The sequence below is a fragment of the Leopardus geoffroyi genome, chromosome C1, assembly GCF_018350155.1.
Source record: "Leopardus geoffroyi isolate Oge1 chromosome C1, O.geoffroyi_Oge1_pat1.0, whole genome shotgun sequence".
NCBI classification, from domain to species: Eukaryota; Metazoa; Chordata; class Mammalia; order Carnivora; family Felidae; genus Leopardus; species Leopardus geoffroyi.
In genome coordinates, this window is record NC_059328.1 from 53779939 (window position 1) to 53901834 (window position 121896).

The window sequence follows — 121896 nt, forward strand, 5'->3', positions numbered from 1 at the left end:
TCAAAATATCGGTGAAGATCCTGGGACCTGAAAGACCCTAATGGCTGGGTATCAATTCCTTTTCAAGCCAGATGGTTTCTGATTTTTTTGTTTGTTTGTTTTGTTTTTAACAAAACTGAAGGAAAACCTAATCAAACTGATAGTTGACGGATCATTAAAATTAGTTTTGATGACATGTAGCTGTGTTTCTTGACATACAGCTCAGAAGTAGTTCAAAAAACTGAGTAACATCACTATAACAAAACTCCTTCCTTTCCCATCTACTTAATTGTATAAACATGTTGCTCAGTTCTTACATCCATAAAAACAAAACACAAGAATAGAATTGAAGTGCAGCCTTCCCCATTCTAACAATAGCTTATATTAATCCAACTAATTGAAAAGGCAAAAACAAAACAAAACAAAAACTTCCAAAACAAAAATAAAACAAAGCAAAAACAAAGCACAACCAGCTCATTTAAAAATGGATTTCTGGGGCGCCTGGGTGGCTCAGTCGGTTAAGCGTCAGACTTCGGCTCAGGTCATGATCTCACACTTTGTGACTTCGAGCCCCACATCAGGCTCTGTGCTGACAGCTCAGAGCCTGGAGCCTGCTTCAGAATCTGTGTCTCCTACTCTCTCTGCCCCTCCCCAACTTGTGCTCTGTCTCTCTATTTCTCTCAAAAAATAAATAAATGTAAAAAAAATTTTTTTAAATAAAAATGGATTTCCAATAAAATTTGCTTTTAATTATTTATCAAAATTTCAATATATGTATTTTTTAAGTTTGTTTGTTTATTTATTTATTTATTTTTTTAATTTATTTTTTTTTTTCAACGTTTATTTATTTTTGGGACAGAGAGAGACAGAGCATGACCGGGGGAGGGGCAGAGAGAGAGGGAGACACAGAATCGGAAACAGGCTCCAGGCTCTGAGCCATCAGCCCAGAGCCCGACGCGGGGCTCGAACTCACGGACCGCGAGATCGTGACCTGGCTGAAGTCGGACACTTAACCGACTGCGCCACCCAGGCGCCCCTATTTATTTATTTTGAGAGAGGGAGAGAGAGGGTGAGCAGAGGGAAGGGAAGAGAGTGAGGAGAGAGAATCCCAAGCAGAACAGAGCTTGACATGGGGGCTTGATCCCACCAACTGTGAGATCATGACCTGAGCCAAAATCAAGAGTCAGACGCTGAGCTGACTGAGCCACCCAGGAGCTCTGATCAATATATGTATTTTTAAAAGAGGCATGTGCAAGGATGATCAACAAATGACTTTCCTACATAAAATAAATCACAATAGAAAACGATTTTGAAGAAGTGAAGGAGAAATAGGAGTCCAAAAAGAAAAGGGAAAATTGCCATCCATTATAGACCTGCTTATGTGTTTTTAAAATAGATAATGTGGATATGAACTTACTTTTAATTTTAAATTCCACTGGATATATCTTTTTTTTTTTTTTCAACGTTTATTTATTTTTGGGACAGAGAGAGACAGAGCATGAACGGGGGAGGGGCAGAGAGAGAGGGAGACACAGAATCGGAAACAGGCTCCAGGCTCTGAGCCATCAGCCCAGAGCCCGACGCGGGGCTCGAACTCACGGACCGCGAGATCGTGACCTGGCTGAAGTCGGACGCTTAACCGACTGCGCCACCCAGGCGCCCCTCCACTGGATATATCTTAAAAAGTGATGCAGCTCTTTCTCTCAGTCCCAGATTGAACACAAGTTGTAAGATGCCAGTCTAGTCTCAAAATGGAAGTAAAACCAGGGTGCCTAGATGGCTCAGGCAATTGAGTATCTGACTTTGGCTCAGGTCATGGTCTTGCGGTTCATGAGTTTGAGCCCTGCATCGGTTTCACTGCTCTCAGTGCAGAGCCTGCTTTGGATCCTCCAAAAGCAGTCCCTCTCCCTCTGCCCCTTCCCCTCTCACACATTCTCTCTCTCTCTCTCTCTCTCTCTCTCTTTCTCTCTCACAAAAAGAAATAAACTTTAAAAATAAGAACAGATAAAATCTCTACCTGATGGCCCCCTGCCAGACTCCAGCAGCCACCAGAGGACAAGGAACAAGAGTAGTTGAGAAAACTCTCTACTGGTGGTAGGAGGTTTGAAACTACAGCTAATAGTTTAAGAGAACATTTTGAGCAATGAGGCACACATGTTCATTGCGTGATGAGACCTCCAACCAAAATGTTCCTCGGGCTTTGTGACTTACTCTTATATTAAAGAGTTGAATGCTGCAGTTTGCTTAGACCAGGTTGATGGGCATGTAGTGGAACCAAAGTGATTGTTTCTAGAAAGGATTCCCCAAAGACCGGTGCCCATCTAACAGTGAAGAAAAAGTTTTGTTCGTGGTATTAAAGAAGATACAGAAGAGGCGTGCCTGCGTGGCTCGGTTGGTTAAACGTCCAGCTATGGCTCAGGTCATGATCTCATGGTTTGTGAGTTCAAGTTCTGCATCAGGCTGTCTGTTGTCAGCTCAGAGCCTGGTTCAGATCCTTTGTCCTCCACCCCCACCCTCTTTCTGTCCCTCCACTGCTGGTTTTCTCTCTCTCTTCCACCCCGTCAAAATACATAAATAAAAAAAAAGAAGATACAGAAGAATATAATTTTGAGAGACTACTTTGAAAACTGGTAAGATCGAAATCACAGAAGTTATGGATGACAAGTGGAGTAGAAGAAAAAGATGATTTGCTTTTGAAACTTTTGATTACACAGTTGATAAATTCATTGTTCAGAAATATTACACTATTAATAGACCTAACTGTGAAGTGAAAAGGCTCTTTCTAAAAGTACAGTCTGTTTGGGGCACCTGGGGGGCTTAGTCAGTTAAGTGCCTGACTTCAGCTCAGGTCATGATCTTGCACTTTTTGAGTTTGAGCCCTGCGTCGGGCTCTGTGCTGACCGCTCAGAGCCTGGAGCCTGTTTTGGATTCTGTGTCTCCCTCTCTCTCTGCCCCTCCCACACTCATGCTCTGTTTTTTTTTTTTTTTTCTCCCTCTCTCCCAAAAATAAACATAAATAAATAAATAAATAAATAAATAAATAAATAAATAAAAGTACAGTCTGCTAGATCACAAAGAGGTCTCGGGAGATCTGGAAACTTTATGTATTGTGGGGAACTTCTGCCATGGTGGAGGGCACTTTGCCCATGGTGGTAACTTCAGTGGAAGAGAGGGCTATGGTGATGGAGCTGGTGGCAGCACAGATAATTATGGATGACATAATGGGACATATAGTGGATTTGGAGGTGTTGGTGGCAATTACGGCAGATATTGTCCTGGTTATAGTAGTTGAGGGGGTGATGAACCAGGTTGTGCAAACCAGGATAAAGGATATGGTGACAGTGGTGGAGGACATAATGGTTACGATGAAGGAGAAAATGTTGCCAGTGATAACCATGGTGGTGGTGGGACCTCTAATGGTTTTGGAAATTATAGTGGATAACAACAATTAAATTACGGGCCAGTGAAGGCGGGACAGTTGGTGAAGAAGTTCAAGCAGTCCCTACGGTGGTGGTGGTTGTGGATATTGTAGTAGAAGGTTCTAAAATCTTTGCAGAAAAGGGCTTCCGTTCTTAGGGAGAGGGAGCATAAGGAGTTGTCAGGAAAATTACAGGTCACTTTGAGCCCATTGTCCCAAATGCATTAGAGGAACTACAAAAATCTGCCAGGAAAGGAGGGATGACCATCTGTAGCCAGAAAAGTTACTTAGATGGGAAACCTAAACTTAATAGCCCCTTAAGTAAGAAACTTTTTGTCAGGTCTGTCATTGCCACAGTTTGCAAAAAGTGCAATTAGTGATTAACGCAATGCTGGTCAATTAGATGTACATTCCTGAGGTCTTTCATATGTTGTAGATTTTCCTATTTTTTAGTTGCATCATGCATATTGCTCTGATCTGTAAATTGTGCCTGTGGTAGAGGAATAAAAATTAAGGAATTAAAAAAAATTTTTTTAATGTTTATTTATTGTTGAGAGAGAGAGACAGAGCATGAGCAGGGGAGGGGCAGAGAGAGAGGGAGACATAGAATCTGAAGCTGGCTCCAGGCGCTGAGCTGTCAGCTCAGAGCCCAATGCGGGACTCGAACCCATGAACCATGAGATCATGACCTGAGCCGCAGTGGGACACTTAACCGACTGAGCCACCCAGGTGACCAAAAATTAAGGAATTTTTAAGTAACCCCACAAAGGTGATGCCACTTTTAAAAAATGTCAGTATTTATAATACCCAGGAAATTACAGCCTTTGCAATTACTTCAACTAGTAATAAAAAATAAAAAATTCAACATCAAAGTTGCAAGATGAGTAAAAACATTGAAAGACCACAGGTAGAGGGGAAAGGGCAGGGGCTTTCCACGGGAGAAGGCATAAAGTCTGCCTGTCAGTGGTGTGTCCTTGGGCTAGTGACTTTACCTCTCCCATTTCAGTTTCCTCCTCTGTGCATGCTGACGTTAAAATGCATTTCATAATAGCACACACTTCCTATGCAGGATTAAGGCAGATAAGACACATAAAAGAGCCTGAAATGTGGTAGGTAGGTACTCAGTAAATGTTTCTTCTTTCTTTCTTACATCAGTGCTGCAGGAAGTTATTGATTGATTAATTCAAAAGTTATTTTTAGCACCCACGTATCAGCCGCTCTTCTGGGGCCTGGAGATATGGAGTGAATAAGGCAAACAAGGGCCCTAAGACACAGGTAAGAGTGAGCTCTCGGAGCCAGATTGTCTGGATTGGAATCCGCTCTTCGCTAGCTGTATAACCACTGACAACTCACTTAATATGACTCTGTTTCACGCTCTGTAAAACAGGAATAATAGTACCTTGAATGATCTGTGTATTGAATTGCAAAGGAGTTAGCAATGTACCTGGCACATCATAGGCATTCTGTGAACGTCAGCTATTAATGTTATTCTTCATGAAGCTCGTACTCTTAATGTGGAGAGTGGGGAGAGACTAAATGTATGTATTTTACAGGTAAAGAAACCGAGGTTCAGAAAGGTTAAGCAAACCACCTAAGTCAAATAGGTAGTAGGGGTGGAGGTGAGACTTCGTCCTCTGTTCCGTTTGACTTCAAAGCCTACACACTACTTGTCAGGCAGAGTGGACTCTTTCATGACACGTCTTCTTTAGGACATTCCCTGCTATAGAATTCTATTGGTGGGCAAAGGAATTTTAGAGTTTCAAATTGGAGGTCTTAGAAAAATCCAAGAACACAATTTATAAGCCTCCCGAGCCCTTCATTATCTCAGGTCCATCAGGTGCGAAGTCGAGCTTCTGTCCCTTTGGGTAAAACAGAGCATCCCTTGGTCCATCAAACAAGTCATCTGGAAGGAAGTCAGAATGAGACTCAGGAAACACACATTGCATACAGGCTGTGATTGCCTTACGTTCAATATAGTATCCACTGGCCATTTATTTGTTTCACATTTTACAACAGTGCTATGTTCCAGTCACTTTCATGCACGACGAGGACCCCAGGTCAAATACAACAGTCTCTGACTCTTCACAGTTAGTGGAGTCCCACATCTAAAACCAGAACCCCTAGCACAAAGCGCTACAGCCTACGATAACGTTGATAAGAAAAACCAGCCATAGGACTCCTGAGAAGGAAGCAATTAACTGACTAAAAGGGCCAGGTGGGAAGAATACCCTGGGGCCTGAAATGGGTTCTGGAAATCTGACAGGGAAGGACACTCAGATGGAAGGGACCCGAACACCCTTGTGCAGGAAGGAATTCTGTGGTGAGGCAAGAGGGTGGAGCTCTGTGAGGGCAGGGACTTCCCTTAGCCACTCAGATGCCTAAAAAGTTGCCCGGCACAGAGCACTACTCATTAGTTACATGTTGACTAATTGAATGCTAAAATCCTGCGTCTACTCCCAGAGATCCTGACCAGGGAAAGGGCCAGTGTTCGGGTATGTTTTAAAAACTCGCCAGGTGATTCTGATGTACTTCCAGGTTTGGTACCACTGGATTAAATGAATGACCTGAACCAATAGAGATGAGGAAATTTACAGTTTTCTGTAGATCATAAACTGTACTCTTTGAAAACAGCTTGGATGAAGGTGCTATGGTGCTTTCCTGTTTTACAGAAGGGGAAATGTAGGCTGCCAAAGATTAAGAAGAGATAAGCCTTGGCAGGTATGGTGAAATTAATAGTAGAATCTGGGCAATGGGTATATAAGTGTGTATAAAACATTTGTTTCAATTTAGATATATTTCAAATTTTTTTCTTTTCTTTCTTCCCTTTTTTTTTTTTTTTTTTTTTTTTTTTTTTTGAGAAAGAGGGAGAGAGAGAGTGTGTGCACAAGCGGGGGAGGGGTAGAGGGAGAAGGAGAGAGGGATTCCTAAGCAGAGTCTGCCTCCAGTGTGGAACCCAACTCAGGGCTCGATCCCATTACCCTAGCTGAAATCAAGAGTAGGATGCTTAACTGACTGAGCCACCCCGGTGCCCCTCAAATTTTTTCTTTTCTTTCTTTTTTTTAATAGGGGAATTGATAGTTGTTTTGTCACTCTCCACTCTTTCCTTTTTTTTTTTTTTTAAATGTTTATTTGCTTTTGACAGAGAGAGTACAAGCTGGGGAGGAACAGAGAGAGAGGAAGACACAGGAACTGAAGCAGGTTCCAGGCTCTGAGCTATCAGCACAGAGCCCAACGCAAGGCTTGAACCCATCAACCATGAGATCATGACCTAAGCCAAAGGGGGAACGCTTAGCCGACTGAGCCACCCAGGTGGCTCAAATTTTTTTCTTAATAAGATGTTGAAAAAAATTAACTTAAGCCAGAGATAAAACATGCTAATTGAGTCTCATTGAGAAATTGGTAAAAACTTGAGTGTCATTTAGTCCAGAATTCTATGAGGAAGCAGAGCCTTCCAGGTAGAAAGGGGAGTGGTCCTGGGGTGGTATGTTGGTCTCGGCTGGAGCAGAAGCAGAGGGTTTTGCTGAAAGAGCCTGGGATGTCACTTCAACCGGGTTCAGTTACCTTGGGTAATTGGTGTGGTGTCTTTGAACTTTAGACTCCTCATTGTTAAATAAGAGTCACATTAATAGAGGTTTTAAGTACCAAATTCACAGAGCCATTGTGAGGATCAAATGGTATACATGGTAGAAATAAAATGATTTTTAAAGATAGATACAGAGACTTTCAAAGAGATATGGTGGCTCAGATCATTTTAAGGAAACCAGTTTCTGGATCTTGATTTCCTTATGGAATTCTGCCCAAAGGGATTTCTCTGAGTAAATGCTGACTGTTGACATGTTATGTTAGTTTTCCTATCTCAACTCCCTTTCATAATCCTCCTTATCTCCTTTGATAAAATAAAAAGGTATATTTGGCCCCATCTTATCATATACCTTGCACTGGTTGTAAACACCCCCAGGGCTCCACAGAGACCATTCAAAGTACTGGGGTAGGCTAAACTCTTTTAATCGAGACAGTGTGTCCTCAAAGTAGGGCTTGTGTTTGTCTTGATTTATCCACATCCTGTAAAAGAATGAAAGGTGGCATGTTGGGATTTTTTTTTTTAAGTTTGTTTGAGAGAGACAGAGACAGTCTGGGTGGGGGAGGGGCAGAGAGAGAGAGAGCGAGAGAGAGAGAATACTAAGCAGGCTCTGAGTTATAAGCACAGAGCCTGATTTGGGGCTCCAACCCATGAAACTGTGAGATCATGACCTGAGCCAAAACCAAGAGTCCAAGGCTTACCTGACTGAGCCACCCAGGCACCCCAGGATGTTTTAAATCTAGTTCCACTATGGAATAAGTAGGTCATGATGACAATTTTTGCTTAACAACCTTAGCCTTTCCATCCTCTTTTTGTCAAGGAATCTATCACTTCTGACTGAGAGTCTTGTGACAACAAATAAGCAAAAAAGGGGGGCATACTGAGAAAAATATTAAACAAAATAGCACTTTACATACTTTATTCCATTCAGGAACAATTTCTCAGCAAGGTTCTCCCCTTTCTTTGAATTCAGAAGTGAGCTGGTTGTCATGGGGATGTGTCTTAACATGTTTATTTGAATAGAAGACATGTAGTCGGATCTTTTGTGACAGAGAAAAAATCTGATTTGGCCGGTTGGTTTGACAGTGAAGGGTGACTTTGCTAGTTAGGTGGTAGCTGGGTCTTTTCCATAAATCAAATGAGCTAAAAATACTGCACCAAGGTTTTTGAATAAAATATATTTAAATCACATGATTTAAGAGAGAATTCCTTGTCAAATTTTTTTATCACTCAAGATATTTTGGAATTAATACTATCTTCATTTTCTAGTCTTTTCTATACATGTCAGGTTAACCAAAATGCCTCTAGATGGAAAAGTATGATTTTAATCATCATTGATAATTCTTGAGAAAGCCTTTTTGATAAACTTTTCAGAAATTCAGAGTGAACGGGTCTCATGACTAGGTGACAAATGCTTTTGCAATTCAGGTGCTTTCTAATTCTTTGCTTGCCACAGAATTGAGGGGAAAATCAAGTTTCTGATAACAGATGACTAAAAAACGCATTAAAATTTTTTTAATTTATTTTTTAATTTAATATTTTTTAAATTTACATCCAAGTTAGTTAGCATAGAGTCCAGCAATGATTTCAGAACCAGATTCCTTAATGCTCCTTACCCATTTAGCCCATCCCCCCTCCCACAACCCTTCCAGCAACCCTCTGTTTGTTCTCTATATTTAAGAGTCTCTTATGTTTTGTCCCTCTTCCTGTTTTTATATGATTTTTGCTTATCTTCCCTTATGTTCATCTGTTTTGTATCTTAAAGTCCTCATACAAGTGAAGTCATATGATATTTGTCTTTCTCTGATTAATTTTGCTTAGCTTAATACCCTCTAGTTCCATCCACATAGTTGCAAATGGCAAGATTTCATTCTTTTTGATTCCCGAGTAATATTGCATTGTATGTATATACCATTTCTTCTTTATCCATTCATCCATCGATGGCCATTGGGGCTCTTTCCATACTTTGGCTATTGTCAATAGTGCTGCTATAAACATGGGGGTGCATGTGTCCCTTCAAAACAGCACACCTGTGGGGCGCCTGGGTGGCTCAGTCGGTTAAGCGTCCGACTTCGGCTCAGGTCACGATCTCACGGTTCGTGGGTTCGAGCCCCGCATCGGGCTCTGTGCTGACTGCTCTGAGCCTGGAGCCGGCTTCGGATTCTGTGTCTCCCTCTCTCTCTGCCCCTCCCCTGTTCATGCTCTGTCTCTCTTTGTCTCAAAAATAAATAAAAAAACATTAAAAAAAATTAAAAAAATAAAAAATAAACAAAACAGCACACCTGTATCCCTCGGATAAATACCTAGTAGTGTAATTGCTGGGTCATAGGGTAGTTCTATTTTTAGTTTTTTGAGGAACCTCCATACTGTTTTCTAGAGTTGCTGTACCAGTCTGCATTCCCACCAGCAGTGCAAAAGAGATCCTCTTTCGCTGCATCCTCTCCAACATCTGTTGTTGCCTGAGTTGTTAATGTTAGCCATTCTGACAGGTGTGAGTCAGAATCTCATTGTGGTTTTGATTTGTATTTCCCTGATGATAAGTGATATTGAGCATTTTTTCATGTGTCAATTGGCCATCTGGATGTCTTCTTTGGAGAAGTGTCTATTCCTGTCATTTGCCCATTTCTTCACTGGATTATTTGTTTTTTGGGTGTTGAGTTTGATAAGTTCTCTATAGATTTTGGATACTAACCCTTTATCTGGTATGTTGTTTGCAAATATCTTCTCCCATTCTGTCGGTTGCCTTTTAGTTTTGCTGATTGTTTCTTTCGCTGTGTAGAAGCTTTTTATTTTGATGAGGTCCCAATAGTTCATTTTTGCTTTTGTTTCCCTTGCCTCTGGAGACATGTCAAATAAGAAGTTATTGCAGCTGTGGTCAAAGAGGTTGTTGCCTGTTTTCTTCTCTAGGATTTTGATGGCTTCCTGTCTTACATTTAGGTCTTACATCCATTTTGAGTTTATTTTTGTGTATGGTGTAAGAAAGTGGTCCAGGTTCATTTTTCTGCATGTCGCTGTCCAGTTTTCCCAGCACCATTTGCTGAAGAGACTGTCTTTATTCCATTGGATATTCTTTCCTGCTTTGTCAAAGATTAGTTGGCCATATGTTTGTGGGTCCATTTCTGGGTTCTCTATTCTGTTCCACTGATCTGAGTGTCTGTTTTTGTGCCAGTACCATACTGTCTTGTTGATTACAGCTTCACAATACAGCATGAAGTCCAGAATTGTGATGCCTCCCGCTTTGGTTTTCTTTTCCAAAATTGCTTTGGCTATTTCTGGTCTTTTATGGTTCCATACAAATTTTAGGATTGTTGTTCTAGCTCTGTGAAGAATGCTGGTATTATTTTGATACGGATTGCAAAAAAAAATTTTAGTGTTTATTTATTTTTGAGACAGAGACAGAGACAGAACGTAAAAGGGGGAGGGGCAGAGAGAGAGGGAAACAGAATCTGAAGCAGGCTCCAGGCTCTGAGCTGTCAGCACAGAGCCAGACATGGGACTTGAACTCATGGACCAGGATATCATGACTTGAACCTAAGTCAGACGCTTAACTGACTGAGCCACCAGGTACACCACCCCCCTTCTCCCCCCCCCCCCCCCCCACCGCCAAATGCATTTTAGTGACAGATCACTCTGTGGTTTTTGGAATATAACTTGAAAGGAGTTCAAATAAGTGAATGGTATTGCTACAGCAAAACTCCTCCAATTCCCATCCTTTGACTTTTGTAAACAAGTTTTCTCAAATCTTACGTCTATAAAAATGGAAAATAGAACAAAATTAATGCTGACTAGTGTTTCAGTCTAGCAATAATATTTATATGAACTATAGTTTTAAAAATTATAATTTATATTAGTAAAAGAGGCTTCTATAATAAAACATTTTTATTTCATATTTTTGATCAAAATTAGTAATGCATTAGTCATTTTGATTAGTAGCACATGACTAATAATTTTGACAACTTAGTTCCTATAATCAAATTCTTTATTTTTTTTAATGTTTATTTATTTATTTTTGAGAGAGCGAGAGAGAGAGAGGGAGAGAGAGAGAGAGAGAGAGAGCAAGCACAAGCGGGTGAGGGGCAGAGGGAGGTGGGGGACACAAAATCCAAAGCAAGCTCCAGGCTCTGAGCTGTCTGTGCAGAGCTTGAACCCACTAACTGTGAGATCATGACCTGAGCTGAAGTCAGGCACCCCAGTCGGTTCTTAAAAATAGAGGGTAAGGGGGCACCTGGGTGGCTCAGTTGGTTGAGCGTCCAACTTTGGCTCAGGTCATGATCTCACAGTCTGTGAGTTTGAGCCCTGCGTTGGGCTCTGTGCTGACGGCTCAGAGCCTGGAGCCTGCTTCGGATGCTGTGTCTCCTTCTCTCTCTCTGCCCCTCCTCACTTGCGCTCTGTCTCTGAAAAATAAATAAATGTAAAAAATTTTAAAAAATACAATAAAATAGAGTGTAAGATCACAGGAAATTATCAAAATTAATTTCCATCTGTATAGATATTTTTATCACCAAATATGTTAGGGTAGTTGAGAAAAGACTTCCAAAAATGAAAATATATTACCTCACAATAAAATTGGGAAAGTAGGATGGACATGTTGGTTTGAGGTGCAAAAGAATTGGTGTAAAAAATTGAGTAGAAGAGCTTGTTCCCATAATTTTCAAGAGGATGATGGTGGCTATTGATATGCTATGGTATTTACATTCAAATACATTTAAGAGAGTGATATACGTTATATTTTAAAATTTCAGTCTTATAATATGGCTGGAAATTACATCTCTTGCCACTTTTGCATTCGTGATGTACAGTTTTAATAGTTGATGTCAACATGTGTTGGGGTTACATGTTTCAAAATTATTTTAGGAGATACTGGGGCACAAAGGTTCAAAGACCCTTGAAACAATATATGTGAAAAGAAACCCTCACCCCTCACCAGCTCCACCCCCTCCTGTGTTTCCTGGCTTAGTGAGGGGTGCCACTTTCCCTTGGCCATAAAAGTCATAAAACCTGAGCAGCATCCTTACTTCTCTTTCTTCCCTTACATCTGACCAATTTATGCTATTTCTTAGTAATTCTTAGATTCATCGCTTCTATCTCCCCAGCTTCTGTGTCTCCTAGAATATTGTTAACATCTTCTTAATTAGTTTGCCTGGCGTTAGCCTCAATCCATTCTGCTGGGGTGTCTGCAAGCAGGACAAATTTATCTTCCTAAAATTCAAAATCAATTATGTCACTCTTGTATAACTCAGTGGTTTTCCATTCTCTTAAAATAAAATCTAACTCATTAGGACTATATAGAAGTCTTCTGTGATTGACTCCTGCCACAGGAGGAGTCTTGCTTTTTTTATCCTTACTCCTTTGTTCCCTAATCTCTAGTAATTCTGGGTGTTCTTCTCCCTCTATATCCCATATCCTTGATGTCATTCCCTCTGTCTGGGATACATACACTTTTGTGCTTTTGACCCCTTGGCTGACGCATCCTCCAAACCTAACTTCAAGAATTATTGTTCTTGCTGGGTAGGCTCCCTTGCCTCTCTCAGACAGACTTAAGTGATTTCCCCTTTTCTTCTGTTGGCTATCCACCTTTCCTTTTTTTTTTTTTTTAAATATATGAAATTTATTGTCAAATTGGTTTCCATTATCCTTTCCTTTTTCACTTTTCCTCTCCCTCTCCATGATTTGAAGGATGACTTCTCCAAGAAATTACTTGTATCCAATTCCTTTTCTCAGGATCTGGGAGAATCCCAAGCTAAGAAAACTAGATTCCAGGAATACAATAGTGAGCTTTCATCATACACACCTTCATTTATTACTTTGCATGAAAATAGTCATGTAAGCTGCAGAAGGACAAGCGTTTTGTCTCTTTTAAAAAAAATTTTTTTTATGTTTATTTATTTTTGAGAGAGAGAGAGAGAGAGAGAGACAGAGTGCAAGTGGGGGAGGGGCAGAGAGAAAGGGAGACACAAAATCCGAAGCAGGTTCCAGGCTCTGAGCAGTCAGCACAGAGCCCGATGCGGGGCTTGAACTAAAGACTTGTGAGATCATGACCTGAGCAGAATTCCGACGTTAACCGACTGAGCCATGCACATGCCCCAAGCGTTTTGTCTCTTATTCACTGATATATCACAAACATGTAGACCAGTGCTTAAATCATAGTGTTGAATAAATAGTAGTGATAGTATTTACTGAGTGCTTACTATGTGCTTGATAAATGATTTTTTTTTCCAGAAAGCATTTAATCACCAAGAAATCTTATGAAATAGGTATTATTATTATTCCTTTTGCAGATATGAGAGCATTAAGATTAACCAATGGAGGGGTGCCTGGGTGGCTCAGTCAGTTAAGCGTCCAACTTCAGCTCAGGTCATGATCTCACGGTCTGTGAGTTCGAGCCTCACATTGGGCTCTGTGCTGTCAGTTCAGAGCCTGGAGCCTGCTTCGGATTCTGTGCCTCCCTCTCTGCCCCTTCCCCATTCATGTTCTGTCTCTATCAAACAATGAATAAACGCTAAAAAAAATTTTTTTTGGGGGGGGGGGCGCCTGGGTGGCGCAGTCGGTTAAGCGTCTGACTTCAGCCAGGTCACGATCTCGCGGTCCATGGGTTCGAGCCCCGCGTCAGGCTCTGGGCTGACGGCTCAGAGCCTGGAGCCTGTTTCCGATTCTGTGTCTCCCTCTCTCTCTGCCCCTCCCCCGTTCATGCTCTGTCTCTCTCTGTCCCAAAAATAAATAAACGTTGAAAAAAAAATTTAAAAAAAAAAATAAAAAATAAAATAAAATAAATTAAAAAAAAATTTTTTTTTAAAGATTAACCAATGGATCCAAATCAACCAGGTTGTAAATGGTGGACCTGGTTTCTAATTAAGGTCCCTTTGACACTAGAGCCCATTCTTTCAAAATTTTGGTTTTGATTTGTTTTACTTTTATTGTTATATGTCTGACTCCTTCATTAAACTTAAAGTTTATTAAAGGCAGGAACCCCGTTCAAGTCTGTATCCTTGACTTAACAAGTCTGTATCCTGGAATATAGTAGGAACTCAGTAATCTTTGTTGAATGAATAAAGTGAAACCTGGCTTATTTACATATACTTATGTTAAGGAAGAAAGGACAATGATGTTTTCTGGAGCCAGTTAAAGAAGTCTTGAATATAGCATGAGGCAAGTCATTCTTAGGATGCTCCCAATTAAAATTCCTTTGAGATTTTAACTTCACAACCAACTCAACCTGGATGCCATTTGACTAGTTTTAGTTTTTGGGGATGCCTTCCTTGTTGAATTCTCCTTCATCTGAGAATATAACCCATTTATTTGTTTGTTTATGTATTTGTGTATTTATTTATTTATTTTTAAGTACACTCCATGCCCAGTGTGTAGCCCAACACAGGGCTTGAACTGAGATCAAGACCTTAGCTGAGATCAAGGGTCAGATGCTTACTGACTGAGCCACCCAGGTGCCCCTCTTTCTTTCGTTTAAATTGTTCCTGACCAGAGGCATCTAAACAACTGCTAAACCTGGCACACCTGGGTGGCTCAGTCTGTTAAGCATCTGACTTTGGCTTAGGTCATGATCTCCTGGTTCATGTATTCAAGCCCCATATCAGGCTTTGCACTATCAGAATCCCTCTCTCTCTCTCTCTCTCTCTCTCTCTCTGCCCCTCCCCCTTGCATGCTCCAACACCAAAATAAATAAACTTAAAAAGAAAAATTAACAACTTCTGAACCTGAATTCCTTGTATCTGATACTCTGTAAGTCAATGAAAATAGGGACTCTTAAGCACTGTTGTGTTATCAGGGCTGATTTCGTGCCTGGCGTGCAATGGAGACTGCAATAAACACTGTTAAATTAATGAATGAGGCAGAATTAGAGTAGGAACTGTCTAGTTTTCAGTGATTATCCATGAACAATTATGAAAGACATCTTCAGAGTTTTAGGTCAGTATGAAGTCATAATTACTGGGTTTGCCAAAAAAAGCAACAATTTCAAGTTTAGATTATATGAAATTTTAGCAAAAAGAATTGTAGTCTTTCAACCACAATGTGAAAAATTGTAACTTTAAAATTCTTCTGTGACTAAAATTAATATTTATTTTGAGCTTAAGTTAGAATGCCTTAACTACAGGAAGTAGTTACCTTAAATAATATAGAATTTATCGGCTAATGTAAGAGGAAGCTCAAAGGTAGGGAAGAATTCAGGATTGGTTCAGAAGCTAAATTATGCCATCAAGGACCAATTTCTTTTCATCTTTCTGCTCTGCCATCCACGCTGTTGGCTTCAAACTAATGCTAGTCCCCCTCATGACTGTAGGGTTGCTGTCAAAATTAATTGGGCTACAAAGACATCTTGTTTGAAAGAAAGATTGATTGATTCCCATTGGTTGCTGTGAACCTTCCCAGAAACTTCCGTGCAATTGCTTCTGCATAATTGGTCAGATTTGGGTCACTTATCCATTCCTGAATTAATTAACAGCAAAGGGTAGTTGAAATACTCTGGGACCAATCAGATACAACACTGGAGTCAAGGTCAATTCCTCAAGCTTCATTAGTGGTATTCAGTGAGACAGAAGGAACAGATTCTGGGGAGCCAACCACAATGTCCAACTCAAAACATCAGTTTTTGGTAGGTGGTAAAAACCTCATTTCAGTCAATTCAGTGTCTCTATGCTTTGCCCCAGTTTTGGTGGAGAGTGGGAATTTGGAATTGCCATAACTTTGAGGAAGCATTCTGGTCTGGTTGTCACCTATCCGCATCAGCATTCACTGAGACATTGTTGTTTACATTGGTTTTCAATCACACGGGATCTGTCTCTCTTTCTCTCCTTCTCATGCCACTCTCTTGAGTAAATGGAATTACTCTGCTGAGGCACATGTGAGATTATTTTCCATGTCCATCTGCCTAGTCAGGGATTTTAAACTCAATTGCCTTTATAGAGGCAAGTCAGTAAAATAGACCAGGTGTAAGATAACAGGGAATAAGGACAGAAAAACCTAGAGAGGGTATGCTCCACTCAAAGTCATTCAAAATCAAATTATTTTAAAATTCTGTGCTTGCCAAATAAGACCTGCTCATAGACCATATTGTCTGTGATACACTTCCCTCTGGCGTCTTGCCCTTTCTCTAGGTCCTGCCTGGGAAAGGGGATATAAACCTTCCCTGCATTTGGATCTTTCCAGCCTGTCTCCTTTCATCCTCCATGCTGGGGCTCAGTCCTGGGAAGTAAACAGGTGTGCACATCCTTTTTTCCCCCAAGGAATCATTCCCACTTAAATTTCCCTCTGACTCTCCCCTCTCTCCAACCCAGGAGATTTTTCCTAGTCCAGGATATGGGGAGTAGGAAGACTTCAGCCATTTACAGACTCCCAAATCAATTGTATTATATAAGCACAAGCATGTTTTCCACTTCTGGGGGCTTAGCCCTAACCTCAAACCCAAGAAAAGACTCTTGGCTTCTCTTTTCTACTACACTATTTCTTTCTAAGGGGATGGGCATAAAATTCCTTAGCTGTTACATGAAGAGGGAGAAGGATCATGGGTGGAAATATGGGAAAATATTATCCTGCTCTATAGTTAATACTGCTATGTGGTATATTTGAAGATTGCCAAGAGAATAGATCCTAACAGTTCTCATCACAAGGAAAAATACATTTTTTTCTACCTATATGAAATGAGAGAGGTTAGCTAAACTTATTGTGGTAATCATCTTACAATATATGTAAGTCAAGTCAATATGCTATATACTTAAACTTGCATACTGCTTTTTGTCTGTTATATCTCAATAAAGCTAGAAGAAAAAATAAAAATACACTATCCTGCTACAGAAGAAATACAGTGTTTAGAACAAGAGGCTGCTTATCAGACTACATCTGGAATGTCTTATGTATTGCTGTGTACGTCACCTTAGAAGGAACATATTCATCCAAAGAATACCCAGTGTGTGAAGGGATTCTGAATCACATTATGTGAGTATAATCAATAAGACTTCTGTACAACATTCAGCATCCTAGGCTGAGAATGTAAAAGTCAAGATAGGCTAGCTTATGATGTGACTGACCTGAAAAATCTTGGTGGCTTAAGGGGTGCCTGGGTGGCTCTGTCTGGTATCCAGGATTCTTGATTTTGGCTCATGTCATAATCTTGCGGTGGTGAGATCGAGTCCCACATTGTGCTTTGCCCTGACGGCGTGAAGCCTGCTTGGGATTCTCTCTCTCCCTCTCCTCTGGCCCCTCCCCCATACTCATTGCCTTCTCTCTCTCTCTCTCTCTCTCAAGAAGAAATACACATTAAAAAAAACTCTTGGTGGCTTACAACAATAAAGATTTATATTTTCCTCATGTTACATGTCCATCATGGTTCAGTCTTTTGTAGGGAGGAGAGGTCATCTTTACTGTGGGACCTAAGCCATTTGCTGGCCATTGTGGCAAAAAAGAAAGGAACAATAGGAACGCTGGCTTTTAAAGTTTCTGCTTTCATTTCAAAGCAAGTTATATGGTCACTCCTGAGATAACAGGATGGGGAGGGAAATCAGAGATCATGTGGAAAGTCCCGTATCATCCTGTTTGGGGATCCTCTATGGATCATCTTAACTCCCAGGAATTTGTGTAGTTCAAAACAAGATATAGTAGATGACATAGTAATATTCAATAAATACATATAAGCTAGTATTGTTATTATTACATTTCATTAAGAAGGAAAAATTCTTTCCATATGTTGTGTATCTATAAATCTTTTGAGGATGAACAGGAGAACTTCCTAGTATTCCTTACTCAAGCAGCAAAAGACACACTGGTCTGTTACTTGCTAGTAGGATACCATATTACTTAGGGAATGGCTGATTAATTCAGAATATTTAGCATAAAGAAGAGATGCTTCAGACAGGACAAACAGCTGTTTTCTTTTTCTTTTTTTTTTTTTAACTTTTTAATTTATTTTTGAGAGAGAGAGTAGGGGGAGGGGCAGACAGGGAGGGGAGACAGAGGATGCGAGGCAGGCTCTGTACTGACAGCAGAGAGTCCGATGTGGGGCTCGAATTTAAGACCTGAGAGATCCTGACCTGAGCCAAAGTCAGATGCTCAGCCAACTGAGCCACCCAGACACCCCAAGACCTCTGTTTTCTGATATATGAAAGTCTACGTGAAAATGAATTACACACACAGATAATGTGAGGGTCCTGAGAAGATAGCCCTGGTAGTAGAATAAGTTTGTCTGGTATGGCTTAATTATCCCAGGAACCTGTCTTTAGTGCCATGAAGCACATTGTGCTTTGTGGGAGTTGAAGAAAGAATAATAACGCAACTTATATAATGCTTACTCCACGCCAAGTGTTGTTCCAAGCCTTTGCATATACTAACTCATGTATACACAACAACCCTATCAGATCGAAACTACAACTATTCCCATTTTTCAGGTGGAAAAAATGAAGCACAGATTAAGGAACTGCTACGGTCACATATCTGATAAGTGGTTGAGCCAAAGACTGAACCTGTCAATCTGTCTATAGAGCCCACTGTCTTAATCCTTGTGCTGAATTGCCTTTCTATACTTGGAATTCACTTGGAAACCCTTATCTATTTGATCAGTCTATCTTTTTTTTTTTTTAATTTTTTTTAACGTTTTATTTATTTTTGAGACAGAGAGAGACAGAGCATGACGGAGGAGGGGCAGAGAGAGAGGGAGACGCAGAATCGGAAGCAGGCTCCAGGCTCTGAGCCATCAGCCCAGAGCCCGATGCGGGGCTCGAACTCACGGACCGCGAGATTGTGACCTGAGCTGAAGTCGGACGCTCAACCGACTGAGCCACCCAGGCGCCCCTTGATCAGTCTATCTTAGAACTGGTCATCTCATTTCTGATCTTTGTTTCTCCTCTGGGTCTTCTGTGCAACTCTCCAACAAGACACACCTTTTATTTATTTGTTTGTTTATTTATTTATGTTTATTTATTTTTGAGAGAGAGAGAGAGAGAGAGAGAGGGAGAGAGAGAGAGAGAAACAAGTGTGAATCGGGAGGGGCAGAGAGAGAGGGAGACACAGAATCTGAAGCAGGCTCCAGGCTCTGAGCTGGCAGCACAGAGCCCGATGCAGGGCTTGAACCCATGAACCACGAGATCATGACCTGAGCCGAAGTCAGATGCTTGACTGACTGAGCCACCCAGGCACCCCCAAGACACACCTTTTAAATTATACTCCCTTTCTATCTTTTTGGTTTATCTCTCAAAATGACTTGTCCATAGTGACCTCTCAGACAAGTGGGGTCTATGATCTGGGTTGGGGATCTAGGAGCCATGTTTGGGACTGGTATGGTAGAGAGGTGTGGTAGTGGCAGGCGAGGACAGCTGGAACTTGACACTAGAGTTGGCAGGCTGGCCTGCGGTCATGGTGAAGAACAAAGTGGGAATGCCATTTGTGAGCCAGGTCAATAGTGAGCCCAGTGTCAGGTCAAATGGGTCTGGCAGCAAGACCAAAACCTGGGATACAGCAATGATTTGGCAACAGGTTGGCAGCAAGGACGTTGACGGATGAACTGGCAGATTCAGGAAGGGAAGATGTAAGTTAAAACCCGAGGAGATTCCTGACAGGGAAGTCCTGGTGGGAAGAGCCTTTCATAGGTACCTGGTTGTTCAATCTGGCTCTTGAGGAAACCAAGCCAGTCAGGGCATGAGTGACTTTCTCTTTGTTAGTATTTCTCTATAGACCAGCAATCTGGTGCAGAACCCTCCTGACAGCCTCCCCGGACTCTCTTCACTCAAGTACTAGGGAGACTGAGCAGGGTGTAGTGGTTATGTGGTTTGACCCTGATATCTGGGTTCAAATCCCACTTCTGCCACTTACTGGCTCATTACACTGAAGGATGAATTACCTAACCTTAAAGTGTCTCAATTTCTTTATCTGTAAAATAAAAAGATAACAATGTTACTCTAGAGATCTCTGAATCAGCTTGCACAGTGATTAAAGAGTATGGGCTCTGGAGTCAAGATGCTTGATTTATGTCCTTCATCTTCCACTTATAGCTATAAGACCTCAAGCAAGTTACCAGATCTCTTGCTTCAGTTTTAAGGTCTATAAAATGGACACACAATAATGGGCGTGACATAGGACTTTTGTAAGAATTAATATGATATATAACATATATAGTCTTTACTGCCCTTATCAGAAGATCAAAGCTAAAAGGCTCCCACAAGTGGGATCCCCTTTACCCACCCTGCCTTGGCGGAATAAACTCAGTATTCAGTTCTGTTGGAACAGGAAGAACTTGCATTCCCTCAGGCAGTTAACTTAGCACACAGGAAAGACACACCCAAAGGCATTTCATCTCCAGACACGCCTACTAACCCCGAGGCAAATTCTAAAAGGAACCCTGCTGTTGATGGTGGTGAGGAAGGTAGAGTGAAGAGAGGATTGACACAGGCTTGTCCCTGCCCACTGCCAAATGTATAAATCAGAGTAAAGTTCTGAGCAAGACACCATCATTGTATCATTATATTTGGAGGGTAGAGCATAACTGATGGTTACTGTGCTTTCCAGGATTTCACAGTGAAAAGACCAAAGATGGTAGTTTCCCATCCTCATCTCTTGACAGAGGCCCTCCATTACAGACTGTTATTTCAGGAGCGATTTTTTTTAATGTTTATTTATTTTTGAGAGAGAGAGAGAGAGAGGGAGAGAGAGACCGAGTGTGAGCAGAGGAAGGGCAGAGAAAGAGAGGGAGACAGAGAATCCGAAGCAGGCTCTAGGCTCTAAGCTGTCTGCACAGAGCCCGACGCCGGGCTGGAAATCACCGACCACGAGACCATGACCTGAGCCCAAGTGGGATGCTTAACCGACTGAGCCACCCAGGCAACCCAGGAACGATTTGCAAAAGCGTCTGTTGCTCATGGAAAATAATGGGTCATGCCAGGTAAATTGCAAGAATGTTGATTTCATTCATCCCAGTTCCTTTTTTAACTTCTTGGCTTGGGAACGTGTGTGCACACATGAGCATGGGGTGTGTGACCGAGAGAGCAAGCTTGTAGAATAAATGCTGCTGCCTCTTTTCAGTGACTGTTAAGATGTTATAGGTTAATAAGCATGTGAGCTAGTAAAATTTGGGGATGATTCTTTCACTCTTAAGAATTCACTATAGTCACAGATAATGCCATGTTAGTCTTTTATTCACCATTTATTCTCTCAATACAACCTTATGACTTCTTGAGTATTTAATAAGTGCCTGCAGGGAGAAGGCAGCAGGTATACCGGGACTGGTACCTTGTCCCTTCTTCCCATTATTTTCCAGCTTTTTTTTTTTTTCCCTGAATCTTGACATGTCCAAGTAACTAGCCTTTCTTCTGTCTCTTCAGTGAAGCTTCATGGAGGGCAAAGAGAAGCTACTTTATGTACTCATTCATTCAGCAGTGAGTCAGTTGTGCAGTGCTATTTGCTCTTCGTGTCTGTACCTAGCTATGTGGAGGCCATGATGAAGCCACTATGTTCAAGGAGCCTATGGTCTCCAACAAACACAACAGAAGGAAGCCTGAAATGATTTTAGAAAGATAGTGATGAAGAAGTGATAGCTAGAACAGTAGGGGAATGGGGAGTCTAATCTTTGAAGTGGGATTAGTACCTTATCTGTGAATTGTGGTTGGGGTGACTGCATCATTTGAAAAGTCCTAATGAGTTATATTTCAAAGGTATGCTTTTTTAAGTTTATTTTTTTTTAATGTTTATTTCTGAGACGGGGGTGGGGGGGTGGGGAGAGAGGCAGAGAGAGGGGTGGACAGAGCATCTGAAGCAGGCTCTGTGCTGACAGGAGAGCCCGATATAGGGCTCAAACTCATGAATGGTGAGATCGTGACCAGAGCCAAAGTTGGACACTTAACCGATTGAGCCACCCAAGCATCCCTCAAAGGTATACTTCTAAGTACATTAGAGTATGTGACATACATCCTTGATTATGCAAAAGATAATATGACATGAGACTAGAGATGATTCTAGGTGGCACATGGATTTGGCTTCCATTAAACTGGCTTCAGTTTAATACAATTAAACTGAATATTAAGAAATTCTGCTCAGGGGGCGCCTGGGTGGCGCAGTCGGTTAAGCGTCCGACTTCAGCCAGGTCACGATCTCGCGGTCCCTGAGTTCAAGCCCCGCGTCAGGCTCTGGGCTGATGGCTCAGAGCCTGGAGCCTGTTTCCGATTCTGTGTCTCCCTCTCTCTCTGCCCCTCCCCCGTTCATGCTCTGTCTCTCTCTGTCCCAAAAATAAATAAACGTTGAAAAAAAAAAAAAAAAAAGAAATTCTGCTCAGTATTCTCTTTCTAATTCTATTTTGAGCTATGTGATTACAGATAAAGTTTCATTACAAAAAGTTTCATTTAGATGCTGTATGTCTTAAACGCCTGTCTATGACTTGGTGAACAATCCCCTTACTTTTTTTTTTTTTAAATAAGGACTAAGTTCAGAAATTCAACAGGCTAGATTGGTAGATTCCAGCTAGAATTTGCTAGCCTTATTTTTCTCATATTATTTTAGTGTGTCCCTTTATTTATGGTTAGTGAGTTATATTCAGTTTTTTAAAATAAATTATTTAAACAAATTGAGTCGATATAAAGAAACATGATAAGCGGATAAGAACCAAGGCAGTACAAGGTCATAGCAAAACTGCGAAAGTAATATGGAAATGACTCAAGTTTACTAAACAAGGACACTGCAGTCTAGATAAGAGAATCTGAGGAAGAAGTGTGTAAAATGTGATCAAATGTAGACTTTGTATTACTGTCCAGCGAAGTCACAGAGAGCTCTGTGCCAGGGTTTGAGGTTGAGTATGTTCGGAGGAGGGGAGGGGGAGGTTTGCCAACATTGACAGAGTACTTATTGCAGGCAAAGTGCTGTATATTTTTGAGGATAGAAAGATGAATAAAATTTGGACTTACTCTCAGAATGAGTTTACAGTTTGTCTCCAGAGGAGACAGACACGTAGATGTATATTCTTTTGTACACTATGATAAATAATATAAACAGATTTAAAACCCTGAGCAAAGGGAATAGGAAGAAGTTGATGATAGGAGTGTATGTGTGATAAGAATAGCTACCATTTATAGAGTATCTTCCAAGGGCCAGGAAGTTTACTAAATAACTTTGTCACATTAGCTCATTTATTCCTCGCAATTTGGGAACTGAGATCAGAGAAGCTAAATAGTTGTCCCAAAGTTAATAATAGTGACGATGTTCATGACTGAGTCCTTATTATATGCCCAGCACTGTGCTAAATCCTGTATGTACATTAATTCATTTAAGCCTCCCCACAAGCCTAAGAGGTAAGAATTAGCTCCCTTTTACAGATTAGCAAACCAAGGCTCACAGCAATCAAGAGACTTCAGAGTTAGTGAATGGCGCTGTTGCAACTTAAACCCAGGGATGTTTGACTCCAAAACCCATTTCTTCCAGTTCTACTGCTTCCAATAAGCAGCTGAGCTGTGGGACCCTGAGTTGGTCGTGCACGGGGAAGGTTCATGGATGGCTCTTTTGTGAAATGCTAGGTTCAAATCTCAGCTGGGTTTCTCTATTGAGTTAACCTATGTCACAACTCCTTCTGTTTCATAATATAATCTCCTAAACTCCTAAACCACTAAATGCTAGGACTGCATGAGTGGCTAACACTGCTCCATGATATTATAAGGTGATGTTGGTAAAGACATTTCAAAAGTAGGCAAAAGAACTCGGTGATAGGGAAGGTTCATCCAGTTTGTGAGGACTAGAAACTATTTCCTGTGGGAACTCACACAATCCCGATGCTTGATAAATACAAAGGAATCATTGGGAGTACTAAATCCAATGTCCTCATTTTAGAAAGAAAAAGAAACAAACAAACAAACAAACAGGTTAAGAGCCAAAAGTCCCATAGCAGGCAGAGGAATTAAGAGCCACACATCTTCCACGTCTCAATGCTCAATGTGGTAGACCATTGGTTTTCGAAGTGTGGAAATCACGGTTTTCCAGCGCTAATCTCCAGACCCACAGCCTCAGCAGTATCTGGGAACTTGTTAGAAGTGCCCACCTCAGACCCACAGATTCGGAAAATGTGAGGAAGGAGCTCAGCAATCTATTTTAACAAGCCCTCTGAGTGATTCTGAAGCATGCTCATGTCTGAGGAGGACTGCAAAGTATCTGCTATGTATTATACAGCATATGGAGGGAAGAAAAGGCAAGATTGAAGTCACTCCCACATTCCCATAAGCTCTTCTCTCTCTTTGTTCCCAGGTGAAGGGCTGAAGGGGTTCAGGGTAACAACCTCCTGATGTCTACAGCAAACTCTGAGATATTTTTGAGAAGGGGATGAGCCTATGGAACAAACACTGGCCTGAAGTGGGTGGCCTGGGTGTGCTCCCAGGTAGCCAGAGACTAGGCACTGTCTGGCTGTCTGTCTATGGAGAACTTACTAAAGGAGAAGGGCTGAAGATGCCAGGGAGGGGCAGAAAGGAATACTCTGCCACACTCTTCCTCACCCAGCCCCCAACACAAACAGTGCAGCCAGGACTCTAGAGGAGGTTCTTCTCCACGCTCTCCCTCCCCGTCTGTGAGCCATGGGTAGTTGCACTGAAAATCCTGCACTGATTTCCTGAAAGGCAGGAGGCCTGCAGAAAGAGGAGGGGGCAGGGGAATTTGCAAAGGTTTTTGGCAGGCACCTGTGTGTCCCTTTGTAAGATTTTTTATCCTGAAGGGATGATTTTTATGCGAGGTGAGGAAATAATAGAAATTGATTTGCACTTTACCAATGTCTCTGGCGGTTGCATTCAGGATAGACTAGCGGAAGCTAGCAGCTTACATGGGCTGGCAGTTATCACACTAGTCTCAGTGGGAAATGAGGGCCATGTGGGGAGTGGGAGCAGATTTAAGAGAACATGGATGGGGATACGCAGGGGAAGGGAGGGAGGAGATAGTGCCCCTGGGACTGAGTGAATTGTTAATTGTAGTGCCAACATCCTAGGCCCTGAAGTCCTGAAATTAGTTGGCTCTAAAAACCCGAGCCCAGGTGAGTGACCATTTCCTCCTTCCTTCTTCCCCAAAGAGCCTGGGCTTTGGAGCCAGGCAGATGAGGGTTCAAAACTCCCGCTGCACTCTGGGCAAGATTCCACCTCTTTGATTCACAGCTATATGCCAAGCGCCTAAAACAGTGTCTGGAACACGGTAGGAGATCAACAAACATTTGTTGAATTAATGGTGATACTCCAAGCCTCCTTTCCTCATCTGTGAATATCTGGAACGGTTGTTGCGTAAGGAAACCACTAGCCCTGAACTTGACGCATAGTAGGCACTCAACAAGTTGTATTTTTCCTTCCCCTTGACAGTAAAAACGGGGTCCCCGGGCGAGTGCAAGAGGTGGGTCTGAGTCCTGGCGCCCCCCGCAGGGTGGTGGGGAGCACGTGGGCTGGGAGGGCGGGGTGGGAGCCGAGCGGCGGGAAGGGGAGGGGGCGCCGGCCGACAGCTCGCGCGGAGCCGGTCTCCCCGGCTTACGTAAGGCGCGAGTCCCGCGCGGCCGGCTGGGGCTCGGAGTGGGGGCGGGCGGAGGCGGCGCCGCCCAGCGGGATCCGGGCTGGAAGCCTCTCGGAGCGCCGCGTCCCAGCCGAGGTGTGTGTTTGACTGCTTGGGGTGGAGAGGCGTCGGACTCGGGTTCCCCGCGGCGGGGAGCGCATCCGTCCGTCCTCGGCGAAGGTGGGCGCTGGGCGGTCGGCGCGGGCGGCGGGGGCCGTGGCGACTCCCCGGGATTGACAGCCGCTGGGGAGGGGCCGCGGCGTAGACTCAGCGCTGCCCACGTGCGAGGGTAGGAGCAGGGGCTCAGCCCCCAGGCCGACCGGTGCGTGGGGCGACTGGGGGCGCGCTTGGAGTCACCGCCCCTCCCGGCGTCCCCCTCGGTGGAGACTGGCGCGGGGATGCCAGGCCGCCCGGCCCCTTCCTCGAACGCCGCGTGGGAAACGAAAGAGGAAGGGATAGAGGTGGGCCTGGCCGGGCCGCCCTCAGAGCCCCCGAGTTCGACCCCGCCAGGGGCGGGGACTCCGGACTTGTCCTGAATCGCGGCGTGGGGGCGAGGAGGGCGGGGATGGGTAGCGTGGCGCCTTTCTCCGCCTTCGAGCCGGCCCCGGCGCGGGGCTGAAGGGAGGGGTTGTCTCAAAAGTCACTCCTTCCCCCTGCAGGGGCGCCCGGCGAGTCCCCGCGCGAGCGGAGAGTGTCAGAGGCAGAAGCAGAAGCCATAAAGTTCCCCGGGCTTCTCTGAGGCCGCTGTCCGGGTTGTCCGTTTGGCCGCCCCCTCCCTGCCTGGCGAAGGCAATGGCTTCCAAACTCCTGCGCGCGGTCATCCTTGGGCCGCCCGGCTCGGGCAAGGGCACCGTGTGCCAGAGGATCGCTCAGAGCTTTGGTCTCCAGCATCTCTCCAGCGGCCACTTCTTGCGGGAGAACATCAAAGCCAACACGGGTGAGGGGTGCGGGGGCGAGGGGCGGGGGTGAGCCGTAGCGGGATCGGGTTGGGTCGGGTCTCCTCGGTCCCCGGGCGCCCTTCCCCCGCCCGCATGTGGTCGTGCAGGCTCCTACGTGCCTGGGAGCATGCAAACGGTGGCCCGCGGTGGTGCGGCTTAACCGCGCCCCAGGAGGGTGCCGAGGCTCGCCGGGAGGAGGGTGGGAGGTGCATGCTTCTCCTCTCCTCGCCTGGACTCCTCTTGCCTTGGGGAAAAGCCTGTAACCACCCAGCTGAGGGAGAACCAGACAGCTGAAAACCCCGAGCTTCCCTCTCGCCCTGCTTCCTTAAGGATAAGCCCTCCCAGCCCACGCGTCCCCCCGCTCTCGCCGCCCACCTGTGGGAGTCCGGTCCCGCTGCGCTCTGGGGAACCTGTGGCGCCGCGGGGCCCCCAGCCGCGCACTGTTCCTGCCCCTCCGCGTCACCCTGGGCCTCCGGGCAGAACCCTGGTGGCTTTGAAAGGCCTGTCTGTCCGCTGCCGCCTTCTAAGGTAAACTCTCACCACTAACACCCCTCCTTCGCAAGCCGGGGCCTGGCCGTTAGGAGACTACGTAGTAGGAGACTCAATCTGAGAAATTACATTTTGAATCCAGCTTCCCTGGAAATGGCTTCTTGAGAATGCCTCCCTTGGCTGGCGTCGTGAATTTGGGGATGTAAGTCGCCTGATCGCTTAGTCTTTCAATAGGGCCCTTCACCCTTCTCCTTCCACCCCCCCAGTTCCTGATGAATTGGCATTGACAGGCAAGAGGTAGCTATTGCGCCGCTGGTACATAACCTTTCTGGGATGCATATTCTCATAATAAGCAACTCCTTTATGAAAACTTGTTATTTGCAAACGGGAGCTTCTCTACCGCCCTCAGCGGTGGCCGGGGTGGTTAATGCCCATCCGTGGGCTAATTACCCAGGGATCTTCATTACAGAAGCGCAGATTAGTTTCAAGAGGACTGTGCTGGAAAACAGCGTAAAACCTAGGAATCTAGGAAGTATCTCAAAGGCAGAGTTTTATTTATCTCTTAAACAGATTGCAAAAGCAAGCTTTTATTTTGATTTTCAAGAAGACTCGCCCGCCGCCCCTCATCTCTCAGAAGGAAAAGTTGTGTGTACCAGGTTGCACCTTGAATTTTCTCTTGCCTCAGTTGGGTCTGTTTTAATTTTAATACCACTTTTCAATGCATTTTATTCTTTTTGTTTTGGAATGCAGTTTGGGGGAAGAGCAGTGTGAGAGGGAAGGCTGGCTCTCAGCCGGAGGGTTTTGTGATTGGCTCCAGCTTCTCCGTGGTGGGGAGCCAGAGACTTGGTCAGGGGAGGAAACGCTTAAGTGGCATTGGGCCCGTTTCTTAGCGTTTTCTCTACCTGACTTGGGGACTCGTTTCCTTCTGGCCTGAAAGACCTCACCCTGTCCATCCCAGACTGGATTAGTGCCCTTTCCATTTTTAAAGAGAATGTGATAGGAAGTGGCTTACTTCAGAATTTTCTTAGAGGTTTTGAAAACTTTCCACTTGCTGTTTTCCCTTATTCTCACTTTTTTTTTAAACTTTGTTTGGTTTTTGGATTTTAGTTTCTGTTCTCTTTCACACAGCTTCATTTTCTCCAAGTGTTTCTCCCTACAGTATGACATGACTACAAAATGTTTGGATTTTCTTTTTCTGTTGGGTACCAAGTAGTTTTTTTTATAAACCAATTTAAAAACTGTTTATCAGGGAAAGAGAAGAAAAATGAAGGACAGCAATTTGTTTTCAAAGTGGCTTGTTTCTAGTGGACTTAGAGGGTTTTCTTGGATTATTTTTCTCGCAGAAGTTTCTTAGAGTCTCACAGGCTCATTGCCTGGTAAACAAAACATTCCACGGTATTTTTCTTTTGCCTGTTTGCTTTTAGCTAATTTCCTGATAGAGAAACACAACAGCTCCTCTGTATGTATACCTTTATAGTTGGAACATTTGAAGAAGATGAGGAAGCATAACAGAACCCCCAGAAAGAAAACCTTGATAGGAATTCGAGTTGGAAAGTAGCTCAGGCTATCTGCTCCAACCTTGATTCTGGAATACTCCTGTCCACATGGCTTTCCTGCAACCACTGCCTGCTGAAAAAATGCTCTTCCAGGGAAGGGCTACTCATTGCTTCTGGAAGTCTTCCCTTACCTGCCCTGGCAGAATTCATTTCTTTCCTCTGCGCGTGGCTTTGTTGATTCTGTTGCTGCTGTCACATACAGTTACAATGCATTACAGCAAATGTCTGTCTGATTCATCCTGTATTTACCAAGTACCTGCTATGTGTCAGACAGTGTTCTAGGTACTGGGGGGCTGTAGCAGTATTTAAGATAATCATGTGTCACTTGTCACTTCTAACTTCACCATGTTCCAGTACCCTCTGAGGAGACTTCAAGGTCAGGGATATGGCAAAGTACTTAATGCATAGAAAGAGTTCAACAGGTCTTTGGGTCACAAATTCTGTCTACTATCCAAGAGTCAGATAGTCTCCAGCAATTGAGTCCATTCTGTTCTGTTTTGATTTATGGTAAAAGTTTGTGCCTACTATGGATCTGAGATTAGTCAGTCTCATGATAGCTGTCACCCTTTGACTTTGTCTAATTGGCCTGAAGCAGTGTAGGCTGAGACTTAATCAAAGACTTTATTTGAAGACTCACACCCAAGTCTTTGGTTCTCATTTTCTTTCTTTCTTTCTTTCTTTCTTTCTTTCTTTCTTTCTTTCTTTCTTTCTTTCTTTCTTTCTTTCTTTCTTTTTTATTTTTTTAATGTTTATTTCTGAGACACAGAGACAGAGCATGAGTGGGGGAGGGGCAGAGAGAGAGAGGGAGATGCAGAATCTGAACAGGCTCCAGGCTCTGAGCTGTCAGTACAGAGCCCGATGCGGGGGCTTGAACTCATAAACCGTGATATCTTGACCTGAGCCGAAGTCGGTTGCTCAACCGACTGAGCCACCCAGGCGCCCCAAGTTTCTCATTTTCTTTAGTGCATGCATTGCATGAGTAAATAGAAGGAAGAATTATAGATTGCTAGGAGGGGTCCTACATTCTGTCATAAAGAATATTAGCTTTTCTGTGTATGTGTGTATATGTGTATGAATGTGGGTGCACACACACTGCTGGTGCTTAGTAGTGAGTCTTATTAAAACTTTATTAGAAGTTTGCTAGAGACATTAGTCTCCATTTGTTGAGTGATAGTGGCTGAAACCTCCCTCTGAAAGGATGTGAGAATCCCGTTTTAAGGGTTGGACAAACAGTGGCATTTAAAAAAATCACCTTAGGGGCGCCTGGGTGGCGCAGTCGGTTAAGCGTCCGACTTCAGCCAGGTCACGATCTCGCGGTCCGTGAGTTCGAGCCCTGCGTCGGGCTCTGGGCTGATGGCTCAGAGCCTGGAGCCTGTTTCCGATTCTGTGTCTCCCTCTCTCTCTGCCCCTCCCCCGTTCATGCTCTGCCTCACTCTGTCCCAAAAATAAATAAACGTTGAAAAAAAAAAAATTAAAAAAAAAAATAAATAAATAAAAAAAAATAAAAAAATCACCTTATTCTGTACTGGATCTCCTATCTCAAGTACAGGAAAATTGGCAGATTTCCATTTGGAAGCATCCTGGACTTGATTGGGTGAAAGAATGTTCAAGAACAAACGTGTTTCTGCTCTTAATTAATATTAACTGCAGCTTTTGCTGGGGTTTGCATATGGGACCAGCATTTCAAATTAGACTATGGCCTGAGCCTCTTTTCTGTGAAAAGATGACCTAGTTCAGAGGGCTCTGGATTTTTTTTTTTTTTTTTTTTTTGCATTTGTTAAGTATAAATGTGTATCTTATTTAAGAGTGAAAACTTCTGAGTCTTGGAGGATAGAGAGGTTGTATCTAGAGACTTGACAGAGTTGAACAAGATAGCTGAAACAAATTTAAATAGTTGTTCTGTAGGATATTAATAGGATTTCTGGGATATGCTATGTTCCATTTTTTTTTTTTCTAGCTTGGTAAGACTTGGGGTATAGCTCGGGTTAAGGGTCTGACCATTTTGGAGGATCTGTCTATTCCACAGGTCCACTCTACAATGCCTGGTTTCTTTGAGGGTTTTTATGAGTGTTGAAAGAACAATTTGTGACTTGAGTAAGGTGTCCCCTGAGAGTACATTTGCTTTGGCTACATGAACAGCTGAATCTAAGCAGTCTTCAGTGTGGTCTTTTTTTTTTTTTTAAGTTTATTTATTGATTTTGATAAACAGAGTGAGCTAGTATGGGTGGGGGAGGGGCAGAGAGAGGGAGAGAGAATCCCAAGCAGGTTCTGCACTGTCAGCATAGAGCCCAACAGGGGCTCGAACTGGTGAACCATGAGATCATGACCTGAGTCAGACACTCAACCGGCTGAGCTGCCCAGGTGCACCCAGTGTGGTCATTTTTTATTTATTTTTGAGAGAGCACAAGCAGGAGAGGAGCAGAGAGAGGGGGACAAAGAATCTGAAGCCAGCTCTGCCTTGACAGCACAGAGCCTGATGTGGGGCTTGAACTCATGAACTGCAAGATCATGACCTGAGCCAAAGTTGGATGCTCAAACAACAGGACCACCCAGGTGTCCCCAGTGTGGTCATTTTTTAAAAGGAGCTTTAGTTGTACCTTGTGGAAAATTTGGAAAATGTGAATTAGATTTTATGTAAAGGGCACTGAAAAGCTATTGAAGAGTTTTAAATAAGATAATGACATGAAAGGATTTACTCTAAAAGTTGAACTTTGGGATGCTGTGTGAAGTGACTCCAGTTAAGCTAGAGTGATACCAGGAAGACCAATGTAGATGAGGAGAGTGGACCATGGCTTGGATTGGGGGGTAGTTGTGAAGGCAGAGAGAAATGAAGGGCTTTAGGATGCAAATGAAGGCAGAGCTTACGGGAATGAATGAGTTGGTGGTGAGCGGTGATGGAGAGAAAGCAGCCCAGAGATCAGTCCTGGGATTTTGGCCTTAGCACTTGGGTGAATGTGCCTTAGGGTTGGACTGGAGTGTGCCTGACCACTCTGGTGTGGAACATTTGGGTTACTTGCTGTTTAATAATGCTCTTATGAACGTCACTGCATGTAAATCATTCAGCAAATATATTTTCCTTGGCATAGGTTACTAGAAACAAAATGACTAGGGGTACCTGGGTGTCTCAGTTGGTTAAGCGTCTGACTTCTGCTCAGGTCAGACTTCTGTTCACTTCATGATCTCATGGCTGGTGAGGTGGAGCCCCGCCTCTGGCTCTGTGCTGACAGCTCAGAGCCTGGAGCCTGCTTTAGATTCTGTGTGTGTGTGTCTCTCTCTGTCCCTCCCCCATTTGTGCTCTGACTCTCTCTCTCTCTCAAAAATAAATAAAATTTAAAAAAAAATTTAAAAAGAAAAAGAAATAAAATGACTGGATCAGAGTAGTTTTTAAACTGTAGAAGAAAGGAATTTTAAACTTAGCTTACAAGAGTGCCTGGCTGGCTCAGTCAGTAGAGCATGCAACTCTTGATCTCAGGGTTAACGAGTTCAAGCCCCATGTTGTGTGGGGAGCCTACTTAAAAAAAAAAAAAAAAAAAAAAAAATTAGCTTACAAGCCTCTAGTCAAGGGCTTGGTTGAAAAGTAGATAATAGGTTCTAAATTATTCATGTAGTTTTTGGCTTACTAAATATTTAAGTATAGACATGGGTACACATACATTGATACATATGTATTTAAACTCTCCTTGTTTTTCTGGTTATAAAAATAGTATGTGTAAGTTATCAAAGGTTTAAAAAAACAAGAAAAATAAATAAGACAAACACTTGTAATCCCACTAACTGGAAGGAAAAAATACTGTTAATACTTTTAAAAACAGTATATCCTTCCAGACTGAATTTCAAGAATAAACTTTGTATTACTATTTTGAAAATTGCTTGCTTTATTGCACAACATATCATTTATTATTTTTTAGTGCCATTACAATGTGTTCTTTAATATGAGCTTAGTGCCCCTGTACTCTTTTAATATAATTTTTATCCCACTTTTGTTTTTTTGGAAACGTAATATGTGCAGATGGTAAAATTTTCAAACTACACCAGAAATGGTGTGGAAAGTCTCTCTCCCCTTCTTGACCGGTGGTTCCCCAGTTACTCTCTACAGGAATACATGTTCCCTGACCCACGGTTCCTCTCTCTACCAGGATACCTACTAGTTACTTTTCTTGAATGTTCATCCAGAGAATTTATGCATACATATATAGCATATATATAGATGGCAGTAGCCTCTTTTTTAAAAAGTACAAATTTATATTTTGTTTTTCATATCTTTCTTTAGACTTAGCAGTATAGCTTAGACATGGTTTCTATTAGCAGGTATCAATCTCTCTTACTCTTTTTGAAAAATGGCCACATATTCTTTTTTTTTTTTTTTTTAAGTTTATTCACTGGGAGAGAGAGAGAGAGAGAGAGAGAGAGAGAGAATGGCTGGGAGAGGGGCAGAGAGAGAGGGAGAGAGCGAGGATCCCCAGCAGACTCTGCACTGTCAGTACAGAGGCTGATGTGGCACTTGATCTCACAAACCAGGAGATCATGACCTGAGCAGAAAATCAAGAGTCAGACGCTTAACCAACTGAGCCACCCAACCCAGGTGCCCAGACCCATAATTTTCTGTTACAGTTGTACCATTGTTTTTCTAACCAGCCATTCTCAGACATTTTGGTTTCACATTTAAAACTCATTGAGGGGGACCTGGGTAGTTCAGTTGGTTAAGCATCTGACTCTTGATTTTGGCTCAGGTCATGACCTCACAGTTCCTGAGATTGAGCCCCGAGTTTGGCCTGGGGCTGACAGTGTGGACCCTAGCCTGCTTGCTGTGCTTTCTCTCCCTCTTTCTGCCCCTTCCCCCACGCATACTCACTTAAAAAAAAAAAAAAAAAAACTCATTGAGGGGTGCCTGGATGGCTCAGTCCATTGAATGTCTGACTCTTGATTTGGCTCAGGTCATGATCCCAGGGTCATGGGATCAAGCCTTGCCTTAGGCTCTGTGCTCAGTGGAGGAGTAAGATTCTCTCTCTTTCTCTCTCTGCCCCTCCCCACTCTCTCTAAACAAAACAAAACTCACTGAGCACTCCATAGAGCTTTTTTTTTTTTTTTTTAATTTATTTATTTGTTTTCAGAGAGCACCCTCGAGCAGAGGGAGAGGAGAGAGAGAATCCCAAGCAGGCTCCCACGCTGTTGGCACCCAGCCTAACACTGGGCTCAATCTCAGGTTTCATGAACTGTGAGATCAGGACCTGAGCCGAAATCAAGAATTGGATCCTTATCTGACTGAGCCAGCCACCCAGGCGTCTCAATAGAGCCTTTTAGATGGATTATACTTCTAGCTACTAACTGTATTAGAAGTTAAAACTGGGAAATTAAAAAAAATGTTTGTGAATTCATTAAACGTGACGATAAATCCATTACATATTAACATTTCTATGAAAAATAACTATTTTCCAAAACAAAATCTGAGAAGAATAGTGTTGTTTTCATCTATTTGCAAATCTCTTCAATGTCTTGCTTTGTAAAAGAAAGCTGGATTCTTCTATCTGGCTCTTTGTTCAGTTTGTGTGCTGTGTTGTTTTGGTTAAAGTACAGAAAGAATACTTGGCTTCACAAAGATGTGTAGTTAGAGAAAGGGGGAATTCACAGACCCCAGAAAAGGTGTTAATGGACTCTTGGGGTCCTTGGACCTCACTTGGAGAACTGCTGATTTAACTAATCTTCTGTTGATGGAATTTAGGTTACTTACTGTCCTTTGGTATACAAAGCATGCTTGACTAGGACTTGAATGTCCTAGTAACTATGTCTTTCAGCAAATATGTAAGTGCCAAGCAGTGTTGACTTGTGGGATACAAAGAAGGGAGACAAAGTCTATTTCCTGAAGGAGGTTGAGGCAGGTAAACAAGGGTAAGGTAATAGAGGCTGAAAGATGTACATGTGTAGGTCCTGTGGGATATGGGGTAGTATGGCCAACCTAGCATTGAGAAGGTGGTGAGATTACGGAAGGGTTTCTAGAGATGATTCCCGAGCTGAGTTTTGACGGATGAGTCCAGCTGCCAGGTGAGGAGATGGGATGGTTGTTGCCACCATATAGCTGGAACTCCTTCAGAGCTTGTGTATGGTCCACAAGAGATCATTGCTCTTGTGGCTTGATCACACCTGTGTGTTACCATTTTGGCCTTTATTCATCTCTTATTATGCTATTAAAGGAAAAGGTTGCTGTACCTGCTACATATCACTTTTTCCAGTTTTCATTACTTGGTGCTTATCTTTAAGATACACACAAATATATTAGCATCATAATTTATGAAGCTTTTACACTTCTGCTCCAAACTTCCTAGAACTCAAGTGATGGCACCTGATCATGAAACTCATAAGTTGGGTACCAGACTATTAGCTACAAATCTACCATTATAGAGGACATATTGAATTGCCTATTTCCTTTAAAATCTACCAAGTAAATTGTTAAATGGTATTAGGCTACTCTGCTCTTAAGCAATCTGTGTAATGCATGTTGTAAGAAGATTTAAGGACTAGGAAATTGTTTTTCTTGTAAACTTTTAGACAGTATTCTTTTACACAGTGGGTCAGATAGCTCAGCTCTTTTAGCAAACTAGATTGTTTTTTAAAGCATGATCAGGTAGTAGAGGCTTTGAATTACTCTGTGCACCCCCCCCCCCCCACCTTAATGTTTAGTTCTCAAGTTCACCTTTAAGACATGGTCCAAAAGGTCTCATTGGTACAGTTTCATGAAGTACAATTAGATGGCTGATGTTATATTTTAACAGTCCCATGTCCAAGTTCCAAGAGTTCTTGGTACTAGTTAAATGACAGACCTGGCAGCAAGCATCCCTTATTTAGCCAGAGAGGCTGATGATATTGAAATAATGCACAGTCTCTCCTGTTCATCAAATTCCCAACAAGCTAGAAATCAATTGTTTTCTGTTCTTCAGCACTTTGTTATTGACCTACGACCTGTGACTTTGGCACTTTATAATTCCTGCCACTTGGTCATCATAACTAACATTTGCACTGGTCGAGCATGTGCTAGGCCCTGCACTGGCTAATGGATGTGTCTTATTCTCTAGTCTACACACAAATCTACAGAGCAGTTGTTACTACATCCTTTTGCAAATGAAGAAATGGGCTCAGAGAGGTCGGATTACTTGCTTTAGGTCAAATAGCTAGTAAGGTGGAGAAGCTAGTAGTCAAACTTGGGACTCCGTAGGTAGGGTTAAACTTCCCATTATGTCATGCTGCCATCCAGGTACTCCAGTACATAGTGAAATATCCACTTCATGTCTTATAAACAGGACACGGAACAATGGATGGCCAGGGCATCATTGCAGCTCAGCTCTCCACAAGTACACTGAGGTCAGCAGGTTCCAGGGTAGTCTAGAGGTATGTGTTTTGTTGTTCTGTTCCTGAAACATTTAAAACAAAAATCTAAGGAAACGCTGACTTCCTCCTCCCTCCCCCAAAAAAGAACCCCAAAAGGTCTAAAATAGAAACTTTATGCAACTGTGAGGAGGTAGAAATTACCGTTCATTGTGATGGTAAGACTTCTGGAATAATACCTGAGCCTGCTGTTTCATTAGTCATTTGGCAGATGTTTCTATGCCTACATTAGGTATGAGGAGGCATGCAGAAGAACCCTTGAGGCACTCACCATTTCGGGTTCAAGTTCTAGGTTTCGCATTATGTTCCCATGAGTCATGGTGGGATATGTGTGGGTGAAGTGTTGTGAGGTCATGGACAAGGTGGGAAGGGCATTGTTCAGGTGCACCTTTCTCCTGGAATGCCTTTCACACTTAATCTCTCAAAGTCTGTGAAGTTTTCCACAGCTGTTGCAGCTACATACCATTTTTTCTCTGAAATTCCTCTTATACCCATCTGTATCTATAATATGGCATTCATTATCATCTCCCTGTAAGGTGATCTGCTTTGTAACATCAGTTATATAGTCTCTAACCATCTCAATAGTAAATTCACTAGTGTCAGTTTAGTTCAACAAACGTTTTGATTGCTTGTTATGGCAGGAGGGGAGATGGGCTATAAACAAGGGAAAAATAGTCAAGGTAACCTTGTATACCTTATGCTTTAAGCTTTGTATGCTATATAAGTATTCCCCCCAAAATATGATAGTGCAGTGATGGAGAGTGCCTGGGAAGGCCACTTTAGACTGTGGGTTGGAGAAGGCCTCTCTGAGATGATGTTTAAGCTGAGCCCTGAGTGAGGGTAGGAGCCAGGTGTGTGAAGATTTGGGGGCAGAGGAAGGGCATGTGGAGAGACCCTAGAGTAGGAGTGATTAGGATTTACATTTCTCTAAGAACTAATGATAATTGAACATCTTTTCATGTGCTATTGACCATTTGTACATCTTCTTTGGTGAATGTCTATCCTGTCCATTTTTTAGATGGCCTCATATGTTCCTTCTGTGTTGAGTTCTTTATATATTCTGGATACAAGTCCCTTTTTATTTTTTTAATTTATTAAAAAAATTTTTTTTACGTTTATTTATTATTTTGAGTATTATTCTGTCAGCACAGAGCCTGGCACGGGGCTCGAACCCACAAACTGTGAGATCATGACCTGAGCCAAAGTCGGACACAACCAACTGAGCCATCCTGGCACCCCCTGAGTCCCTTTTTAGATATATGACTTGCATATATTTTCTTCCATTCTGTGGGTTGCCTTCTTACCTTTCTTGATGTTGTCCTTAGAAGCACAAAGTTTTAAAATTTGATGAAGTCCAGTTTATCTGTTTTTTTTCTTTTGTAGCTTGAGGTTTTTGGTGTCATTGCCTAATCCAAGGTAAAGCCCTTGTTTTTAAATATGGTACTGACAATCTGATTCATATTCTATTCTGCTTGAAGAAATATACTATTTTTGTTTATTTTATTTTAATTTTTAGTTTTTTTGAGAGAGAGCAAGAGAGAGTGCATGCAAGAGGTGTAGAGGGGTAGGGGGAGAGAGATTGAGTATATTAAGCAGGCTCCACACTCAGCACACAGCCTATTGCGGGGCTCCATCCCACAAACTTGGGATCATGACCTGAGCCTGGGATCATGACCTGAGCCTGGAATCATGAGTCGAAACCAAGAGTCGGAAGCTCAACTGAGCCACCTAGGCACCCCCATTCACATTTTAAATAGATCACTCTGGCTATTTGTAAACTAGATTGGAAGGTTCTAGAATGAAAGTAGGGAGAACAGTTAAGATGTTAAAATGTCAACAGATGGGTAGACTTCAAATATCAGTAACTACTGGTTAAATTCGGCATATTCCAGTAGCATCCTGTTAATAGGAATCAAAAATGGTCTCTACCTTTAAGGAGATGACAAGGTAAAACATACACCCAATTAATTGTTTATTAAGGCAGATTATACTGAGTGCTATTAAAAAAAATGAATGAGGGGCACCTGGGGTGGGCTCAGTTGGTTAAGTGTCTGACTTCAGCTCAGGTCATGATCTCACAGTTTGTGAGTTTGAGCCCCACATCGGGTTCTCTGCTGTCAGCACAGACCTCTGTCCCCCTCTCTTTCTGCCCCTCCTCTGCTTGCACTCTTTCTCTCAAAAAATAAACATAAACATTTTAAAAAAAACCATAAAAGAATGACAAGTTTTTTATAAGAACACTGAAGGGGTGCCTGTGTGGCTCCATTGTTTAAGTGTCCGCCTCTGGATTTCGGCTCTGGCCATGATGTCCTGGTTTGTGAGATCAAGCCACCCCAGGTTGGGCTCTGTGTAAAGAACACTGAAGTCATTTGTATAAACTTATAGAGTTCTTTTTGTATTTCCAGTGTCTGACATACTGTCAGACAGTGCTTAATAGTTGTTTGATCTATTTCTGGATGAAAAAGTCCATGAAAGCTGTGGGAGAGATGGTGTTAGAACTGAGCCTTGTAGGATGGGTAAGGTACTGGCAGGTAGAAAAATGGGAGCAGGGTGTTTTTGATGGAGGGATCATATATGAGAGGAGGTGATTACAATTAAGGATATTTTGATTGAAACCTAGAGGTGGAACAATTACAGGCATGAAAGTTAGAATTGTCCTTTGGGGCTTCCATGTAATTCCACATTGAGTTTATAAATAGGAAGGTGGTTCGGAATCAATTCCTTCCTCAAATTCCTTTAGGGGTATGATGGCTGTTTTTCATAGCAAAGTAGGAGTGGATTGTAGGGGAGAGAAAGTGGAATACAGCTAAGGTGTCACAAACAGTTTAGATCAGGTATAAGGTAAAAGTAATGAAAACGGGAATTTGGGAGAAGCTGCAATACCTAATATGACTCTGTGCATGGGAATGGCAGCGCCAAATGCCACTCTTTAAAGGGATGAGTTGGGGCGCCTGGGTGGCGCAGTCGGTTAAGCGTCCGACTTCAGCCAGATCACGATCTCGCAGTCTGTGAGTTCAAGCCCCGCGTCAGGCTCTGGGCTGATGGCTCAGAGCCTGGAGCCTGTTTCCGATTCTGTGTCTCCCTCTCTCTCTGCCCCTCCCCCGTTCATGCTCTGTCTCTCTCTGTCCCCAAAAAAATAAATAAACGTTGAAAAAAAAAATTAAAGGGATGAGTTTCAGTGATTGTGGGGGAAAGTGGACCTAGTTAAAAGGAAGATAGTCCAGGGTTGATGATAATGACAAGTTTAACATACCTGCAGGAAGTTCCAGGTGCAAGTTTCTAGTGGATTTTGGCATAGCGAATGATAGGCACCAGCAGTTGGCTCTGTGGCCTAGAGGAAATAAGGTTGGGCTTTGGAGTCATACCTCTGTCTAAACTTCTTATGGGCTTAGTTAACTTTGGGGAGAGTTAATTAACTTGATTTCCTCAGTTGTAAGAACCCTACCTCACAGGGCTGTTTGGGAGGGTCAGATGGGGTCATCTGCGTAAAATGCCTGACAAGTAGGAGGGTTCTCTCTGTGGTTTCTTCCCTCTTCCCTGGAGTAGTAATACTTTGATTTCATTTAAAATCTTCTGCAGTAAATGTGGTGCTTTGAATGGAATCACTGGCATAATCTAGTGGGATTTAGGCAATATATAGGGGTGTGTGTGTGTATGTGTGTGTGTGTGCACGCGCACGCACCACTCAGCTGCTCAGCAGAGGCTACAAGCATTCATTGTTTTTAAACTATTAATTGTGCTGACCTAATTTTTAAAACTGTCTTGTTTCCATTCTTGTCCAAACAAAAGTACTTCCACTAAATTTCTTTGTGTGCCTCTTTTGGAAGACTCCTTTGGGAAGACCCAAAATTGCTTTTTAGAAATTTTGTCATCATTAAGATGGACATTTTTCTAACTTTACCTGTGTGTGTGATTGGATAGATTTTCTCAAGGTCTTTTAATGTATTGGGCTGCTGCTGTATCTGATTTGACTTTGGCTTTGCTTTGTTTTCCTAAATTCTGACTTAACTGCTTCTGTATTTTTTCCTTCTGCGTGACCTCTGTAGATCTTGGTAAGAATAGCTAATGTCGTTTGCAGGAGAACTATAAAATATTGATTGCATATATGAGTTCAGCTTCCTAATTTTCTTAAATGGTAACTATAAATACTGTCTCAGGACACAGTTTATTTTTTCTATAAGGGAGATTGATTTTTAACTTGTATTACTTCAGTGGCTTAGTTTTAAAAAAATCAAGAATCTAGTTTGGAATACAAAGAAAGAGCAAGACCTCCTTCCCATTGAGCTCATAGTTTTGTTTTAGTTTTCTAGGGTTTTTGGTAACTAAACACTATGCACAACAATGAATGTGTTAAGTTTAATTATTTGTTCCTTTTCTTAATGCCTTAGAATTGGAAGGAATTTGAGTTCTTCTGTCCAAGTGGCCATTCTGTGCTGGGTCCCTTCTCTAGGAGCTGACAGCCAACTCCCCCACTGGAGAAGGACTTTTTCATTGTTGGATGGGCCTAATTGTTGGAAGACTTTTTTCTTTATACTGAGATGAAAGCCAGTCCTTGAAACCATCATCCATAAGCTGTCATCCACTTGTCCAACTTGAGTCTTTTGGTGTCACACAAATTAAATCCACTAACTCTGCAGATAATTGAAAATAGTTGCTAGGCACCACTTCCTGGACCTAAGTTGTCCTCCCCCCGGCCTTCCATCCAGAAGAATAGCTCTGGTTACTTCAACCATTCTTTCCAAGATAACTTTTCTAAATTCTTTTCAGCCTGATTTCATTATGACCCTTTTAAACTCTGATGGCTACCTTCAACAAACAACTGACTAAAATGGTGGGATCATTGTAGCTGTAGTGGCTTTACTTCTAAATCTACTCTCTAAGTTTTTTTTTGTTTGTTTGTTTTAAGTTTATTTATTTTTGAGAGCGAGAGAGAGACAGGAAGAGCAGGGGAGGGGCAGAAGATCCGAAGGGAGCTCTGTGCAGATAGCAGAGAGCCTGATGAGGGGCTTGAACGCACGAACTATGAGATCATGACCTGAACCAAAGTCTGACATTCAACCAACTGAGCCACCAGGCACCCCTCTACTCTCTTTCAAATGAACACATTATTTGGGAGTATTTCTGAACATTGTCCTGCAGTGCACACTGTGGCTCAGTTAGCTTTGAAAAGCCGACAGTATTTGAGGGTATCTCAGAACCTAAGCACAGACACCTGCTACTCTAGGCTACTCAGATCTGTAGCCCTGTCCTTTGAGTGAGGGGTCAGATACTCTGTCTCTCCCTTGGTTCATTCTGAGCATTGAGATGGCTTAAAGTATTAGGGACAAGTTAGAAAAATTTGGGAGTTTGGTGGAATTACCACTTAGCCTAAATATTGCAGGACACTGATCGGTGATGAATAGATCATGACTAAATTTGCCCAGATTGTCATTAATTATAGTTTATTTGGATAGTTTCTACAAACTGTTATATCCTAAAATCTAGGACTGTATGATTTTATGCTGAATGCCTTTGTGATACAAAACTCTAAGAGGTGGTATGTTTGTCTTTCAGAATTTGGGCTCAGGGCGCCTGGGTGGCTCAGTCGGTTAAGCATCCAACTTCAGCTCAGGTCATGATCACATGGCTCATGAGTTTGAGCCCCGCATTGGGCTGCTTCGGATTCTGTGTCTCCCTCTCTCTCTGCCCCTCCCCCTCTCATGGTCTGTCTCTCTCCCCTTCAAAAATAAACAAACATTTTAAAAAATTTAAAAAAAAAAAAGAAAGAAAAAGAGTGTGGGCTCCGAACTACATAGCTGGGTTTGGAATCTGACTTGGCGACCCTTACTCTACAATCTTGGGCAAAGTAACTAACTTTTTTGTGTTTATTCATTTATAAATGAGAGTAATGGTGAGACTACCTCACTAGATTTCCTCGTGAGTATTAAGTTAATGTGTGTTGGCAGGCCTGAGGCTGTGGTAGGGTGAGGTGAGTAAAGCACTGTCCTGGAGTGAAAAATTTAAGGGGTGCCCATTAAACTCAATAAATCAGTGGTAGTGCGATAATAGAATGAACAAAATACAAGAATTTAAAATAAAAACCAGACCTGACAGATTGAGAAAGAATTGTTATGGATGGGAATGAGTTGTTTAAATGCAGGGTTGGATTGATTTTCATCATAGATTTTTTTGTACTAATTTTGGTATTTTGAAACATTGCATTAAAATATTATTTTAATGACTAGAGTTTGGTTTTTTGTTGCCCTCTTCAACTTTTTTTTGCCCAAGGTGAGTGCCTCACCCAGCTAATCCTAGTTGTAGGCCAGTGTGTTGGTGTTTGTTGTTTTGTTAAGGACATACATTTAAGATCCTTGCGGAAGGATTCCCCCCCCCCCCACCACCCCAGCTTATATGTTTCTGTTAGGTTGTCTCAGAACACCAGTCAAAATCTATCTTGTCAAGGTTAGTTTTAGATTTGAATGTCATGTTACAAACACTGCTGGAGCTCAAACCCTGGAGAATAAAAAATGCATGCACTTAGCTTATGTCTAGAGGAATCTAGCCAAACCAAACAGCACTGAAACATTGCATTTCCTTAATGGCCAGGATTGTGAAAGACAGCCACAGATGGTTGGCTGAGCCATAGCTGGAACTACTGTTAGTCGGCGTGAGATGTTCTAAGTGGCAGAAGCCAGGAGCCCAATGTGGGTGGGAAGTGGTGTTTCTAGAAGTGAAATTAAGATGATAGAATCTTTCCATAATTCTGGTTCTGATCCAGTTTGCCTTTAGTTATATAGACCATTATAAACATGTTTTGGAAAACTGTTTCATCGTTACTGGCCAGTGAAAGGCAAAAAAAGTTGTAGGATTGATTTTTAAAGCGTGTTCTTAACAGTTGAAGTGTTACACAAGGCAAGGCAGCTGTCTGTTAGGACATCATCCCTCTTAAAGTGCCTACTTGCTTGCTTTTTTTCTTTCTTTTTTCCTTCCTTCCATCTTTTTTCTTTTTGATACAGATTCATCCAGTGTTGCTTTCTACACAAAGGAGAAGTAATTGCTCTTAAAAGGTCGTATAAGCTGGATGTTGATATTTTGCGTAAAATATGTGGAGTTAAGTAAACGAATAATCACGATAGCAGTTAATGTTTGCTTTGATTAGGTTTAAATTTACCCAAAGACTTTATCATTTTGTTCTGAGATTTCGAAGAGATAGAATCCAATTATATACTTGAGAAGTGCAGTGACTTGAAAACATCACCTTATTTTGCTGGTTGCTGCCAGACATTGCTGCCTTGCTGTGGCGAGGTGGCTCTGTTGTTTTGAGTTTGGTCATTTTTAGAGACTCCAGATACCTTCTGGCTTTATAGTTAAGAAAAAAAAAATTGGAAAAAAAATTTTTTTAATTTTATTTTTATTTTAGACAGAGAGAAAGGAGTGCGAGTCGGGGAAAGGGGTAGCGGGAGAGAGAGTGAGAATCCCAAGGAAGCTCCAGACTCAGCACCGAGCCCGACACAGGGCTCCATCTCATGACCCTGGGATCATGACATGAGCCAAAATCAAGAGTCGGACGCTCAACCGACTGAGCCAGCCAGGCGCCCCAAGAGGTGGACAATTCTTGTCTCAAAAAAGTGTATGTCACCTCTGTACCAATTTTCGGAGAACAGCTGTGGCAGCTGCTTTGTTTTCCTCCTTTAATTTGGCAGGTGGAGAAAGCATGGAAATTTCAAAGTGAGTTCTAAAATTAGAAAGTCTGGTGGAGCATTCACTTTCATGTATACGGTGTTTGGAATAGCAGTGTGTGGCAGAAGAAGATGTAGAGACTTGAGACTTAGGGGTTGAAATCGAGCAGCCAGTACATTGCTGGCAACATACGAGGCAAACATCTTCAGATATCTAGGAACTCATATTTGGAATAGAGGCAACTATGGGGAGTCAGTCGTCTTACCTGGAAAGTGATCCTTGGTTTAATGGGCAGAGTTTAATATTTCCTATTGGGCAATTTACTGATGCAGGCTGGCTGGGCCTGAGGGTCCTTGGCTTCGTGCAGGATAGAAATCAAATGAGAAGAAGTGAGAGCAGAGTTTATTGAAGATATAGAGAGAGCAGATACAGATAGAGCATGTGGGAGCCTCTGAAAGGAAAGGAGAGAGACTGTCGTCTCGCTTGAGGTTTGGGTCTTTATTGAGGACGGTGGTTTGGTGGATGTGCCCTCTCAGGCACCGAGCTAGGTGTCCTGCATGAGTCTTTTATGCCCTGGAGCCCCAGGTCTTGGGGTCAGGATGTTTGCAGTCAGTGGTCTTGGAAAACCTTCATGACATCCCTGTCTGCCCAGTCACTCCTTAGATGTTACCTATTGTGCTAGAAGACTCCAAAGAAATCATTAAGTCCTTTAGGGAGAACATACATTATCAGTACCCTAAGCCATGTGTAGGGTGGGGTACAGGTCCTAGCAAGAACAGAAGCAGGAAAATGAGCCCCCAAAATCCCAGGTTTTTGTTTTTGTTTGTCTTTTCACAAGATCCCTTCAGTTTCTCTGTCTCATTACCAGCTCATATTTAGATTGGTTAGACTTAAATTAGGTGAAGACTTCTGGAGTCCTAAGATGAAAATACAATGTTTTTTTCTCTTCGTCTTCACTTTCTTTTCTGCTTCTAGGCCAGCTTGCACTGAGTTTTAAAGAGACTTGTGAACCACAAATCCTGGTGGTTGGTGTTGAGTCATGATGTGTGGCATGGGAGTGACCGCAGTGCATGGGACAGGCGTTCTCTCCCTGTGAGGGTGATTAGTAACACTGGGTAATAGTCTGTGGTCATGGACGGGTCCTCCATTATTTTCTATTGAATCAGAAAGACCTGGGCTCTCACCACCTGCTTCGTGGGCACACAGCTCTTTACTCCATCGCTTATGGTACTGGCCACTGTCCCTAATTACCTCCTTCTCAGATTTCATGCTTCTCTAGGATTCTTCACTTCTGCTTTTCAGTCTTGTAAGGGCCTCCCTTTTCAGCATTCTTTTCATCCCATATTGGACACTACCCAGATTTTCCTCTCCCAAAGGAGAGGTGGTCCTATTGAAGTTTTGGCATGATGATTAGAGTCTGCCACAAGCAGCATCTTGATGTGGCATGTTAGACACCACTGTGCCCAAACCTGTCAGCCATTCTTCACATGCTTCATTAGCTCCACCTGCCCATACCCTAGTTTAGAGTTAATTTGTTACCTTCTTGTTCTTTTCCTTTCTGGAGAATTTGCTCTTTTTCTGTCTGCCCAGCTTTCAGTCCTCTAATACCTGTTACTTGCTTATCTAGAATAGTTTACCTCTTTACCATCTACTCCCAAAATAAATCACAGTCCCACCTTTGTTGAGCTAAAAAGTCATTAAATTGCTTTCCCTGAACAAAGGACCTGGAACAAAGCATAGACAGATGCTTTAAAACTTCAGTGTGTGTGTGTGTGTGTGTGTGTGTGTGTGTGTGTGTGTGTGTGTGTAATCTGATTTAATTTTTACATAAAGTTCCTTATTTCCCCTCTAGTAGCTCTAAGAAAGAGAGTAGTGTTATTTGGGGACAGACCCCAAAGAGTCAGGGTTTATTATTTTTTCTTGCTACATTTTATTTTGCTTTTCTTTCCTCCTTTTTCTTTTTTTAAAATTTATTTATTTATTTTTGAAAGAGAGAGAGGAGCAAGGGAGGGGCAGGGAGACAGAGAGACAGCATCTTAAGTAGGCCCAATGGGGGGCTCCATCTCTCCACCCTGAGATCATGACCTCAGCCAACGCTTAAGTGACTGAGCCACCCAGGCACTCCGTTTTTTCCTTTTTTAAAAACCCCATCTTTATTTATTTGCTCATTCAACTTAAAAACTATTGAAGGAATCCTTTGCTCCCTGAGGCTCAGTTTAAGTCACTCAGCTGAACAAGACCTGCCCTTGCGGTGTTCTCATTCAGAAGGGGAGGGCAGATGGTTGAACAAAGGATTCAAGGGTGGGAGGTATTGGAGGGAGAGACAAATTGTTTAAGGAAGTGGTAGCAGGCTCTGGAGCTGGGGGTAGAAAGCCCCGCACTGATCTGACCTGTGATGTGTGCAGATTCTCAGATCCCCCTTCAATGGGAAGCCAGCCTGCAAGCTGCTGAATCGCTTCGTATCTCCAGTTATTCAACTACAAACCAAGAATAATAATGGTACTGCTTCCTAGTGTTGTAGGAATTAAATGAGATAATGAATATATGAGATTAGAATAAAATTTGGTCCATTATTTAATTTTTTTTAATGTGACCCGTAATAGTGTTGACATAAAATTTGAGGCCCAAGATGGAACCTGTCCTGTCTGGTGTGCCACGTCAGCAAAATGAAACTTAGGTAAACTTTGTGCCCCTACAAATGCTCCACTTGACCAGAAAAGCAGTGTTTCCAGTCAGCTAATCCCCAAAGGCGATGCCAGCTCTGGGGCATCTCTTCCCAAAGATGGTTGATTCTGGGCCCCACCCAGTCAGATACTTTCTATTTTTTCTTGTGCTTTATCCTACAAAACCTTCCTACCTTCCACCTCTTTTTGTAGTTCTCTGAAAGGAGACTGTCCATGTGCTGTTAACCTAAATTGTCTTCTTTAATCAGTAGGAATTAGCTTAAGCTTACAATTTACAAATACATAAAACTGACACACATCCTAAATTTTATAATATTCTCCCTTTTTTGTGTACAAAATGCTTTTGTACACAAAATACTTTTTCAGTTTCAAAAAAAATAGTGATCTTGACAGCAGTTGGACAACCACTGGTCTAGCACTTAATAAGTGTTTAACGAGTGATGCTTCTGGTATTTTTTTCCTATTACATTCTTTAGTTTAATTAGTTACCTGTTTTATTCAAATTGGATAGCTAACATACAGTGTAATATTAGTTTCAAGGGTACAATATAGTGATTCAACACTTACATGCAACATCACAACATGCTCATCACAACAAATGCCTTCCTTAATCCCCACCACCCATTTAACCTGTCCCCCCCCCACCCACCTCCCCTCTGGTAACCAGCTTTGTTGTCTATAGTTAAAGTCTGTTTCTTGGTTGGTCTTTTTCCCCCCCTTTGCTTGTTTTGTTTTTAAATGCCACATATGAGTGAAATCATATGGTATTTGTCTTTCTCTGACTGACTTATTTCACTTAGCATAATATTCTTTAGCCCCATCCATGTTGTTACAAATGGCAAGATTTCATTCTTTTTTATGGCTGAATAATATTCTGTTGTATATGTACACCACATATTCTTTATTCATCAGTTGATGGACGTTTGGACTGTTTCCATAATTTGGCTATTGTAGATATGCTGCTATAAGCATTGGGGTGCATGTGTCCCCTTATTAAAAAAAATTTAATTAGAGAGAGCACGAGCAGGAGAGAGTGGCAAAGGGAAAGAGAGAGAGAATCCCAAGAAGGCTCCATGCTCAGTGCAGAGCTCGATGTGGGGTTTGATCCCATGACACTGGGATCATGACCTGAGCCAAAATCAAGAGTCGCTCAACAGACTGAGCCACCCAAGCGCCCATCCCTCTGAATTAGTTTTTTTGTATTCTTTGGGTATATACCTAGTGGTACAATTGCTGGATGGAAGGGTAGTTCTATTTTTATCTTTTTGAGGAAGCTCCATACTGTTTTCCACAGTAGCTGTACCAGTTTGCATTCCCACTAGCACTGCAATATACTATTATTAACTATAATGAGTAATCTGTACATTTTATCACCATTACTTATGTATTTTATAACTGAAAGTTTGTACCTTTTGACCACCTTCACCCATTTTGCTCACTCTCACCCTGCATTCCTCCCTGCCTCTGCTCTGGCAGCTACCAATCTTTTCTTTGTACCTATGATCTTGTTTTGTTGTTGTTGTTGTTGTTGTTGTTGTTGTTTGTTTGTTTTAGATTGGATATGTAAGTGTGATCAAATGGTATTTGTCTTTCTCTGTTTACATCTGACTTATTTCGCTTATCAGGATGCCCTCAGCGTCCATCCATGTTGTCACACATGGGAGGATTTTATTCTTTTTTATGGCTGAATAATATTCCAGTGTGTGTGTGTGTGTGTGTGTGTGTGTGTGTGTGTGTGTATACATATATACATATGTATGTGTATATACACACACATATATATATACACACACACATATACATATATCTCATATTTTCTTTATCCATTCATCTATTGCTGGACATATAGATGGTTTCCATATTTTGGCTATCACAGATAATGCTGCAGTGAACATGGGGGTGCAGATATCTTTTCAAGTTAGTGTTTTCATTTTCTTCAGATAAACACCCAGAAGTGAAATTGCTGGACCATATGGCAATTCTATTTTTAATTTGTTGAGGAACCTCCATACTGTTTTTTACAGTAGCTTCCCTCTGGCATTACTACTGCTCTTGTTCTTCCTGGGTGTTCAAGGATGATTGCATGTCACCCTACCTTATGACCCTCCTGGGAGCCCTGTCATAGAAGTGTTAGCATCAGTTGTTTCCCTCCTCCTTGTCTTTGTAGGACTGTCTGCTGTCAGCCCATGGAGGCTGGTGAGCATGGCACATCTTTGGTGTTGCTGTAGTTCTCCACCAGAGTACTGCCAGGAAGCTGTGAGATGGAAGGGTGCGGAAAAGAGGGGTGGGGGGAGAGAGGAAAGAATCCCCCATGGGCAGCATAGCAGTGCACCCTGTTTGAACAGATGGCACTGGAGGAAACAGCAGCTTCCCTTATGTTGACCTGCAGCCAAGATCCTGCACAGAGAGGCAGCCAGCAAGGTGCCTGGTGCAGCCAGATCCACACCCTGGGCCTTTTGCAATGGGAAGGAATTCCTTTTCATGTTGCTTTAAAAGTGAAATTCCTCCCTTTCCTCTGAATGCACCTAGTAATTGAGTTGTGATAAGGTTACAAGGGAGGCAGAGAAAATCTAGAGAGTCATGAGATTTGAAAAGTATGATCCTGCTCAGGGCTGAAAGTGCCTGGTATGGTGGGTACCAAGGCAGACTTGAAGAACGTGAGCTTGAGATGGTTAAACACTGTGAGTCTAAAACTCATCTATGATTTTGGCAAACCTTTCAGATTACTTGCCTTTTCCCATTTGTTCCCTTGCCCAACTTCTGTTCTTCCATCCCAATCTGCTTTTTTCTCCTCTGCTGCTTATATAAGCCAGCATGTGGTACCGTGCCAGATGTGCATGGTATGTTTATAAATGCATGTGTTCCTATTCTGGGCCCAAAACATTCTCCTGACATAGGACATCCAAAATTTTTTGGCTTATAAAATTCCAATATCTTTTTCTTTCACGATTTATTTAAATTCTTAAAAGGAGGTTACTGCACTATTTTATTCTTTGAATCAGTATGGAGTGTCAAATAATAATTAATAAGCTGGTGTGGGCAGAAAGCTTAAGGATAAAGAATCTGCTGGATTTCCTTTGTGCTTAGATACTGGATCACCTTTTTTCTCAGCACTGTGAGCCCCTCCCCTACCCAAAGTCATGGCTTTTGTCCATACATATTTTTAATCTTGGCTATTATAGAAACACATCCATTGGACCCAGGGTACAGAATTAGGCTAAGTGAATGTACATATGCAGTCTGGCTAGAGAGAAAAGAGCAAATAGGCCAAAGCACTGGCCCTTATTCTCAGGATGTCTTGCAGGCAAGGTGTGATGGAACACTAAGAGATGGCGTAGGCCTGAGGTCTGGTCGGGATTCCACTCCTCATATCTCAAATGGGTGTAATGACCATGAAAGCAGGGAGATGCTCCTTAGTCTGTGAAGTCCATCTCCTCTGCTCACTTAGAATCTTGGTGATTGAAAGCACACTGGTGTGGTTGGACGCATACTGGGGAAGCTGATCCTTCAGCCCCAACACATACACAGAGCCAGGTAAAGGAAATTGAAATTCCACCTCCAAGATGGCAGAGCTAGAAGGGTCCAACAGCCTCATGTAGGTGAGGAAACTTGAGGCCATGATAAGTGAAGTACATTGATATGTTCAGTCCTGTGGGCAGTCCTTGGGAGCTCAACTCTTAATAGCCAAGGCTTCTGATTTTCAGCCTAATACAATTTTCAGCCTGATACAGTTCCTTGTATCATATTGGCTCTTTGTCTCTTGATGGAGCCATTCCAGTGTGTTTAAAAGGGTATTGTCCCATGGTAAAAATGCATATAGAATAAGTAAAATATATGATCTCGCTTATATGTGGAATATAAAAGCAAAACAAAACAACTCTGAGCTCATAGATAGAGAATAAATTGGTGGTTGCCAGAGGTGGGGGGTGCAGAGGAGGTGTGAAATAGGCAAATGTAGGCCAAAGGTACAGACTTCCAGTTACAAAATAAGTCACAGAGACGTAATGTGCAACATGGCGACCATGGTTAGTAATGCTGTGTCACATATTTGAAAGTTACTAACAGAATAGATCTTAAAAGCTCTCATCACAAGAAAAAAACATTTGTGACTATGTATGGTGACGGAAGTTGACTAGATTTATTGTGGTAATCATTCTATAGTATTTACAGATATCCAGTTATTATGTTGGACCCCTGAAACTAACATGTTATATGTCAGTTTTACCTCCATGAAAAAAATTACATTACATATTTTTTCACTTTCAATCTCACAATTAGTGGTAAAGAGGTGCACATTTGTACTTTACATAATTTTGGGTTCAAATCTAGGTTAAAAGAAAAATCTTTTTACTATTAACCTTCTTTTGATCTAGGGAATGATTGATTATATAGATCATAGATTCAAATAATGTTAGCTACAATTTTCTGTGGTTAAAACACCAATACTAATTATCCCCATGATAAGCTAGATTTTGTACCTTAAGACTAAATGGCAAAGGACAAGCTTTGAAGATGGGTACTTCGTGCCAAGTCACTGTTCCTCAGGAGAGACCTGTGGTCAATGACTTGATCTCTTCAGGGTCTTAGTCTCATTATGTCCACAAGAACAAAGAACAAATAGGATGGAGGTCTTACTTCATAGTTTCAAAGTTTTGTATTATGTTATATAAAATGAAATAGAACTTCTTTAGCAATAGTTTACAATCCCTAATGTCTTGTGATTTATCAAAGAAACTCTTTTGGTAAAGCTTATCTGTGTCACACAGACATCCAGTTTCATCTCAAAAGGAGACATCAGATTTTGGGTAGTCTAGCCTAGTATAACTTCTCACTTGGGGTGACTTCCATGCACCTGCCTGTTAGTTTGAAAATCAGTTGTTTTCCTCATGTTAAACTTTCTGCTTCTTCTGTTTAGAGAATATTTTTAGTCTTAATCTTAGAAATCTATAAGAGTTGACTCATATACATTTTGTGGGTGTTTAAGAATGTCAGATAGCGTTAGGAGGAGCAAACATCCACTTGTTGGAACAGATCCTTTTTCGTTAAGAGGTCAGGCTTGGGATCCAAGTGCAGTCTGTGGTAATGATCTTTCTGCACCAGCTTGAGTAGACTGAAGCAATAGGTGTGAGAACCATTGACAAAAGGGATGGAATGTCCATTTATGTAGGTAAATCAGATAACAGTGTTTTGCTTAATTTAGTGATTTATTTTACTCAGTTATTCAGTGCCAAAGAATTAGATGGTAAGATAACATTTAAAGGAAGCATTGCTGCACGTAGTTTTTACTGTGTGATTGAGAAGGTTTTTCTGAGTCTTAATTGCCTAGAAGTCGTGACTGTGGTTAGTAGGACTGTTGTACAATACAGTCCACAGAAGATATGGCAGGGGTAGAGTGAGATGAAAGTTTACCAATAATCCGTAGGACCTTGGAGACGGGAAGATGGAGAGTTTAAAGATCATGATACTTTTTCATCTCAAGTGGTACCTATTGATGGTTAAAATAAGATAGTCTCTAGCCTCAAGGGCATTACAGTCTTGTATGGAGGATTTGTAAACAACCCCACTTAACAAGAAGAGTGAAAGGTAGACACAATGTGTTTGTGCAGACTGTGACCTGCATGGGGTGTGGAGCAGAGACATAAAACGTGACTGGAGTCTTCTAGCCTTTAAGTGGCAGTGCCAGGATTTGAACCTAGGCAGTCTGGCTCGAAAGTGTATACTCTTGGCCATTATATTAGGTTCAGACTTTTCCTCATAGTTACCAAAAGCAAGTGTCAGGGAGTAATTAAAAATCATGTCTTTTTGTTGTGAAGGAAAAGAAAGCCTGGCTGTGAGCAAGGCCAATTGAAGGGTGGATACCGGACATCTGAAATGAGTCATTTGAATTAGTGCCAAAATGCCTTATATTTAGGAATTTCTTCCATGGTTTCTCTAAAGCTCTTTGATATCTTTTTTTTAAAGTTTATTTATTTTGAGAGAGAGAGAGAAAGACAGCACAAGCAGAGGAGGGGCAGTGAGAGAGAGAGAGAGAGAGAGAGAGAGAATCCCATGCTGTCAGTGTAGAGCCTGACTCAGGGTTTGATCTCACAAACCACTAGATCATGACCTGAGCTGAAATCGGGGATCAGAGACTTAACCAACTGAGCCACCCAAGTGCCCCAGGACTTTCATATCTATTCACAAATTTTTTTTGTAAAGTTTATTTTCTTACTGAAAGAGATTTATCAAAGTGATATCAGTGATAAACAGTTTATGGAATGAAGATTTTCTTCATTTTGTAACTACTCTAGTGCCAAAATATTCTACCAAGTAGGGGAGATAAGGAACTTGTGGTTTGCAGAATCACAATACTACAGTTCATATCTGACCATGCCTTATATAGGGAGTGTGTGTGTGTGTGTGTGTGTGTGTGTGTGTGTGTGTATGTGTTGGCATTCTCAGTGACAAAAGTTTTGGAGAAGGGATGATACTGGAGGCAGGCAATGGTTTCTACTGATTTTAGGTAGCATTATGAAGAAATCAAGCTCTTTTACAGGGGCCTTTCACTCAGCATTTTCTAGCTTGAACAATGAAAAGAACATTGAGTAGTTATCTGTTTCTGGTGATTAGCCAGGCATCTTGGGAATTTGCTGCTATGTGGACATTTGTCCTGCTCTGTCTTCTGTATCCAGTTTGCCCTCACTTTATAGGCAACCAGAACAAAATAGGGTATGTAGTGTGTATATGTTTCAAAGGATAACAGTTGTTTATCTACGACTCAACCTAAGGGATAGAACATTACCAGTACCATAGAAGCCTCCCATATGCCCTTTCTCCATTACTCACAATTGCTATCTTGCATCTTACAATTATTATTCTCTTGCTTTACCATGAAAATGTAATATATAGTTTTTATTTATTTATTTTGGAGAGAGGGAGAGACAGATTCCCAAGTAGGCTAGGCACTGTCAGCGCAGAGCCCAGTGTGGGGCTCAAAATCATGAGCGGTGAGATCGTGACTTGAGCTGAGACCAAGAATCAGGCACTCAATCGACTGAGCCACCCAGGCGTCCCATTTATCATATATTTTTGCCATATATGCATGTATCCCTCAGCAGTACTTCGAGGAATACGCAAGTTTAATTTTGTGAGTTTTAGACTTTTATAAAAATGGGCAGATTATTTGGGCAAGAAAACATAAAATTAAACCTTGTTTATTTTTCTTTCTGGTTGTGTCGGTAAAAGATAGGAGATCATTCTTAGAGCTTGATTTTGTTTTGAAATAGGCCAAGTTGTCAACTGTTTGATGCCTGGCCAAGCCATCAGAAGCATATGAGAGATTACTTCTGATGTTCCATTGTTTCCCTGACATGTGGGGAAATATGCTATAGCATGGCACAGAGTATAGTTGCTTAGTAAATACTTTTAAGTGAATGGCCGAATTATAATTGCAAGATCGGTGAACTTAGGACAACTTCCATGTAGTTGTTTTTGATATCTCTTTGCAACTGAACTGAATGTGGAAGTCCTAACTGGGAAAGATCTGTTCCAATGTAAATTCTTAAATTTCGAGTGCAGATAAGTAGCTGAAGTATTTGTACTCAGATCTGATTGTTATGTCATGAGTAGCTACCTTTGTTACAAAAGTTTAGTTAGCTCTGGTCCTCTCGGGAATGAATGGAGTTGGAAGGAGCAATCAATTTTCAAGTGCATATATTGTTTAAAATCTTTATATATTTATTTTGTGAGAGAGCGCAAAGAGCCCAGCATGGGGTGGGGTTCAATGTCATGAACTGTAAAATCATGACCTGAGCTGAAATCCAAGAGTCAGATGCTTAAGTGACTGAGCCACCCAGGTGCCCCTCAAGTGCACATTGAATGTCTGTTTTGAAAAGGTGCTGCAGAGACAGTGGTTGGTGTACCAGACAGATTCCATACTGTATGGTGGTGCAGACTGGCATGAGAGATACAAACGTGATAAATGCTACAGAGCTGGAGGACAGGATGCCGTGGAGTATATAGAGGGGACCTAACCTCAGTTTGGGGAAGCTGAAGAGAGAAGAGAGACCTGGGGCTGGACGGTAGAAATGGGCTGGGGTGGAGCATGTGAAGTGAAGGGAGAAAAGCTACCAGGCTGCTTGAGGGTAGGTGTGGGCCAGATCTTAGAGGGACTTAGAAGCCACTGAATGGGCAGTAGACCGAACCCTGCTGATGCGTTTTAAGTAGAGACTCAACATGATCAGAGGTACAAGTTGGTCCATTCTGGCTGCAGGGTGGAAAACAATGGCATGAGGTTGTGGGATGTGGGGGAAAATAGTGTTAGGAGGAAGCTACTGATTATTAAATCCTATCTTTTGATCAAAGCCTAGCCTTAAAGGGGAAATAAAATCAGTTTGAGATTTATACCAGAGGCAAAGTGACATTTAGAATTTCAGTAGCCTAATTATGAGCCCTCTCTTTGATGCTGTTTATTTTCCAAGGTTAAACTTGAGGTTAAATGCAGAGTCCTTTGGTTAAACTTCTTCCTTTCATCTGCACATGTGTCATGGATTGCTAAGAACAAAGTGCTCTATTTCAGAATAGTTCCTTTCCACCTCCCACTGTGGAAGCTTAAGGAGATTTTTCTCCAGTATTAAAAAAATTTTTTTAACGTTTATTCATTTTTGAGAGAGAGAGAGAGAGAGAGAGAGAGAGCGCGAGCACGAGTGGGGGAGGGGCAGAGAGCGAAGGAAACACAGAATCTGAAGCAGGCTCCAGGCATTGAGTTGTCAGCACAGAGCCCGACACGGGACTCAAACCCACAAACCACGAGATCATGACCTGAGCTGAAGTCAGATGTTTAACCGACTGAGCCACCTAGGGACCCCATCTCCAGTATTTATTACTATGGGAACCTGGTCAATCTCCTGGAGGTACTCTCATAATATTGTGCCCCCCCCCCCGCCCCCCTCCAATGACTATGTCCCCTGGAGTTTTTGTCCACGCTTCTAGCAATTCCTCAATTATAATTTAGGATTTCCTACCTAGCACTGGTTCCTGAGGTGCTTTCCATTCGTGAGTCTCTGCTCAGGTAAGATGTGACTCCTTTATTTGCCTGTCTGTCCCTCTAATCTTGGGGGCAGTAGTTTGCCCTGGGTCCTCCCCTCTCTTATGGATCCAAGAGAGTTGTTTGTGGTTTGTTTTTCAGTCTATTCAACTTTTTCTTCCTCTAAGGACAAAGTGTCTGTTTCCAAGTTCCTTACATGCACACTAGGGCATACATTGTTGTTGTTGTTGTTGTTGTTGTTTTTGAGAGTACAAGCATGCATGCAAGTGGGAAAGGGGCAGAGAGAGAGAATCCCAAGCAGGCTGTGCACTGTCAGTGCAGAGCCTAGTGTGGGGCTCGAACTCACAAACCTCGATTGTGACCTGAGCCAAAGTCAGAGGCTTAACCAACAGAGCCACCCAGGTGCCCTCAGGGCACACACTTATTAACAAGTAATTATTTATTCATGAGTCTGTTCCACTTCTCTCCTAATTAATAAGCTCCTTGAAGTCATTCCTATATCTGTGTCTGTAGTGCCTTGCATGGTACCTGGCCTGTAGTAGATGCACAAAAAATTTTGGTTGGTAAGTGGTATGTTCCTGGAGACGAGAACCTTCATGTGTGGTTGTCCGTGATTGGAGTCACCTGGGTGGACTTGGGGTAAAATGGGAGGCTTCTTACAGGATACTGGTGGGGTAATTGCATAGCTGATTAGAGGCCTGTGGCACCAAACACACTTGACATTGTTGTCCTGATGTTGGCACTTTCCAGGTTGGTCATTGAGATAAGAGGTAAGACAGATATTCAAATGAAATAAAAAGACCTCATTTGCTTTTGCTTAAAGTATTAATAGTAACTGAGGTTTGATCCTATAAGTTGATTATCTTGAAGTTCTAATCCTTGCCTTTGTTAAAACAAATATTTTTGTCTCCATTGTTAAGAACTAAGGGAGTCTGGTTGGTTTTCTGCAACTCTGGACTGGTATTTCAGGGATAACTCCTTACTGGTCAAAGGTGAATGAGCTGGCATTTGGTTTGACCAAATTCATTTAGTGTGTGACCAATAACCTATTACTATTTCACAATATATTTATATGGAACTGTACTAGCAAGTAAGAGCCCGTATAACTTAATTGTGATAACTGTTATTTAGTTTTTCTGCCCGACAGAATGAAATTCTGTAAAATTTGGCTGTTTAAAGTTTTCAATGGGTTAGCACCCAATTCCAGTGTTTAGTTTAGGTTCTAAGCTCTAAGCTCAAATATCAGGTTGGTATAGTCTGCCGCAGGGTAGATGCTTAATCAGTATCAGCTGAAAGAATATTTAGTGGGTTCAGAAAGTATGTATGTATGTATTTATGTATTTATTTTTAATGCTTATTTTTGAGAGAGAGAGAGAGAGAGAGCACAAACGGGAGGGGCAGAGAGAGAGAGGGAGAAGAGAATCTGAAGCAGGCTCCACACTGTCAGCGCAAAGCCCAACGTGGGTCTTGAAACCGTGAACCTGAGCTGAACTCTGACACTCAACCAGCTGAGCCACCCAGGCGCCCTCACAGAGTATTTAAACTACAAAACCCACCATACCATGTTCTCCAGTTATCCCCTCCCTGAATAGGGAACCATTTACTTCCTGTTTCATGACACTATCTGTTTTTCCCATGTTGAGTTGATTTCTGTTTGGAGGTCATTCAGTCTCTGGAATGTTTAAGCTGGCTGTCCTGAGTATTTAGGGTCCTGTTGAATGGATTTTGTACTACCTAAATATGCATGTGTGTGTTCTTATGGATTTTCTAAAGAAATGTCATTTGCTTAATTGGCTCTCTTAGTTATTCAGAAAAAAATATTTTCTTATTAACCAGTCTTAAGACAATTCATTATAAATCTAACATCCTCCCCGTTGAGCAGCTGACAATGTTTTGTTATATTTACCGCCCTGAGTACAATAATCTGTGTCACTCTGTTAATGTGGCAGTGGTAAATTTTAATTTTTTTAAATGTTTATTTATTTTAGAGAGAGAGAGTGCGAGCACATGCCAGGGAGGGGCAGAAAGAGGGAGACAGAGAATTCAAAGCAGGCTCTGTGCTGTGGTTCTGTGCTCACAGCACAGAGCCCCATGTGGGGCCCGAATTCAGGAACCCTATCATCATGACCTTAGCTGAAATCAAGAGCTGTTTAACGGACTGAGCCACCCAAGCACCCCTGAAAGTGGTCAATTTTAATGTGAAAGAAATGAGGCCAATAAAAATATCTTTTCTGTATCTTGGAAGTATAAATTTTAGACAGATGACCAAGTTAATAGGTAGTCTTAAGTTGCATATTATCTTAAAATTTTAAGTTTGGTATTTCTTAAATACACAACTTAATAAGTAGTCTTAAATTCTGACAATTTGTATATTACCTGATCTAGTTGGGAATGGAAAATATATATTTTTCAAGGTTACTAAGATTATATTTTATTTTAATTTACATTTAGCAATTGAATGAAATAGGTTAAGCTGCATTGCCACAATATTTATATTGTACAATAGGTGGAATATTGATTTTTTTATAATGTATTTAGCATCGAAAATGATAATATATATCTATAGATATACTCACATAATTTTGTAATATATTACCATTTTGTAATCTGACACTTTCTCTTTTCCTTTCTGAGGAAAGTTTTTTCAAATGTGGTCTTAATCACTCGTGTTCTGTTCAGTCTTCTAAACACATGATGGATTTTCTTTTTGGTTGTGATGAAGCTTAAAAAATGCAGAACTGTTGGCCTGTTTTTGGCACTCTAAATTTATTGTTTATTTTTGAAAACTTTCTGGTGGTTTATGACTTACTCATGTGTGCGCGCATGTGCACATATTCGCGTCTATATATACACTGAGGATTCAGAAGCTGCGTAAGACTGTGTGTGTCCACAGCCTTTCTTTGGAATACTACTTGACAAATTGGAGCTGGTATGTGTGTTATCTATTTAATGATACTACTTTCAAGCAAGCTGACAAAGGCAGATGAAGGTCCCGGTTTTCTGAATGGGCCTCTGTCTTTATCAACATCTTATCTCCATTTGTTGTTGTAGTGAGATCTTCATTCAGATGCAGATACACTGTCTGTTTTGTTCTGGCTTTTAAACTTTCCAGGTTTTCATTTGGGTGGGGATTGAGGTGTTGGGGGGTAGAAGTTTGATTTTGTATCAGATTAGATGGATGTGTTGTCTGTCCTGCTCCAGAGAAGATCCAAGACTGCCAGTAGTTGGGAAAGTATGTTGAACTTAGATCTTTCTCTTACTTAGTAAATTAGATTAAAATGATTCTGGAAGTCTTCCACAGGGTTATTTTAAACTTGGAATTGCACAGTCTATGTTGGGTTAACTCAAGGTGATGTAGGCAGGCTGGGCCTGAGGATCCAGAGGGGATCCTGCAGGAGTGACCAAGGGGGTCCTTGGTTGGCTTCGCGCAGGATAGAAATCAAATGCAAGCTGGTAGGAAGTGAGAGCAGAGTTTATTGAAGATACAGAGAGAGCAGATACAGACGGAGCTTCTGGGAGATTCGGAAAGGAAAAGCAGAATGAGTCCCATCTTTGCTTGGTGTGAGAAGTGAGATGATTCATTTTCAAAAATACCAAATAAAAGCTGTGCTGTCTAGTTAACAATAGGTTTACAATCTATTGGAAATATGTACGAACCCCTTTCCCACTGCACAATGGAGTCCCCAAACCCGTAGACACTTCACTTCCTGGTTCTTCTTCCCCTCTCCATTTGGTGGGCTTATTTTTTGCGGGCTTTGCAATGAGTATGTGCCAAAGAACTCAAGTCTCTGCATCACCTCAAGAGATGTCCATTTGTTCCAGTCAGACTACTTTTCGGCCTCACGTGGGCATCAGTGACTTCTGGGTAAGACTGTAACCTCTGTAGTACTCAGCCAGTGAGGAATCAGGGAAGGGACTTCGCTCTAGGAGATAAATGCCTGCTGTAACCAGACACCAGCTCTTGCAAAAAACGTTGATCAAAGCCTAGCTTCTCTGTGCTCCAGTCTTCGCGTCCCTCATTTGATTGGGGCAGTGGGCTTATTTCTCACACTTGGGGTCTGGGCTTTTAGTTGAGGATGGTGGTCTTGTGTCCCTGTCTTCAGGCATCCAGGAACCGGTCAGAGCTGGGAGTGCTCAGGTGTCCTTCATAAGTCACTTATGCCCAGGAGTCTTGCTGTCAAGGTGTGTAGAGTCAGTGGTCTTGGAAAACCTTCATGACAACCCGACCTAATCACTCCTTAGATGTTATCTATTGTGCTGGAAGACTTCAAAGAAATCATTAAGTCCTTGACCTTTACAAGCGGGACACAATAAGGCATGTGTAAGGCAGGGGTGCAGGTCCTGAGAAGAATAGAGGTAGCAAAAAGCAGTCCTTTATGGGGTCCCTTCAGTCTCCATGTCTCAAAGGTATTCTCTCAAGGGGCAGAATGTCTTCTAAGGTTGCTTCTGCTTTAGTGCAGTCTATTGTCTCCTGCTTGGATTATTGTCACAGGTTCTTTGGCTTTCACCACACCAACCCAATCTAGAGGTCACAGTGTGGTGGGCACGTGACCTGTGTACTCACACAAGGATTTGCACTTAGTTTAATGCTTTGCTGTTGCCTTTTTTTTTTTTTATTTTATTTTTTTTATTTTTGGGACAGAGAGAGACAGAGCATGAATGGGGGAGGGGCAGAGAGAGAGGGAGACACAGAATAGGAAACAGGCTCCAGGCTCTGAGCCATCAGCCCAGAGCCTGACGCGGGGCTCGAACTCACGGACCGCGAGATCGTGACCTGGCTGAAGTCGGACGCTTAACCGACTGCGCCACCCAGGCGCCCCGCTGTTGCCATTTAGAGATTTCTAATATTTGAACAGGAAGTCTCCATGTTTTCATTTGCACTGGGCCCTGTAAATGCTGGTCTTGGCTGTGGGAATGGCATTTCTAAAACTACATGTTAAAAAAAAAATCTTTCCCACCTGTCTAGCTGCATCTCTCATGATGCTTTTCTCTGTACTTGAAGTTCCTCCAGGTATGCCAAGCAGCTCCCTGCTTGGTGACATTATTGGCTCATGGTGTTTCTTTCTCCTCATTTTCCCTATTCGACCTTGTTCATCGCTATACATGGTTTAAAATACTGATGAAATAAGACTGAGCTGTGAAACCTGACATGGCCATCTCAACTAGTACTGATCATACTTTGTCTCATATCTCCCTTGAAAAAGTTGGCACATGGCAAGGTTGAGCCGTATTTGATCTTAGGATCATGGTTCTGTAATAGATATACAGAAAGATCAGATTGCTTTTGCCGGGGGTGAGGGGAAATTATCTATCATCTTTAGGTATTCATTCGTTCATTCATGCAACAAATTGTTATGGAGTTATCTCATACATGCCAAGCTATATTCTAAGTACTGAGGGTATGGCATTGAACAAAGTACCTCAGTTTTTCTGAATGAATTAATAATATTCTTGTTGGGGGAGGTAAAAAGTGAATTGATAAATAGATCAATATATAATATGTAAGATCTGGGGTTGTAGAAGACAATGCAAAGCAAGATAAGAGACTAGAGGGTGATAGGGATGTGTGTCTGTCCTTGTGCTATTTAGATGGGGTGGAAGGCCTGTTTGAGGTAAGACTTATCAGAGATCTGAGTGAAGTGGGGGCTTGATCCATGTGAAATTCTTGGGGAGAGAGTGTTCTTGGCAGAGGGAGCAACAAATGAAAAGTTCCTAAAGTGAGCACATGAATGTGATTGTCAGAAAACTACAGGGAAGCTGGTGTGGCTGGAGTAGAGTGGACAATGGAGAGGAAGTAGGAGATGGCTTCAGGGAAGGAGGGCCTGATTACACAGGGCCTTGTAAACCAAGGTGAGGGCTTTGGCTTATACTCTGAGTGAGATGGAAAGCTCCTGGAGGATTGCAGTTGGCTTGCATTTTTTTTTTTTTTAATTTTTTTTTTTCAACGTTTATTTATTTTTGGGACAGAGAGAGACAGAGCATGAATGGGGGAGGGGCAGAGAGAGGGAGACACAGAATAGGAAACAGGCTCCAGGCTCTGAGCCATCAGCCCAGAGCCTGACGCGGGGCTCGAACTCACGGACCGCGAGATCGTGACCTGGCTGAAGTCGGACGCTTAACCGACTGCGCCACCCAGGTGCCCCTGGCTTGCATTTTTAAAGGTTCACTTTCCTGTCATTTATGCAAAGGAGCCATCTCAGATGCTACTGAGAAGTGAAGTAAGCTAAGAATTGAGAATTGGCTGTTCAAGTAATGTAATGATTCGTTTGGTTGACTAGTGTGCAGAAGACCCCAGAAGCAATCTGTTGATTTTGTGGCAGGTCACAGATTGCTATGAGTAAAGGACCCACTTTGATCTTATCTCGGAGATTCTTTATCAGTGTGATTCTTTGGCCAGTTGTCTCTTTTTCACTATGTAAAGATTTGTGCAGTGGTCTTGGAGTATAAATCATTGCTTTTTTTTTTTTTTTTTTTTAAGTTTATATATTTTGAGAGAGAGAGAGAGCAGGGGAGAAACAGAGAGAGGGAGAGAGATCGGACCCCAAGCAGACTCTGTACTGGCAGCGCAGAGCCCGACATGGGGCTTGAACTCATGAACTGTGAGATCATGACCTGAGCTGAAATCAAGAGGCAGATGCTTAACTGACTGAGCCACCCAGGTGCCCCAAATATATTTAAAAATTTTTTTAATGTATATTTTATTTTTGAGAGAGAGAGAGAGAGACAGAGCACGAGTGGGGGAGGGGCAGAGAGAGAGGGAGGCAGAGGATTCGAAGCAGGCTCCAGGCTCTGAGCTGTCAGCATAGAGCCTGATGCGGGGCTGGAACTCACGAACCGCAAGATCATGACCTGGGCCTAAGCCAGCACTTAACCGACTGAGCCATGCAGGCACCTCCATTGCTTCATTCTTTCAGCTCTGCTTTTTACTAATCTGTGGCCTCCGCTTAACCACCAGGGCCATCCGGGGCCATGGTTGTGATTTCTTTCCTCACAGTGTCATCGCTTGCTCTGCAGCCATCTTCACAACAGTTACTGTTGCACTTTTATGTTTTGATCATTTGGCTTGGATATGACAGACGCTGTGGAAATGTAATGGCAGGAACTTCATGTTCAATTAGATATAAAGAATGGGGGAAGTGAAGAAAATCAAGACAACTGGTGTTTACTCTTATATGACATCTGAGGAGAGTAATGTTATAAATACCAGGGCAAGAGCATGTGGGAGGGAAAGTATGATTTTGGCCATGATAAGTTTGAGGTATTAGAGGGGGTACATATTGCACCATCTAGCAAGTATTTAAAGGCCTCAGGGGCATCATTCGGCTACTGTTCTGCATTAAACTCCTGAGTCCAAAAGTATCCCAATACCATAAATCCTCACCCAAAAGGACCTTAAACATTAAGTAGCCCAATCCCCGACCAGTTTTCCGAATCTCCCTATAATATCCCGTCTTAGGCAGTCTTTGAATCTCCATTCAGACATTCCTTAGGCCATTTTTTCTCTACCCATTTGTAATTCCCATAACGAGTCCTAATTGTAAGCCCTGGGGATTAAGTAAGATAATGCCCTTTCCATGTGTCAAGTATCAGGATATGGGCAAATTGTTTTCATGCCCTTCTCTGGGTCTTCTCTTTTCCAAATAAAATGTTTCCTATGTTTTCACTGTCTCCTCATGGGATATTTGGAGACAATTCACGTCTTGGTCTGTTATCTTGGAAGATGTCTATATATGTATATTTTTTTGTTTGTTTAAATCTGTCTTAATGTTTGGCAGATGGGACTAAGAACAGGGCTCTGGCACTGGATATTGTATGGAAACCAATTTGACAATAAATTTCATATTAAAAAAAATAAAAAGGAAGCTGGCATTAAAAAAAAAAAAAAAAAAAAAGAACAGGGCTCTGCGGTTGGCCTGACCATTGCAGAGTAGGACAGCACCAATCTCGTCAGTTACTCCAAGCATACCATCCAACAGTGATTTTCCTGATATAAAACATACATAGTATACAGGTATTACCAAGAGAACAGAAAGCATATGTTCGCCCAAAAACCTGTACGTGAACATTCCTTGTAGTGTTACTCATATTAGCCAAAAAGTAGAAACAATGCAAATGCGTATTAACTGATGTATATAAACAAAATATGGTATACCCATACAGTGAATGATCAACCATGAAAATGAATGAAGTACTACTTGAAAACATTATGCTAAATGAAAGAAACCAGACACAAAATACCACATATTGTATGATTCCATTTATATGAAATGTGCACGATAGGCAAATCTGTAAAGACAGAAAGTAGATCAATAGTTGCCAGGGGCTAGACAGAGGGAGGAGGGAACAGGGAGCGATTGCTAATGGGTACAGCGTTTCTTTCTGAAGTGATAAAAATGTTCTGAAATTAGGTAGTGGTGATGGCTGCACAGCATTGAGAATGTATTAAAAATTACTGAGTTGTACACTTTAAAGTAGTGAATGTTAATGGTGTGTGAATTGTATCTTAGTAAAGCTGTCATAAATATGGGTATTACTTCCTATCTGAAGGTGAGGATCTTATGAGGATTAAATGAAATAACACATACAAAGTGGTTAAAGCACAGTGCCTGGTGTAATATGTTTCTTAATATGTTAACATAGTATGTTACTTTATTAGTGATTAATACTGTTGCTCTTCATGAAAATAACACTGCTTAAACATTGGTAGGTAAGCTGCAGTTTTTATTCACTGCTCCCTTTGTGCATTATTACCTGTTACCTAGTATAGAGTTAATAAATACTTTGTAATGAATCTGTTTTTGTTCATATGCATGTTTAGCCACATTTGCCAAAGTGGTTGTCTTTTGCTGTTGTTCTTTGCAGCATGTTACTGAATCAGCATCATTGGATCTAACTTTGAGCTTGTAGTAGTAGCAATCAGAGCCAATAGTTTGAGCCAGTAGTAGTAATCAGAGTGATATGAATCTCTTGACAGTGCATACTTCAGAGTTGGAGTTAGGAGTTTTGACTCAGTTTGGGGAAGGAAGGTTCTACCTTGAATTCAAGGTGAAGGTAGGGACAAAGTGATTCTTGAGCTTTTTTGCAGTAATATAATTCTTTTTTTTTTTTTTTTAATTTTTTTTTTTCAACGTTTATTTATTTTTGGGACAGAGAGAGACAGAGCATGAACGGGGGAGGGGCAGAGAGAGAGGGAGACACAGAATCGGAAACAGGCTCCAGGCTCTGAGCCATCAGCCCAGAGCCCGACGCGGGGCTCGAACTCACGGACCGCGAGATCGTGACCTGGCTGAAGTCGGACGCTTAACCGACTGCGCCACCCAGGCGCCCCATGCAGTAACATAATTCTGCTTTATGTTTTTATAAGAACATAATTGGCCTTTCTTAAAGTCAACATCAAATATAGGCAATATGCTAGATAACAGTGCAGTGAATATCTTCTTGGGGGCACTGGTGGTTGAAATTGTATCAGTCACTTGAAATGTAAATTAATATTTATTATAAAGGCATAAAATATGGTCCTATTTAATAACCATTGTGAATGCAGCCAACTGAATAAAAACAATAAAGTTCGAATAAATAAATTAAAAAAAAGAACATAATTGCCTGTCAAAAACGTGGTTCTTAATGGTTTATTATCAGTTCTCTGAAGAGTAGAGGACTTCATCTTGGTTTAAAAAAAAATCCGTTCCTAGAAACTTAACAGATTTAAACTGATAATTTGTTCCACTGAACCTAACCCACAATTTCCACATATAAGAAATTATTTTAAAATAAGATAGAAACATTTTTTCTCTGAAAAAAATTTTTTTTTGAAAAATTCACATTCTTTTATATATGTTAACTAACTTGGATGTAAATTCAAAAAAATAATAATAAAAATAAATTCACATCTTTTGATAAAGTTGGCATTCTAATAACACTGAGTTGCTTCTACAACTGTATCAGCAAGGTGCCATCTACTTATACCGAGGTTCATGAAGAGAAGTTTTTGTTTGTATTATCCAGCATTCTTTCTAAGCCCAGTGGAAATGTTTTCCTTTGGTCTCTAAGGAATGGTTGTGCTCCTCAGCTTCTTTGAGCCTTGTGCATCCCATGAACCATATAGTTGATCACATTTCCTGGCTGTCGTAAACCGTTGGGGGGCTCAGTGTCCACTTCGCGGCGCTCACCTCTGGAAAGTTCCAGGACTTCTGTCCTGGCCTTTCACGAACCACCCCTTCCTCTGGACTCCCAACTTTTGTTTCTTACTTTTATCTTCTCTTCTAATTTATAGAAATACTCTTTTATTTTTATTTCTGTTTGTGTATATCTTACTTATCTTCAAAAGCTGCTTTTATAATTCTTTGGGAGACAAGGCTACCATTGTTGAAACCAGCATTCTAAAAATTACCCCCAAAACATCTACCTGTAACTTTCCCCTCATACCAATAGGGAGGAATGGAAGAGAAGGCAAAAGGAGTTTGTAAGCTTTTCTTTTTTTGAAGCTTTTTTGAGTGTCTCTTTTTCCTGTTTTTTTAATAGAAGTTGGTGATATGGCAAAGCAGTACATAGAGAAAGGTCTTTTGGTTCCAGATCATGTGATCACACGCCTAATGATGTCGGAGTTGGAGAATAGGCGCGGCCAGCACTGGCTACTAGATGGTGAGTTGAACCTGTGGGTAAGCTGGATTTCTGTGACTAGTTGGTTGTGCACACTCCCTTAATTTCTGACCCATTGCAAAATACCTTTTCTTCCAAGCTTTCAGTCATTTATTTAGGCATATTCCAATTTGGCAAAATGATAGAAACTCACTGTGATAAAGCCTTTTCATTTCTGTCTCCATATCTACCATCCCTAGAGCCATTGACTTGAAGCAAACCTTTACTGAATTCCCTTTACTGTTACAGTTTCGATGGTGCTCATTGTTTCCATGACTAAGTTGTCATAGGTATGACGCATCTTAAATCAGAGGTTCTTTCATTCATAATAGGCCACACAAATTAACACCATGAGTTACCATTTTTCATCTGTCAGGTTAACAAAGATAGAAAATCTGAAGATCTTTTATTGAGTGTAAAGGAAATAAATATTATTGAGAGTATAAAACAGGCAACCATTGGAGGACAGTTTAGCTATCTTTATACTTTTTTTTTTTAAGTTTATTTTTATTTATTTTGAAAGGGAAAGAGAGAGCATGTACATGTGAGAACATGGGAGAGAGCAGGAGGGAGGGGGAGAGAGAGAGAGAGAGAGAGAGAGAGAGAGAGAGAATCCCAAGCAGGCTCTAAGCTGTCAGCACAGAGCCCAACGCAGGGCTCAGTCTCAGGAACTGTGAGATCATGACCTGAGCTGAGACCAAGATTTGGACACGTAACTGACTGAGTTGTTCAGGCACCCCAGCATTCCTTATATTTCCTGACTCAGCAGTTCCCTGCCGGATTTCTTCCTAAAGAAAGGTTGTCAAGGTTGTCTGTTCTCATCATTATTTGTAACTAGCAAGACACTGATAACAACCTAAGTATCTATCATAGGGATGCCTTAAAAATTAGTATGTCTGTTAACCGAATAATGTGTACCTATGTGTTGGCAGGGATAGATGTCTAAGATGCACTGCCGAGTGAAAACAGCTGGCTGCAGTAGAGTCTATAACATATACTATTATTTATGTAAACATGGAAGGATGCTGTGGTATTTATTACTCTCTCCATGTAGAAATACATGCATAAGCTCTCTTTGAAAGGATATTAAAAAGACTGATACAGTCTTTGATACTGTTTGATTTTTTTTTTTTTTTTGAGTATGTATTTAAGTAACACCTGGACCTTATTTAAGACCTCTATTAGAGGTTCCTAAACTTTTTAGGCAAATAGGCCCCTTGATGACAACTATGATATTTCTCCTAGGAAATGCCTGCAGATGCTTACACACAACATATTACACAATTCTCCATGAAGCTGAAATTCAGAATCTTCTACTTTAAATTTTAAGAAAAACAATGGACTGGGTGGATTATTTCTTATTCTTGAATAGCAAGATTCCTGGGTACAATAAAAATAGAAACTTGATGAGCATGCTACTTTCTAGGACCACAGAATGGCAGAGAATGAGATTTCTCTATGAGGAACTTGTTTCCATTGCAGAGCGGTTTTTAGTTCACACAAGGCACTCAATCCCATATTAATTTTGTGAAACTGAAGCTTCAGGAAGTTGTGACAGTTGAAACCTTGATGTTTGCCAGCCACAGAGAAGCCAGATGAATTGCCTACATTTAAACTATGAGATTGGCTATATTTCTCCTAAAGTCTGGAACCATGAGTCTCCAAAATGACTAGTATGGTGCGGTCTTTATTGTCTATCAGTGTTTCTCAAAGTGTGTAGTGTGCAGTGTTGGTAATTGCTAGACAAGAAAGCAGATGTGTCAAGTTAAATATTAAAAATCGCTGGCATTTATTGAGTACTTATTGTGTGCAAGCATTGTTTGGAACACCTGATATTTTTTCATTCAATCCCTACAATACCGTAAGAAGTAGGTACTGTTATTCCCATTTAATAGATCAGAAGACTGAGGCAAAGTAGGCTTTAGCTAACTGCTCAAAGGTAGTAAATACCAAAGTTAAACACGTTTTCTTTACTTTAGGACTTAATTGAAACTTTAATATAACGCAATTTAACTCTTCACAGAAGGAGACATCATGAGGCATTTTCTGAATTTATTTGATTTTAGAATCCCCCACCTCATTCCCAACACTCACCAAGAACCTACAGGGTTTGTTCTGTGGAGCATTCATTGTGAACTACTATTTAACATATATTCCTCACTTTGTAGGTTTTCTGAACGGTTGACTATAAAGTAGATCACGTCTTTCTAGACTTTGGATTTAAAAATTTGTAACTCTGTTCTCATGGGACTAGAGGGAACTGGTGGATTGAATTAAAAACTTTTGCTGAGAGAAAGGCTATAATGGCCTACAAAAGGCATCCTCTTATTCATTGGGCAATAACGAATAAAGCTCCTCTTGTGTGTCAGAAATTACTAGGTGCTGTTGATAAGATGCTAAGACACTGTCCCTATCACAGTAGGGGAATCAGTAAAATAGTTACTGATAGCAGAATAGAAGCATATATATGTGGTACCCCTCAGACACAGAGAAGAAAATTATGTTCTGGTAGTGAGAGGAGGTACTGGAACAACGTTATGGAAAAAGAGATAAATAGAGGTTCCACAGGTTGATGAATGGGGGTTGGAAGGCAGATGTTCTCTGCAGAAGGGCATGTGAACTAGGTAAGAAAAGGATGACATAGCTTAGTATTTTCCTGGGCCTGCAAGCAGAGGCAGGCAGGGGAAATCCTGGAGTGGATGGTGTTTGATTCAGTACAAAGATGGTGGAACCAGAAATTGTTTGCTCCCGGGACCATTGAAAAGTTAATTAGGGCCATAACATGATCAGATTTGTGTCTCAGAAAGACTGTTCTGTTAGCAGAGGAGAGAGTAGGTGGTGGGGCAGGGACGAGGTGGAGGCTAGAAGCCAAATACAAGACTGTTGTAATATTTGGACCATGGGATGTTGAAAGCCTGAATTTGGGCAATGGTGGTAGGATGGAAAAGAGGCACCATCCAGGAGAGAATGGATTGAGGGGGAAAAATTGACAGGAGTTATGAGTGAGGTTAGCTACTACAGCCCTGTGGTTTTCTTTTTTTTCTTTCCCTCCTTCCCTTCCTTCCTTCCTTCCTTGCCTTACCTTGCCTTTCTTTTTTTTTTCCTTTTTTCTTTTCTTTTCTTCTCTTCTCTTCTCCCTTTCCTTTCCTTTTCGTTTCTTTTCTTTCCTTTCCTTTTCGTTTCTTTTCTTTTCTTTTCTTTTCTCTCTTCTTGTCTGGTCTCGTCTCGTCTGGTCTCGTCTTGTCTCGTCTCTTCTCTCTTTTGTCTTCATTCTTAATTTTTTTTTTTTTTTCAAAGTTTATTTATTTTTTTGGGACAGAGAGAGACAGAGCATGAACGGGGGAAGGGCAGAGAGAGAGGGAGACACAGAATCGGAAACAGGCTCCAGGCTCTGAGCCATCAGCCCAGAGCCTGACGCGGGGCTCGAACTCACAGACCGCGAGATCGTGACCTGGCTGAAGTCGGACGCTTAACCGACTGCGCCACCCAGGCGCCCCTCTCTTTTGTCTTCATACAGGGCTTGGATTCAAGAAGAGTGTGGGATCAAGACCTGAGCTGAGATCAGGAGCCAAACTCACTTAACCAGCTGAGCCACCCAGGCACCCGTGGAGTTTTCTTTTCTTTTTTAGAGATTTTACTTTTTCAAGTAATCTCTATACCCAATGTGGGGCTCCAATTCACAATTTGAGATATAGAGTCCACATGTCCTACTGACTGAGCCAGCCAGGTGCCTCCTGGCTTTTATTGCTCACGGAGGTTTGCACTTTTTGTTTCTTGACTGTCATCACCTCCTTTGCACTTCTCTAGGCCACTTTAATTTCTCCAGGCGCGACATTGACTCACAAAATGTAGTCCTCCACAGTGTGTAGGTGTTTGCCATGATGGGTAAACTTTGACTTTGCCACCACCTGACTATAATTTCTCTGGTTTAAATTCTTTAATTGTAAAGCTTTCACCTTGCAAAGCAAACTTCTGTAGTTTTAGTGTAAACTTTGTTTTTTAAAAAAGGATTGTTTATATTAAACTCCTTTGGAAAGGTGGTTAGTGTAATAACCACTAACCCCAGTTAGGTGCCAGACTGCCCGTTTGAATCCCAGCTCTGCCATTTACTGACAGTCTGTGACCTTGGGCAAATTGTTTTACCTCTGTGGGCATTTTATTCCTCATGGAAAACAGGGATTAGGAAAGGGTTTGTAAGGATGAAGTGAATATATGTAATGTTCTTAAAAGAATGCTTGCCATATAATAAGTGCTAAATAGATATGCTATTATTATCTGTCCTAAGTGATATACAGGTCCTGAATGTTTTTTTTGTTTTTGTTTTTTTTGGTGAATACGTGAAGTGTTAAGTACAGGAATAATTTAAAAAATATTTAGCCATGTGAAATTGAAGGTCAGTTTTAGTTATGGAATGCTTCTGTGTTTTGCTTTTGCCATAACTATTCCTCTCAGGGAGAATAACTAAAGTTCTTTTACATCACAGGCCTGTTTTTAGTGAAGTGCGTCAGTATCATGGCTGATTTAGTTTGTATCTTTCTCCTTGAAGACCCATCTGGTCACTTTTTCAGTTGTGATTTTCCTTTAAAGCTCTGGAATAAATCCATTTGGCAAAGTGAGGAGTGTTAAGAATGCCTCATTCTGTGTTCAGCCTTAAACTCCTTATGTTACAGGGCACATGCTCTGTGGAGGACGTGCCTGTTGAGTGTGCTAAAGGTGATTGAATGTGCAAAGGTCGAGAAAAGAATTCTGGATGACAGATGACTCATCATCTTGGTCCATATGTCTGTAGAGAGGCATCTGCACATGGTGGGTGGAAACAAGTAGAGTGGATGCCAGCCAAGGGAAGGCCAGGAGGGGTTGGTGGATGGGGTGCCTGAGTGCTGTGTGGTTTGGTCAGCTATGTCCTTGCTAAAGATAGTTCAGCTCTCCCTTACCTTTGCAGTTTTCTCTCCAGCTGAGTAAGAAACACTGTTTTATGTGTTAATACTTGTGTACATCTGTGGGGGCTTTTCTTCTTTTTTCTTTCTCTCCCTCTATCTTTTATGTCCTTACAAGTTGAATGTGTGAGAACAGTTTTAAAAAGTTTTCTTTAATTTTTAAGACAAATATTCTACTAGAAGAATGGAATGTGCTGCAAGCTTTCTAATTTTGTTATAAAACCATGCATGTTTTTTTTTTTTTTTCCAGTTTCATATAAAGAAAGTATTTACTACTTATTAGGTGAAATAGCTAGAGAACAGTAACCATCTCTTTAAAACAAATATAAATTCTTCACTTTTTAAAAATAGGCCTGGCAGCTGGGTGGGGCCAGTAGGGAGATGTGTTGGTAATAGGGGTTTTCATTTCTAAATTTGACTGCCAACCTGTGTATTTAAATAGTAGCCTGCAAGTTCTCAAACTCCTTCCTAATTTATCTACAGGTAACAAGAAGTAACAGAATTGTCTACCATACGATTTTAGGTGAGGCATCAAAATATTTAAAATTGGTTGTCACAGTTTGGTTTCATAAAAAATAGTAAATTTTAGAATAATGAGTGGAATATAATTTAAGCCTTTCATCGGAATAAAGATCCCTTTGGAATGAGAGTTATCATTCAGTCTGTGGTCGTATGTTTCATTTGTGGTTCAGCACAGTGTCGAATGCTAATAACTAGGGCTTTCTGTAGATAATTCTGGAATTTTTTTTTTTTTACCAGAAGTCAGAGTTGCTTGAATGTGTGCAGTGTTTGTGTGTGTTTGTTTGCCCTGAGAGTTAAATGATCTCAGATCTGCAGTATTTCCAAGGTACATACTTACTCAGAGCCCTTGGTAACCAAGTAAATGGTGGATGGTAGGAAACCAAACTATGTATGATAGCCATGTAGCCGTAATAGTCACCTCCAGAATAGAGCATCTGTAAAATTCTGTTTTTAAAACAAACTTGACATTTTTTATCATCTTCTTGGAAGAAGGAATTATACCTGCTTTTGATTATACTTTGTAACATCATTACTAAATAGTCAGATATTCTTCAATGAAAGGATTTGTAGACATGTCATTAATTTCAGGTTGAATATTGTACTAGGGGAGAACACATGGCTTCACCAGGGGAAGATGGGCAAAAAGAAGAAATGGTATCTGTGTATACTTTAAGTGAAACTTAAAAAATAAATCAATGAAACTAAACAATAATATTGGTCGAGTTATACAGGAAAAGACCATTACTCAGCAAGGTTAGGTTATGAAAAGTAATTTTGGTCACGCCTGACTTGAAATTTAGCACACTCTCATCTTGTGATATACCTTATCCAAAGAGCGGAGCCTGTTCAGACTTTATGTCTAGCTATTGATTTCATTAAAGCTAGTGCAGCCTCTTTGTTAATGGTCCCAGGCGATTGTGCAAATTTCTTTCGGTTCTGAGTCTTCATAATTTTTCCTACAACTGAGTATTTATTGAGCACCAACTCTGTGCCAGGCACTGTCAAGACACCACAATAGAGCAACATACTAGGTGGGACCTGGCCTTCTTGGCATTTAGAATCTAGTGGTGATTCAGCTTTTGTGCTGCCCTAGGCAATGAGGATTGCCTTTGATTTCTGTGATTTAAATCTAACCTATAAGAACTTTGTTTTTATTCTATGACTTCCCTACTTTCAGTGTCCTTGGTGTCTGTATGAGCTCAGAGGATCGGACTGAAAAACATGGTAAAATAAAGCCTTGGGTATCTTCTCTTGTTCATTTGGTTGGATTCTCTCCTGAGACCCTGTTCCCATGTCCATTTCTGGTGGCTTTTTTCTTCTGCGTGATCTGACTGCTGTCTTGGGATGGGGAACAATTTTAATATGGCAGGCAACTCTGAGTTTGTTTATTCGCTCTGTGTTTCCAGAGAATGACTAGATTTTAACAAGTAAGCATTAAGGGCCATATGGAAAACATATGTATACAGATATTTGAACACACCCTAGAAAAACTTGGTTCAGAGATCAAAACGCAAATTGAGTTATACATTTTATGGTGCGTCTTGATGAGCTTGGCATTGGTCTGTCTGAGGAGGGAATAGCATATTTTCTGAGCTTAGTCCAGGAGGAGCAAATGCTGAATAAATAACTGCAGTCTAGGACCTTGGGAGCCCCAGTGGAGGGGGTGAAAGGTGAGAGGTAGCATCCAGGAGAAAGGAACTGACCCTATCTTAGGGGTGAGGGAGGCAGCTGTTAAATGGAAGGCTTCCTGGAGAAGGTGACAGCAAGAACTAAGTTTTGAAAGTGAGAATAAAAGCTTAATCTTCTAGATGGAAGGATCACTATATGCAAAACAGCATGGTGTATTCTGGAAACCACAGGTAATTGGATAATTCTAGAGCTGAAAATATGAGCATATGAGGTCAGAAAAGTGGGTGGGGGCAAAAGTTAAACACTTCATGAAATTCAAATAACAGGGCATTGAATAAACATCAAAGTCAATACTAATTTTTTTTTTTTACATTTATTCATTTTTGAGAGACAGAGCACAAGCCGGGGAGGGGCAGAGGGAGAGGGAGACACAGAATCCGAAGCAGGCTCCAGACTCTCGAGCTGTCAGCACAGAGCCCGACGTGGGGCTCGAGCTCACAAACTGCGAGATCATGACCTGAGCAGAAGTTGGACGCTTAACCGACTGAACCACCCAGGCGCCCCAACATCAAAGTTAATATTAGAAATGAGTTACGAAGCTTAAAATGTAAAACTTTGAGTTTGAAAGAATAACTTATTTTTTAACTTTTTAACCAACACTTAAAAATTAACTTAATTTTTAACATGTTTAGATCTACTTTAGATATTAAACTGTGATTTCTCTCTATTTGGGCATGTCTCATACACTTTAAGATACACTTAGCCCCTTTGCTGTTGCCACTTAATTAGAAGTCTATAAAGTAAGGCATAGGATGAAGCTGTCTTCAAATCCTAATTTTAGATGGAAGGAGAGCCTCCTTCCCTAATTTATGAAACAGGTATCTTGGGAATTGGATGGATTGAGAACATTCATTGCAAAGCTTTATCCAAAGCATCTAAAGCATACTTTGCTAGTTTTTTTTTTTTTTTCAAATTAAAAAAAATTATTTATTTATTTTGAGGGAGAACAAGAGCACAAGTGTGGGAGGGACAGAGAGAAGGAGAGACAGAATCCCAAGCACTGCTCCATCAGTGCAAAAGCCCAATGTGGGGCTCAGACTCACAAACTGTGAGATCATGACCTGAGCCAAGGTCAAGAGTCAGATGCTTAACTGACTGTGCCACTCAGGCACCCTTTTTTCTAGTTTGTTAATGAAACAATTGCTGGGCATTTAGTAAATACACAGCACTATATCAGAACAGTAATGTGGTGGAAAAAGCGCGGACTTATAACTGAATATCATTATGTAATTTATTAGCTGTGTAGTCTTGAGCAAGCAAAATTACCTTTCTTGGATTCTTTTTCCTCATCCATAGAATTAGTAGCAGTATGTATGGCATAGGTTCGCAGGGATTGGCTAACAAATATGACGCTCTTAGTGGAATCCTAAAACATAGTAGGTGGTCACATGATAGTACGTGTTATTATGTACCGATGTTGTATATACATACAACCACATGTTGATGCTGATACAGATGTTAGAACTTAGCATTTCATTAATAAATGGCTGATAAACTGAAAAATGTCATTTTAATAAGCAAAGATCATCATATTCATCCCTCATTAAGTACACCTGGGGAAAGTATAACTAAACAAAATTCCCCAGCCTCCATTAAACCTTACCTACTAATATAAAACAAAACAATATAAAACTCTGATGACTGCCCTAGTACTAGGAAGAAAAACCCAGATTTTGTGAAGGTGAACAAGTTGGTTAGGGTTAAGAGGAGACTAAGATGTGGGAAAAGTGCAGAGAATTTAATTTTATCATTTGACACTGACTTTATAAAAATGGTACATGATTACTATAAAGCATTCAAGCCATATGGCAAAATATAAGGGAAAGGAGCCAGTCACCTAAAATCCCAGTAGCCAGGAATAATCAGGGTTAACAGTTGACAACCTGTCATTCTAGACCCCTCCTCACGCACATAGGTACCTGAAAGTGTGTAAGTGTGGCTCCCATACTTGATGTACTTTTAAAAATATTTAATTTTACTTAAGTTTAACAATAGCAGAGCTAAAGTGAACCTGAAGGAATTATTACTGAATTTCAGATAAAATCTTTCTTCATCACCCAGGATATTCTTGGGAGAGTTCTTTAAGATTATGAAAGCCATTAGGAGTTGACATATTTGTTTTTTTATTTCATACTTCAAATTGAGACAGAGAGATATTGTCTTTCTTCAGTGAACAGTAAGAGGATTAATGTACTTAGGCTTCCTCCCACCTCTTTTCCCCTCCCTCCGTCTCAGTTTTCAATGGTTTTTGTTGCTAAAATCTATTATAAGTTTTCTTCTGTAACCTGAATTTCCAATTTTTTTTTTTGTCTTACATCTAAAAGATTTAAATGAATTCTGTGGCCTGGTTTTCTCACACAGTACCACATCTCTGTTTCTTTTATTTTGACGATTCTTCTCGTTACTTCTGTGAATAGACTAGAAACCATCAAATTATACACTTGAAACAAGTGAATTGTTTGGCATATGAATTATGTCTCAATAAAGCTGTGCTACTTTTTACCACAGCTTTTCCATTCATCATTACCGTGGTCAGCTGGATCTTACTGGATAATTTCCTCCTGCTGCTCTTTCCCTCCTTCCTTCCCTCCGTTGTAACAGAGAGGCTCATGTGATGCCCTCTTCCCTGAGTTTTCACGTTTGAGAACGTCTCCTCATCATTCAGCAGGTTCAGCTGGCTGTGATATTCCTGAGTGACCCCTGTGTCCTTCGGCACTTTGCAGCCTCTGTTTCATCTTGTTCCGACCTGGATTATTGCTCTGCAAAGCCCTGAGGCCAGTGTGACTTTTGACTATGATTTTTTTTTCTTCCTGTATAGACTTCCTGAAGAATTGTTTCCTCATACTTGAAGTAAATAGACCATCTCAGTGTTGTTTCTTGTCCTCCCTCCTATAGGTACTGTGTCCTTTTGATCTCCAATTCAGTTCTTTTCCTTTCAGGAAAGTTCTCCTGTATTATAACTTTTTTGTCCTTTTGTTCAGTTTTTCTATTTTAAGAAAGTATATCCACTTACAGTGGATATTATTGAATATTCTTTGTCTTTATCATATTTTAAAGTTTCATGTTTTTTGTGTTTCCTTTTGCCTTCGTCTATGTTCAGACCTCTTTTCTTGAGGGCAGGGGAGGGCAAAACTTTGTTTTTATTCCCTAATGACGTCACAGTTTCCTTACGTTTATGTGCTGTATGTGCTAATGCTGCCAGGCCTTTGCACTCCCTGTGCCCTCTGCCTGCAGCACTGTGCCTTGAGATGGTCATGAGGATGCTCCATTCACATCTTTACTCAGATATCCCCTCCTTGCCGAGTCCTTCTGGTACCATCCTGTCTACCCATTTCATTCTTTCTTCTTACCTTATAATCATGTAACTTACAGATTGATCTGGATGTTGATATTTTATACCTTCCTGTACCTACAATTATGTTTGACATGTAGAAAAAGCTTATAAATACTTGTCTGATGGTAGGTCTCACCTACCATGTATATGTACACCATATACCTGGGAGCTGAGCCCATGGTGGGCCATACTCAGCCTCTGTTCTTTTATTTGGGGCAAAAATACGGGCCTGTGGTGAAATCATTTACAAGTTCCTTTTGTCTCAAGTGAGATATAGTGGGACCAGTTTTCCTTTAATTTGTTTATATTGGGACTTGGGTCCCCATATAACAGGTAAACAAAATTCTTAAAGAGAAGGGCCTTTAAGCAAAGGATTTACAGTTAACAGCTCCTTCCTCAAATGCAGTATGCATATTCCTTTACTGGCAAAAGGGCTCCATAATTTTTAACTTGTTTAAGAACACAGGTTATAAGCTACGAGTTTCATCTATATCCTTAAACAGGAAAAATCATTGCACTGATGCCAGAGGACCTCAACACCATTTGGTGATTTCCCCAAGAATCCCTGCCTAATAGGAATTCATCTTTTAACTAAGCCACTTAGAAGATCCAAACTTATGGTTTAAACCCAAATTTTCTGTAGTATGTCTTCTATCAGTGGATCCCGAAGTAGTGATTATAGCATGTCCAGGTTTTTAAATCATTTACTACTAACCTATGAGCTCCTTGAGAGCAGGAACTATTTATTACAACTCTAAGATACATAATAGAAGAGTTCCAAGTGTCCCTGGAAGATTTCAGTGAGCAGGAAGTAGGTCCTAAGCTCTCAGCACAGTGGGAAATGTGGAGCTCACAAAGTGATATGATGTAGCTTAAGCTCTTGTTTGCCAACATCTGGAGCACAGCTGTGTCTTAGTCTTTTCACCATCTGTTAATAAAAACTGGAAGAAGTGGAATATGGAGGTCTTGGATACACATACAAGTAAATATTGTGCAAACAGATAAGGTAGTTATAAGATGTAAGACGGAAAAGGCCTTCATCGAGCAGGTTTTGACGGTGATTAATTTTAAGTTGCTAGTGAGGCTTCTGCTTGGTGGTATGAATAGTTTGAATGCCTCTGTGTTAGGGAAGACTATGGTATGGTAGAATAACTACCTGCTTTGAACTTCAGTTAATCATTCAGTGATTAATTGTGATGGATTATGGCTTACATATTTTTAACTTGGTTCTTGCTTTCCCAACAGCTGGGAAGAGATGGCTGGTCAGAAGCAACCGTGTTGGCCCCAGATCCTAATGCACATAGGAAGGGGGCCTGGTGTTGTGTGGCCTTTTCATACGTTGCCAGTCCCAGGCGGATGTTAGAAGTTGCCCTTTAAAACTGCGCTTCTATTTCCATCAAGCAGAGGGCTTGCTTTTCTGCCTGGGAATGTGGTGGTGGACTCTGGCTCTCTGCCCTTCCTCTGGAATGAATGCACAACAAATTAGAAAAACAGAAGTGTCCTAGTTCCCCATTCCCCTCCACTGTCTCAGCTTGTTGCTGTGGCACCTCCTGCTTCACCGGCCCTCCCTCAGGCTCTTGGCATGGCTGAGAGGAGCAGATGCCAAGGCCCGGTGGCTGGCACGTCAGGGATTTAGCGACATCTTCCTGCACATGGTGAATCTTTTTTGGGAGGGAGGCTGTCTAAAAAATAACCTGTAGGCACCATAATTAGTGATATAGCATGGTGGATTTTGGGAGAAATTTAACTGTATGAAATTTCAGCTTTCAACGTGGATTGGCTATTTGATTAAGCAGGACATGGTAGCTTTTCTAGGCTATGAGGGAGAGGGGACAGCTTAGTATGGAAGCATGAGGTAGGTTTTCTGTACTCCTGGTGAAAAACCACGTGATGGAGTGAGCAGTCTCGTATGTGTCATTACAGGGAGGAAAGCAAGCTCTCTGGGCTTAAATGTGTTCATTATTTTGCTTTGCCTGTTGGATTTTCTGGTTTCCTCAACAATTAATGGAATATATTCACTTGGATTAGGTTATCTAGGGAGACTGGGATTCTGCTTGTTAGTCATTTAGAAAATATATGTTTCAGGATTACTTTTCGTGAAAATAAAAGTATACCACAATTTATTGCAGTTCTTTCTAAATTGAAGAATTATTCATGCTGCCACCTGTTGACAGAATTAGAGTGTACATCTAGTCTACTTGGTCAGTAATCCCTGCCTACCAGAATACCAAATCCACATGAAATCTGACTATTCTGTGGAATCTGACTGTTCCACATGGAACAGGGGCTACAAGCAAGCATGTTTAAAGAATACACACCCACAGCTAGAGTGGCAAATTCTCTTGGGCCCACCTGTGTAACCATAGCCTGTCTAGTCTGAATCTCTTAGTCAGAAGATAACCTCTTAGAATGTACTTTTGAATGCTTTATGTATGCATGCATCTAAGTACTTTCATGTCAAGAATGGCTATTCTTATTTAGAGGCAGATTTTCCATTACAAGATTTACGGATCATGCTTTAAATTCCATACATCTGCTAATTATTTGTTTCCTTTCAGATTCCAATATCCTTGCAATTTGAGACACCAAGGAATTAAATCTTACACCATGAGTAGATCTTTGGAAGAGGACACGGATCAGTGGATGTCAGATGTTAACTAAAGAGCAAAATACCCACATGTTTCCTCACCAAAGTTAAAGTGAACATCTCATGCCCTGATACTGGGACACTCTTGGTTGATAAACAGTTTTCACAGTCTTCATATTGTGATCTTCTGACAATATGTTCATTTAAAAAAATATATGTATGTGGTTGGATAATGACTCTTCGCTAAAAATGGTTTAAAATGTCCTGGTCAGGTTGTACCTTATCCGACAGTCTGTTCTTGGCAGCTGATTGATGTGAGAATTACATCTTTGATTTGTTCAGCCCAACTTGAGACACTGATATAAATCACTTCAAAGGATGCGGCCTTTTAGGACGCCATTTCATATTGTGTGCCCTGAAGCTTTACATTAGGATGTGTAAGCTGAAGAATATTCATATCTTAAGAGTCTCCTTACTTCATGGAGCCTTTGCCTTCTGCCTAACCAGGGTGACACAGAGCCCCTCTCTAGGACCTGTGATCCCCCAGGTTTTTGGCTCTGCACCCCAAACTTCTGTGAGAGCCCCAGCCCACTGCCAGGGCCTTTGTGACATCTTCAGAGATTAGGACACCACACCTGCCCTAACAATTACGCTATTTGAAGCTAGTCACTTCCAACTGGGTCTTTTATGTCTGTGATACTTGGTTATTAAGGGAAAGGTAAGCCATCCCTCAGTGTCCTTTTTTCTTCTTTATCCTTTTCTCTTTCTCCATTACTGATTCTCCTCTTCCTTCCCCCCTAAGTCTTTACTTTTCCACTGTACCCTCTGGGATTCTCTTTCCTTGTAACCTTCTCCACCTTCCTCCTCACACCTACTCTGACTCCGCAGAATACCCTACCTTCTGCCTTAAAGTAAACCTGGGTCTCTCCTTCACATGTGACCTTCCTGTCACACCTCCTGTTATTGAGGAGACTTGTTCTCTTATATGAACATACTGTGTTTGGTGATGGTGATGGCACTATCCTGTCTCCCCACTGCTCCTTTCATACTTTTATAAAGGTTCACACTTACCCGTCATGTCTTTCTTGTTATCAGACTTGCTGTCTGTCCTTTTACCTCCGGTCCCACATGGTCTTCATTTTCCCCCAGTGTTGGCTCTTTGCCCCACTTGCCACACCTCCTCCCACCCTGTGCCGGCCGCTGTGCTGGGATTTACATACAGAAATTTGTTCCTCACAACTTTCTGGATTGGGCATTACCAGGCTCACTTTATGGGTGCAGAGAGGTGGGTAACCAGGGTCGCAACGTGAGCAGGTGGCATAATTGCACCTCAGACCAAGGCAGTGTGTCTCTGGAGCCTGTATTTCTGTCTGCTAAGCTATTTTTCCCTAGTGTGCTTCATGTCGTGTGTACCTTCAATGCCTGTCAGTAGGGAATTGGTTAAATTGTGGTTCATCCAAACCATGGAATACTCCACAGTTATTAGAGCAAGAGAGCAATGCGTATGTATAGAAAAGAATCTCCAAGATCTATTAAAAGAAAAAAGCAAGGTGCAGAACATTTGTGTATGTGTGGAGAGAATCTGACATGTCTGTGCCTGCAGCACCCCGAAGCCACGCAGGATTTGGATTTCTCCAGTCGTTTTGTATACTGACTGCTGTATACTGTATACTGTATACTGTATAGTAGACTATTGACTACTGTAGCCGTCACGAGCAGGTATTTCTCACAGGTTGCGCTTTTCCCCGTGGGAGGAAGACAGCATCGTGTGGTATGTGATGTGTGATTCTGGAGTCAGCACTTGGTTCTTAAATGTGTGGTCTTGGGCAAGTCACTTAACTTTTCTGAGCCTCAGTTTTTACAACTTTAAAATGGGAATGATACCCATCTTGCAGAATAATTGTGACTTTTCAGATAATATTTATTCATTGATTCAACAAATATTTATTCAGCACCTATTATGTGCCAAGCACTGTTCTAGGCATGAAGGATGTAGCAGTAAACAGCTTTAAAAGTTCTGCTCTCATTTAGGTAACATCCTAGTGAGAGTAGAAACACTTACAAAATAAAGTAGATCATATGCTATAAAAGATGTTGAAATCTATGAAGAGAAAACCGAAAAAGAGGGGTGAGTGTGAATAGGGGTGCCGTGGGTGGGGCGCAGGTTTAGTTGAACAGGATGGTTAGAAAAGTCCTCACTGACAAGGCATGTTTTGAGCGAAGACTTGTAGGAGCCGAGGGCACACGTAGATACCTACAGCAAGAGCGTGTCATGCCGAGGGGACATAAGCTACTTGTCCAAGGTGGGAATGGACTTACCGGTTTGAGAACAGCAAGGATGTCAGGTGACGTGGGGTGACGGAAAGGGATGCTAGGTGAGAGACGTAACAGGAGCGAGAGTAGGCCGTTTAGGCCCCTGCACGGTTTCAGATTTTCTTCTGCATAAAGTCTATCTGGCACAGCAAGTAGTGGCCGTGATGATGAGGATGCTACCAGGATGCTCTGCTCTTGGGGTGGAAGTATGATAGATGGGGTGACATTTAGGATTCTTTCAACAATTATGTTTCATACCTGTGGAAGAACAGCATAGTGTAAGAGAGAGGGGGCACTTCCAAGACCAGAGACCTGGTCCTCAATCCTGTTCTGCTGCTGATCCTCACTGAATGCCAGCTTCATCTGTTACATGGAGGGTGATTGTTCCCGCTCTGCCCACCTCATAGGGCCGATGTGCAGAGTAAGAAAGAAGTAAATGTCTATAAATGCTTTGTGAACAGCAGACTACAATACATAGGAAGCACACAGGGTGTGTTTGCTGATTGGACATGGACTCAGGAGCCACTGACAGTTGCCTCGTCTGTGCGAATGTTCCCCAAAATGAGGCACTCACTTAACGAGAAAGACTGCACAGCTGTCACATTTCTTTTTCACGTTTATTTGTTTACTTTTGTGTGTGTGAGAAAGAGAATGGGAGTAGGGGAGGGGCAGAGAGAGAGGGAGAGAGAGAGAATCCTAAGCAGGCTTTGCGCTGTCAGCACAGAGCCCAACGCGGGGCTCGAACCCACGAACCACAAGATCGTGACCTGAGCTTACCCGACTGAGCCACCCAGGCGCCCCAGGCCGTCACGTTTCTTCACTTGGATTCCGTGTTATAGTTAACGCAGGCTGCAAATGGATTAGTTCCTTGGAACTTAATGTCCCGTTGCCACATCAAGGTATACGTGTATTGTCAGCAGCTTAAGGCTGAACCTTTGCACTGAATTTACCAGTTTCACTTTCACCCAGATCAGAGCTCATCATGATGACGTATTGAACTGGATCAGGAAAGTAGACTTAAGGTGCTTTACTATTCAAAAAACGAGGTAGGTGGTGTGCCAGGTTCAGAGCTTGCCTGGCATGAGCACCCTTTTGATGGGTGGGTTCCAGAATGTGCAGTCTGTGCAGGCTAATAACTAGAGGTGCTGGGCTCTAGTTACGGTAGAGAGCACAGAGCACCAGTGACTCCCCAAGCTAGCAAATCTCAGGAAAGGAATTAAATAGAAGCCAGCTGGGGGATGAGGACCTTTCCTTCACGCTGAACTGGGAAACCAGTTGAGCCCCCAGGAGAGCTCTACCTAGAGCAGCAGCGGCCATTTATTGAGTGCTCACTCTGTGCCTAACACTTTACATCTTAAACATTCTAGAAAGATTGTCTCTCTTAATCCTCAAAACAGCCATGCAGTAGGCATTACCTTTTGTTATGGACTGAGTTGTGTCCCCTGCCCCCGCCGCCTTAAATTCATCTGTTGGAAGTCCTGACCCCTAGTACCTTATAATTTGACTCTTTTTTGGAGATAAGGTCACCGAAGAGGTAATTAAGTTAAATGAGGTCATGAGGGTGGGCCCTAATCTGCAATGACTAGTGTAGTGTCCTTATAAGAAGAGGAAGTTAGGATACAGGCACACACAGAGGAAAAATCCTATGGGAGACACAGGGAGAAGGAAGCTATCTGCAAGCCAACGAGTGAGGCCTCAGAAGGAACCAACCCTCCCTGACACCTCGATCTCAGACCTTTAGCCTCCAGGACCATGAGACCTTAAATCTCTGTTGTTCAAGCCACCTGTTCTGTGGTACTTTGTTATGGCGACCCCAGCAAATTGATACGCCCTTGTTTTAAAATTTTTTTTTTTTAATGTTTATTTATTTTTGAGACAGAGAGAGACAGAGCATGAATGGGGGAGGGTCAGAGAGAAGGAGACACAGAATCTGAAACATGATCCAGGCTCCGAGCTGTCAGCACAGAGCCCGATGTGGGGCTCAAACTCACGGACCGCGAATTCATGACCTGAGCTGAAGTCGGCCGCTCAACTGACTGAGCCACCCAGGTGCCCCAGATACGCCCTTGTTTTATATCTGAGAAAACTAACGACCAGAGAGATTACACAAAGCTGGTGGATGTTCTTGCAGTTCTGGCTAGGGAGAACTGGGAATGAAGTCCAGGTGTGTCTGGTTCCAGACATGTCCCACCGAGCCCTGAGGTTTCTGGCTTACTGCTGCTTCTCCTCACTTTTGAAACCACAGCTGGCATCCAGATCTTTGCCCACTGTTCTGTTATATTGTACTTTCCCTTGCCACGCCACTTTTTTTTACAGGTGAGATCCTGGACAGGAATAGCATAAACAGGTGGCTTGAGTTAGGGGCTTAGTGAATCTGGAAAGATTTGTCTCTGGGAATTTCCTTCCCAGTTCTCCTCTTGCCATGAAACTAAGGTAAAGAGGATTCTCTGCAAAGTGTTTTTGTACCTGTTTAAAAGAGGTGTTGAAACTTCCCCCGAATGGGATAGATACAAATAGTTAGTTTTGCACTTACACTGTTGCTGTCACTGAGAAGTTTGGTGGTTCTTCACCAGTCCGAGTCACCTAGATAACTTTAAAAAAATACCTAAGTCCTGCTCCTGCTCCCAGATGATCCATTCTAGGAAGAATGGTATGGAATCTGAGTACCCATAAGCTCTTTTTCCCCCCTCGTAAGTCTTCCCTGATAATGTTGATGTGCCCCATCAGATGGAGAACGCTTAAAGTTGTGGAATGACTTACTTTTCTTGTTGGTACTTCTGAACCATAAAAATGGTTGCATTCCAACAACATTAGCATCTTAAAATAGAACTCTTACATTTTAGCTTTCATTATGTAGGCTTCTGTATTTTCCATGGTTCTTTCAACTTTAACACATTTTGAGGATGGGAGGCTATGATAGGAGCCACTGTCCTAACAGAAGACCTCTAAGCCACAAGAATTAATGATTCTCTGGTCATTAGTGGGTCTGAATGTGAAAGCCTGGAAGGTAGACACTACCTAACATTTTTGAAATCTGTCTCGAGTTTATTTGGTACACAGTTGCATTTTCCACCCGTTCCTCCAGAGGGCACCAGAGTTCAGAAACAGTTGTGGGGGAGTTGAACAGACTGGTCTTTAGGCTAGAAACTTTAGCCGATAAGATTTGAGCTTTTATTTGTGGGAGGAACTGTGTATTCTCTTTCAGAGCTTCCTATTCTTTGTTCACGCTGTACTCAGTTTCTATATTTTATGCAAAGGATAAAGAACAATGTTTTATTGTCAGGATAGTGGCTAGTGATGCTGAGAACCCCAGGACAGGGACTGAGGCTGAGAACTCAGGTCCTCAGAAGAGTGATTTCTAAAATTCTTTGTGCACAATTTTCAGTAAAAATGTTTACTTTATGTCTTCAGTATATGGATATGTGTGAATTATGTGCATATACAGTTTTACTACCATATACCTTATAAAATGCACTCTCCAAACTAGAATCTGAAAAACAGTGAACAAAACAATGCAACAGAGGCTCTGTTTTCTTTTCATACTCTAGCAAGGGTCCCTTTGGAAGCCACTGATTTAGAAAATGACTTTTCCTTGAAAAAGGATTTGGGGAAAGCATAGAGATTGATCTTGGGGTTGTTTTGGCTGCAGGCCTCTAAATCTAACTCCAGTTGTCAATTTGAAAAATTTTTTTTATTTTTGAGAGAGAGGAGAGAGCATGAGCAGGGGATGGGCAGAGAGAGAGGGAGACACAGAATCCAAAGCAGGCTCCAGACTCCTGAGCTGTCAGCACAGAGCCCGACATGGGGCTCGAGCCCACGAACCATGACATTATGACCTGAGCAGAAGTTGGATGCTTAACTGACTGAGCCACCCAGGCGCCCCTCCAGTTGTCACTTTGGAGCCTTCATGAAGAGTGGGCTCTGCAGGGAAAGCTAGGACCTGGCAGTCAGGGAAAGAGTGCCCTTCTGGGGAAGGCTCACTGCCCTCACTTTGCTGGAATTTCAGTTTAGAATGTCCCAGGTACAGTGCCAGAGAATAACAAAGGGAGTAAGGCATATCTTAAATCCCATTTCAGGAAACCCATCTTCTAAAGCAGACTGTGGTGCACAGTGTAGGGGAACTTAGGCTAAAGTTGACTAATAGACTTAAGTCTGGGGCTCCAGGTTTGCTACCAAAGTTCTCTCTGCAGCATCCCCAGTCTGACCTAGAGTGAGCTGTTGGAGAAAGGGAGATGGAAAAAAGGACCTGGTTGAGGGTATGTGTAGTATTCAATAAGGAATTTGGTGGAAAAGTAAAGGAGGCATGGTTTTATCTGGACTCTTCTGAGACTCCTTGCCTACCATCCAACCTATGTAGCCATAGATTGAATTGAGCCATGAGGGCCCAGTTGGGGCCAAATCTTGCTCCTTGGTGACCCACAAAAGTATCACGTTATTATCTGCCTGGTAGTTATCATATATTTGAAGCTCCAGGATACATCCAGTTGCTGTGAAGCCCCAATTCTAAAATTAAGTTTCTTTTTGAACTTAATAATCAAAAGAGAGGCCGCTTAATAAGTTCATATGTAAGCAGTCAAGCCATTCCATAATAGAAAGAAAAAATTACATAATGAGTTTACAGAGCTTGACAGAGTCCTATAATTTCACAGAATTAAACTGGGATTTTATTTTATTTATTTATTTTTTCAACGTTTATTTATTTTTGGGACAGAGAGAGACAGAGCATGAACGGGGGAGGGGCAGAGAGAGAGGGAGACACAGAATCGGAAACAGGCTCCAGGCTCTGAGCCATCAGCCCAGAGCCTGACGCGGGGCTCGAACTCAGGGACCACGAGATCGTGACCTGGCTGAAGTCGGACGCTCAACCGACTGCGCCACCCAGGCGCCCCTAAACTGGGATTTTAAAGTAAGGCAACTGGTCAAATAAGTATGGCCACTGAACAGAAGACTAGAAGACAGCTACCCTAGTGTTACATGGAAATGTTTGCCCACTGTGTGCCAGTGTTAAGGCCACGTCTCCACAGTGTGCTTGACCTTAGGCAGATACAGTTTGACCTTTCATTTCCCTAAATGTTAAGTAATCATAACTTGGTCTAACAAATTACATTGAGATTTGAAAAAAATCCACTTAGCAGCTCTTTATTTAAGGGCAGAATTTTGTTTCCATTCTGAAAGCACTGTATGCTCATTTAAAAAAAAATGAGAAACTAGAAGAGTAGAAAGGAATCCCCCATCTTCCCACTGCAAAGAAAACCACCATGAACGTACTTCTTGTATAGTTTCCCAGTGTGTGGGTGCCTTTTTTGTGAAGAGGATGCTTAGCTAGAGAGTCACTCTGGGAGGAGGGAGACAATGCTGGGCTATTGGCTCAGGCAACACCTGGGCTGCAGGATTAGAAGTACCTATTTCTAGGGGTGCCTGGGTGGCTCAGTTGGTTAAGCATCTGACTTTGGCTCAGGTCATGATCTCACAGCTCGTGGGTTTGAGCTCCACGTCAGGCTCTGTGCTGACACCATGGAGCCTGGAGCCTGCTGCAGACTCTGTGTCTCCCTTTTTCTCTGACCCTCCTACATTCACTTTGTCTCTTTCTCTCTCAAAAATAAATAAGCATTAAAAAAATTTAGAAATAACCTATTTCTCTGTTGAAGCCAGTCCAAATGCATTAATGGGTCATGGGAGGACAGCATACAAGAATGTGAAGGCAGTTTCTTCTGGGAGCCTGTGATTACCTTGTGTTAGCCATGTGATAGCTAATGAACTGAGATCTGCCCTGCAAGATAAGCTTTTTCCCACCTCTGTTTGAACTTGCCTTTTCTTTCCCTGTGATAACAATAGAGTTGAACACATGCCCCAGGTTTGGTGCTCTCTATTCTTGTGTCTTTTTGGAAAAGATGTAACTTCATCTTCTGTAATAAACAACATCACAGGTTAGACACTATGGGGACCGTTGGATAATTTTCCTTATTGGAGAAATTAGAAAATAAGCTCCAAGGGAAGCCTGGAGCTTCCAGTTTCTACCCCCCCCCCCCCCATCTACTGCAGAGCAATCCTTTTATCAAATACAACAAGAGCAAATTACTAGAAAAATTAAAAGAAAACCACAAATTCAACCATAAATTTTAGATTCACTAGGCTTGAAATTACTGTGGAATTGCTATAAAATTCCTAAATGCTTTTTCTCATTTCTGTGGTTACTGTACTGGATTGCAGACCACATGTTGAGTTTTGTAAGAGTGGGGAATGGAGAAAAAAATATATACATGTATATGTATATATAATTTTGGGGATAGCCTATGAATAATATACTTATCAGCTGTTAAAGCTATAAAAGGACACAAATATAATTTTGTCCCTTCACTTCTTTAACAGAAGAGGAAATGGAGGTGATATAACTTGCCTAGGGTTACATGAGTAGTTAAGAGCAAAGCTAGAACTGGTTTAGTGTTTTTTTAGTTTAGTATACTCTCTGCTTGTGTCATGTGGCCCTTTAATCTTTCAGTGTCCCAAATGCCAAAACTGGGTTTTAAAGTAGCTTATTTTCTTCTAGCATTAAATTTAAGGAGGTAGACATAAATGTCTGATAAAAACTTCATTCTGGGTGACATATGTATAGATTTGATTATTCTGTCACTGAAAATATTTCATTGACTCATTGGAATTGGGAAATGTCTTGCATTTGATATGTTTTGTTTTTGGCATTTAGGTTTTCCTAGGACATTAGTACAGGCTGAAGCCCTGGACAGAATCTGCGAGCTGGATCTAGTGATCACTTTGAACATTCCATTTGAAACACTCAAAGACCGTCTCAGCCGACGTTGGATTCACCCTCCCAGTGGAAGGGTGTATAACCTGGACTTCAATCCACCTCATGTGCATGTAAGACTATACAGGGCCCTTTGACAGACTGACAAGAGGCACAGCATTTCGGTTGTAAAGTATAGGAAGGATATGAATAGATGATTCAAAAAAGAACAAATCTACATGGCCAAATGTATTTGAAATTTTTCATTCACTAGTGGTCAAAGAAGGCAAATTCAAGTTTATAACATCTATTGCTGGTGGGGATCTGAGAAAAATGATACTCTCATCTTTATCAGACCTAGTATTTGTAGTCTTTTTAAAAAGCAATCTAGCAATGTACATTAAAAAAATTTTTTAATGTTTATTTTGAGAGAGAGAGAGAGAGACAGAGTGTGACTGGGGGAGGGGCAGAGAGAGAGGGAGACACAGAATTTGAAGCAGGCTCCAGGCTCTGAGCTGTCAGTACAGAGCCCGATGTGGAGCTTGAACTCACAAGCTGTGAGATCATGACCTGAGCTGAAGTCGTCACTCAACCGACTGAACCACCCAGGCGCCCCTACATTAAAATTTTTATTTCATTCAACCCTCCACTGGCAGTATAGGTTATGGAAATGAAAGCACTAGCAGGTAAGATCATGTACACAGTGTCGCTTATTCCTTATTCCTTATTGGTTTTAGGGAAAAACAAAACAATCTGAAAACAAAAATGAATGCTCATTTGCAGGGGATGATTAAATGAATTAGAGAATATCTACATCTTGTAGTCAGTAAAAAGAAAGACTTTGTGCTATATACTTTGACCTGAAGAAACATTTCCTCCAGGTGTATTACTGAATATGAAAAGCAAATAGCACAATGATTCCATTTTTGTAAAACAGTGACTGTCTTTCTTTACACATATCTGTTTGTGTGTGTGTTTATAAGTGCTCTCTGGCTTCATAAGACCAGGGATAAATGGTTAACACTGGGTCTGGATGAAGAACTGGGGTTAAAGTGGGCGGGGTCATGGGAGAGATGGGAGTAAGGATGTAAAGGGGGAAGACTAGAGGAATAGCAAGTTCAAAAAAACAGCATGTTTACATAAAATAAGCATGTATAAAGGTACATGTTTAAAGAAACTTCTTTATTTTTTTAAATGTTTATTTTATTTTTGAGAGAGAGAGAGAGTATGTGTGTGCAATGGGTAAGGAGCAGAGAGAGGGGGGGCGGAGAGAGAATCCCAAGCTGGCTCCATGCTGTCAGCGTAGAGCCCAACGTGGGGCTCGATTTCATGAACTGTGAGATCATGACCTGAGCCAAAATCAAGAGTCAGACGTTTAACCGACTGAGCTACCAGGTGCCCCAAGAAACTTTTTAAGTTAATGAACTCATTTAAAGAATTACTGTTCTTTCTGGTAATGATAGGAATTAGTTCAATATGATTCTTAACTCCAATTATGGGGAGGCAGATAGTATTATTTTTAATCCTCCAAATGTGAAAGAGGTGACAGTTGTATCTTATTGGATTAATGTGTATGGAGTAGGTAGACCTGAATATCGACAGAGTCAATAATTACTACAGAAAACCATCTTCAAGAGGGTAAGGATGCCTTACCAGCTCATGAGCGCCATTGATAAAGTTCCAGTGAGTCTTATTCATTTGGGCGAAATGAACTAGTTGCCTTTTGAAGTCTTTTTTTTTTTTTTTTCACGTTTGTTTATTTTTGAAAGAGCATGAGTTGGGGAGGGCCAGAGAGAGGAGACACAGAATCCAAAGCAGGCTCCAGGCTCGGAGCTGTCAGCACAGAGCCTGATGAGGGGCTCGAACCCACGAACCATGAGATCATGACCTGAGCTGAAGTCGGTGCTTAACTAATTGAGCTACCCCAGTACCCCAGAAATCTTTTTAAAAATATAGTAAATACTTCTGGAATTCCTGTATTAGGTCCCTTCCTCCTTTCTTTTTCAAGAAGCTAGTAGAGGGGGAAAAATGATGGAGGGGAAGAGAGGGTTCTGAATACGCACTGAAGTCCAACACAGATGCTTCGCATTTTAGCTCCTCCTAGCCCTGCTGAAGCAAAGATTCTCTTAAAGTTTGAGAACCTTTAATATTAAGTTGCTTTCCAAAGACTGGGTGTACTAAAAGAACACCTGCAGTTATTACAGTGCTGCCCCCAAAGTCAGCAGTGGAAGTGCTAGTCTGGGCTACCTCTACCAGCCACTGTGGCCAGGCTGTCCTGGAAGGAGGGATGCTGTCACCCCAGCATCATTCTGCTCATTCTAGAAGTAGTTGTTGTATTTACTGGTGCTCTGAGGTCCTAGAAATGACTTCTGAGCTTTTCAACCATAAGTAAAGGGGATGAAAGTAGAGGTGATGTACAGCTTTCCCCCACCCCCATCTCTCCTGTTGTGTCAGGGTAACAGCCATGGAATACACATGTGATGATTATGGGGCTCACCAACAAATCATAAGCATAAATTATGTACCCAAGGCCCTGAGCTGTGATGGAATTTTAGTGTGTTTCAAATTTATAGCTGGTTTCTGATTATCCAGTTGAGTTGCCTGAACCTTTTGGTTCTGCTCTAGCCTGCCTTTTGACACATTTATTTCATGTGACTATCTCCCCTGGTGGGTAATAGCCGTGGACACAGGAGGCAAGATCTTCTTATGTGCACGTTGCCATTTTTAAGTAGATATGTTTCCTGAGAAGGTTAAAATATGTCAAAAATCAGGTTCTTAGAATTGCAGCTTTTCAGTTTTCGGAATGTTTGTTCTTGTTTATCATAGGTATATGATTCATGCCTATTTAATCTACCTTTAGGCAAGTCATTATGTGATCTAGTAAAATAGCCTGAGTAAGATTAATCTCAGAAAAGGATTTGAAAGCTAGCAGAGGTAGGAGAGAGATACCTTCTCCTAGATCAGTGTTCTCCTAAGTAAACCACTTGGTTCTTTGAGATGATTTATTTTCCTTATTAACAGCTCAAACTTTAGAAAGCAAGGCAGTTTTAGGAATATTTAGAGGGCCAGAGTGATAGTGTCTAAAGGTCGTTTATTGTTGGGGGAGGCAGCATGGAGTTCTAAACTATAAATTGAAAATATCATTTATCAGTAGCAGTGTAACATGTTCAGAAAGATCTGAGAAGTTAATAACAATTTCATGTCAGCTCTCAATGGATAAGGTTAACATACTGTTAAGAGTGTTATTTCTTTTTTTTCAACTACTTTCACTATTACCATTGTCATCAGGCCTAATTCATCATGTGGGAGGGGTCAAAGGTGAATACATGGGTTTTGCATAGGAAAGTTTTTCATCTATGGAATGGCCCAGCTATTGGCCATATTAACCGGTTTCTCTGGTATTTGTAGGGGATTGATGACATTACTGGTGAACCATTAGTCCAGCAGGAGGATGATAAACCTGAAGCAGTTGCTGCCCGGCTAAGACAGTACAAGGATGTGGCAAAGCCAGTCATTGAATTATACAAGTGAGTGTGCTTCAACATTTTCATGGCGGAGGGCCAATTAAAACAGTATGGTGCCCAGTGGGAAGGACACTGGACTGAGGTAGGGTAGTGTTTCTTTAAGCTAGATAAATCCTAAAGGCCCAGTTCCTCCCTGCAGGTCAGGTGAAATGTTGGGGGTTGTACATGGGAGATATAGTCCAGTTCTTTTATGCTGAAATTCTTGTAATACAAGGACCGAAACCTGATCCTCTCTGTCTGGTTGTAAAATTACGTGTAGAATTATATTCATCTTTCTTTTTAAGGAGCTGAAATAATGGCTTATATTTTGACACTCCCACATATGTCATTTGGATGGAAGATTAGAAGGGACCTCTTGACTAGCTATGTCTAGGAGGGAATTTAACCAAAGGAAAAAAAAAAGCTAAAACTATAAGCTACGGATGGCAGATTCATATGGTTCCGGGGGCCAGGCAGGTATTGGAAATGAGTGTCAAACCTGGTATGGCTGTGTTTCCTCAGGAGAAGCAGAAATCTGGCTTTGTGTGTATGTGGGGGCGGGGTGTGTGTGTGTGTGTGTGTGTGTAAATCCCAATTTTTAAAACTATTAGCAACAGATAACATTTTTAACAGCGTGCAAACCAAACAAAACCCATTTGCAGACTGCATTCAGGACAGCTGTCTACAGCCTCCGCTATAAGTCAATTTCTGACCCTTCAGCTCCCAAATAATTTAGCAGGCCTTTAGATTAGAAGTTCCTGATCATGTTACTATGATCTATCCTGTGTTTTGTGATCTGTTGTAAGTAACAAGGGTTTTATAGTACCAAAATTTGTAAATGATCTGTTTTGTTTTGTTTTAAAATTTTTAATGTTTATTTATTTTTGAGGGAGAGAGAGACAGAGTGAGGGGAGGGGTAGAGAGAGGGGGAGACACAGAATCCGAAGCAGGCTCCAGGCTCCGAGCTGTCAGCACAGAGCTGGACACGGGGCTCAAACTCACGAACCTTGAGATCGTGACCTGACCTGAAGTCAGATGCTTAAATGACTGAGCCACCCCGGTGCCCCAGTGATCTGTTTTTTGAAAGTGTGTACTGAGGCAAATTTGGTATTGTCCATATAATGTTATTCTTGGATATGTTTTTCTTTTTTTTTTTCTTTTCTTTTTTTTTTAATTTTTTTAAACGTTTATTTATTTTTGAGACAGAGAGAGACAGAGCATGAACAGGGGAGAGGCAGAGAGAGAGGGAGACACAGAATCTGAAACGGGCTCCAGGCTCTGAGCTGTCAGCACAGAGCCCGACGTGGGGCTCGAACTCACGGACTGTGAGATCATGACCTGAGCTGAAGTCGGACGCTTAACCGACTGAGCCACCCAGGTGCCCCTCTTTTTTTGTTTTTTTAAGAACATGCGAGCCACAGAGAGGGGCAGGAGAGAGAGAAAGAGAGAATGTTAAGCAGGCTGCATGTTCAGTGTGGAGCCTGTCGACGGGGCTCAGTCCCACGATCCTGGGATCGTGACCCGAGTCAAAATCAAGAGTCAGACACTCAACTGACTGAGCCACCCAGGCGCCCCTCTTTGATATGTTTTAAATAGGAGAAGAAGAGGTGGCATCATGCTAGGCATGCCAGAGTTGTAAAAGCTGTGGCCTTATTTAAGTATCCCCAAGTGCAGGTGTTGATACATTTGCGGGGGCTGCTTTGGCACTTAGCAGTGTGTGTGATAGACCATGAGATCATGCTTGCTTTATACCCAGGATCTTCACCTGCCCTAATATCATGTTAAAAAGAAATCTAAGGGTCGCCTGGGGGGCTCAGTTGGTTAAGCATCTGACTTTGACTTCGGCTCAGGTCATGATCTCACAGTTTGTCAGTTCGAGCCCCACATTGGGCTTCCTGTTGTCAGTGCAGAGCCTACTTTGGGTCCTCTGTCTCCCCTCTCTCTGCCCCTCCCCTGTGCATTCTTTCTCTCTTTCTCTCTCTCTCTGTCTCAAAAATAAACATTTAAAAAAAAAGTGAACCTAAAATGTGTTTATGTGTTGGATTTTATTTTTCAGGAGCCGAGGAGTGCTTCACCAATTTTCTGGGACGGAGACTAACAAAATCTGGCCCTATGTTTACACGCTTTTCTCAAACAAGATCACACCTATTCAGTCCAAAGAAGCATACTGAGCCCGCCCAATGAAGAACCAGGAAGATGTCATTCATTCAGTTGTATGTGTAGTATTGGTGCCGTGTCCAAATTAGAAGCTAGCGGGGATAGCTTGCAGCGTCTTTTCTAGTCTAAATGGTGAACTGAAATGGAAACAAATGAGGAGAAAGAGTTAATGAAGAGGCTCTTCTCTGCCTTTCTGATGAAGGGTCACCCACACATGTCTAGGATGTCTCTGCACGTCTCAAGCCCTTCACAAGAAAGCAAGTACAGGCTGGATTTCAAAGGGTGTATAACCCAAACTCTAGCTGATTTCTGACCATCACATTGTTGCCATAGTAGCCTTTTAACACGTGATGGTGTTGGCCTCTGGTTCTCCCTGCCCCCCAAAGGCTGTTGAACCATAGCACCAGGTGGCCTGAGAATGCCAAGGGCAGTAGCCCCGGCCTTGTCCCAAGTTCTCTGGTATGTGCCCTTCCTGGTGACCGTGCGATTGAAACCAGTTGCTCTGTGGTCACTTCTCTGGCCTTGAGTGACTGTCCACAATTAGCTTTTCTGTTCGGAGGGATACCTTTTTCTGCCTCCATGCTCTGTAGAGTCTCTCCTTTTTCAGACATCCTGGAATGAAAGGATTTGGCTTCTAGTATTTTTATTAGACTGTATTTTGGTACATCTGTTTTCTCCCTTCCTAGACTATGAAGTAATAGATAGTTACTGCTTTTATCTCTCTCAGATTCCTTTCTAAGAGCCGAGAGTGAGGGGAGGGTGTCCAGATGCTTCTTGCAGCAGGAACTGAGCTCTGCAGAGGGTCTACTTACGCTGCTGGGCTGACCCTCATGGGTTGACACTGCTCTTTTCTTTTATCATGAAAAAATAAAATCCTCAAAGTCTTTGGGAGTCTTCAGAAAAATGGGAGATACTACATGCATGTTAAAGAATCATATCTTGTGTATAGAAGTAATAAGACCATATGGAATTACTGCACTAAAAGAATAGTTTAGCTTTTTATTCAAGACAAAAAAAATGTATTTTGAAATGCTGCTAAATATTGATGCTGACAGTGTTTTTCTCCTGTGAGTGACCCAAACATATTATAAATAGTTGGTAAAGGGAATGGAGCCTGTGGGTTGAGGGAAATGTTGCACTAGCTGTGCCCAGACTGAGTATGACAGCTTTGTGATTATGGGAAAACAAATTCTTAATTTTTTTTCTTTCTATTCCAAAGATGCTTTCTGTGGGGTGGCCATTAAGTCTAGAAATATAGATGATACAATTTTGTCATTCTTTGTAATGTAATATCAATAAACCATTTATTAAAGATTTGCCTGGTTTCCAGACTTGGTGGCCACCTAATGTAATTCTGGCTCTCCTCTGGGAAGGACAATGAAATTTATTCCTGTTGCCTTAAAAATAAATACCCCTCTTCATGCATCGTGATTGTCCCTGAGGAGGGTTCTTTGCTATTCCTGAGAGTGACTTCTAACTCCTCATACTGAAGAGAAGGGGGGGCGAGGAGCCTATTTCAGCACGCCTCTGGTGTTGCAATGCATTGTTTATTTTCTGAAGATGTCCTGGAGAATCTCCAGTCAATTCCCTGGCAGATGTGTTCTGTATGGTAATGATTGCATCTTCCTTACAAATACTGCCCCGCTCTTGACAGTTCCTCTCCTCTATACCTTCGTGAGAATGTTCTTTGACTACCTTAGTGGAAACATAGACTGGTTTCCTCCTCATTCTCTGAATCACCATGTTACTTTTTGGGTGTATGCAATGGAGATGCCCAGTTCAGGTCTGTGAAACATCAGTGCATGATATGGACTTCTAGTGCTTTAGAAGAGCCATGTTTGAATGCCGGTTGGTGGGGACAGGGTGAAAATCAGACCTGCAGGTAAAGCTCAGGTTTCCTGGGGAACCAGGTACGGAGAAAACAAACCTGATATGAAGAAAGTTGCACAATTTAGACTAGTACTGCCATGGAGACAGTTTCTAAAAACTAGGAAAAGTAGAGAGTTAAGGTTGTTTTATGGGTAATTCAAGAGAGGAAAGTGTGTGTCCTTTTGGAAGTAGAAAAATCTACATGACTCTTCCTTTATTTCTCTTTGTGTTTAACAGACTCCCTTTGGAGTTTTTGAGAGAGTTATGGGAAATGGCTGGTCCCTGATGCCATACTCTAGTTCTCAATCCTTCCCTCCTCTCCTCCAGCAGAATAGATAGTTATAGTTATAGTCAGTGTGGGAGCCTCTCAGTGTCTCAACAGCATTTGCTGTTTCTGTGCTTGGTGAGGGCCCTGTGCTTGGTGAGATCGGTAAAAAAGACAAACACCTTTTCCATGCGTCTTTGAAAGATGATACTTATTTCATGTTCAGTGGCCTAAAAAGTCTATTTCAGATTTTCTTCAACAAGCTCTCTAGCATTTTCTCCAGTAATTTTGTAAAAAATTAAAATTCTCTTGAAAATATTTTGATAAAAGCTAAAGGGACATCTTTTCTTGGTTTTTCTTCTACTGCCACAGATACGGTTCCTTCACAGTTCTGCAAAGAGAGTAATTTGGGTGTCTATAAGATTCCTACCGGTCCACATATTCTGTGATTTAGCCAGTTGTGAATTAATTTTGCTTTTCATTGTCTGAACAGGCTTCCCACTTACTTAGAACTTGGAGACATTGCTGTGTTTAATATCCTTTAACACTAAGGCAGACATAAAATAAGTATCATTAACTGAAGGCCTTTGGGCGATAGGTAAAGTGCTAGGACCTTAGCAAACACTCATTTAATCTTTCAAGCATCCTTTGAGATAGGCATGAGGCCATGTTTATGAACAAGGAAGACAAGGGTCAGAGATGTGAAACATCTTGCCCAGGCTCTTGCTGCCAACAGACCGTCCAGCCAGGACTCACACCCAGGTTTTCCTGATTCTGCAGCCTGAGTTTGCTCCTGGATGTTAACTATCTGTGTCCTGTCCCAACCAACCTAGGGTGCTGAGCCTGCTTGATTTTGCTCGTATTTCCAAGTGGCCTCATCAAAAGTAGCAGAAGTGACATTCAGCTCTATATGGGACTGTTCTCCCCCTCCCCGCTTTGCTTAAGCAAAGGGAGCTGCTAGAGGAAGATCTGAGCCTTTGATCTTCTTTCCTAACTTCTCACTTATAAAATGAAAGGCTGTTGAAATAGGCTTGGGTCCAGGCTAATCTGTGGAGGGGTCAGGTTCCTTCATGTTCCTCACCTACCTATGCTTTTGGTATCCATGGTATTGTACCCCTAAGAGACCTTAACACTTCAGCCGCCTTCAACTCTAGTGCTCCCTATAGATCTGGGCTTCTGGGAGTTAGATGCTACTCACTTTTCTTCCCTGATACCAGGAGAAATCACTCCCTCACTCCCACCCCCAAATAAGGCCCTGATGATAAACATCCTTCCTGAAGTGCTGGCAGGTGATGGAGCCCCCAGCATACCATCTTGCCTATGTCACATTGCATATTAACATGATCCTGAATGCTACATTCACACCTTTGCCTGCCATCTGATGTGGCACTGCTTGTCATGCACAATTCTGGCGGAAACCAGGGGAGATTGGCTTCCTGTGTTATCCGCCCTGCCCAGGGTCACTCCCCACCACCCTCCAGCAGCCAAGCTCAGATGAGCTCCAGCTTTACCCAGAGTGTGCCCCTCCCTTTGGTAGGGAAGGAAAAAGGTAATAACAGCCAATGGATAAGGGGGATTCTTGGAAAGAGTTACTGCTGTGGCTTTGCCCACCTACCACTTAAAAATGTTGTTGAGACAGGATGGTTTTAGATAGATGGGTGCCTGTGCAAAACCATAAATAGGACTGTTAGAAAATTTAGTTCACTAAACTGATTTCAGTACTTGACTTTAGCTGTTTAGCAGTTTAAACAGCTTACCAGCCTGCTGGGGGTCCTGCTTAGGTCATAAAGACCACAAATTGCAAATATGTTAAGGCATAGGCATTCCTAGTAGTTCCTGTTTATCGGTACTTAATGCTAAGTGCATTATGTGCATTGTCTAATTAAATCTGCAGTAGTTACCCTAACGTAATAGATGTTTTAGTTATCTTGCCTCTGTGTAAAAACTGCAATCATTCTGTTCACTTAAGTTTGTATTTTCATGTATCTATAGGGATTAATCAAGAAATCCAAAAGGGCCTTTTTTTGTACCTTTTCCTCCTTTGAGTTCCCCATTCTAATTAATAGGTAAAGCAGTGTTATTTGATTGTACCTGGAATCTTTGCTTTTGGCACTCTGGTGCTGAGGCAAGAAGTGGGCACTCAGTGGGTCTTGGTGGTAGTTGCACACTGTATACACAGAGAGCATATATCTCATCTGCACTCTGCTGAGTTACAGGATCTCGGGAGACATTCATATCTACCTGATGAATTTCACTTATTACCTTTCATTTAAAACACAGTATCTTTTTTTGCTGCATTTAATTTTGCCAGAGAGGCAATTCATAAGGCCAAGTTGTGTTCTTAGTATGAATTGCTTTCTAATTCCCCTGCATTTTTAGTAACTCCCTGGTCTATTTGGTGTCTCAAAAGGAGAACCTAGCAATGCAGCCTGTTTTTTTTTTGTTGTTTCGTTTTTTTTTGTTTTTTTTTTTTTTTTTTTTTTAATACGGGAGTGTGGTCTAGTCATAAGTTATCATCCCTTTCCACATATAACTGATCCAGTCTGGTTTCTAGATGAAGAGTGTGCAAGAGCCAGATGTTGGGAAACCCATGAAGCCGTATTTCAACTATGAAGAAAAATATACTTCCTGCATCTGTTGAGATATACTATAATTACAGTTGTTCATAAATGCCATACCTTATCTTTCTTTTAACAAATTGCACAATTCTTGCCAAAATAAATGCCATTATTCTGTATGCTTCAGGGAAATTCCCCCAATTTGATCAGTGAGCATGTGTGTGTGTGTGTGTGTGTGTGTATGTGTGTAGGGAGAGGGAGGGAGAGATGGTGAAACATTTCCAAGGGGACAAGAGCCCTTGGATGGCATGGATGTGCATTCCTTCCGGGTAATAATTACGCTATTCCAGGAAACAGCATGTGTCTTCCTGGAAATAAAGATTTCCTATCTATAACTTTTGCAGGTTACACCAAGTGCACCTTGTGATTCTCCCTGGGGTTGGTGTGTGTCTAATTCCATTTCATAAAACCTTTCTTCATTTTAAAGCTTTGGCTGTGAAGTCAGAAATGTGCTAAATAAAAACAAACTGTTTTGTATTTAATTTAGAGAAGGGTAAAGGGAAGAAAAAAAAAACTCAGTCTTTATGTAAGCTCCAAGGTATTAGGGCTTAGAGGGTTTTTCTAGTTTTATGAGAATTTGTACTACTGATTTTTATATATTCCTGTTTTTGAGATGAACAGATCTCTGGGGAAATTGTTGCATTACAATGGCGTTTCACTGTGACCCCTCTCAAGCTCAAATCTGTTCTCTTAAGCCAATGACAACTTGTCACTTCGGTTTACTGTCCTGTGAAAAGTCAGCTCCAGTTTCCCAGAAGTTGTGTGTTTACGATGAGTCAGTGCTTCAGTGAAAGTTGTCAGCCCTCTTGATTTGGGTGTATGTGCTTAATTCAGAGTATCTAAACCTGTAGTCTAATCTGTACATGCTCTCCTAACTGTTAATTGTTATTGACTATTTTGATTATCTTGCTTGAAGATTGATTCGTACTTTTTAATTTGATAGAAATAAAGTTTTTTTTCCTGCTTATAACTAGTGAATTAATTTAACATTTGTATTGCTTTTTACACTTGAGAGTATACATCTTCACAGCTCTTCACATTTATGCTATTCTGTGACCGCTTCATTATCAACATTGTTACCTCCAATTTGCAGATGAGGAAAATAGTGAACACAGTGTTGCCTGGATGAGGTGACAGTTGGTGGCAGAGCAAGATCATGAACGTAAGCATTATGATCCCCAGTCTCCTTTTCTGCAACACCATGTTGCCTCACTTTGTATACATTCAAGCACTTTTTTTTATCTAGCCCTTCATTCTTTGCATATTTTCATAAACGTTCTTTAGTTTTGTTCTTGAAACAACTGGATGATGTGAGTAGATTCTCCCCCTACCTTGCAGATTAGGAGACTGGATCAGAGGATGTGAGTCTAAGATCATAGTGTCAAGGGCCAACTCAGCAGAAGCAGGAAACTCAGGAGACCTGGCTGCTGGATGCTAGAGTCATGGAGGAAATACAGCCAGCCTCTGCAGAAGCCTTCCTGCAACTGGGGGGGGGGGGGGGGGGGGGGGGGGAGATGGGGGATGCCCTGGCTTCTCCCAACCTCACATTCTCCTGTCTCCTGCAGGGGCTTCCCCTTAGCTGGGTTCCAAAGCTCACTGACCTAGAAGCCTGAGGAAATGTCCCACAGGCCTCCATGCCCCTAGAAGGTGAACCGGATATGGTGGCTATGTGGTAGATTGTATCAAAGTTAAAGCCATTCACTCTTTAGGAGAATTTTACTTTTCTGCCCCATTGGCTTTATGTTTGGGCATACTGACTTGCTTTAGCCAATGAAATACGAGCAAAAATGAAGTGTGCCACTTCTGAGCGGAAACCTCAGGAGCCAGAGCATGGTCACCAATCTCTTTCCTTCTCCAATGAGACTGTCAGTCTCCTAGGGCTCTTCTTTCAACTGGGATCCTAAAATGGACATGGAGCAAGATTAGTCCATGATGGATTAGTACTGTGCATGAGAAATAAACCTTTGTTTTTCTCATCCCCTGGGATTTGGGTGGATTTGGTACAACAGCATAATTTAGTTCAAGCTGACTGATAGAAAATGGGCCCAAGACTAGTATATCATGTCATCTAGTTATAACTTTGATTCTCTTATCAAGCACTATTAGGCTCTGGGGATGCAAAGATGAATAAGACCCAGTTTTTGCCCTTGACTTCCTTAGTCTCCTGGAGGAGATGGAAATATATTTAGATAATTATACATAACTGTTGGGATTATTCACTGGATTATAATTGAGAATATACAGATGTAGTAACTTTTTCAGCCAGCCAACTAGACCAAGGAAGAACTAATATTTGAGCTGAGTGATGGAGGAAAGAGGGAACCCAAGCAGAGGGAATGGTATGTGGGCAGAAGTATGAGCACATAGGCCAGGTGGAGGTCAGACAGGTATGGAGCAGGACTGGGGAGATAAAGGTAAGATTGAGTTGTTTGGGGAAGTTGAACTGACCTGGTCTTAACTTTGTTTGTAGTAGACAGTACAGAGTCTATGCCAGAAAGTGACTCATGAGATTTACATGATAAAATTGTACTACAGATGTGAAGTAAGGTGTGACTGAGTTTAACAGAAAGGGATGGTTGGATTATAACGAGTATGGGGTGCCTGGGTGGCTCAGTCAGGTGAGCGTCCAACTTCGGCTCAGGTCATGATCTCGCGGTCCATGAGTTCGAGCCCCGCGTTGGGCTCTGTGCTGACAGCTCAGAGCCTGGAGCCTGTTTCGGATTCTGTGTCTCCCTCTCTCTCTGACCCTCCCCCATTCATGCTCTGTCTCTCTGTCTCAAAAATAAATAAACGTTAAAAAAAAAAAAATAACGAGTAAAGAAGGGTTAAATGTCTCCAGGGGAGGGGTGCCTGATTGGCTCAGCCCTTAAGCATTCCGCTCAGGTCATGATCTCATGGTTCACATGTTCAAGCCCCGTGCCAGGCTCCACGCTGGCAGTGCAGAGCCACTTTGAGATTCTCTCTGCCCTTCTTCCACTCATTTACGTATGTGCACATGCACTCTCTAAATAAACTTAAAAAAAAAAAAAAATGTCTCCAGGGAGAGATTGGAAACAACAATGAAACGGGGGGTGAGTATAAGGCCGTAGAAAGTGACAAGCTGTGGAGACAGCAGTGCACTGCTTTTTCTCAAGGGAGAGTCATTGCTCAGCTCCAGCCAATTGTTGTTCCTGGGGATGCTGGCAATGCTACCCGGTCATTCAATTTAATTAAAACAACCACAACAACAAATACATTGCACAGGCTAAACTATATTAAGCCAATCTGGGACTAATGGTTTAGACAGAGACACACCGGATGTTAGGAATGAGGGTCATAGTGGCTCGATAGATGTCTATGAAGTAAGAAGGTAGGATATGTGAAGGCAAACGAGTATGAAGGTGAGGACTGTCTAACTTTGAGGAACAAAAAAAAAGTTGTGTAGCTGTATAGAATTGTGGTTTGTCAGGGGCGCCTGGGTGGCGCAGTCGGTTAAGCGCCCGACTTCAGCCAGGTCACGATCTCGCAGTCCGTGAGTTCGAGCCCCGCGTCGGGCTCTGGGCTGATGGCTCGGAGCCTGGAGCCTGTTTCCGATTCTGTGTCTCCCTCTCTCTCTCTGCCCCTCCCCCGTTCATGCTCTGTCTCTCTCTGTCCCAAAAAAATAAATAAACGTTGAAAAAAAAAATTAAAAAAAAAAAAAAGAATTGTGGTTTGTCAGAGGATACCACCTATTCAAATAAATCACTTGAGTTTTTACCCTAGAGTTCAACTGAGTGTGATTTTTTCCCTTAATCCTTTTCAGCCAGTGAATATGTAAGCATCCAATAATTAAATGAAAACCATACCCATACTTAAGGAAACCTCCTTAAACTGTGTATGTGTGTTTTAAATATGTGTGTGTATGTATATATATATATATATATATATGTATATATAACGCACGTGTGTGAAACAATTATATCTATGTGTATATATGCATATGTAATAGGAGGTAGCTAAAATTTATTGAGGGTTTGCTCTGTGGTGCCAGGCAATAAGCCAAACCTTATGTACAGCTAGAAGTAATGAACCTGAGGTTCAGAGAAATTAAGTTATTCAAGATCACTCACCCAGTAAGTGGTAGAATGAAGTCTTCACTCCAAGTGCTCACTTATGATTACTCAGTTGTTCTTACTCATTCTGACTCTCCTTGCCCAAAGGGACCACAGTTAAGCGCTGTGCAATCAAGGGACCTGTGGCTTTGGGCAGGAATTCCAGGAGTCAGGGTACACCTCTGCTTGGAGGTAACTAGACTTGAGCAGTGTAGAGTCTCTCTAGTGGCCAGCTTTTCTCCTAGCCAGAATCCTGTGGCCAGTCCCTTTGATAAGTCTCTTCCCTCCCATGGAAGATTAGATCTCATATTACACCAGGAGCTGACACTTTGCATTCCCCCGTTTAGAGTCATGTACCTTGAGAAAAGAATAAGGTTTCCTGACAAGGAAAAATCAGTGATACCAAAATGAATGCTACATATCTAGATCAGTCGGAACAGATCAGCCACTCTTGTCACAGTAATGGCCCACATACACTGACCACTCTAGATCCACTATGTCATATGCATCAACCATCCTGGGTGCACTGACCGTATCGGACTACTATGGACATGTTGGCCACCAGACATAACTGCCCTGGACATATCATATGCACCCACTGCAATATGGAAACAATGTATCAGTGTGACAGGGTCAGAGAGAAGGGGTGCAGGCTAAAATTGCTTAGAGACTTGAATGAACCATCTTCTGTACTTTATCTGTATAAGACCCTCCGTTGCGTTTCTTCATTTGAAACAAAACAAACAAACAAAAAACCCAGCCTAATTGTCTAATGCTCACATGAAAGCCTCACCTAAAAATTTACAAATGTTGGCATTTATCAACTGAGGTTAGATAGCTAGGACTCTTTGAACATAGATGGCAGATGTCTAAACCTTAATCTTTCTGCACATCTTTCAAAAACCACATAGACCAAGGACGGCAAATAAAATCGCAGTTAACTCACCACACAACACAATTATATCTACTGCACATAGCAGGAAATAGAAGACTGCAAACCCCCTTTTCATTTGAGTGGGAAAATAGATATCTGAAATCAGCACCAGCTATGGACCTGTGTGGAAGTGGAGAGGTAGGAATTATTTGGGGAAAGTATTGAGAGAGCACAGCTTCTGGGAGACAACAAAGGAACTTGAAAGGAGTAGCTATCTCTTAAGAGATCTGGTGATTAAGAGGGAAGAATAAAGAAGTTTGTGGAAATTCAGGGTTCTACAGAAATAAGATCTTCATGAAATCTGACATACTAAACTCTCCCTAACACCCCTGCACACCCCAAATAAGAGATGCTTTTCATTAAGGAAATTGCGTTTCACTGTACCAACTGAAGAGGGTACTCTTGAACTAAGAAACTAGTAAGTCACTCAGATCTTTCAACTCCATCTGTAAATACACCTGATTCAGAAAAATCCAGAAGTCTTAAAAATGAAGAGGAAAAGGCAGCCAACGTCCACACAAAGTTATTTTGAAAAGGAAATTAATTAGAATCAAAATTCTTCAGCTGATGAAAATACTCAAGCCCCAACCCTGAGGCAAGAAGAAACTGTATCACAGCTCTCCAATATGAGTCAAATACAGTTAGACAATCAATAACAGATTTGAAAAAAAAACCCCACAAATCAGAAATTCACAAATGCAGAAGAAAAGTGGGCACAGAACAAAAAATTTGTGAAACAAGAATTGCCTGACTACAGAAAAAGGAGTGAAGAAAAAGACAATGGTCTTCCAAATTAGGACCAAACTGCAAGGTGCACGAAGAAGAAAAGATTCAATAAAGCATGAAATGAAATTTTCCAAGAGAATTAAGCTAAGAAAAAGTAAAAACCTCAGAAAAAAAATAATAGCTATAGAAGACAAAGAAGATCTAACACACCTATAATTGAATTTTCTAAGAAAGAAAAACAACAATAAGTCAAAACCAATGTTTAAAGCTATAGTCTAATAAAAACATATCAAAAGATAAATAAATGAAAGAAATCCTGAATCTACATATTAAAATGGTACACTGTGGAACTGTGGGAACTTAGAAGTCAATTTTAAGACATATTCTACCATACCTAGGAAAACATATCTGGGCTCCCAGGCAAAAAGACTAAGTGATTCAAACACAAATTAAAACCACAATGGGGCAACATTGTCAAGGAAAGAAAGTGTACTAAGGATTTTATGTACAGCCAAGCTGACTTTCAGTTATCAAACAAATGTGGCAAAAAATGTTTATAGTTGCTGACTCTGAGTAAAGGGTACCAAGGATAGTATTCTTTTAACTTTTCTGTAGATAGATACTTTTCTAAATATTAAGTTGGGGAAAATGTCTTAAGTTTAAAAAAGTATTGCCTATTTATTGCTCTCTTAATTCCTCTCCCCAGCCTCTGGCAACCCCTAATATACTTTCTATCCATGGATTTGCCAATTCTGGACAGTTTCATATAAATGGAGTCATATTAGTGGCCTTTTGTGATTGGCTTTTTCACTTAGTGTAATGTTTTCAAGGTGCATCCATGTAGCATGGATCAATAATTCATCCCTTTTTATGGCTGAATAATACTCTATTGTGTGGATATACCACATTTTTTAAATTCATCAACTGGTAACACTTTGGGTTTTCCCACATTTTGGCTATCATGAATGATGCTATAAACATTTGTGTACAAGTTTTTGTGTACACATATGTACTTAATGCTCTTGAGTATCTATTTAAGAGTAAACTTACTGGGGTCACATGGTAAACCTATGTTTAGCTTTTTGAGGAACAGCCAAATTATTTTCTAAAGTGGTTGCACTATTTTACATTCCCACCAGCAATGAATATTTCATTTTTTTGCACATTCTTCTCACTCGCTTTTTGAGAGAGAGAGAGACAGAGAGAGAGAGAGAGAGAGAGAGAGAGAGAGCAAGTGCACATGAGCTGGGGAGAGGCAGTGGGAGAAGGAGAGAGAATCTTAAGCACGCTCCACTCTCGGCACAGAGCCCGACGTGGGGCTTGATCCCACGACTATGAGATCATGATCTAAGCTGAAGTCAAGAGTTGAACACTTAACTGACTGAGCCACCCAGGTGCCCCTCAACACTTGTTATTGTGTTTTTTTGATTATAGCCATCCTTGTGGATGTGAAGTGTTATCCCATTGTGGTTTTGATTTATATTTTCCTAGTGATGTCTAGCATCTTTTCATATTTTGTTATTGGCCATTTGTATATCTCTTTTGGAGAAATATTTATTTAAATATTTAGCCCAGGGGTGCCTGGGTGGCTCAGTTGGTTAAGGGACTGCTTCTTGATTTCAGCTCAGGTCATGATCTCATGGTCATGGGATCAAGCCCTGCATTGGGCTCTGCACTGACAGTGTGGAGCCTGCTTGGGATTCTCTCTCTCTCTCTCTCTCTCTCTCTCTCTTTCTCTCTCTCCACCCCACCCCCCACCCTCCCCTACTGGTTCTCGCATGCTCTCTCTCTCTTAAAATAAATAGACACTAAAAAAGTATTTGTCCATTTAAAAACTGGGTTGTCTCTTATTGTTGTGTTTTAAGAGTTCTTTATATATACTCATACTAGACTTTTCAGATGTAACATTTGCAATATTTTCTCCCATATATGTATGGGTTGTTTATCACTTTTGTGATAGTGTACTTTGAAACACCAAAGCTTTTAATTTTGATGAAGTCCAATTTACATACTTTTTCTTTTTTTGTGTTTTTGGTGTCATATTTAAGAAACAATCCATAGTCACAAAGATTTTACATCTATGCTGTCTTATAAGAATTTCATAGTTCTTACATTTAGGTCTTTGATTTAATTTGAATTAATTTTGCATATGGTTTGAGGCAGGAGGTCTAACAACTTTTTTCATGATGTGCAGATATCCAAACACCACTTGCTGGAATTACTACTTTTTCTCCATGGAGTTGTCTTCATAACTTGGTTGAAAATCCACTGACCATAGATATATGATTTTATTTCTGGACTCTTAATTCTATCCCATTGATCTGTATGTCTGTCCTTATGCCAATACACACAGTCTTGATTACTGTAGCTTTGTTGTACATTTTGAAATAGAAAACATGAGTTCTCCAACTTTGTTCTCTTTCAAGAATGTTTGGCTCTTCTGGGTTCTTTGCATTTCCATATGTATTTTACAATCAGCTTGTCCTTGCCAATTTCTGCAAAAAAGACAGGTGAGATTTTGATAGGGATTGTGTTTAGTCTGTAGATACATTTGGGGAATATTGCCATTTTAACAATATAGTTTTCCAATCCATGAACATGCGATGTCTTTCTATTAATTCTTCAATTTCCTTCAGTGATATTTTATGATTTTTACTGTATAAGTCTTACATACTTTAAAATTTTTTATGCCTAACTATTTTGTTCTTTTGATGCAACTGTAAATGAAATTGTTTTCTTAATATTTTCAGATTGTTCATTGTTAGTGTATAGATATATAATTGATTTTTGTATATTTATTTTGTATTCTGACACACTGCTGAAATTCTTTTTTAGCTCTAATAATTATTATCTTTCATGTTCAAATTGTCCCAACCTTGGCAAGTAGGATCCTTTTCAAGATGTTATTTCTTTTTGATATAGCTCCATCCATGTTTGAACACTTACTTGATTTTTGGCATAAGATCTCAGAGATATCTTGCATTTCCCTTCTAAGACCTGATATTAGCCATTTCTCCACAGAGCTCTAGTTTCTTTTAGTGGGGTATGATATTTAGAAACCACTAAGATCTTGGTGCCAGCTGTGTTCGTTGTTATTGTAGTGACATTAGACAGAATTAAGAATACAATAAAACCCTGGATTGTAAGTAACTTGTTCTGCAAATTTTCCACACGACAAACAAACATTTCTAATAAACTTTAACTTGATAAATGAGTGATGTCTTGCAATACAAGTACTACATGACACTGAATATCACATGATCACAACTGAGCCAATGGCAGGATTGTGGGTGATGCTCAGATGCTTGGTCTCCGTGTTTGGCAGAAATCAGTGATTTTTCAGAATATTGTAAGGTGCCCACAACTGGCACTAGTGTATTTTTTGTCACTTCAAAGCATCTATGGACAGTCCTTTGCTTTTCCATACAAGAGTAAGCTTAGGAATGCTTTGCTTCATTCTAGGTCAGGTCTGCTGCCTTATTGCCAGTTACATTAAATACAATATATGACAAGAGTTTATTAATAATGTACTGTAGTCAACATCCGTATGAGCATATATAATGGCCCCCTTGCAGAAAAAGATTCCGTTGAGCCAATAGATAGCAGTGATTCCATTAGTGATAGTGAAAGTCGTCTTACACAATAATCCTCCTCTCTCTTGTCTCTCTCAAACCAGTCACAAAGGTTTTCAAAGGTAAGTGCAGGTTGATTTGTTTATTTTTCATATATTTTGTATTTTCTTTATTATTTTGTATTATATTACAGTATTATAATCATTTAAAAAATGTTTTTGATGTTCAGAACATGAGTGGGGGAGGGGCAGAGAGAGGGAGACACAGAATCCAAAGCAGGCTCCAGGCTCTGAGCTGTCAGCACAGAGCCCGATGTGGGGCTCGAACTCACAAACTGTGAGATCAGGATCTGAGCTGAAGTCTGACTAAACTCAACTGACTAAGACACCCAGGCGCCCCTGTCATCATTTTTATATGAATATTTTTGGGTTGTAGAACAAATCATCTGAGTTTCCATTATTTCTTATGGGGAAATTCACTTTGATATGCAAGTGCTTTGGATTAACCAGCATGTTTCCAGAATGAACTATCCTTGCAAATCAAGGTTTTACTGTATATATTTTTTTTTCTGTTTTTTACTTTTTGTTATTTTTTATATTGCAGTGTAATTAACATAAAATGTTATATTAGTTTAGGTGTACAATATAATGATTCAATAGTTCTATACATTACTCAGTGCTCATCATAATTAAGTGTACTCTTAATTCCCTTTATCTATCTCACCCATGCCACCAGCCACCTTTTGCCTGGCAACCACCAGTCTTTCTCTGTATTTAAGAGTCTGGTTTTTTTGTTCTTGGTTTTTTTTTCTCTTTGTTCATTTGTTTTGTTTCTTTAGTTCCACATATGAGTGAAATCATATGGTATCTTTCTCTATCTGACTTATTTCATTAGCATTATACCCTTTAGGTCCATCCACTTTGTTACAAATGGGAAGATCTCATTCTTTTTTTATGGCTGAGTAATATTCCTGTGTGTGTGTGTGTGTGTGTGTGTGTGTGTGTGTACCACTCTTCTTTATCATTCACCTATCATGGGCACTTGGGTTGCTTCCATATCTTGCTATTGTAAATAATGCTGCAATAAACATAGGGGTGCATATATCTTTTCAAATTAATGTTTGTTTTCTTTATGTAAATATCCAGTAGTGGAATTACTGGATTATATGGCAATTCCTTTTTTTTTTTTTTTTTGAGGAACCTCCAAACTATTTCCACAGTGGTTATACCAATTTGCTTACTTATAGTGCATGAGGGCTCCTTTTCTCCACATCCTCTCCAACACTCGTTATTTCTTATGTTTTTGATTTTAGCCATTCTGACATGTGTGAGGTAATACCTCATTGTGGTTTTGATTTGCATTTCCCTAATGATTAGTTATGTTGAGCACCTTTTCATGTGTCTATTGGCCACTTCTATGTTTTCTTGGGGAAAATGTTTATTCAGGACCTCTGCCTATTTTTTAATTGGATTTTTTGGGGTTCTTCTGGTGTTAAATTGTATAAATTTTTTATATATTTTGGATATTAACCCCTTATTAGATATATCATTTGAAAATATCTTCTCCCATTCAATAGGTTGTCTTTTTGTTTTCTTGATGGTTTACTTTACTTTTCAGAAGATTTTTATTTTGGTGTAGTCCCAAATAAATTTGATTTTGCTTTTGTTTCCCTTGCCTCAGGAGACCTATCTAGAAAAATGTTTCTATGTCTGATGAAAAGAAATTACTGCCTGTGTTTTCCTCTAGGAGTTTTAACTCTTTAATCCATTTTGAGTTTGTTTTTGTATATGGTGTTAGAAAGTTGTCCCGTTTCACTCTTTTGCAAAACCACTAAGATCTTGGCACCAGGTATGCTCATGGTTATTGTGGTGACATTCGACAGAGTTAAGAAATATATATATTTATTTAAGTTAAAAGTTCATTCATACAGTATTTTCTTTTTTCTTAAGCATTTTTAAAAAATATTTATTTTTGAGAGAGAGCTTGCATGGGGAGGAGCAAGGAGAGAGTGGTGACAGAGGATCCAAAGTGGGCTCCATGCTGACAGCAGAGATCCCAATGTGGGGCTTGAGCCCACAAACATTGATTATCTTGGCCTTATGCATATGATATCTGTATAGTTTTACTCATTTTCCACTTCTTTTTTTAATGTTTGTTATTTTTGAGAGAGAGAGAAACAGAGTAGGAGAGGGGCAGAGAGAGCGGGAGACAGAGGATCAGAAGTAGGCTCTGCACTGACAGCAGAGAGTCAGATGCCAAGCTCGAACTCAGGAACTGTGAGATCATGACCTGAGCCAAAGTCAGATGCTTAACCAACTGAGCCACCCAGGAACCCCTCCACTTCTTAATTCTAATTGTCTTCTCTTGCCTGATTGAACTGGCAAATATTTCCAATGCAGTTAAATAGTAGTGGAGACAATGACATCCTTACCTTGTTCCTGATCTTAGAAGGAATGCCTCTTGTGTTTCTCCATTAAATAGGAATTTTAAATTTTAAATTTCTTCTGCTTCAAAAGTTGTGTATGTCTCTTCCATTGATTTTTTCCTAAGGAGTTATAATTACATGACTATATTATATTCCATTGATTTCTGTTTTTATCTTATTTCTTTCTTTGTACTTTCTTTTGGGTAAGCTTGGCTTTTTCTAGCCCTTTGAGTTGAGAATTTAATTCATTTATATTAATTGTATCATTTTTACATGAATTTAAGGCTATAAATTTTTGTGCAATTATTATACTGATGTATCACAAATTCTGAAATGTAACATTTTTTCTTTATATGAATTATATGAACATTTTCTTTTCATGAATACTTGAAAAGAAGGTGTGTTTTCTATTATTGAACATCTTCATTTAAGGAAAGCTTTAAAAATTCAATTATTATATTTAAGTGTTATATCTGAGAAAAATGAGAGTATTATTCAGGATTATACTGCAATATATTAACATTATCTAATAACTTTTTAGATCTATTAGAACTCTAGTTTGGCTGATTACTTTTGTCTGTTAGAAGTCTGTACTTCTCAAAGTCCTAAGAAGATGGGATGTGCCAGTTGGCCAAAACTAGAAAAAGGAAGAAAATTTCATATTTTAAAATTATCCTGAAATGTTCTTCTTTTTTATGCTCTACCACTTATTCCTTTGTTGTATTTTTTTTTCTGGAGTCACAAAGTTCAAAGAGTGATGTGAAGTTTCATTTTTGTCTTTGTTCTTACATTTTAAAAATTACAGAAATGATATGTGTTTAGTAAAGAAAAATGGGGTGGGGTGTAAATTAATAATAGTCCCATTGCCCAAGTATAGCCATTGTTGACAGTTTGGTATTCCAATTTCTTTTCATCTGTGTATACATTTTCCTCACATATAGTTATAATAATAATTATTATGAATTTATATCCTTTTTTCTTATTGACATTATAGGGAAAGAATTTCCATATATTAACATATTATTTTCCTAAATACTGTTTTTAGTACCTTCACATGTGGACATATCTATTCTATGATTGGATCTTTATCACTTTTGCCAAGTGAAAATCTGTTCTTCCAATTTATGAACAATACAAATTGCTATATAACATTCACACAGTACAGAAAAATACAAAATTATGCCCTTAATTCTTTCACCTAGAGGGTGTACTCTGCTAATATCTTCATACCCAATTTCCTGTATCTCCCTACTTATCATAAATGCGATCACAGTTTACTAACCTATAGCCTTAAAAAATTTTTTTTAATGTTTATTTATTTTTGAGAGAGAGAGACAGAGTGTGAGAGGGGCAGAGAGAGAGGGAGACACAGAATCCGAAGCAGGCTCCAGGTTCTGAGCTGTTAGCACAGAGCCCCATGCGGGGCTGGAACTCATGGACTGCAAGATCATGACCTGATCTGCAGTCGGACACTTGACCGACTGAGCCAGCCAGATGCCCTTATAGCCTTAAAAAAAAAAAAAACAACTCAACAGTGCTGTTAACAATAACAACAAAACCCTTCCAGTATTATTTTGCACCAAAGAATGACCTTGTATAAGATGACAATTTTTTTGTTTCAAATTTGTAATATGAAAATTTCCAAACATTGGTATTGGTAGAGAGAGAGAACAGTTCAATGCATTCCATGTAACCACCATCCATCTTCAACACTTACCAACTCTTGGCGAATCCTATTTCCTTTATATATTCACTCATTTCCCCACTCTCAGATTATCTGTGCTTATTAATTGAATCCCAGGCTTAATGATGACTCAGAACTTCATAAAGTCGTGCACATTTTTTGAGACCCTTTGTAATCTGGTCTAACTTTCCCACTGCATCTTTTGCCACATTCCCATGAGCCTGATACTTAAGTTATTTCAAACTAAGATGTGGCCACATCATTCTTCCAACATGCCTTGCTCTGTGGGGCTTCTGTGTCTTTGTATATGCTATTCCATTTTCCTGAAAGGTTTCTTCTTCTCTTCTCTGTCAAACCTTTCTTTATCTTTCATGGTCCAGCTCACATCACCTTATCCATGCAGGCTTCTCTAAAGTCCTCCTATGAATATTCCTGTACCACTTTGTACTACTTCTGCTTTTGCCTTATCACACTGCACATTCTGAGCGAGTACTGAAGCAGGGTGGGGGCCAGCCTGCCACAGGGCCTGATATGAGGAAAAAACTTGGTAAACAGCGTCCATTGGAAATTTTGAAAAGTGTGCTTTAAGTTGACTTAACCATTTAAATCTATAATGGTATTAAAATATAAAAGATTTAGTTTTGTAATACTGAAGTGTAAAGCCATTCATAATTAAGACATTTATAAAATAAAAGATCAAGAGCCCTGACTACAATAAAGAGTTAAATTTCATGTACAGGAAAATACTCTAAAGAATTAAAAGAAAAGTGACTAATGTGGAGGAAAATCTCACAGTATTTATATTGATATCCATAATGATATCCATAAAGAGCTCCTACAAATCAGTAGCGAAAGCCAATAGAACAGTGAGTGAAAGATATGAACAGATAATACACAAAAGAAACATAAATGGTAAATAAACACGAAAGTCATTTAAACCTCTCAAGTAAAGCATCTTTTCATGTGCCTGTTGGCCATCTGGATGTCTTCTGTAGAGAAGTGCTTATTCATGTGTTCTGCCCATTTCTTCACTGGATTATTTGTTTTTCGGGTGTGGAGTTTGGTGGGTTCTTTATAGATTTTGGATACTAGACCTTTGTCTGACATGTCATTTGCAAATATCTTTTCCCATTCCATCAGTTGCCTTTTACTTTTGTTGATTGTTTCCTTTGCAGTGCAGAAGCTTTTTATCTTCATGAGGTCCCAATAGTTCGTTTTTGCTTTTAATTCCCTTGCCTTTGGAGATGTGTCGAGTAACAAATTGCTGTGGCTGAGGTCAGAGAGGTTTTTTCCTGCTTTCTCCTCTAGGGTTTTGATGGTTTCCCATCTCACGTTCAGGTCCTTATCCATTTTGAGTTTACTTTTGTGAATGGTGTAAGAAAGTGGTCTAGTTTCATTCTTCTGCATGTTGCTGTCCAGAATGGATACAGAAGTTGTGGTTTATATATACAATGGAATACTACTTGGCAATGAAAAGGAATGAAATATGGCCTTTTGTAGCAACGTGGATGGAACTGGAGGGTATTATGCTAAGTCAAATAAGTCATACAGAGAAAGACAGATACCATATGTTTTCACTCTTATGTGGATCCTGAGAAACTTAACAGAAGACTGTGGGGGAGGGGAAGGAAAAAAAAAGTAAGGGAGGGAGTCAAACCTTAAGAGACTCTTAAAAACTGAGAATGAGGGGTGCCTGGGTGGCGCAGTCGGTTAAGCGTCTGACTTCAGCCAGGTCACGATCTCGCGGTCTGTGAGTTCCAGCCCCGCGTCGGGCTCTGGGCTGATGGCTCAGAGCCTGGAGCCTGTTTCCGATTCTGTGTCTCCCTCTCTCTCTGCCCCTCCCCCGTTCATGCTCTGTCTCTCTCTGTCCCAAAAAAAATAAATAAACGTTGAAAACAAAACAAAACAAAACAAAACAAAACAAAAAACTGAGAATGAACTGAGGGTTGACAGGGTGGAAGGGAGGGGAAAGTGGGTGATGGGCATTGAGGAGGGCACTGTTGGGATGAGCACTGGATGTTGTATGGAAACCAATTTGACAATAAATTTCATATAAAAAAATAAAGCCCTCAAGTAGAGACTTAAAAACAAAGAGAACAATGTAAACCATTTTTAGCTATCAAACTCTCAAAATTAAAAATATTAATATTTAGGATTGTGAGGTTATGATGTAAAAGCAAACTCATATGCTGTCACATGACACACAAATTGATAGAATCATTTTGCAGGGTAAATTGCCAGTACATATTAAAATTAAAAATTCACATTCCTTTGATCCTATTATTTCATTTCAAGGAATCTATCCTCTAGAATACATATATGCATAAAGTTATATACAAATGATATCCACTGAAATCTTTATTGAAGGAGCAAAAATTGGAAATGACCTACATATCTTACAGTAAGGATATGATTAAGTAATAATAATAAATCATAATCTACACTTTTATGGAATGCTATGCATCAGAAAAATTTTCAGATATATTATTAATGAAAAATAGGAACAATATGTAGATTATGATGCTATTTATGTAAACAATACTGTATGTCCATGTGGTGGATAGTAAGTCCGTAACTCAGGTGTAGAAGACATAGAACTTCTCTTATTCGTCTATACTTCAGTCTAATTTCTGTTTTGAATCCCCACCACATTGACTTTGTAGCTACACTCTCAGTGAATCTGAAGTGTCTTGTTCCTTTTCTGCAGGTCTGTATCTGACTTCCAACGATATAGCCAAAGGGACAGCAGTCAGCCCATCTGTCAATGCAGGCATCTAGTGAGCTATTCATCTCCCTGTCTGATGCTTGTTCATCCAGTTCACATGAGTGTACCTGTCCTGTCAGCCCCAGAGGTTCTGTTGTCTGCTCCACCCTGCCCATGGGCACGATAGCATTCTTCAGGCCCAGGGCTTGTTTTGTTGCATGTGCTGTCTGTCAGGGCACTGGAGTACCTGAGAAACTGTCTACAGGCAGCTGTTCAGGATGCTGCCTCAGAGACAGGTCACCGAGCCCTTCATTTCAGGACCCTCCAAAATCTATAGTCTTACCATTTTCTTTCAGTCTCCCTATTCCCCACTTACCAGGGAATGACCTTCAAGGTGGGAGAGTGACACGTGGGCCATTCCTGTGTCCTCAAATCTTCTACTTTACTTATTATGTTTTTCTAAAGGCTTTGCATATACTGGGATTCATCCTCATTCCAAGGGTTCAAAACCTTTGAAAAGCAAAGCCAGGGGAAGACCCTTATAACCCATATACTTGTTTTTTGTCTTCCTGCTGTCACCATGGCAATGAGCACAAAAAAAGCCAAAGTGTTTGAATTGGAGAGTTATGACAAGGGAGGAATTTGGTTAATATTTCTAAATGTTTTCTTGTGATAATTTTTAAAAGTTATTATTTGTTTGTTTATTTTGAGGAAGAGAGAGAGAGAGAGAGCCAGCAGGGGAAAGGCAGAGAGAGACAGGAGAGAAAGAATCCCAAGCAGGCTCTGTACTGCCAGCGCAAAGCCCCATGTGGGGCTCGAACCCACGAACCATGAGATCGTGACCTGAGCCAAAATCAAGAGTTGGATGTTCAACTGACTGAGTCACCAGGTGCCCCTCTTGTGATATTTTTTGCTTGTATTTATTCATATTTGGAAATGTAGAAGAAAGGTCTGGAAAGGTTTCTGTTAAATAGTTAACAGTGGCTTTCTGTGGGGAGGGCTGTGAAATGTGGGAAGCTTCAACCCTGCCATATGCCTGCAAGGAGAGAGCCTGACATTTGTGAATCCTGTTAATGACTCCACACAACCACAAACTAGAGGTTTGAAGCAAGTGACATGTACAAAAGAGACTCCTCCTTTTCTTCCTTGTTTGCTGATTCTTTTTTTTTTTTTTTTTTTTTAATTTTTTTTTTCCACGTTTTTATTTATTTTTGGGACAGAGAGAGACAGAGCATGAACGGGGGAGGGGCAGAGAGAGAGGGAGACACAGAATCGGAAACAGGCTCCAGGCTCTGAGCCATCAGCCCAGAGCCTGACGCGGGGCTCGAACTCACAGACCGCGAGATCGTGACCTGGCTGAAGTCGGACGCTTAACCGACTGCGCCACCCAGGCGCCCCTTTTGCTGATTCTTTATAAAGAGAGTAGGTATCACTTCTCTTTCAGGTCCTTCAGACCAAGGATATGATTAATAAGTCATGGGTTCATCAAATGAGTTTCTGATCTATATCTAATTTTCAGTATTCTTCAGTGGACCCCCAAACCCTATTTTATCTCTATTGTTTCAGACTTGTCCTGTGTTGAATTTTGTCACCAAAGCTGTTAGGGAGTAGTAAAGTCCATTGATACATTCTCTTTTACCATGTGTGACTGTCTGTTGGTTGAAGTCTAAACCTAAAATGAAGGAAGGGGGAAAGCAAAGGGTCAGGATCCAGTAGAACATGTAGTCCCAGATCAAGGCTCCTGCAGATATTGGTGGAAGGGGAAGCAGATCCATGTATGTGGAGCGAGGTCACACTGCTTTCATCATACACAGGACTCTGTTCTTGGCCTTGGATGCTTCAGTGACTTGGAAGTAAAATCATATTGATTACATTTACAACTAGGAGAGAAGCACTGTCTGGATAAAAGAATCAAGATTTCAAAAGACCTTGAGTCTAGGTCAAAACAACAAAATGCACTTTAATGGAAACGAATGCCAACTTCCACATTTAAGCTTAAAAAATTCATTTGCAGAAGTATAGAACGAGAGGAACTTGGCTTAGTTGCAATTGTTATAAAAAAATTCTGAGATTTTAGATGACTGTACACCAGACTCTACACTATCCTAATGTTAAAAAAAATCTTACTCCCTGCAAAACAAGTGAAATGGGCTTAGCTCCTATAATAGAAATGTAGTACTGTGTTCAGATTAATGGAGATCATCATATCGTTGTTCTCGGCACTGGACATGCTTCCAGATATAACATTAATAAAAAATATGAGTAATATGTAGATTACAATACCATTTAGGTTAAAAATGTGTGTGTGTGGTACACATGAACTTAGTCTTACATTTACGTATCAAAATTTAGTTGCAGAAGTAAAATCTTCATATGCGTTTTTGCTTTTAATTTAAATCCAAGTTAGTTAACATATAGTGTTATAATGATTTCAGGAACAGAATTTAGTGATTCATCACTTACATATAACACCCAGTGTTCATCCCAACAAGTGCCTTCCTTAATGGCCATCGCCCATTTAGCCCATCCTCCCACCCACAACCCCTCCAGCAACCCTCAGTTTGTTCTCTGTATTTAAGAGTCTCTTATGATTTGTCTCCCTCTTTGTTTTTCTCTTATTTTTCCTCCTTTTCCCTATGTTTGTCTGTTTTGTTTCTTAAATTCCACATATGAGTGAAATAATATATTTGTCTTTCTCTGACTTATTTTGCTTAGCATAATACATTGTAGTTCCAGCCACATTGTTGCAAATGGCAAGATTTCATTCTTTATGATCACTGAGTAATATTCTATTGTGTGTGTGTATGTGTGTATATATATATATATATATATATATATATATATATTATGTGTATATATATATATATATATATATACCACATCTTCATTATCCATTCATTTCATTGAATTTCATTCATTTTTAATGAATTTTTAAAATAATTTTGAAAATTTTAATGACTCCCTCCTCATGGCCATGTATCTTTGTAGACATTGAATATCCATATTTAGGCAGTATATGAAATATTTTGGAAGATTCCAGGTTCTACTTTTTATAAAGATGTTATGAAAGAAGAAAATATTCAGAGGATGGTGAAAAGGGCAGAGAAAGAGCAAAAGGAGGGTGTGAAGGTGAAGGACCTGGGGCTGGGTGTCCAAAGGGGACAAGAGTGCAGATTCCTTAGATATCAAAGAGCTGTAATGAACAGTCCAAGGCAGAAAGAACTAAGGCGTGGGACTAAATGCTATAAAGAAGAGAAATCTAAACAAGGCAGGCCTGTAACGGTTACAACTATCCCATTATGGATAGGGCTGAGTTCCCTCTCCACTGTGTTCCCTGCCAGCTGGGATGATGATGATGGTCATGTGAACAATAATGGTTACTATTTATTATTTACTGTTTTTCACACATCATCTCATGTAGTCTTCCAACACTGCTATGAGGCTCAGAGAAGTAAGTAAATTGCCCAAATTTTTGGTGCCCACCCCACAAATCCACAAAAGAAGGGACAGTCCAGTATGTCTATATTTCAAACACTTTTTGCTCTAATCATTAAAATTTCTTAGCAAAATAATAGTTCAGCTTGTTTGAATATCCAGCATACAGTTTAACAACAGTAAATGTTCAGTGTACATGAGTTGAATAAAAAAGAATCATCATAAATGGGCATGAAACATAGTGTAATAAGAATAGGCTTTGAAAAAAAAAAAGAATAGGCTTTGGAATAAAATACACACAGGGTTCTGCTATGGTTAGAGAACTTGCGATGAGCCTAATGGGCGTGAAGCATGTTTCTGTTTTGTCTGTCCAATAGAAGTTTCTGCAATAGAAATTCTGTAACTATGCCATCCATGGGCACCTGGGTGGTCAGTCGATTGAATGTCGATCTTGATCTTGGCTCAGGTCATGATCTCACAGTTCAGGAGCTGAGGGAAGGTGATTTGGGGGTTCCTCCAAACCCCCTTCACTCTCTGTTCCTTCTGCCTATAATGATCGTCCTTCAGGTACCTACTTAGTTGACTTCTCTCCCTTTAGGTCTTTGCTCAAATTTTCTCTCTTAACCAGGTCTACCATGACTACCCTATTTATAATTTTTTTTCTATTTTTTTCTTCTTATTTATGTATTTTTGGGAGACAGCATAAGCAGGGGAGGGGCAGAGAGAGAGGGAGACACAAAGTCTGAAGAAGGTTTCACACTCCGAGCTGTCAGCACAGAGCCTGATGTAGGGCTTGAACCCACGAACTGTGAGATCATGACCTGAGCCAAAGTCAGATGGTCAACTGTCTGAGCCACCCAGGCGCCCCATGACTACCCTATTTAAACTGCAACCTATCCCTGCTCCTCCTTCCCCAACCAACATTCCTGGTCCCCCCACCCTGCTCTATTTTTTCTTTTATCCATACACTTACATCTTCTACCAAACTTCAAAGCTTACTTACTTATTTTGCCTACTGTTTATTATCTGTCTCCCCCATCTTCCAATAGAATGTAAGCTCCACAGAACAGGAATCATTATCCGATTCATTCCTTATGAATCTGAAGAGCCTAGGATAGTATCTGACATACAGTAGCTGATGCTTATAGAGTGCTATAAATAAATAAGTCATGTTTGTAAAATTCTTATCACTGTGCCCAGTATGGAGTAGTAACAAAACAAGAGTTCACACTTATTCATTGCCATTGAGTGTTTACATATAATAATTCATTCAGTCCTCAAGACAGACCTAGGAGGTGGGCTCTATTATCTCCATTTAGGTGAGAAAATGAGGCACAGAGATGTTAATGCAACTTTCTAACATCACTCTGCCAGTAAATTGTTGAGGCAGGATAGTGTGGCACCAGAGTCAGGCCTTTTAATAGCTATGCCATACATCTCTCTCAATAGACATCATTTATATTTTTAGATCAATTTAAAAGTGAATCAGCATAAAATTTTTTTAAGTTAATTTATTTTTGAGAGAGCACAAGCAGGGAGGGGCAGAGAGAGAGAGACAGAGAGAGAGAATCCCAAGCAGGCTCCATGCTGTCAGCACAGAGCCCGATGTAGGGTTCAATCTCACAAACTGCAAGATCATGACCTGAGCTGACATCAAGAGTCAGACACTTAACCAACTGAGCCACCCAGGTGCCCTGTGCAAGAACATTAAATTGCCAAGTAAACTAGACTCAGTCCAGGTCTTTGAGGCCAAGCATGGTCCTCTTTTCATATTAATGGGAGAGAGAAACACAAGGTTTAGTTTGAGCATTGAAGGTACTTTAAAAAAGGTTTCTTATGGTTTTGATCTGTGATATTATGGTTTTTTCCTTGAACGATTACCCCTTTCTGTGCCCATTTTGCCATTTCATGAGCCTCTTGCAGAACCCCAATTTCCTGAGAGTAAGCTGATCACTAATTGGGAGATCCTGGGCATTCACTTGCTGGTTGGGGTTATTTTTTGGCTGGTGAGAGCCTGGGCTAGCTCGTCCCTGAAGATGACCTCAAATAATTCTGTCTTCCTTGTGTGGGCTCACCAGTCCTCCTATTAAGAGGCAGAGCTTATGACACCTCTCTAGAACAGCTGAGCCTGCGACTGATTTGATTAATAGAATATTAAGCAGGAAGTACTTTTTGGGAACATTTGAGCCAAGGCATCTGGAGATTTTTCAGCCAAGTCTTTGAGAAGCCTAGCAGTTTCAGCCTTCTCCCATTTGGAACCCAGCCATTGTCCTGTGAGGAGGTCCGAGCAACCATGTGGAGAAGAATCGAGGCTCTTGGCTAAGCACCCAGCTGACAGCCAGCACCATTTGTTAGCTACGTGGGTGAGCCACCTGAGACGTCGACCTGCAAGCCCCGAACAACCCCAGATGACGTCATGTGGAGCAGAAGTGAGCTGTCCCTTTTGAGCCCTGCCCAAACTGCAAAATAAATGATTGTTGTTGTGTTAAGCCATTAAGTTTTGGGGTGGTTTATTATGCAGCAAAAGATAACTGAAATCTCTTAGAAGTCCTGAAAACATTTTACATGAGCAGTTTCTCCTCTCATACAAGGTCCCACTGCTGAAAATGTCATGGTTGGGAAGCTTTATGTAGGTATTACTCTTTAAATCTTGACTACATCATAATGCCATAAACTTGGAGAACTGTGGACTGAAAAATAAGTTTAAGTGGGGACTGCCCTTAATTGTTTCCTATACTAACAATAGTCCTGTTAGAATTGCCACTAGGGTAACTAGAAACAACACCATTAATTCTACTGGTTCCAAAGATACCTGAGATGCCGTTAGGCTAGACAGTTTCATTTATATTCTGGAGCCTTCTGTAAGGGAGGACTGACAACAGGACCCCTCAGGCATAAGAGAAGAGAGACATAGAATTAAATCATGAAGTTTAAAAGATGTGACTTTCACCAAAAATCAAGACCTTCTCATCCCTCTCTCTTTACACACACACACACACACACACACACACACACACTTCTTCATTGAAAAAGAAGATGCCATTCTGTTAAAATTTGTCATTGACTCTCTAAATGGACACAGTATTATAATAAGCTACCATATATTTTGCCTGTTGGGTTCATTACATGTAATAATAAAACACTGCAAACCTCTGAGTTAGGTGCTATTTACTGCCTCCATTTTACAGATGGGGAAACTGAGCCTTAGAGAAGCTGGGCAAGTTGGTAAGTGGCAGAGCTAGGATTCACACAACTCTGCCTAGCTGGAAAGCCTAGGTTCTTTCTACCAGCCCCTTTCCCCCTTCTCTCTCTCTCTCTCTCTCTCTCTCTCTCTCTCACACACACACACACACACACACACACACACACACACACAGGAGAATCTTGTATTCCATTGACTTTGAGGACTGTCATTTTCATGTTTCTGGACTTAGCTTTGTAAACACAATGACAGGAATGGAATTCAAGGTTTCTTTTCTTTTTGTTTTTGTTCCTACACCCAGTGATCCAGTTGTACAAATACGTGGGCTTGTTTTGCATTTTTGACATTTGAAAAGAAATTCCATGTTGCTAGTGCTCATTAACGTGCCTGAGGGCACTTGGGTGTTTCTACTTAGATCTTCCTTCAGGCTGCATTCTTTTCCCATGGACTCCAGGGACTGGGGAGAAGGCTCCCCACTGGATCTGCCTGGAGCAAGCTGTGACTGTGGGAGCCAGAGGCTTTTGGCCTTGTTTCAGCTCTGAGCTGGAAGAGTGCCATGAAATCACATGATGTTTGGACTAAAAGGGCAAGCCAAAGAATGTCTTTCTCATCCTGCCCTGGCCAGTGAAATCCAAGCAGTAAGCAAGTGGGCCCCAAGTTGCTGCTTTGGTCCACTGGACAGGCCAGCACAATGGAAGAAAAGATGAGTCTCTAAGACAAGCCCGCTGGGGCTCCTGTCACTTGGCACAATTCCAAAACCAGTGAGTGAGAGTCAGGAC

The 121896-nt window shown here is 41.1% G+C and overlaps 2 protein-coding genes across 8 annotated transcripts; one reads left to right on the forward strand and one right to left on the reverse strand.

Moving 5' to 3' along the window:
• Positions 1–3432: 3432 nt before the first annotated feature.
• On the reverse strand, positions 3433–26180 carry LOC123596806 (skin secretory protein xP2-like). Its single transcript, XM_045475103.1, has 3 exons — positions 26150–26180; positions 25247–26078; positions 3433–3550 (listed from the first exon to the last, which is right to left on the reverse strand). The coding sequence occupies exons 1-3, from the start codon at positions 26178–26180 to the stop codon at positions 3433–3435; spliced, it is 981 nt and encodes a 326-aa protein (XP_045331059.1).
• Positions 25456–99332, forward strand: AK4 (adenylate kinase 4). Of its 7 annotated transcripts, none has more exons than XM_045477697.1 (6): positions 25456–25559; positions 26123–26400; positions 65713–65832; positions 87915–88087; positions 91362–91480; positions 93513–99332. In XM_045477697.1, the coding sequence occupies exons 2-6, from the start codon at positions 26256–26258 to the stop codon at positions 93625–93627; spliced, it is 672 nt and encodes a 223-aa protein (XP_045333653.1). In that variant the 5' UTR covers positions 25456–25559; positions 26123–26255; the 3' UTR covers positions 93628–99332. The 7 variants fall into 7 exon arrangements, with proteins under 7 accessions (XP_045333653.1, XP_045333655.1, XP_045333656.1 ...); XM_045477704.1 differs by having other exon boundaries at positions 25536–25643; XM_045477698.1 differs by lacking the exon at positions 25456–25559 and adding an exon at positions 25810–25924.
• The last annotated feature ends 22564 nt before the right edge of the window (positions 99333–121896 follow it).

Excerpts from the sequence above, each read along its gene's own strand:
- LOC123596806 (XM_045475103.1), bottom strand. The coding sequence starts at position 26,180 with ATGGCTTCTGCTTCTGCCTCTGACACTCTCC. Across the intron at positions 26,079-26,149 it reads TTCTGCCTCTGACACTCTCC|CCCCGCGCCGGGGCCGGCTC; the intron begins GCTCGCGCGGGG and ends CCCTCCCTTCAG. Across the intron at positions 3,551-25,246 it reads GGAAAAATACAACTTGTTGA|AACGGAAGCCCTTTTCTGCA; the intron begins GTGCCTACTATG and ends CCTCTCCCTAAG.
- AK4 (XM_045477697.1), top strand. The coding sequence starts at position 26,256 with ATGGCTTCCAAACTCCTGCGCGCGGTCATCCTTGGGCCGCCCGGCTCG. Across the intron at positions 26,401-65,712 it reads GAACATCAAAGCCAACACGG|AAGTTGGTGATATGGCAAAG; the intron begins GTGAGGGGTGCG and ends TTTTTTTAATAG. Across the intron at positions 91,481-93,512 it reads CCAGTCATTGAATTATACAA|GAGCCGAGGAGTGCTTCACC; the intron begins GTGAGTGTGCTT and ends TTTATTTTTCAG.